A 144,179-nucleotide genomic window follows, 5' to 3' on the forward strand; every position below is an offset into this window, starting at 1 on the left:
CTGCAGCAGGAGTCCCAATAAAGCCTTGCCTGAATTCCTCATGCGGCCTCTTAGCAACTTCTATTGATTAGAGAGTCCAAGAACCTAGATCAGTAACGTTAAGATGTCAAAGCTCCATAGTAGTTGATCTCCTTTTCAAGAGATGCTTGGTTTGGGGGGTCCTCAGGTAGTACTGCTTGTGTTCTTGTAATTTACAGAGCTTTAGGGGAACAGTTCCCTCTTGTTTGCTAACACCCGTCCTGCTCTCAGAACCTCCTACGTGAACCCAAAGGCAGGGCTGGGCAAAGGCAAAGCTGAGCCTCGCACTTCCGAAACGGCCCTCACGGAGGAGAACTGATGTATAAAGGGGAAATGACCAACCGCCCCGCACATGCTGAAGGTGCAATGGGAGCCACACCTGGAACATAGAGAAGGGGGCTATGGAGAGTCCCTGAAGAGGTGAGAGGAGGCTGGAGGAGGCCATGAGGGAGGGATGAGGGGTGTGTGTCCCTAAGAAAGTTTCTCAACCACACTGTGCCTGTTTCTTCAAAGGTCAAATTGGGATAATAGCATGTATCTCAGGGTCACTGTGAAGACTGAGTTAATCCAGTATATGGAATGTAGATAGGGCTTGGCACGAGAAAACCCTTACAGGTTTAGCTGTGCTTATTATCATGACCAATATTAAGTAGCAGTGGTTATTCAGACTCTTCTACAACCTGGATTAAGTTTTCCTTTGAGAAACTTTTTTTTTTTTTTTTTTTTTGCGGTACGCGGGCCTCTCCCTGTTGTGGCCTCTCCCGTTGCGGAGCACAAACTCTGGACGCGCAGGCCCAGTGGCCATGGCTCATGGGCCCAGCCGCTCCGTGGCATGTGGGATCCTCCCGGACCGGGGCACGAACCCGTGTCCCCTGCATCGGCAGGCGGACTCTCAACCACTGCGCCACCAGGGAAGCCCTTGCACCCATTTTTTGTAACTAACTGTTTTATAGGAAAGATCTGTAAATGGCACACATAACTTTTGCTCACAGGCTCCTGGGAGGAACTTAGCTGCAAGGCTAACACTAAGTTTCAACTCTTACCTGAAATGCATCTGCACAGATCCTGTTTCCAAATAAGGTCACATTCTGAGGTTCCAGGCATACGTGAATTTTGGGAGAACACTATCCAACTGATTACAGTCAGTCTGGGTTTAGGTGTTCCAGATCAGAAAATCACCCAGGAACCATGGATATTTCATAACTACCCATTAGTAACTACCCAGCTCTCATGTTTTCTCAAGTTCCAAAGGACCCAAAACACTCAACATAGCCCAATACAGGTAGAGTCAAGACAAAGACAGACACACAGCCCAAGCTCTCCAGTTTACCTTTCTGACTCACCTGTCTGAACCTCAAAGGACTAAAGAGAATGCTGACAAATGAAGAAAAATAGGGTGGGAAGATTTCATTCCACACCCCTTGTCTTATGCCTCTTATACCTTGGTATATTTGCTCAGAAAAGCTTCCCACCGAACCAGAAACTCTTGCATGTTTGCTCAGGTACCTTTGTTCATATGGCTCACGGCTTTGACTATTGGTGCCCAAAGACTGGGCTATAAGAAAGGAGGGAGCAAAGAGCACTTATGCACACATTGGATGGGTCCCTGCAGTGTACATGAGAGCACCAGCCATTAGGAACCACCCAGCTGGCTCTCTAGGGGACCCCCACTACACTGCGCATCCCAGAGGCCCAAGGGTATGAAGGACTCAGGAGAGGCAGAAAGCTCAAGCTCATTATCCACACCCTCAAAAGAGTGTGGGTACCATACAGCAAAGGACCAAAAAATTACACAACGTAGATAAGGGGCTATATGCAAATAACATTTAAAAGGCTTAAAAAGCAGTAGATGGATTGCGGCAACCATGATGCCAAAACGAAAGAAGCAGAATCAGCAGCCGTCACCGCCGCAGCAGCAGTCCCCCCACCCCTCCCCACTGCCAGAGCGGGAAGAGCCGGGAGATGAGGAGGATGAGTCCCATTGGACCCCCCAGCCTTCTGGGCCCTCCCCCAGGACCAATGGAAAGACTGGTGACCCCAAGTCAGACAAATTCGACCGCCCTGTCTGCCAACACTTTGCCAAAAAGGGCCACCGTCGATACGAGGACCTCTGTGCCTTCTATCACCCAGGCGTCAATGGACCTCCTCTGTGAGACTGTGCCTCCCCATCCACACTGGAAGGAGCTCTCTGACCTAGCGGCCATATACTTCCCTGTGGCTGTGATGGCTACCATGAGGCTGTTCCACCCGCCACCCTCAGTGAGTCCAACCCCACCACCACGTCCCTTACTTGGGGTCCAGAATCGTGTTCCATCACTGGTGCACGGTGTGCACCCTTTCTTCTGATCCAGCCTCTAGAGACTCGCCTCCCGGACCCTATCTTTGCTCCATTCAACTGCCTCCTGGATCCTCTTCCCCCTCGCCAGCTGACTGTGGAACAGGAAACCTCTTTGGTGCCATTTCTTGTGCATCTATCCACCCAGCCCTCGGTATTGCCCTGGATTCCTGAGAGCCCTGGAGCAGTTTCCTACCATTCCCTTCTTCAAGCTGCTTGTTCTAAGTCCTTTTTATGTGACACCCCCTCCCCCCCCCAATGTTGTCAGCTGCTCTGTGCCACTCACCAGGTTGTCTGACCTGGGGTCAAGTTGGGATGACTGGTGCAGAGTTACTCCTGAGAGGCCACGTTCCCTGCTTTTGGATTTTGTGGTTTCTGTGTCAGCAGCGTGATCCCCACCACTGTGGTCTGTGATCACTGTAGCTTGTGAAACTGTGCATCCCCTCAAGGCGTTTCTCCTTGTCCGCGGCATTTCTGTGACTTCCCAACACTAGAGTAAGTTTGTCTGCCAAAATGCGTGGGGCCGTTAGTGCCCTCTAAACTTTCCCCACCTCCTGACATGGGAGAACTGTGAAACTTCCACAAGACTGCCTCCCTGGTCCTCCCCATTCTTCTGGTGTCGGTTTCTCTGGGTTTGACACAAGCCCGAGAGATGTCCTCTAAAGGCTTGGATGGGCCTACCCTATCTCCTCTCCAGCCCATTTTAGTTAGACTACATTATTGTTAGGCCACCAGCCCTTTTGTTTGAATTCAGTGAATCTCCACTTGGTCTTCCTGTGGGGGAACTTGGCGACAGTACTGTTGCCCTCTTCCAACCGTCTTCCCCTACATCCCTGGCACTGGTTATTTCCTGTGAAAATGGCAGTGAACAGGTTCAGTTTTGAACTGGCCCTGACGAAATGTGTCAGGAGTTGTGTAGGCAAGAGGGAGGGATGAGAGCTGTTGGAGAACTGAGAATTAATATTTTTCTTTTTAACATTTTTTATATTAGTAATAAAGTCAGTGGGAACAAAAAAAGCAGTAAATGGTGTATATGTTTGGTAATACTACAGATCACACTACAGAAATAGCCTTTAAAAAAAAATCTATAAACTAGGCTGTAGGTTCTATGAGGTTGGGATACTGAATCTGTCACGGCAGTGCCCAGCCTATAGGAGGCATTCAGTAAATTGTCCTTGACTGAAGGAGTGTTAAGCTTTTGTTGAATGCCTACCATGTGCCAGGCACAGAGTAAATTAAAATACCCCTTAAAAATAATATAGAGTTGGGGCTTCCCTGGTGGCACAGTGGTTGAGAGTCCGCCTGCCGATGCAGGGGACACGGGTTCGTGCCCCGGTCCAGGAAGATCCCACATGCCGCGGAGCGGCTGGGCCCGTGAGACATGGCCACTGAGCCTGCGTGTCCGGAGCCTGTGCACCACATCGGGAGAGGCCACAACAGAGGCCCGTGTACTGCAAAAAAAAAAAAAAAAAAAAAAAAAAAAATATATATATATATATATATATATATAGAGAGAGAGAGAGAGAGAGAGAGAGAGAGAGAGAGAGTTGATTCAGAGATTGAGCACCATAAAATTTATTTACTTAAAACTGCATTAACTGTTAAAAACTATAAAGGGCATCATGGTAAAGTAATGGCAGAGATTTCACAAGGCACCCTTGAAAAGCAACTTCCTAGAACATGGGCTGTAGATGCAGACTGCCTGCTTCATATCCCAGCTCCACCACTTACAAATTCTGCCATTTGGAGCAAGTTTCTCAACTGTTCTGTGCCTCAGTTTTCTCATCAATATATCAGGATAATATTAGTACCTACTACATGTGGTTGTTGTGAGAATTAAATGAGTTCATTTATGCGAAGTGTTCAGAACAATGCCTGGGAGAGTAAGTTCTTAAAGTGTTAGCTATTATTATTATACTTATCTCTTGGACATGTTTGAGCAATGTATCTTGCATAGTGCTGGGTACACAGAAGGAGCTCAACAATGTTCTTTGATAAATTGTAACATCAATAACCTAAAATGTGAGGGGAAGAAGCAAAAACATAGAATTTCTATATGCTATCAAATTTAAGTTATCAGCTTAAACTAGGATGTTATATTTTATGTAAGCTACACGGTAACTACAAAGGAAAAACCTGTAGTAGATATGCAAAAGATTACGATAAAAGAATCAAAGCATACCACCACAAAAGGCGTCAAGCCACAGAGGAAGACAGCAAGAAAGACTGAAACAAAGGACATATAAAACGGTCAGAAAACAATTAATCAAATGGCAATAATAAGTCTTTACTTATTAATAATTACTTTAAATGTAAATGAATTAAATTCTCCAATAAAAAGACATAGAATGGCTGAATGGATTAAAAAAAAAAAAGAATCAATGACATTCCCCCTCAAAGAGACTCTCACTTTAGACTGAAGGACACACAGGCTAAAAGAGAAGAGATGAAAATATATATTCCAAGCAAATGGTAAGCAAAGGAGAGCAAGGTAGCTATAGTTATACGAGACAAAATATACTTTAAGCTAAAAATTTAACAAGAGACAAGGAAGGTTATTACATAATCACAAAGGTGTCAATTCATCAAGAAGGTATAACAAATGTAAATATTTATCAACTCACGTAAGAGCACTGAAACATATAAAGCAAATAGTAACAGAACTAAAATGAGAAACATCAGTAGAATAATAGTAGGGGACTTTAATACCCCACTCTCAATCATGGATAGATCATCTAGACAGAGAATCAATAAGGAAACAGTGGATTTGAACAACACTATAGACCAAACAGACTGAACAGACATGTATAGAATATTCCATCCAACAACAGCAGAATACACATTTTTCTCAGTGCACATGGAATAATCTCTAGGATAGATCATGTTAGGCCACAAAATAAGTCTCAACAAATTCAAGAGAATAGAAATTATATCAAGTATCTTTTCTGACCTCAATGGTATAAAATTAGAAATCAATAGGAGGAAATATGAAACATTCACAAATACATGGAAATTAAACAACACTCTCCTGAACAACTAATCGATCAAAGAAGAAATCAAATGGGAGATTAAAAAATTCTTGAGACAAATAGAAATGGAAATACAATATATCAAACTTAAAGGATGAAGCAAAAGTAGTTCTAAGAGGAAAGTTTATAGCCATAAATACCTATATTAGAAAAAAGAAAGATCTCAAACAACTTAGCATTATGACTTGAAGAAGTAGAAAAAGAATAAACTAGGCCAAAGTTAGCTGAAGGAAGAAAATAATGAAGATTGGAGCAGAAATAAATGAAATAGAGAATAGGAAAAAGACAAGATAACAAAACTAAGTACTGGTTCTTTAAAAAGATTTAAAAATTGACAACCGTTAGCTAGACTAACCAAGAAAAAAAGAAAGGACTCAAATAAAATCAGAAACAAGAGATGTTACAACTGATACCACAGATTTAAAGGATCATAAAAGACTACTATGAACAATTATATGCCAACAAACTGGGCAACCTAGAAGAAATGGATAAATTCTGGAAATATACAATTTACCAAGACTGAATGATGAAGAAACAGAAAATCTAAACAGAGCAATTGCTAGTAAGGCAGTTGAATCAGTAATTTAAAATCTCCCCAAAAACATAAGTCCAGGACCAGATGGCTTAACTGGTGAATTCTACCAAACATTTAAAGAAGAATTAACACAATTCCTTCTTAAAATCTTCCAAATCTAGAAGAAGGAACACACCGAAACTCATTGTCCAAGGTCAACAATACCCTGATACCAAAATGAGAGAAGGACACCACAAGAAAAGAAAGGTGCAGGCCAATATCCCTGATGAATATAGATGCAAAAATTCTCAATAAAATATTAGCAAACTGATTTAACAATACATCAAAAGGATCATGCACCATGATCAAGTGAGATTTATTCCAGGTAAGCAAGGATGGTTCAGTATCTCAAATCAAATAATATGATGTACCAAACTAACAAAATGAAGGATTTAAAAAATCATATGATCATTTCAATAGATGAAGAAAAATCATTTAGAAAATTTAACATTCATTTATGATAAAACTCTCAACAAAGTGGGTATAGAGGAAACATACCTCAACATAATAAAGGCCACATATGACAAGCCCACAGTTAATATCATAATCAATGATAAAAAGCTGAACGCTTTTCATCTAAGATCAGGAACAAGACAAGGTGCCCACTCTCACCACTTTTATTCAACATAATATTGGAAGGCTTAGCCAGAGCAATTAGACAAGAAAAAGAACTAAAAGGCATCTAAATCAGAAAGGAAGAAGTAAAACTATCACTATTTGCACAATACATGGTATTATACATAGAAAAAACTAAAGACTCAATCAAAAACCTGTTAGAACTAATAAATGAATTCAGTAAAGATACAAAAATCAACATGTAAAAGTTTGTTGTGTTTCTATACACTAACAACAAACTATCAGAAAGAGAAGAAAGCAATCCTATTTACAACTGCATAAAAAAGGAATAAATTTAACCAAGAAGGTAAAAGACCTATACAATGAAAACTACAAGACACTGAAGAAAGAAATTGAAGAAGACACAAATAATTGGAAAGATATTCCGTGTTCATGGATTAGAGGAGTTAATATTGTTAATACCAGAACTTCCCTGGTGGTGCAGTGGTTAAGAATCTGCCTGCCAATGCAGGGGACACAGGTTCGAGCCCTGGTCTGGGAAGATCCCACATGCTGCGAAGCAACTGAGCCCGTGCACCACAACTACTGATCCTGCACTCTAGAGCCTGAAAGCCACAACTACTGAGCCTGCATGCCACAACTACTGAAGCCCACGCACCTAGACCCCATGCTCCACAACAAGAGAAGCCACAGCAATGAGAAGCCCAAGCACTGAAACAAAGAGTAGCCACCGCTCAATGCAACTAGAGAAAGCCCGCACGCAGTAACAAAGACCCAACGCAGCCAAAAAAAAAAAGTAAATAAGTTAATTAATTTTAAAAAAATGTCCATACAACTCAAAGCAATCTACATATTTAACACAATGCCTATCAAAATTCCCATGGCATTTTTCACAAAAATAGAACAAACAATCCTAAAATTTGTGTGGACACACAAAAGACCCCCAAGAGCCAAAGGAATCTTGGAGAAGAGGGGCTTCTCCTCAGCTGTGCCTCCTTCACCCCTAACCCCCAGCAAGGAGCCTGAGCCGAGATGCTGGGGCGGTGTGGGGAGTAGTTAGTGAATTACTCATCAGGCAGGGGCACGGGACATCTATGCAGCTGGAGCAACGATTTTTAACTTTTGTGGGTTCGAGGGACCTTCTGAACATCCGATGAAACCCTGGACCTTCTCCCCAGAAGAATTCCATCACCTCACCCATCCACGCACAACTTTCCCCAAAGAGCCCCCAGGAGTCCATAGACCCCAGGGTGAAACCCCTGGCCCGAGGGAGGCACTGGCACTTTCTAGAGTCTCTCTACCCTGAATTGCGTCTCAGGCCCCGCCTCGCACCTGGGAGCCCTGCCCGGGGCGCAGGCCTGCCTGCGCTCCGCCTCCCTCCCTTCCCGGGACCAGAGTGGCGCAGCCAGAGCGGGGCGGCGACCAGGAGGCCGGCCCCACCTGCGGACACTAGAGGCGAGGGGGCAGCGGGAGCCCGGCCCCGCCCCGGACCGCGGGGCCAGCCCACTGCACCCACCGCCGCGGGGCTCAGAGCAGAGGACCGCGCCGCCGCCGCCACAGGTCCGGCTCCCCCGCCGATAGCGGAGTCCGGATTCGCTAACAGCGCCGCCGCCGCTGCCACGGGTCGGGTTCCCAGCGCCGTTCCCGGGCCTCCGCCCAAGCCATGAAGATGCATTTCTGCATCCCAGTGTCCCAGCAGCGGCCCGACGCGCTGGGGGGCCGCTACGTGGTGCGCCGGGGGTCGGGGTCCGACTGAGCAGGGAGGAGGAGGCCGGTGACAAGGCGGGGGCGGGAGCTCACCTCGCTCGGCTAATCCGGACGTGATGACTCTGTTTGCAGCTGTACTCGGTGTACCTGGACGGGTTCCTGTTCTGCAAGGTGCGCTACAGCCAGCTGCATCGCTGGAACGAACAGGTGAGCGTATCCGAGGCGGGTACCAGCCCGCCCACCTGAGGCAGGCGAGGAAAAGTGCGCCCATAGGGTTCTGGATGCTTGACTCTGGCAGGACACTGCACCTCTTGAGGGCTTCAGGCTCTTAATCCTGGTTGTGGTAACAATTAATTGTGAATTGCTTGGCATGCAGCTCAATGAGTACATGATATCGCTCCTAATCACCTATAGCTGTGAAATGAGGGAATAGGGCGCAGGCAATTATCCCAACCCGTTCCAGCCCGGTGATCCCCACCAGCCCCACCTGGGCTCCATCTCAGTGCCCGCTGTTCCCCCAGGACAATATCCCTGTTCAAAATAAACAAACCAGGGCTTCCCTGGCGGCGCAGTGGTTGGGAGTCCGCCTGCTGATGCAGGGGACACGGGTTCGTGCCCCGGTCCGGGAGGATCCCACATGCCGCGGAGCGGCTGGGCCCGTGAGCCATGGCCGCTGAGCCTGCGCGTCCGGAACCTGTGCTCCGCAATGGCAGAGGCCACAACGGTGAGAGGCCCGCGTACCTCGAAAAAAAAAAAAAAGAGCAAACCAAGTCTAGATCAAGGCATAGTCTTAGGAATCTTGTACATGGGTATTTAATCTCCTTTCTCCCAGAGTTTAACTGCCCCCTCTTTAAAGAGGTGTGTCTTTATTTTTGTTTTCAAACGAAGGTATTCATAGGCTTCAAACACGGGCTGCCTGGAAACCCAGGAAACAGACGACTTATCAAGTCAGAGGCCATTTCTCACTCTAGTGTCTCACAAGTCCTGATGGCATTTTCTTCCCGGAGGTAGACTGATTTATTAGCCTGCCCTGATGGGTTTTATTTTCCTAATAAGGAAGTGTTGCAAGTCTTCAAAGTGGGTTAGAGGAGTACCTGGGAGTTTGAAATGAACTCCACCCTTCCCCCACACCCATGCACAGTGTTTTTGGGGTTTTTTTTATTTTTTAAGATTTTGTACTGATTATAAAGAGCACATACCTAAAGTTGAAAGAAAGAAAGAGAGAGAGAGAGAAAGAAAGGAAGAAAGAGAGAGAGATGGACGGAGGGAGGAAGGAAGAGAGGAAGGAAAGGAAGATGCTTGCCTAGGCAACAGCTATTAACATTTTTGGGAGAGTCCTTTCAGACAATCCTGGTTTCTAGTGAGTAGATACATCACGTTTCCTTTAAGACCATTTTCTGTTGATAGACAGCTCAGTTCCACTGTTCTATTAAAAACATCATTGCAGTGAGCCTTCTTACTCATACATCATAGTGCATTGGAAAAGTCCATTTTCAAGGTATGACTAAGTTTCTTTGGCGTCAACAGAAACAGGTGTCATGTGGTTGTTAGTTAATTTTTGTGCTTGTCTTTGAATCGGTAGCACCTAACACAGTGCCTGTGACCTGGTAGGTCCTCAGGAATGATTGTCAATGGCTGAATAAAAAGGGCATGGATTCAGACCTCTGAAGGAGGACAAGCTACTTGTGACCGAAACATATCTGGGGAGCTGGGAGGACTGCAGAGGAAGGCAGATGCGGATCTCGAAGGAAGAGAAAGTATGGGTCGTTTAGGCATTTGGAGGAGGAATTTGAGGGTCATATCCCACCCTCATCTGTCTTCCTCTGTGTGAGGTGTGATCAGGGAGGTGACTATCACAGGGGAAAAGCAGGAAACGGCCGGGAGGAGCAGGGAGGGCGTGGGATTGACTGACCACTTCCTGGCTGGACACTTCACCTCTTCTCTGATCTTCAATTTCCCTTTCAGAAATAATCAGGTAATTGGTTATGGATGTCAACTTCACAGAGCACTTATGAAGATTAGGGTCCAGTTTCTCACAGAGCGTGCACATAGTTTACGTGCTCAGTAAACATTTACTGGCTCAGATGCTTGCAGAATTCCTGAATCTGGTCTTTATTAACCAACAGACACAGGAAAATGCTTGTTTTCAGGAAAATTTGGACCTATCCAATCTTAGAAGGTCCAGAAGTGGAGATATAAAGCCAGTTCTTTTGACCTTCTATTTTGGAAGCCATGAACAGGAAACTGTCTGTTATTCAGTACAGTGGACTTTTTTTTGGTTTTTCTTTATTTTTTTGGCTGTGTCAGGTCTTAGTTGCAGTACATGGGATCTTCATTGTGGCGTGCAGGCTTCTCTCTAGTTGTGGTGTGTGGGTTTTCTCTCTCTAGTTGTGGCACGCAGGCTCCAGAGCACGTGGACTCTGTAGTTTGCAGCACGCAGGCTCTCTAGTTGAGGCACGCGAGCTCAGTAGTTGTGGCGTGCGGGCTTAGTTGCCCTGCGGCATGTAGGATCTTAGTTCCCCAACCAGGGATTGAACGCTCGTCCCTCGCATTGGAAGGCAGATCCTTTACCACTGGACCACCAGGGGAGTCCCTGCAGTGGACTTTTACATATGGAATTGCCACAGCCCAGTGCCCTCTGTGAAGTATACAAGAGGTATTAATGAATACTTCATATCTGTCCCAGGTTTTTCAAAATTCTAAAGTGGGGATTTCTTTATCCAGTTTCTAACTACCTTACACGTGTCATTGCTTCCCTTTTCTGTAGGAACAACTTCATTTTAAAGAAACTATTTAGATCTTAGGAGGTGGCTATTGGTATTATTATTAATTTAAAACAATAACTAACATCAGTTAGTCTGTGCTAAGGTTGATGCCAAGAGCTTTCCATGTCATATTGTGTTTAAGTTTTACAACCGTCTTATGAGTTAGGATTATAATTAGCCCCTTTTAACAGATGAGGAAACTGAGGTACAACTTGCCCAAGGTCATACTGTTAGTAAGTGTTGCAGCCAGGATTTGATCTCTAGAACCTGCTCTAACCCATTACATTTTGTGGTTCCTTATCAAAGTTGACAAAATAAATTGCATCAGAAAAACAATTGCATCCTAAACTACCATCCTGTGAGGCATAACATAATAAAATCCCCCAATTTTATGTATTGTGTGAGGAATTTTGGTAAATGTATAAAATTACCACCACTATAATCAAGACAGAGAAGTTTCCACATGCATAATGTTCCCTTGTCCCCTTGCCCTTGGTCCCCTCCCTCCACCTCTAGCCCCAAACATCTTATTTCTGTCATTAGAGTTCCAGGTACAGGATTTTATTCCACCTGCCCAGGAAGCCCCTGTAAGGTTGGTATTGCAAGATGAAGAGTCCAAGTAAGGTTGCTAGACTTAGCAAATAAAAATACAGGATCCCCAGTTAAATGTGAATTTCAGGTAAACAACGAACACTTTTTTAGTATAAGAATGTCCCGTGCAGTATTTGGGGTACTCTTAACTGGTCATCCTCTATTTGATCTGGCAACCCTAAGTCTGAGACTGAAGGGTTGGGTGACTTCTCCCAGCCACTTCTCAGCTAGTTTTTATTCTTCCTATTCCATGGAAGATGTGAAATGGCTCAGAATTCTTAATCTGATTTAATACTAAGCACTACAAAAAGGGAAACAGTATAAAGGCCCCATCTGTGTTTATGTGTGTGTGTGTGTGTGTTATGTGTATGTTTGGTGAGTATAAGTTCATTTCCAATTGATTTTTTGGGAAGTTCTGCATCACAATAGAACAGAAATTTCATCTTAATAGAATTAACTGATTTACTCATTTACTTAAGAATATTTACTAAGTACCTATTACATACCAAGCACTATGTTCAATTAAGTGAAGACTCTTGACTTTCACATGTGTGATTTTTGAATGTACGAATTGGATTTCTGTTTTGTATATTGGAGAACTCTACAATCAAGGAGGAGAACCTGGCCCAGGTGAAGTGGCCCCTGCTCCTCTCAACCAAGCTGTGTGGAGGCTAATGCCCATAAGACTGACCTGAGGAGAGATGGGTGTGTTTCCCAGAGGTCAGCTGCGCTCTCTGAAGTCATCACTGGCAGCCCTGTCCCCACTGAGGTTCCCTTAAGGTCTGGCGGCTTCCCTTGGCTGCTGAGTCCTGCCCATCTCTCTGCTGTGTGAACTGCCTGACCTGACTGCTTTCTGTGCCTTTAGATGAATAAAAACAGTTTGATCTATGCCCTTGTCTGTACCGCCTCCCTCAAGGGGACTTAAAGAAATCTGTAAAAGAAACCTTTAACTAGCGCATTTTGGCCATCCTGTGTAAGCGAGGCTAGACTCTGTGGGAAGGATGCTTGCCTCTTTGAAAACACCCTGTCGATGCCAGACATGGCAACGCAGACAAGCCATGGGAGCTTGCAAAGGATCCTTCAGTGGGAGAGGAGGGCTACACACCGCTCAATCCTCCTCCCTGCTGAGTGCTGACTCAGCCTCGCTTCTTCCCTTCTTTCACCTGATCTCCCCTCTTTCCCCCACTCAGACCCTCTGTTCTCATCAAACAGCCCATTGCCTCTGCCTGGCTCACTTCCCCCTTCTGAGAAGACCCCTGCTTTCTGGCCCATGGGTTAGGGACCAGCCCTTTCTCAAGGCTCACCTTAAGCCTCACCTCCTCTGGGAAGTCCCCCTGGATTGCACAAGATGCCTTTCTCTGATTCCTGTGCCACTTTATGTTTAGACCTTGTCACGTTCCTTTTGAGTGTGTGAAGATCTTGTTTCCCCTGTTTATTTAGTTGAAAAACCCAAATACTTAAATGAAGGAATGAATGAAGGCTGTAGGCATAGTGTATCCGGCACAGAATCCTGCTTTAGGAGATGCCCAAGAGATCTGAGGGAGGAGGAGGATGGGAGGAAGAGAGGGCAAGTAGAAGGACAAAAGAGTAAAAAGACTGTGTCCAAGTTCTGCTGCTGTAGGATCTTGGTTTAAGTCACTTCAGCTGCCTGAGCTTCAGGTTACTCATATTGTCAAGTAACCTTGTTGTCAAGGTGGAAGGATGTTGTGAGATTGCCCTTGTTGTCAAGGTGGGAGGGTGACAGTGTTAATGGCAGCGATGATCATCTACCTCACAGGACTGTTTTGAGGAAGAAGTGGAATAATATACAAGACTAGTGTTCTTTGGTGCAAGATATCACAGTCCAGATTGCTTTGAGCTTGTGGCCCTTTATCTGGAGAATCTGAGATTTTTATTACCAGGGGCCTTGGAGAGGTAGGATGAATGAGTCAACAGTAGAAAAAGAGACTGTAAAAAGGACAGCATTTGTGACTGTACTTCTACTTGTCCCAGGTCACTACTGTGGGATGGGAATAGGGGGCTGTGAGTGCATGGGATGGGGAAGGAGGTGACATTTTCAATTGGCCAGTGAAGTTCTCTTCATGTTAAGAGGCAGAACTGTACGATGGAGAAATTAGAACAGGAAATTGTGCCGGGATTTTAAAAATATGCTATCTGAACATGGTCTTTCAAAGCAAACAAGCAAAAACACCTCATAATAAATGAATGGAAGAGGTGTGTTTTCCTTTTGATCTCTTGAAACAGTTTTTGAAAGAGTGATGGAGGTAAACTCTAATGCCAGATAATTCTTAGTATGTGAGTGTTTTAATAACTAAACTGTGTGCTATTTGAGACCAGTGGAAAAGACTGTATTTTGATAGAGTTGAAGAACCTGTGGAGTTGGTGATTGACTTTTGGTGGACTTAACTGCTCAGTTTATTGTGTGTTTATCTCCCGCCTTAGACCAGTGCTCAAGAAAGGAGGGGAAAGATTCCTTGAGAAGTCAGCTCAGGTTGTAAAACTGGCTGGGAGAGTTTTTGCTCTGGGTTGGGTAGTAGGACCTTAATCCTCGTTGACTTTTCCCCCAGCTCTTGGCCTGAGGGCTCCCCCCTCCAGATGCTCCCCTGTAGATGGGTAACCCAGGCAGCTCTACTGGCTCAAGGCTGCTGTGATTCCAACCAATTTGGGAGCATCTGCTACATTTATGAATACATGCCAAGGAAGACAACTGCCTTTTAAAGATCACTCACTCAGTTCATCAGGAAATAATTGCATGCAAAGAGACAAATTCCTGCTTCTACTTCATGGAATTAGCAGAGATGGAGTGCATAAATTCCAGGTCGTTTGAGCAGCCCTGCCTGGGATGGTGCTCTAACTGGGGGGCCTTTGGACCATCTCTGTCACAGCAGGAAAATTTCCTTGAATTTAAAAGAAACGTATCATTGCTCTAATATTTTATACTACTAGATTTAGAGGAAAGATGGCAAACTAAATGGCTACTGGGGTCAGGCAGGTAATTTAAATGAGAGGCACGGATCAGGTGAGAGGCAGTGGTGGGTGGTGGGAACAGCCTGAGAGAATATAAACTTGGTGATTCCAGACCTTCCGATTCTTCAAGAGAAGCCAGAACATCAGTTTTTCTTTTTTTTTTTGAACCCATGTCCCCTGAATTGGCAGGTGGATTCTTAGCCACTGCGCCACCAGGGAAGCCCTGTCTAGTGATTTTTGACTGGATGCTGGGTATTGTGCGTTTTATGTTGTTCAGTGATGGGGTTTGGTGTTTTCCTTTCTTTGTTTTTTTAAATTTATTTATTTATTTATGGCTGCGTTGGGTCTTCGTTTCTGCGCGAGGGCTCCCTCTAGTCGCGGTGCGCGGGCCTCTCACTATCACGGCCTCTCTTGTTGCGGAGCACAGGCTCCAGATACGCAGGCTCAGTAGTTGTGGCTCACGGGCCCAGCTGCTCTGCGGCACGTGGGATCTTCCCAGACCAGGGCTCAAACTCACGCCCCTTGCATTGGCAGGCAGATTCTCAACCACTGCACCACCAGGGAAGCCCCAGTTTTTCTTTTTTAAATAAACATTATTTTTGTGGCCCAATCTTAGATTTATTTTTAAAAATTGCGAAGATAGTACAGAGAGTTCCCATCTACCCTGCACCCAGTTTCCCCTGTTGTTTTCCATGAGTATTATACTTTGGTTACAGTTAATGAAGTATTGATACCATGTTATTTATTCAGACTTCTTTAGTGTTTACCCAATGTCCTATTTCTGTTCCAAGATCCCACCCAGGTCCCACATTACATTTAACTGTCATGTCTCTTTAGGCTCCTCTTGACGGTGACAGTTTCTCAGACTTTCCTTGTTTTGAATGATTTTGACAGTTTTGAGGAGACTGGTCAGGTAGTTTGTGGAATGTCCCTCTATTGGAATTTGTCCAATGTTTTTCACATGACCAGACTGGGGTTATGGTTTTGAGAGGAAAACCACAGGGGCCAAGTGCCATTCTAATCACATCATGGCTAGGATACTTGATATTGACATGACTTAACACTATCGATGTTTACCTTGGTCACCAGGATGAGGTAGTGTTTGTCAGGTTTCTCCATATAAAGTTACTTTTTTCCCTCCTTTTCCACAGTGTGCTCTTAGGAAGGAAGTCACCATGCACAGCCCACACTTAAAGAGTAAGGATTTATGTTCCATCTCCTTGTGGGATAAATATCTACATACATTATTTGGAAGTTTGTCTATTCTCTCCAATTTGTTTATTTATTCAATAATTTATTTATTTTTAAAAATACATTTATTTATTTATAGCTGTGTTGGGTCTTTGTTGTTGCGCGCGGGCTTTCTCTAGTTGCGGCGAGCAGGGGCTACTCTTCGTTGCGATACATAGGCTTTTCATTGCGGTGGCCTCTCTTTGTTGCGGGGCACGGGCTCTAGGCGCGGGGGCTTCAGGAGTTGTGGCTCGCGGGCTCTAGAGTGCAGGCTCAGTAGTTGTGGCACAGGGGCTTAGTTGCTCTGCGGCATGTGGGATCTTCCCAAGCCAGGCATCGAACCCACGTCCCCTGCATTGGCAGGTGGATTCTTAACCACTGTGCCACCAGGGAAGCCCCTAAAATCATATTTTGTTTATAGACAGGTTTTTAAGTCTTCATGGGAGGGATCAGCCTGCATTCAGTCTTAGCTTTTAAGGTAAGTTGATCAAGTATGGGTCCCAAGGTGGGGAGGGCAAGTTCTTGCTAATTAACAATCATCATTTTGGTGAGTTAACATTTTTCTGGAGCGATAGGAGGAGCAGTGAGGCAATGGATCAAGGGGCTTAGGAAGAGGAGCCTTAGGGACCAGGCCACGTAGGGCCACAGTGGACATTCTTAGTCCTTACATGTCCCTCACACTGCCCAGAGCAGTGAGCGGGTCAACCACATAACAGGGCAACAGGGACATCCTGAGGTGGATATATAAAGAAGATGGATAGGACATTGGAAACAAATCACTGCATATGGCAGTGGAGCCAGTGTCAAATCTGGGGTGACACCAATGACCCAGTCCAGAGTGCCTGGCTTAGTGCTGCTGTCCCTGTGGAGAACTTCCCAAGCAGGAGGGTGTTTCCGGGAGATGTGCACTGGTAAAAATGAAGCTGGAGACCCTGGTGGAGATGCAGACGTCAGGTGTGGGTAGTTCATGGTCAGGACACAGCAAATGGAGGCCCTGCTCGGAGGGGCAGGAGAGAAGCCAGTGGACGGGTGCAGTGTATAGATGAACCACTCTTATCAACGGCCTGGCAGTATTGAGCCCTTGTGGAAGTCCCTCAACCTCTCTGAGCTGGACCCCCCTCCTTTCATAAATGGCAATAATAATAACTGAATCACAGCACTGGTTTGGTTAGGTAGATAAATGGAGTCAGTCACAGGAAAGTCATCAATATTGGTTCCCAGAGAAAAGATAATCCTGTCCATCAGCACGGGGCTGGGGTATGAGCAGGGCTCCTGGTGTGGGGATCGGCTGGCAGAAGTGTCAGGATGGACAAGGTGTTCTTTCAGTCTCCAAACCTGGGTGGGGGGCAGGGGAGGAGTGAAGTGACCAGACTCCCAATATCCTGAACCAGGCAACCTGGCATTGAAGCCCAGATCCCTGTCCATTTCTGGGAGATCACAAACAGATGACACATCGTCTCTGTGCCTCAGTTTCCTCTCTAGAAAGGGTCCATTAGCTGCACAGGTTCTTCTTACTCTCTTACCACCTGAAACTCCTCCAACATCACTGCCAGCCATATGTGCGATATTCATAAGGCCCTTTCTCCAGTGTGAACTCTCTGATGTTTAATCAAGTGGCACCTTTGGGTGAAAGATTTACCACCTTCCTTGCACTCAGAAGGCTTTTCTCTAGTGTGGATTTTCCTATGGATGCAGAGGAGCTGTCTTTGCTTAAAGGCTTTCCCGCATTCAGTGCACTCATAAGGCGTTTCTCCAGTGTGAACTCTCTGATGATCATAGAGAGAGGATCGAGTAGTAAAAGATTGCCCACATTTACTGCACTCATAAGGCCTTTCTCCACTGTGAACTCTCTGATGACGAAGAAGGCTAGAGCTACCAGTAAAACATTTCCCACATTCACTGAAGTCATAGGGCCTTTCTCCACTGTGAACTCTCTGATGACGAAGAAGGCTAGAGCTACCAGTAAAACATTTCCCACATTCACTGCAGTCATAAGGCCTTTCTCCACTGTGAACTCTCTGATGATATTGGAGGCCACTCCTAGCACCAAAACATTTCCCACATTCACTGCACTCATAAGGCCTTTCTCCACTGTGAACTCTCTGATGATATTGGAGGCCACTCCTAGCAACAAAACATTTCCCACACTCACTGCACTCATAAGGCTTTTCTCCTGTGTGAACTCTCTGATGTGCAAGGAAATTGGATTTGCGGGCAAAACATTTTCCACACTGGGTGCATCGATAAGGTTTTTCTCCAGTATGAACTCTCTGATGTTCAATTAAGATGCACTTTTGGATGAAAGATTTAGCACATTCCTTGCATTCATAAGGCTTTTCTCCACTGTGGATTTTCCTATGTGCTCTGAGGTACTTCCTTAGGCTAAAGGATTTCCCACAGTCACCGCAGTCATAGAGCCTTCCTCCACAGTTAACTCTCTGATGTCCAAGGAGACCAGATCTGTGGCTAAAATATTTTCCACAATGGCTGCATTCATAAGGCCTTTCTCCAGTGTGAACTGGCTCATGCTGAATAAAGTTACATGTTTGGGTGCAGGCTTTCCCACGTTTGCTGCACTCACAAAACCCTTTACTAGTAAGGACTCTCTCATCCTGAACAAGTATTTCTGTGTGGCTGGAGGCTTTCTTGCCTTCTCCCCAGCTGTGATGACCTGTTCCACTGTGAAAAACAGCTCCACACTCCTTACTGTTGTTCGGTTTCTTCCTGGTATTAGTGGCCTGTGGCTGAAGTCCCATGTTGGCCACGAAGTCGTTCCCAATCTCCAGTAGGTAGGTAGATTCCCTATTGTGTGGATTGTGCAGCTCTTCCAAAATGAGGATCTCCCCATATCATATCACATGAGATTCTCTCTAATATGTGGCTCCTGGTGCTCTTGAAGGTCTGCAGTGAAATAGAATTGTTTCCCGCATGCCCCACGTGTGTATGCTTTCTGCCCCCTATTTGTTCCTTGCTCCTCAGCCAAGTGCAAAATGTCTCTCAAGACTGGGGTGCACATCTTACAGGGCTGGGTCTTCTCAGGAGACAAACCTGCTCTGGAGATCCTCATCTGTGACACTCCTTCTGCAGATACGCTCTGTTCAGAAGGTGTCTCTTCATCCTCAACTCCAGGAAAAGAACCTGCAGGAATTCCCTGGAAGTCCAGTGGTGAGGACTCGGAGCTTTCACTGCTTTAGCCTGGGTTCAATCCCTGGTCAGGGAACTAGGATACTGCAAGCCTGAATCCTTAGCTGCAACTTTGGGGCTACTGGTGTTAGGGCACTAAGGAGTAGGGATGCACTCTGGCTAGCCATAGTAACCACAGCACATGACCAAGCAGTTGAAGAAGAAAGCAGTATCCATGGTCCAGATGTGAGAATGACACAGCAGCCCCTAGGGAAAAGGAGAAAGGCAGAACCTAGCTCAGAGGATAGGGGTGAGTGTGAGAGCCTTACCCAGCATGCATACAAGTGCTAAGTTCTCCACCATGACATCAAGATACAGGTGTATCTGAACCTCATCAAGAAGACACCATTCCTCCCAGGAGAAGTACATGGCCACATCCTCAAAGGTCACACTGCCCTGAGGTGGGTCCGTCAGCGCAGGCGCCGCCATCGGATCCTTTGCGCGGAGCGGAGCAGCAACAGTCCAGCAACCGGGTCAGACTCGGCGTGATTACTCCCCACCTATTCAATAATTTATATCTATGTAGACTCCTAGATATTTAATTTATACTTTAGGTTGTACTTCAGTAAGACTTTATTTTATTGTTTGAATTGTTCCAGCTTGTCCTATGGGAGCTCTTCCAGTTTGCTCCTGTGTTTCTTTGACATATCCCTATTGTTGACTTTTGTTTGTTTTGCCCACTTCCTTATTTTCTGGTGCTACAAGATGCCCCAGACTCACCTTGTATATTTCCTGCCTTGGTCCTGGAGTCAACCATTTCTCCCTGGAACGCTAGTTGCTTTTTGGAGAATGATATTAGAAACCAAGATCTGGGCACCAGATGTGTTCCCTGCTACTGCAGTGTCATTTCTTCTAGGCCCTCTCAGCTGACACAGCAAGAAAATATATGTGTATATATGCATGTCTGTAAATACTTCTATGTGTAACCATCTGTATGTATATCAAGTTAAACATGAGTTCATACCAACGTCTCTGACAATAATCCATTACCTCATGGCTTACTCTAGCCTATTCCCTTTACTTACCCGAAAACTCTCATTCCAACAGTGAGAAACCTGACTCCCACCGTCTACCATCCATTTACTTAATTATTCTATACTGTACACACATATAGTGGTATTAGAATTGTTAACCTGTACCTGTGTAGGAAACAAGTTTATCAGCTAAAGCGCAGTGCTTCTGTACAGCTTCTTTTGCCTTTACTGTTACAGACTCCACTCATTTGCAAAGTGACTTAGGTCAGCACCTTTTCCCTCACCCCCTTCATTGCAGTTGTTTCATATATTTATAATATAGTTAAATTGTTTTCTCACATTCTGCATTCCATCCTGGGTTTTTCCCCACTACCTAAATGGTTTTTAAAAATATTTGGACACATTAAGGTTGTATTGTAAAGTTCAGTAGGTTTGACAAATGCATAGTCTCATGTATCCACAATGACAGTACCATACAGACTAGTTTCACTGCCCTAAACAATTCCATGTGCTTCACCAATTCAGTACCCCCATCCCAAGCTCCTGGTGATCATTGATGTTTTCACTCTCTCTATACTTTTGCTTTTTTCCAGAATATCATATAATTGAAGTCATATAGTATGTAGCTTTTTCAGACTGGCTTTTTATTTATCCATATGTATTTAAGATTCCTCCATGTCTTTTTATGGCTTGATAACTCATTTCTTTTTATTGCTGGGTACTATTCCATTGTAGGGATACACCAGAGTTTGTTTATCCATTCACATACTGAAGGACATCTTGGTTGCTTTCAGCTTTTGGTGGTTATGAATAAGGCACCATTTGTGTGCCGGTTTTTATGGACACAGTTTTCAACTCTGTTGAGTAAATAACTAGGAGTGTGACTACTGCACTATGTGGTAAAACTATGTTTACTTTGTAAGAAACTGCCAAACTATCTTCCAAAGTGGCTGTACCATTTTGTATTCTCTCCAGGACATAACTTAAAAAATTTTTTAATTACAAAAGTAAATGTTGGCATCAAATGAAAATTCTTTAGTAGTCAAACAAACAACCTAGCACACCAAACAGAACAAATCAGGGAGCTGTATCTTCCCTACAGGTAGGCAGTTAATAACATTTCTAGGTGTTAGATCAACACTGTCCAATAGAACTTTATGTGCTGGTGGAAATGCTCTATATCATTTGTGTCCAATTCAGTAGCAACTTGCCACATTTCCAGTGGCTATTGAGTATTTAAAATGTGGCTTGTATGACTGAGGAACTGAATTTTAAATTTTATTTTATTTTAATTGAAGTAGTCACAGGCAGTTAATGGACATCTTATCGGATGGTACAGTTCTGGGCCACTCTAAGGATTTTAGCTTGTACTTGAGTGAGATGGGATGCCATGAAGGATTTTGCACAGGGCAGAGGAATGATCTGACTTACATTTTTAAGTTATAACCTCAGATTCTGTATTAGGAATAGACAGAAGGGGAGCAAGGGCAGAGGCAGAGAGATCTGTTGGAAGGCTACTGCAGTAAACTGGAAGAGATGACGGTGGTTTGGGCCAGGGTGATGGCAGTGGGGGTGGAGAGATGTGGTCAGATTCTGGATGTATTTTGAAGTTAAGGCCTATGCAAGGTAAATATTTGCCAAACACACACTGTATTTTTGACAAAGGTCATGGAATGAAAGTTCTTATTTGTTTGCAGTCTCATTTCTCTTAGATCTGCTTTCATTTTCTTTAAGCCACTGAGCCTTCCTGCTCCAGAGGTACCATGTTAAAATCTCAGTGGGTTTCTTACTGGTTTCCTTTCTCCTATTTTAAAGAGAATGATGAGGTATCTTATCTACAAGCTATCACTGTAAGCGTAAGGCTAGAATGAAGGAAGATGCACTTTTGGTTATCTTAATTTAAAAATTATTTTTGATGCATCCACTATGAACTTGCATAAAAATAATTTCTGCCATGGTCTTGGGTCATATGTGTGTGGGGAGGAGGAAGGGGCCTGGCTGGGTTTCTATCAGGATCCTATGTCAGCATTATAGGAATTCTAGAACCCAGCGCTGTCCACTAGAAATATAACATGAGCCACGTATGTAATATAAAATTTTCTGTTAAAATTTTAACATGTTAAAAAGCATAAAAAGAAACAGGTGGAATTAATTTTAAGAATATATTTTATTTAATCCAACAGATCCGAAATATGATTTCAACAGGTAATCAATATAAAAAATTATTAACGAGATGTTTTGCATTCTCTTCTCTCTGTACTAAGTCTTCACAGTCTGGAGTGTATTTTACACTTACAACGCATCTCAGTTCGGACTAGCCGCATTGTCAGTGGCCACCAAATCAGCACAGCTGTAAACATCTGCTGTTATGTTCAGATTGGGTGGGGGGCAAGGTGGGGGAATTAAATTCCTAACTCTCATTATTGACGTCACAGATACTATTGGGGAATTAATTAAATATTAGTATTGTATGATGTAATATTAAGATTGTGTTGTGTGGATATTGTATGATGTGACTGGGGGGCAGTTTTGTAAAAACAAATGAAAAATTAAAAGGTACACCAAACCTACCAAACTCAGACTGGAGTTGTCAGTCCATGATATTTCTAATAGTGTTCTAGAAACCTATACAGAAATAAACTGCTCCTTAAGAAAATCGAGGTATCTCCTTTTGGCCATCAGGAAGGGTTCATTTTGAATAAAGTGCTGGAGAGAGACTTGCCCTAAGAGGAGGCTTTGGTATCTCACCAACCCTGAATTTCAGGCGCTTTGCCTTAACCGTGTGTTTTCTGGATCTTTCAGCTGAGGCGGGTGTTTGGAAATTGCCTGCCACCCTTTCCACCAAAGTACTATCTCGCAATGACCGCATCTATGGCTGATGAGAGAAGGGACCAGTTGGAACAGTATTTGCAAAATGGTACGTGTTTGGATTTTTTAAAACAGATTTATCGAGATGTGAAAGTCACCCATTTTATATATATACTCAGTAGTTTTTAGTATATTTACAGGATTGTGCAACCATCACCATAATCTAATCTGAGAACATTTTTACCACCCCAAAAAGAAATTTTATACCTATTATCAGTCAATCCCTGTTTCTCTCCTCCACCAGCCCCTGTCTTTCTACACTAATTTCTGCCTTTATAAATTTGCCTGCTCTGGATATTTCATGTAAATGGAGTCATAAAATATGTGGTCTTTGTATTTGGTTTAAAAATGCTTTGTTTAGATTCACCACCCCGCAGCCCCTGCCCCCGGGGGGCTCTGTGTTGGCTTTGATTGTAGAAGTCAAAGAAATATCTCTGGATTAAGACTGAACAAATGGATAAAATGAACTGCTTACGTGAAAGCTCTCAGGAGATAGCAGAGATGTTTACTGGCAGCGCCAGAGTTGGTTATTCCATCTCTGTCTTCCCCAGGAGCCATGCTAAGGCACCAGGGATACTCGGAGGTCTGCTCTGGCCCTGTGAGGCTGGCAACACAGAGGTCCTGGCCCATTGCTGTGTTCCTGAAAAGTGTTTTGCACAGCAGGACTGAGCTCTCACAAAGAGAAGGGGGTGGGGAGAAATAGAAACATTGGCATTCAAATATTTAAAGGTTTAAAAAGGGGGAAATGGTATAGACATAAAATGTTTTAAAAATATAACCCGTCCAAAGAGTATAAAATGAAAGGTACTTTGTGACCGCCTGGAGGGGTGGGATGGGGAGGGTGGGAGGGAGGGAGATGCATGAGGGAAGGGATGTGGGAACAGATGTATATGTATGACTGATTCACTTTGTTATAAAGCAGAAACTAATAAAAAAAATAAAAATAAAAAAAAATAAAAATAAATAAAATGAAAGGTACATTCCCTTCCACCTCAGATTCCCAAGCCTCTAGAAGAAAACACTATTACAAGTGGCTTGTGTGTTTCTCAGAAACCATCATGTGTATTCTAGTGTGTGGGTACATCCCTGTTGGTTAAACACAAATTGAAACTTACCTTATACACATTTCTGTATCTGAGTTTTTAAAACTTTTTATTCTGAAAGAATTTCTGATTTACAGAAAAGTTGCAAAATTGATGCAAAATTTTCTGTATTCTCTTTACCCAGATTTCCCAAATGTTAACATTTTACATTTGCTTTATCATTCTCTCTCACTTTCCCATGTCTGTGTTTGTATTTATGAATGTGTGCATACATATATATTATATATAATTTTTTGAGATGCTTGTTTTGCATATACAAGCCAGTTTACCCTTAGATACATCTATGTGTATTTCCTAAGATCGAGGACAACTCTTCTGTAACTACTGTATAGTTATCAAAATCAGGCACTTAGCATTGATATAATAATGCTATCTAATATAGAGACCTTATTCAAACTCCACCAACTACCCCGCTAACGTCCTTCATAACAAAGGAAAAAAGCTTTTTCTTCTGTATGCTATTTTATTCCTTTTAAAATATTACTCTTACAGGTCATTCTAGGTGAGAGATTATAGATTTACCTCATTATTTCTCAGGGCTGCACATATTTTTCTTAAACATAGTAAATAGAAATTCTAGAAGTCATCTATTTTCCATTCATCTTTTGTAGTGGAGATTATACCTCTTTTAGACCTGTTAAATAAACCCTTTCAAGCTCAAAATGTAATATCTTTTGAATTTTCATTCCTTCTTGGTTTGTGTTCTCATATCTTCATGAAATACTCCTTTTAACAGCTGGCCTTTTCACAAATGATCACACTGCTTAAAGGGTCACTTCTCCAGGCCTGGCCTTTATCTGTAGTCAGGATGCTTCGTGAATCCTCTTGGAAGGTAAAGGAAGGAGACAGTGCAGCATAGTGCTGTGACTGTGAACACAGGCTCTATTCAGACCTAGAGTCAAGTCCCAGGTTTGCACCTCACTGGCTGTGTGACCTGGGGCAAGACACTTACCTTCTCTGAGCTTCAGTGTCTTTATCTGTAAAATGGAGATACTATTTACTTCAGGTAATCTTCTTTTGTTGTGAAGATTAAGTGAGCTCAAATATACCAAGTGCTTTGCATAGTACCTGGTACTTAACAGTTGTACAGTAAATACTAGTTGGATGAACACTTTTTCAATAGCTTTCCCCATCCCCAACGATCCACGCTAATGATTATAATGATTAGTTTGCATACATGGCACACATACTCCAGAAAATAAGACAAGAGCTTTTTCCACCTTTAAAAAAGAAGGAGTACCTTTTATAAAAAAAAAAGTTTCCTGTTACAGAAACACTCTCTCTCTTAGTTACTTTATTTTGAAAAACATGGCATCGTTTGGGAAGCACTACCTCAAATGACCTCAGTCAGTGCTAGTTTTGAATGCTGGTAGAAGTTATTTGACAAAATCAGTAAAACAGCAACAAAAAGAAAGACATTTAATACAGATTTAGAAATTGGATAAGTTTAGCTCAAGTGCAGGGTCCAGGAGAGGACTTGTGGGGAGGAAGATAAGAAGTGAGGAAGCCGCTGAGAAGCACTTCACGGGTGAGTGTGAGGTCCTCAGGGGAGAGTCTTGGCCCATCTGCTCGGGCCACAGCGCTGGGTATTGGTATCTGGAGCTTTAAAACTAAGGAGGAAATTGCTCTTATAAGTACAGAAGAATGACATTTTAAATATCTGACAGCCTTATAATTGCTTTTTTTTTGGTAACCTCTTGAGAGCTCCCGTCGTGAAAAGAGGTCCTCTCAATCAGTGTTTCTTGGTTGATTTAAAATTTTCAAATTACCAAGCATCTTGCTAAAGTCGGAGTCTAGGTCCAAGATTTTAGATCTTACTCTACCTCGTATTAACCTCATCATCCTTCTAGTAGGGGCAGCTAGATGGATATTGGGCCAGGGGTGTGCATGAATAGAGTAGAATTCCTGGAAACAGTCAGCCGGATTGGTGTGATGGGTTCATGCTGCCGGCGATGCTGCCTGGAGGAGGCGGGCTTTGTAGATTTTCTTGAATTTGAGAAGTCACAGGCTCCATCGCCTTCAAGGAGGCAGCGGTGCACTGGCAAGGCCTGGAGGGCTTCCTGGAGGACAGAGCAGTTTCACAGAGCAGTCAACCCAGCCCAGTGGTAACCTGGCTCGCTGTCCCTGTCTTTCAGTAACCATGGACCCAAACATGTTGAGAAGCGATGTCTTCGTTGATTTTTTGAAACTGGTGCAGCTGGTAAGCTTGCTTTTCTTGACTAAGGTCATTATTTCACTGCAGAATATGTCTCCATGTGTGCTTTTCTGGTCATCAGCCCTACAGCGCCTGGATTCAGATAAAATACATTCGTTTGGAGTAACAGGAAAATGGTTCCTATTTTGTTGCTTTGGCAGTTTAGATTCTAGATGGAAAATTAAGTGTGTCACTTGACCTTTTGCCCATTTTATTTAAGCAGATACCTTTTTTCCTGTAGCTTAAACATTGTGCATCTCAAAACTGGCCATGGAGAAGAGAACCTTTTACCATTAAGGGCCCCCATGACAATTGTGGGACCCTACTTTTGTAGCTGGGACTTCCAAGTGTGCCACAGTGAAGACCTCAGGACAGCAGTAATAGCCATGCCAGCTATCACTTGTATATTCTCTGCTCCTAACTTTATCGTAAACGGATCATGGAGAAAATTCAGTCTCAGCAGAACGACAGACAGCAACTCCCTTTCCTTTGTTGGTCTAAAGAACAACTGGCCTCTTGTCCTCTAGAGGCTGGAACTTGGCCAAGTACATTTGTTTAGCACAGCACCCATTCAGGTGGTACACATAGGAACATTTTTTTTTTTTTTTGCTGTACGCGGGCCTCTCACTGCTGTGGCCTCTCCCGCTGCGGAGCACAGGCTCCGGACGCACAGGCCCAGCGGCCATGGCTCACGGGCCCAGCCGCTCCGCGGCATATGGGATCTTCCCAGACCGGGGCACGAACCCGTATCCCCTGCATCGGCAGGCGGACTCCCAACCACTGCGCCACCAGGGAGGCCCCATAGGAACATTTTTATGCCTGCATGTACATTCTTTTTTTTTTTAATATGTAGATTTAATTAATTAATTAATTTTTGGCTGTGTTGGGTCTTCGTTGCTGTGCGCAGACTTTCTCTAGTTGCAGCGAGCGGGGGCTACTCTTCGCTGTGGTGCTCAGGCTTCCCACTGCGGTGGCTTCTCTTGTTGCGGAGCATGGGCTCTAGGTGTGCGGGCTCAGTAGTTGTGGCACGCGGGCTTCAGTAGTTGTGGCTCGCGGGCTCTAGAGTGCAGGCTCAGTAGTTGTGGCTCACGGGCTTAGTTGCTCCGCAGCACGTGGGATCTTCCCGGACTAGGGCTCGAACCCGTGTCCCCTGCATTGGCAGGCGGATTCTTAACCACTGCGCCACCAGGGAAGCCCTGCGTGTGCATTCTTGACTGAATGGAAGAGCTTCAAAAGGATTGAAATTGCACCATGACGTGATATATTGAACTGGCTCCTTAGGTCAGGGAGGAATGATACCTTGATCAGATGTGTGAAAACTGGGAGCAAACTTGCATTTACTCAGTTGTTCAAGTGTGTTGACAAACTTACTGGCCCAGCCAACTGAGAAATGCCCCTAGAGCCTCCCCTCCCACTGTACAATTGCTCGTACTTTCACATACACTTAATGGTATGTGTGTATATATATATTTATATGTATATACTTTTCTTTTCTTTGAAAAGATTGTTTTTGAGACGGTGCTGGTGGTAACATTCCAACAGCACAAAAGGGTCTATGATGAGAGTAACCTCGCTCCCACCACGGGTCTCCAGGGCCCCCCTCAGAGACAGCTGTTGTTTACAGTTTAATGTATGTCCCTTCTACACATTTCCATGCACATGCAAGCATTCATATGTATGCATATCCTTTTTTGCTTTACAGATAAGCGCACACTCTACCCACTTTCTGAACCTTGTTTTTCAAAGTTTACATCTTGCAAGTCATTCTGTGCGAATGCATGGAGGTGCAGTCAGCCGTGGTTCTGTCATCTTTGTGTGCATTATGGTTTTTGCTTTCAGTGCTTTCTAAAAGTCATTCAGAGGGTGGCAGTGTTTGGAGCTTTGTTTTGAGTGTCTTTTTTTCCTGATAATTTAAAGGAGTTTTTTTTTTTAATGTGTTTTTCTTTCCTCCTTTCTTTCTTTCTTTTTAATTGGGATGTAGTTGTTTTACAATGTTGTGTTAGTTTCTACTGTACAGCGAATTGAAATAGAGTTCCCTGTGCTATACAGCAGGTTCTCATTAGTTATCTATTTTATACCTATTAGTGTATATATGTCAATCCCAATCTCCCAATCCATCCCACCCCACCTTTCCCCACTTGGTGTCCATACATTTGTTCTCTACATCTGTTTTATTTGATTTTAGTGCTCTCAGTATTTTTTTATCTGTATAACTGCACAGAAACCTTTTGCCCCCGCTGCATTTTGCAGCGTCTCTTCCTGCTTCTTCTGATGAGATTTTCACTTTTGCAATGGCTTTATTTTTCGCTTCTGTTGCTTCCGTGAACTTGGCCAGCTTCCTTTAACATCTATTCGCTTACCTCTTTTTTGAGACCTTGATCTGTTCTTTGAGGTCTGAGTTCAGAGAAGCCTTATTTTGATTAACACAGCCATTGTTTTCATCTCCTTGGTGGCATCACTTTTGGGGGGATATATTTTTCACCCTTAGTTGGTCATGTTTCTTTCCTCCTTTCTTGCGGGATTTTTGCCTCTGGTTCTTCCCAGGTGATCCATCAATTTTGAAAGGGGTGCATTCAGTGAGCCAGCTGATGGCTGACCCACGGTGTTGGGAGTTACTGGAGCTGAGCTGGTGGAACCTGTCTGCTGTACTTCTGGATCTTGGCTCTCCGCTTCTGAGGACTTTCTCACTAACACTTTGCCCCAGGCCAGAGCGGCATGTCTGCAGTGAAACCCAAACCACAGTTCCTCTTATCAAGATCACATCTTCAACCATCCTGCTGACTAATCAGCCTCAGAACTGGCTTAGTGGTTAGGAGTGCAGGCTCAAAGTGAGATGGCCAAGGTTCAAAGTTTGGCTGCCCTACTTTGGATTTGTGTTTACTTAGTCTCTTTGTATCTCAGTCTCCCCATCCTTAAAATGGGGAGAATGGCTCCTCTTTTAGTGTTGTTGGGAGGATTAAGTGAGCCAGTGCTCTTAAGGCACTTAAATGTAATCTGGCCAATGTTATAACACTTATGAGGTCCTCCTGCTATTACCAATGCCAGTCCTTTTTCCTCTCCCCGGCCTGCTGAGAGATTGCTTCCGGCAAAGATGGCGGGCCAGCACATCTCTCCCCAGACACTAGGTGGTGTCAAATGGGCCCAGAGTTGTGCTCCCAGACCTGCCTAGTGCCTCCTGATGAGCTGCTTTAACACAGCTTCTATGTGGCTTGAGTCCTGCCCGCTGCATCTTTGTACCTCTGCTTCCCTCCTCCCTGACCAGACCCAATTTTCACCAGAGACAGCCCCTCTGAAAACCCAGTTGTCCAGGCTTGGGACCATTTTCAACTTCTTCAAAGATGGTGAGGTGTGGGTCTGCCAGACCATTAAAGGAGCCCAAAGAGCAGGGATTGGGAAGTTTCCCCACCTCAATATTATACAGACCCCACCTAAATATTTTCACTGCCTTTGATAAGTGCCTGGCCTGCAGTTTCCCAGTGGTTATTGTCAAATAATCACATGCTCATGGGCGTGGCTCTCCAGGACTCAGCAAGTACAAGCACATCTTCCTGTCTCTGGGCAGGGACACACTGTGAGAAACGTGAATACATGTGACCACGTAGGAGCCTTCTGAGGAGCCTCTATCAAGGATGGCCAAAGGCAAGCTGCAGTCATCAGAGGGGGTTGCCTCTACAGGGCATTCAATCTGGGCCAGACCCAGTGCTTTCTGTGTGGTACCTCATTTATCCCTCACAACTTGATGAGGACGGTGCTGTTACTGTCTCTTTTTCAGGTTAGGTAATTTGTCAAGGACCCACATCTTCATAAGTGGAAGCCCAGCGAGCCTGGATCCACTGAGGTCATGAGATATTTCTAGAGTGGTGGCAGCCCCCCAGCCCTGCCCCCCTCCAGGTACCCCTTGTTGTGTGTGTCTAGCCTCCACCCCCCCCCCCCACGCCCGACTTACCATGCTCTGTGCTTTTGCCCTGCAATTGCCTCTGAGATGAAGGGACTTTTGAAAAGGCAAAACCAAAGTCTTTAGACTAAAGACTTTTTATGTTCCTGGTTCTTAATCTAAAGTGTGGACAACATGTTTGAGAAAAAGGAGACTAAGAAGGTATTTGGAATGGCTTTTGTATACTTGGGAAGTTAGGGGCAATTTATGTATCTGGGAAGTGTTGCCCACCATAGCTCTGGGGGCTCTAGGAAATGACTGTTTCCCCATTTCCTCTTAAGAATGTTTTCCGTGTCCCTTGGAGTGAAATGATTAGGGCCGATTATTAAGTGTGATGGAAATTTAGAGGTTGGCGAGTCCAAATATGGATTTTCTTGGATAATAAAGCTCAGGATAAGCAAGTGGCTACCAGACATTCTTCTGCCTCAGAGCAGAGTATCAATAAAGCACACTGATGGAGCTTCTTTGATAAATTAAACAATTTCTCAGGGTGTTACATTCGATTTGAAAAGAATTAGCACATGTTTCAAAATGTGTTAAGGCAGCCTGTGGTACTGGAGAATTTCTAAGTTTCTTAAAGATAAATGCATTCCATTTACTACTGTGAATTGTGTGTTTTAATTCCTGATCTGCCCTAGATCAAGATGAGTTAAGTTTTGTTTTCCTACAATCCGAACCCACCACTTTGGTTTTTTTCCTCTAATTGCGTTTTTGTATGGCTTTTACATTTTATAAATTATATATATACAAGTAAAATTCAAATATCACAAATAGAGCCAAATTCCTCCTTGATCACCACTCCAAATGTTTTATCTGTTGTTCACTTGCTTTTATCTCATAATACAAAGGTTTTTCAATGGTTTATTTCTCCTGTTTACCATATTGTTCTAAAAATGTTTATTTTTTTAATCAAAGCAAAATGTGCTGATAGTTTTAAAGGTAAAATGGTGCTAAAAAGGATTTAAAGGTAAAATGGTGCTAGAAAGGACTATACTATAACCATCTCCTGCTTTCCAGAGGCAATGGCTTTCAAATCTTTTAGCTTTTTCTTTAGATATTTAAATATCTAGAGGTTAATGATATACATCTCTTTCCCCTGTTCTTCAATTTGAAGACATTATCCACTGACTGCCTGTTATGGGGGACGAGGATTCAGCTTTCTTGTATCACCTTCTTTCATTCCCCTCTTCTCCCCAATTTTGTTATATTACAATTAAAAAAATTTAAATCCTTAGTCAGTATTTTGATCATTATAATACAGAAATATTTCTTACTACTGAACAAATAATGTTTATGATTACCTTTACTTTCTTGAACAACTTTTGTGGGTTTTTTGGGGGGGGAGTTAAAAATGGCATCATTTAAAAGAAAAAAAAATGCGCGGGCCTCTCACTGTTGTGGCCTCTCCCGTTGCGGAGCACAGGCTCCAGACGCGCAGGCTCAGCGGCCATGGCTCACGGGCCCAGCCGCTCCGCGGCATGTGGGATCTTCCCGGACCGGAGCACAGAACCCATGTCCCCTGCACCGGCAGGCGGACTCTCAACCACTGTGCCACCAGGGAAGCCCATACTGGGAATCTTAAAGAACGGAAATTCCTAAAACTGTGAGAAATCAATTCTTTGTGTGTGTGTGCAGAGAGAGCAAACTCTGTGGTGTCTCTTCCTACAAGTAAACTAATCCCATCATGAGGGACACTTAACCCTAATTACTTCCCAAAGGCCCCATCTGCAAATACCATCACATTGGAGGTTAGGGCTTACATATGAATGGGGGAGGAGGGACACAAACATTCACCGCAAGGCAATGCTGGACCAGCCAGGAGATAAGTCCAACCTAGTTGAGCCCAGGCTGTAGAGTCATGAGGAGCTGGCCTTGAATCCTGCCTCTGCCACCACCTAGCAGTCTGTCCTGCAGGAGTAAGTTAACCTTTGTAGACTTGTACTTCATCTGAAAAAGGGGGCTTAATAAGTGTATATCCCTCATGGAGTTGTTATGAGAATTACATGCGCTACTGTCAATATATGTGAAGCAGTTAGCACAGGGCACAATTATCAGTATCGTGATCTAACAATATATTTGTATGTAATAAATACATAGATATTATATTTACTCATAAATGAGACGCTATCTCTACAAGTTGCCTGTGTATGTGGATATAACACATTCACAAACTGCTGCTTTTGTGGACGAACCCTTTGAATTTGGGAAACAGCAGCATTTCTCTTCTAAAGTACTTAGGTTCAGAATCATAGACATTTAGTGATTGTAAGTAAGTGGGTTCAGGGCAGGCGTGGTTAAGATTTAAAGTCAAAGCTTGCCCTTGGATAACAAAATTAGGAAGAAATAAGTCTGTCACTAACATGATGGACCTTTTGAGGTACCTGGGCGGTGCGATCGGGTTGTTGGATTTCCCGGTTCCCTACAAAGCCTGGTGCCTGATCCGCTGTGTCTGTGAATGGCAGGGGGTGGTCAGGAGGACTAAGGAGGGCGAGGTGCTGCCTGTTGAGGGGAAAGGGGGTCTCACCTGGTCAGCTGACCTGAGCCCCAACCCCGTGATCCCCCAATAATCTTCTGATCAGTCATCAGGATCTTCCCTCCCCCAAACCAATACCAGGAAGGAGGTGACCTGGATGTAAATTTTCTGGTCACTAAAAAGAGATACTGCCTCTCCCCCCATCCCCCCTGCCCCCATCCCCACACACTGTGTTGCTAATTACTAATATTCTGGCTTATATAGCAGGCTCAGAACACAGAAAATGATTTGAATGGCTCTTTTCTCATTTCTCCCAAGGATGACACGTCACTAGTGCTGTTCTAAATGCCTAGGAGAGAAGTGAACGCATTGCATGCAGTGGCTGCGTCAGGGTTTAGTCCATCGTGGAGCCTGAGATGAGAACACTGTGACCGGGATCAGCCTCCCAGAGACAAGCAGCTCTGTAGACTGACAGGGTCCCTTTCAGAGGCACTGAGGACAGCCACCCCCAGATACAGCTGCCCTGGAGGCCCGTGTGGGCAGCCACTGGCCCTGCCTCCCCGCCAGGGTCACTGTCTCTATGGTAACTGAGTGCCAACCTCAGCCTCGCGCTTTCCTGAACTCGGACGGGCTTCCCCTGTCTGTAGCATGTCTCTGACATCCTAGAATGCTTCATCCGAGAGGTTCACAGGTCCCCGGATTCGCAGTCCCCTCTGGCACACACGCATCCCCTCACAGAAGGCCAGAATGCGAAAGTGCAGGCAGGGCTGTGCTGAGCTGGGGTGTTGGCCCCTTAGCTGGGTGCCCATTCACCAGATAGAGACCTGATCCCCACACAGGCCTCAGAGTTTGCAGCTTCAGAGTTTTGCTGCAGCAGAACCATAAATTAGTGCATATTACAAACTTTTAGGGATGCCTGGCAATATTCAATATGAGTTAAAATCTGCGATGACCAAGAGTCATGTGGATGATTTTCTCAAAAGCTTTTTTCCTAAGACAGATGCCTTGTTTATTTGGAAATTATTCAAGCTGCATGTCATTGCTTTGCCTGAGCTCCTCTCCACCCTCTCCTCACCCCCACCCCACCCCCAAAACCAGTCCCCCAAATCTCTGCACTTGGCTTTCATTTGCTTTGGATACTGTATGCCCCAAGGGCCCACAGAGAGGAAGATGACTGTCTCCTGCCTCAATGTGCCCCACGGAAAGGCGCCAAAGCTTATTGTGCTTCCTTTTGCTTATAGGACACATTTAGCATCACTACCAAGAAAGCGTCTCTGGATATATTTCTGCCCAATGGAAGGAGCATTAAAGTCGAAATTCTAACATCAGATACTGCCGAAAGAGTCCTAGAGGTAAATTTTATCCAAATTCCAGCCCCAGAACTGAATTTAGGAATCATTCTGTTTGAAGGCAGGGACTAGGATTCAGTTACCTTCCAGAAGCTTCCTGCCTATCATTTTACTCTGGATGACTTATCTGTAGAGATGCTGGCTTCTTCTGACAGACTGTTGGAGGAATCTCAGCTACAGCCAATCCCCAGGGTCTCTTTGGGTTTTTTTCCCCCTCTGTGGGGGAAAGGACCTTTCCAGGTCCTTGCTTAGGCTGCTGTCGGTTCTCTGGAACTCAGCCAGGAATGTGCCCTGCAAATATGCCAAGTGCTTTATTACGGGGTGTCCCTACTTGGGAGCAGGAAGGAGGGTGGAGCCCAGATGAGACTACCCAGGTGGGCTGGTGACAGCTTCTGGCAGAGAGTGACCGTGGGGTTGTCAAAGCCAGAAAGAGTGGTCCCTCCTCCCTCACAGGGGAAAACCCCTGAAACCAATGCCCAGCACTTCTAATTCTGGGTCCACAGGGCCAGAACTGAGTTCTGGTCGGTTCTCTGAGGACTCAGAGGACGAGACCCAGAAAGCATCCTTCCTTCTCCAGATGCAGCCATTACCAGCTCTGTCCCAGAGGCCTTTCCTTCCTCGAGCTGGGCTTCAGAGAGGACTCCGTCTTCTCTCACCCACACACTGCTCTAGGGCCAGCTCCCAGGTCCCTTGCCTTTGGAGGATTTTAGTTTGTCAACTTAAATAAAAAGGTTAAATGAGGCAGCTCAAAACTGTCAAGAAGGTGAGTGTGTTTAGGGATAGCAAAGGAATTGCAGCTGGGGACGTGAAAGCTGGAAAGGCTGCCCACGTGTCCGCTGAGGGTTTGGGGGAGGCTTTATTTATGGGCCGGGGATGTAAAGAGGGGAGAGTCTACTGAAATCAAAACAAACGGGGACCAGATTTGAAAATTCCCCCAGCAGACAAAACCGGTCCGGTCACACAAACAAAGCTCAATTCCACTTATTTTGTGAGACCAACCTGACCTGGGTCATATCTTGTTTGGGTCTCTGGAAACCATAAGCAAAATTTCCCAAGACTGATATGAAGCAACCCCGGACTAACTCCCTATCATTTAAGAAAATTCCAATATTATCTGTTTTCTGTGAATTAGGCATTTACGGGAAACCAGGCTCTCAGTCCTTAAGTCTTGTCTTCCTGAGGCACACTTGTGGGGCTTTCCATCTTATATCCTCCGGTTCCATTTAGATTGAAATTCTTTCACAAATTCTAATCCTCCAGAGAAACATTCAAGGGAGAATAAGAAGTTACAAACAGGAGGAAGTCGGAAAGTTTCTAGGACCTTTCCAAGGATGGAACTTTCTTGTGCTAGGGTCCTGGTGTCTGCCACCTTCTGAGCCGATGACCGGAAGTGCTCCCTGCTGGGCTCCCAGCTCTTGAGTCTGCCTCTACCTGAGACTGTGGGACCTTCCTCCTGCATTATGGCTCCCCTTACCAGCCTGGAGATTTGAGCCCACATACGCCCTCCTGGTTGAGTCCCCAGATTAGGAAATACTCCTTCTCTAGATCTTGCTCTGCTCGAGAATGATTATTTTGCACCTTTCTTCCTACTCAAGTCACTACATACACCCTTTTCTTGGCTCCTGGATTGTGACCTGGTTGCACGGTATCAGCAGCCACCTGGTTGCTGAGGCCATCCATTGACAAGTTACCCTGGGTCCTCCTCCTTCACCCCCCAAATCCTACTGACACTACATCCCAAGTCTCTCTCCTCTTCATCCCCATGCCCCTAGCCGCTCCCAAACTAATCTCCCTGCTTCCAGTCTTGCTAATCTGTACAGATTTCTAGTATGATCTTTCTAGAAATTATCAAGGGCCCCTGATGCTTAACACTTGAGTGGATTTATACCAAAAGACCCCAAAACACAAAACACAGTTCCCTAAATTGCCCTCCCAGGACTTACAAAGTGGGAGATAGACACATAAAAGAAAGAGGAGAAGACAGTAATAGTGAGGGTAGGGACCACAAACTCAGGTACTCTGTGGCCAGGCAGGTAAGTCAGGGGTGCAGCTGTAGGATATAAGCTCATTTGGAAATGGTTGGGCCTACAGAGAACTGGAGAGTAGCTGCCCTGCCCAAGGACACCATTATTGATATGTTTTACACACACTGGGCTCGCTGGCCAAACTAGACATAACTGTAGCTGAAGATGGCTGCTGGTGGGAGTAGGGGTCTCCTATCTGCTGGGGTTAGGACAAGTCCCAGATTCAAATTACAGAGCTGCTACATGTGAGTTTGGGTAAGTTATTTAATTTTTTGAAATGATGTCTAAGTAATTATAGCAATAGCTCACGATCCATCAGCAGTGGTGAGTATGGTTCTTTATCATTATTGGTATGATGTTAGAGGGAGTGCTGAATAAGTATTGAGTAGGGCAGTAAGTCTAGGGTTCCACGGTGCCACTTGTTTTGTCCGGTTCCCCTTGTAACTGATAGCAGAAGTTGAATGAGGTACATTAACCTCAGAAAAATGTACTTCCCCTCTTCCATCACATTGGCTCGTGAGAAATTCAAATCCATAGGATGGACATCATTAGCAGTGGAGGTAAAATGAAGTAAAGAAGTTTCTGTATAAGGTAAAGCGAGCACTTGGCCAGGCACAGATGTGAATTCTCTTCCAGGGGCTGGGAAATTCTCTAGCTGACATAAAAATGTAACGTACATTTTGTAGTTAAAAATTATTGTCCGTATCTTCTCAAGCATACTTGTCACCATGCTCACTTTGCTTCTCCAGCCATCCTGATGGGCTCTTTAGTTTCTTTTTTTTTTTTTTTTTTTTTGCGGTACGCGGGCCTCTCACTGCCGCGGCCTCCCCCGCGGAGCACAGGCTCCGGACGCGCAGGCCCAGCGGCCATGGCTCACGGGCCCAGCCGCTCCGCGGCACGTGGGATCTTCCTGGACCGGGGCACGAACCCGTGTCCCCTGCATCGGCAGGCGGACTCTCAACCACTGCACCACCAGGGAAGCCCCTGATGGGCTCTTTAAGGACCAGCAACAAACTAAAATCTCTTTTTTGCTTTCTATGCATTTGTGCTAATGTCGTTTTATTGGTGGTGTTTATGTCTTGAAGCATCATTAACATTTGCTAAGAAGGAAATACTATTGTGTCTCTTTTTGTGCTGCTTTCTCCTCCTCGAAAGGTGTCTGTATTTATGTCTTTATAACTTATAGAAAGTGTCTCCGTTCCCACTCCTCTATCTTCCTTGGCATGTAAGCTTGCTGTTTTCACTGAATGAGTCAGAGAAGAGAGAAATCTACTTTGAGTGGGCATGGGTTCGTGTTTACTCTAGGAGAAGACGACTTTGCAATGTTAACACTGGTGCACACTCAGCCCCACACACAGCGGTGCCCTGTGTTTTGGTTCAGGGTTTTGCTTTGTTTTGTTTTTTTGTTTTGCAAGGGCATGGGGAAGAGAGTAAGGTAGAAAGAAAGGGAATGGGGATAAACATTGAGTAAAAGTTGTGAAAAGTTCCCAGGCTCTTCTTTATTTTCAGAGCGATACTAGAACACCTACTCATACCATCCACCTAATCAGACTGTCTCCCAAGGTAATTTACAGACCTCGGACAAGAAAGTACCCCTTTCAGCCTGGTACAACTGCCAACTTGAGAACTTGGAGCCATGGTCAAGGGGTCAGCTCACGCACAGAGCCATACAGGTGGACCCCCGCGCAGAGGGTTGCAGAGGTGATCTAGCAAATTCAGACTAGGCATGCAAAGAAATCACCCAGGAACCCAGGCTTAAAGAGGGGGTGGGCTGGCCGAGTGGAGAGGAAAGAGCCTGTGGAAGCATGAATGTTCCTACTAAGGGAGGGTGAATGGATGTGAAATGTTTCGAGGTTACAGCCTCATGACCAGTTGGTAAAAACGAAAACACTGGTGTTGAAATGAAAGCTGTTTGAGGTAAAGGTCAAAGAGGAATATGAAATGAGGGCAGCCTGTGCCCGGGATCTGAGGTTTCACTGAGCAAAAGCCACATAAATTAGACTTGAGCATCACAGCAGACATCAGAGAGAAGCAGGCCTGGAGTGTCATAGGCGGACATTAGCCTGTATACTTTTATATGCCAGCCAGTGGTGGGGAACATCCCTTTTCCCAATATCTGGTAATCCAGCCCCCAGGGAAGGTACATTGGAGCGTGGGCCCCAGGGGCAGGTATTACAGAAGGGCTGATGATCCTGGAGAATGGCTACTGCCCTCCAGTGGACAACAGAGACCAAAACAATCTGGGAGACGAGTCCTTATCCCAGATGGGACAAACCAGTCTCAGCTGGGGCCAGTTCATGTCCATTGTTGGGGGGACTGATTTTTTTTTTTCCCTGTAATTTTTAAAAATTTCTAAAATAAGTATATACCATTTTTAGATTCAGAAAAGATTTCTCTTAATACCCACTGGCCCCTTAAAGCTCTTTTTATTGATATTTACAGGTGGACACTCATAACTTTTCCCTCCTCTTTCTCATCTTTGGTTAAAGGTGGTATCACACAAAATTGGACTGTGTCAGGAGCTGCTGGGATACTTTGGACTATTTCTCATTCGGTCTTACAAAGAGGGCAAGCTGTCTGGTAAGGAGAGAAGGAAATGCAGGCAGCCTGAGATGGGGTGGGCAGGTGTGGGCAGGCACTCAGCCAGGAGATGCGGGGTTGCAGCTGAGGGGCCAGTCACCCCCCAGGGGAACGCCCCAGTGTGTGGTCTCTACTATGACTCTCGGCCCCTGAACCGGACATTTGGGGGTGGGGGGCTGTGCCTTTGTTCAAGGTGAGCTGGGGGTGAGCAGCTCCAGAGGGGCAGCATGGTCAGGAACAAGACATCAGTTCTCTCCAGTAACCACACTTCCTCTTGTGCCTCCTGAGCCCCAGCGCTGCTGTCCGGTGCACCTTTATCCCTGCACGCTGGGGGCTGCTCTCCAGCCACGCCACAACACCCTTGTGGATGGAGTGCTGGACTCCGGGCATCAGCAGATCCCATCAGACCTTGTTAAGGAATATCTCCTTGTTGAGGAATATTTGCTATGAAATGTGCATGATATAAATAAGTTCTTAGGTTCTTTAAAAAATATACATGCAGTGAGATAGTGACCAATGACATTGTTTCATATAGCTTTTGCTTTTCTCTACAGTGCATTTCTAGATATTACAGTTATTTTTGTTGTGAGATGGTATCAGTTGTCTTCGAGTAGTTTACATATGTCCTCAGAAGCTGTGGGGAGGTGATTTGGAGATGGAAGTTAGCTTGGCCACCAGGAGCTGTGTGGTGTGCTGGTGAAGGCACTGGACCTCTCTGGACCCCAGTTTTTTCATCTGTGTCACAGTGAAAATGTCCCCTACTCAAGCCATTGGTCTTTTATGAGAATCAAATGCTACTTATTTTTTAAATAAACTTCAGAAAGTTAAAAATTACATATAAATGCAAGACAGTATTAATTATTCTTCCAATAGTAATGCTCTATTTTATCATTTTAAAGCACTGCACTGTATGAAAACTATCTGTGCTGTTTCAACCAATAAGACTCTTTTCCCTTTCTCTAGTCATTAAAAAATTGGTGGACTTTGAACTCCCTTATGTTAGCCTTCACAGTTCTGAAGTGGAAAACTTCAAGCTTGGACTCAGGAAGTGGTGAGTAAGCATTTATTGTGACAGAAGGTATCTCAGGATATCTTAGCTTTGCAGATCAGAGTTTGTCAGAATCTCCCACATCCAGCTCACAGCCTGACAGCTCTAGGGAGCTCAGGAGCTTGGGGAAGTTCCAGGAAAGCAATGAGGAAGAGAAAGGAGCGAATGAACCAGAACATTTGTCCTAAAGAATAGGACGCTGAGGATGACTTTCACGGGTCTCAAGTTAAAAACTTGAGGGATATTATCATGAGGATGGCAGCCATGAAGTTAAGCCTGTGGGTAGGGGGATTGGGGATTGAAGCAGATAATGGTGAGGAATTATAGGTCGTGTGTTTGCTTTGGAATAGATGACTGACTGTATTTAATTGAAGGACTTTGTTGATGATTACAAGCAAGTCTGATTTATCTGTTGAACTGTGGTATTCCCTGAAGGCAAAGAGTGGACTCAGCCGATTCGCAGTGAATTTTTTTTTTTTTTTTTTTTGCCATGCCGCACAGCTTGCAGGATCCTAATTCCCCGACCAAGGATTGAACCTACCCGCCCTCGGTGGTGAAAATGCAGAGTCTAAACACTGGACCCCCAGGGAATTCCCCCACAGTGAATTTGAACTCTACGTATTTGGCTTATATTCCTAAAGGATTCCAACAATACATGCTTATTTACTAGAGCCAGACATATTTTCTTAGGTTGATAGGACACAATCTAGGAAAAAAATCTGCAGTATTTTTGCAGAAAATACTTTTATTTCTCGTAGAAAGAAGGGGTCCTCTGAAGAACAAACAAAATAACAATGGGGGGGCTACCCTGGTGGCGCAGTGGTTGAGGGTCCGCCTGCCGATGCAGGGGACGTGGGTTCGTGCCCCGGTCCGGGAAGATCCCACATGCCACGGAGCGGCTGGGCCCGTGAGCCATGGCCGCTGAGCCTGCGCGTCCGGAGCCTGTGCTCTGCAACGGGAGAGGCCACAACAGTGAGAGGCCTGCGTACTGCAAAAAATAATAATAATAATAAAAATAACAATGGGGGAATGGGGGAATTAATCTGTAATTCCCAATGTTTATTACTGTGGCTGTATTGGATTGCTTCTTTGGCTCACTCTTGCCCAGCCCAGTTAATCTGTAATCTGAACACAGAAGTTTTTAAAGAAAGGCATTTTGACATCGAGGAATAGTAGATATCTTGACCTTGTGATGCCTTGCTAGAGCTCCAGGCTGTGGCTTTGAATTTCGGAAGAAGATTCCCAGCAAGGCTAGAAGTTCATATACTGCTATTCAAAAGTATTCTGAGAAATGGTCAAAACCTGTGGCATGGAGCCCTGAGAAGGGGAAAAGGATGCAGTTCTGTCTGAGAGTTTAGAGAGTAGTTATTCTTCTGGAAGCTGCCCATAATAACAGGTGGTTAAGCATAGTTGTTCCTGGGAGCTGAGTATGTGAATCGCAGGGTTTAGCTGAACTTTAGTCATGTTATTCAAGCTCTCTAAGCCTCAGTTTCTTTATCTGTAAAATGGGAAATAATAATAATAGGGTCTATCTCATAGGATTATAGTGAGGGTTAAATGAAGTAATCCTATATGCTCAATAAATTTTGGTCATGTTTATTATTGTTATATTGATGATAATAATGATGATCATAGTAACCCCCCACCCAAATCCCTGGGGCTTAGACTGTTTTGTCCATGGGCTCTCCAGAGAACTCGAGATCAAAGAAGAGATGAGGATTCTGTCCCTCACCTCGAAGCTTGAATTGGAAATTGGGCTTTGCCTACGTCTTCATTAAATAGATAACTTCTGGATCATAAGTGCAAGACAAAATGTCTACCCCATCACCAGCCTGTATCTCAGATCTGGGCAGATTGCCTTTGCTCCTGGGGACTGGGAGGAAAGGAGGTCCCACTTCAGCTGTTAGAGCTGAGGATGAGGTCCCTGGAAGGGGAGAGCCTGGAGAAAGGATCCCGCAGGTGCCTGGCCCTCTGTCCAGAGTGAGGTCTTATTGGGTTGGAGCAGGGAGGCTCGCTTGACTAACACCAGCTGTGGGATTCCCAGCTGGTGAGGCCTCGCAGTGAGACCTGGTCAAGTTTTAGGGATTTTTCTCTGTCTGTGAATTCCCTGGTGCATCTCTCCAAAGATGCTATAGTTCCTTCCAGACCAGAGGGTGCCTGCCCTGGCCGCGCAGGGCCCCAGTCTGGGGTGGGTCTGGGAGTTCTCCAGCTCTGCCGCAACTGTTGCTATTCTCTGCCACACAGGGCACCTGGGGAGAAGGGGTGAAATAGCTAAGTGGAATTCAGGGAGGAATACTTCAGCTTCTCCTCCCCAGCCCCTAGAATGAAGCTGATCTTTAAGCAACATTTTCATCCTTTTCCTGGTCTAGGCCGATCCCACTGTCTCCGCCCCCTCCACTGCTGAGTGCCCTGATTCTGCTCACCTGTGCCTTCAGACTGGTGATAGACCAGCCCTGGCGCACCCTCTCTTGGTGGTTTCTGTCGGTTCTTAGCATGCCACTGGGCTCACACAGTACTTGTAACTTCACTTGTAACATCCTGGCAATTCTAGAGCTGTTAGACAGACATGAGGCCCTGCTATTTGCAAGTCCCTTTGCCAAGGTCCAGAGGGGCAAGTCTGAATAGGACCCAGCACTGATCTAAGGGGTCTTCACACCTGGTGTCAAGATCAGCTTGATCAGAGCAGAAATCAGGATAAACTCAGCATGCTGAAGAAGCACGGGGTGGGGGGGTGGGGGGGTGTTTGCTAACACAGACTTGAGGAGTAGGGACCAGAGGAGGGCACATGAGGATGAAGCTTGTGGGAGAGGCGGGTAAGCCCGGGAAGGAGGCTGCTGAGGCGAGTGGTCTTCGGGGTGGAGGGAGAGAAGAGAAAACAGGGTCGGAATGTAGAGTGTGGGGGAGGGGAGAGAGGCCAGAGATGGAACTGGAAATGACATTAGAGTCTTGGGAGCAACCAGGATAAATGCTCTAACTCCTGGGACTATGAGGGTCTGAAAAGTTACTTGGGGAAGACCACTCCAGTTAGAATGTGGAGTGTGGGACTGAGGGAACACAACCAAGGCAGAAAGTCTGGTGAGGAGGTCACCAGAGCAGCTCAGGCGAGAGATGACGTGGCCTGGGTACCGGGCAGTGATATAGATGTGGGTACAGGGCAGATCGTTATGCCAGGAATTGCCGGTGGGGAGAGGGCGTGAAGACTTGGTGGCCAAGAGGGGAGCTGGGTGTGAACAGTGATGTCCACCATTCCCTTCAAGCTTTTTTTTTTTTTTTTTTTTGCATTTCTATTCTCAGAGCCCACCAGGTAAGCTTACAATATAAGGACAATAGGAAACAGAAGAAATGGAAGGACAGTTGAAGACTAGGCAAGCAGAGGGTTGTGGCTTTGCTAGAAGAGGGGGCCTTGGTTCAAGGCGTCGAGGACCACCACTTCAGAGAGCATGTACTCCCAGGTTTGTCCATTAGCCATGTCATGAATTAACTGAACGCTCCTGAATCATGCAGGTACCTGGATCCATCCCTCGACGCCAGGCTGATGGACTGCAGAGCAGCTGTAGATTTGATCTACATGCAGGTGAGGCGAACCAAGAGCTATCAGAACACCAGATACTATAGGCCTTTTGAGTTTGAAACCATTACAGAACACGTGTGGCAGTTCAGAATTCTACCTCCATACCTAGAAGAGGCAATTTCATATAAACAGAAAGTAGAATAGAGGTTACACGGGGCTGGGAGAAGGGGAGGCGTTATTGTTTAATGGGTATAGAATTTTTGCTAAGGATGATGAAAAAGTTTTAGGTGTAGAGAGTGGTGCTGGTTACACAGCATTGTCAGTGTTTCTAGTGCCACTGAATTGTATACCTATAGATGGTTAGAATGATAAACGTTATGTATATTTTAACCACAGTAACTAAATAAATAGAATATAAATAGATAAATAGATAAATATTTTTAAAGAAGTAGAGTTTAGAGGGAAGAGAATTCTACCCCATTCTAACAATCTCTCCGAATTGGCAGCTGATACTCCATCACCTAGGCTAATTTACACGAGCCCGGAAAGGATATCCCTGCTAATTTAAAGTCACGCATGGTCCCTAAATCTCACTTTAGCATAAGCTTCTTTTTCCCTAAACCAACAAGTAGCGTACCCGCCCCCGGGGCCAGCCTCATGGGCAAGTGGCCTGTGGGGCTGCACTGCCCCCGCCCTCCGTGCTCAGATGGCCCCAGGCTTGTTGAATGCTCTGCTGTCCCATCTTGAAATTCTTAATTTTTTAACAAGGGACCCTGCATTTTCATTTCGTACTAGGCCCTGCAAATTATGTAGCTGGTCCTGCCTTACCCCTGCCCCTCCGTCTCCAGAAAAGTAAATTTAGTGTTTGGCCTCCTTTCCTTGCCCGACTTAATGTGGTGAAGGCTCTGCTCAGCCGTGGTCAGCAGAGGCTGCCTCTGTGATGCACCACTGGTTACCCCCATCTCAGCTCCTGCCTGCTTCCCCAGCTCCCCGCCACTCTTCACCCTCAGCATCTGCGGAGGCCTGATCCTTTCCCAGGCCTGGCTTGCCAGTTGTGGGAGGGAGGTTTGGAAACTTCTTTTAAGGTGTTCCATGAGGTTATCCCTCAGTTTGTTCTCAAGCAGCAGAATGGTGGGTCGAATTCCTGGCCTGTTCAAACCCTCTCACGGTTTTCTATTCCCTCAGACTAAACCCCACATCCTGACGTACTTGCTTTGTCTTCTCCTTAGCATTTCCACCATTTCACTATATATAACATTTTTGTTTACTGTCTCTGTCCCTACTAGAATGATTTCTCAATGAGATTGGGAATTTGTTTTGTTCACTGCTGTATCTCCAGAGACTAGAACTATTCCCAGCATGACCTTAGCATTAAGCCTCCTGGGGGGCCCCTCATAGTACTAACTGTTTTAAATGCATTGTTTCATTTAAGCTTCATAATAATTCTGTCAGGCAGTTGGTACCATCTGCATTTTTAAGAAAAAGAAAAAATAACGTTTGCTGACAAAGGATTGAGTAGGCTTAGAGGTGGAGGATTTAGAAAAGGGATTTAACACATTTGCAGGTGGCTTTTATGTAGTGCGGTTCTAAGCTGCTGTACTCTGTGGCTTTTCATAAACTAAGTAGGTAAAATTGAAGAGAGGGGAGAAGTGTCGGGTCAGACATTACTTTTAATGAGCTTTGCAAGGGGACAAGGAAACATTGATAGAACCTCCTGCAGTACTTTGGTTGTAGCAAAAAAGTGAAAGGGGGGATTTTGATGCTTTGGTTTACGAAAGAGCATAGAAGAGGAAAAGCACATGCTTCTGGTTTTGTTTTAAGCAATTACATTGCTTTAATTGGATTCTTTTAAGCAATTCTTCATTTTGGAGTTGTTTGTTATGCAGCAATAGCTAACTGATACATAGCTGTTCATACTGTTTTCCCTTTAGTTGGATTAGGTGTGTTGTTGACATATGTGTTGAGTCTAATTGTCATTTAAACTTACTTCATAGAGTATGATTCTGCATGGAATGGGAGTTATTGCTTACACAGAGAGGCAAAGAGTGGGTGGCAGTGTTCCCTTTTACACTGGAAAAGCAAATGTTCATCTTTGGAGAAATGACCGCAGTTCCATGTTTCACATTTTCTCGCAAAGCAACAACCAGGTGCTTTATGTTCCCAGAGAGAGGAAACTGCTCCGTTTTATACTAAGATTAAGCAAAAGGACTGCCTAGCACAGGCTGAGCAGTGCTGCTGAAGGTGAGAGAATTTGCCACATGCCTCAGAAGAAATGAAAGCAATTACCAGCTGGGAGAGACTGGCATGAGCAGTTCATGCACTGCACAGGACTGCCACCTGGCACTGTGTTATAATTCAATTGGCTGTGTTTTTTCTTAGTGTCACACAAGACCATCATATTGTAAAACCAATGGAATCATCAGTTTGACAAAATAGAGCATCATCTGTGTATATATCTCCCCCACTAGACCACCAACTCCACACAGGGACCTTGGCTTTTTCAGCACAGGGCAGAGAACCTGGGTGTATGACTGAACAGAGCAGACCCCAGCAGCCAGAATGTCACAGGACTCACAACCTTAATACACATTTCTCCTTAGGTGATTTTTTAAGAGACCAAGACCATTTAGTAAATGATTTCCACGAAACTCTTCTAAATTCTAAGAAGACAAATCAAAATATCACTTATTAAATAGTTAATGTTCACTATGGTATTTTTTATGGCTAGGATATAGTTTTGAGCTCGTTTCATATCCCACTTTGGTCCATGTATAACCATGTTCAGTGTACTTACACCCCTGTTACATGAGCTGGAACATAATTTACCATTTTAAATGTTTACTGAGGCTCTGCACCACTGTATTCTTGCTGTTATGATACATTATTAGTGTCTGGTTTATTTGCCAGCACATCCTTCATTGAGAATGCATCACCTAATTCTAATATTGTTTCTGTGGCATGGTTTCCAGGGATACAGAGTAGTGAGAATGAGGAACTGCTAGCATCATAATACGATATTTACCTGTTTTCATTAAGGAGTTGTAAACCAGAGAGATATCGATGGTGTCTCCTCGTATAGCTGGGGGAAAGATGGCTTCATGGAAAGCACACTGAATTGTAGTTTCAAAAATGCATTCTAGGGCTTCCCTGGGGGCGCAGTGGTTGAGAGTCCGCCTGCCAATGCAGGGGACGCGGGTTCGTGCCCCGGTCCGGGAAGATCCCACATGCCGCGGAGCGACTGGGCCCGTGAGCCATGGCTGCTGAGCCTGCGCATCCGGAGCCCGTGCTCCGCAACGGGAGAGGCCGCAACAGTGAGAGGCCCGCGTACTGCAAAAAAAAAAAAAAAAAAAAAAAAAAAAAATTCTATCCCTTGCTCTGTCACTGGCTCTCTCTCTCTGGGTGACCTTGGGACAGTCCCTTCATCCTTCTGGAACTGGAACTACAATTTCTCCCTGTGAAGCGACGAGACTGAACTAATAGTCTCTAAGTAAGTTTTTTTCCAGCTTTAACAGACTGACATTCAAACCTTAGCTCTTTGCCTGGCAAAGTCTTCAAAAAACTGTAGTTGATGTCATAATAACCTGTGCCATTATCATTCCTTGAATGATATTAGATCAGTGCTGGGTCCTATTCAGACTTGCCTCTCTGGACCTTGGCAAAGGACTTGAAAATAGCAGGGAGCCACTGAGAAATGGAAAAGGGGCCCCAGGCCAGCAGGAGGGAGGGAACCACAGTGCTGCCTCCTTGGGGAAGCCTTACTTGCCTTCTCCCTCCCTGCCCCCATGGTATTTTTTTCTGCCCTCCATTATGGTGCCCGCACCTGGCATTGTGAATACTGGTTCACATAGTTATCTCCCTAGCTAGACTCTGAATGGCGAAGGGCACAGATTGTGTCCTGGGCGCTTAGGATATGTGAGTGAGAAGCAATCATCCTTTTAAAAAGTTAATGGAAAAAGTTCTGAGGAGTTCTGATAAATAACAGTGCCATCATAATTAACCATTAAGGAATACTCTCAATTTTTTTTAAAGCAAGCATGTCCAGTGATGTCCCACAAGCCAAGTGGGCTCCCGCAAGGTGTTTCTTTCCTCCTTCTTTAAAAAAAAATTTTTTTTAATTAATTAATTTATTTATTTTTGGCTGTGCTGGGTCTTCGTTTCTGTGCGAGGGCCTTCTCTAGTTACGGTGAGCGGGGGCCACTCTTCATCGCGGTGCGCAGGCCTCTCACTGTCACCGCCTCTCTTGTTGCGGAACACAGGCTCCAGACGCGCAGGCTCAGTAGTTGTGGCTCACGGGCCCAGTTGCTCCGCGGCATGTGGGATCCTCCCAGACCAGGGCTCAAACCTGTGTCCCCTGCATTGGCAGACAGATTCTCAACCACTGCGCCACCAGGGAAGCCTCTCATTTTTAAAATTTGAGTGACATTAAACAAAATGGAAGATTGCATATAAAAGTATAAGTTTCTGGATTTTCTAAAAAATACTGAAGGCTCAGTCAATTCTGGGCCTACATTCAGCAGGGCCACCACTGGTCCATTTACAATTTGTGCAAATTAGAAAGAGGTGCCCCTTCCCCCAGGCAGGCCCAGCCCTGCATCAGGGCCCATGGTACGATAAGGGGAGTGTGGGCTGACCACTAGCCTCCTAATACCCCCATGGCTCAGTGCCCTTGTATGGGCCCAATCTGCTCCCGCATTCCTGGCCTTGCTCTGCTCAGCCTCAAACACCCAGAGCCAAGTGGCTGATGCCTTGTTTAAAAAGGCCTGCACTCTCCATTTCTCCCTACAAAAGCCTCTGCAGAGGGCACTAGCGTATGTGTGATTGAAGCTCATGAAAACCTTGACTTACATGATTTCATGCAGTTTTAAAAATTAGGTTCCGCGTGAGTCTCCATCAGCCAGTCTTCAGGGAACCATATAACTGAATAGAGACATTTATCTAAACTTGACTCTCTCATTGCCTGGAGTGAGGTACTGTATATAATACATTTGAGTGATGACTTCTGAAGTCATAATCAGGGGCAAAGGTTTTCAAAGGTAGTAAAACAAAAACAGTTATGTTACCTCTCCTGTAGGATATGTAAATCTCTGTGTTTGAGACTCCCAGATCTTCTAATGATGAATGATGTATCTTTGGTTAGTACTTACATACTAACCGCCATGATTGCTGTTTACCTTGTTTTTTTAGCCATGTTTCTCTTTGACATCGTTGCCCTGTTCTAACAGTCCTTACAGGGCTCTAAGATCAAGTAGAATTCTGGAAAGAAAAAGGTGTTTTCTTCTTCACACCCATGCTGATTCCATTCTGGTGTGGTATCTAGGTTCAGTTTTGAGAATAGTTGGCAACAAGGAGAAAGCCTTGGGGTGTGTAGCTGCCTACATGGTCAGAATTCAGTGTCTTGGGCAATAGGAGAAGGGATTGGTGGAGTGGCCAGATCTGGGTTTTAATCCAACCCTTGCCACTTACTTACTGGGTTGTCTTGAAAGTCATAACCTCTCTGGATGTTGATTTTACCCATCTGTAAAATGGGGGTAAATGTTCCTAACCCACAGAACCGTTTGGAAAAAGTCAATGAGAAAACTTATGTAAAACAGGTTCTCAACAAATAATAGTTATTCTTCGTCTCCTCTCTAAATCCATCTCCTTTCCTCCAACCTAAAGAGCAACGTCAAAAATTTATTCAGCTTTTCTTTCTCCTCTTGGAGATAAGGCATAACCTGTCCTTCAGTGATACGAGGGACATGACACATAGACTTACATTCAGACTAAGATATAAATAAGTGCTGATAATTGGCAAAGAATTGTTTGCAGTTTTGCTGTATGTAAGACACTGGACAAGATACACTGAGGTAAAGGACTCAGGCTCTTTCCTTGAGGTGTTAACAGTCTGAGGACCACTGGAAAACTCTTTTAAAGCATGATGGCAGCATAGCACAGGCTACGTGTATGCAGCTGATGAGATGGAAAGCTGATCTCAGAGCCTGCCCTGGGGCCAGGCAGGATAAAGGGGTAAGGGAGGCTGGATGCCAGGAAAAGAAAGGAAGAGCACAGAAGAAATTGCTGAGGGCTTAAGTTGTCTTCAGGTAATTTCTCTCTTTAAGACCAGCGTTGTTCTGCTTAAATCATCAGTGCAGATTAGGAAACAGAACTGAGCAGCCCATCAGGGAGTTGGAGTTTGGGAACACTAGCTGGTGGCAGTTACCCAAAGCTGAGCAAAAAGGGCCTAACAGGGGCTTCCCTGGTGGCGCAGTGGTTGAGAGTCCGCCTGCCAATGCAGGGGACACGGGTTCGTGCCCCGGTCTGGGAAGATCCCACATGCCACAGAGCAGCTGGGTCCTTGAGCCATGGCCGCTGGGCCTGCGCTCCGCAACGGGAGAGGCCACAACAGTGAGAGGCCCGCGTACCGCAAAAAAAAAAAAAAAAAGAGCCTAACAGTATATTCACTTTTAATTGTTTTTCAATTGTAAAATTGTTTTCATCTTATAAAAATATGGAAATATGGAAGAGCGCAAAAGTAAACATCATCCCAAATCTTAAATCAATCATACGTATAAACTCAACTTTTTTGATGTGTTTATTTTGTATACTACATTTCACTCATACGTACATCCATTTTTTTGACTCCTAAGTGTGGATACAAGGTCTTTTGGCTTTTGTTTTACATATATTTTTTGTTTTATAAATATCAGGATCTACTACTATGCCCTTATTTTGTAACTTGACATTTTTCCATGTATCAATGCATCAGACTTTCCTCATGCTGTTAAATATTCTATATAGTTTTAAATGATAGCATAAGCTATTATTTGGTTGTACCTAAACTCAATCACCTATTTTTGGGTATTTCATAATAGTACCTATTTCATAGAGTGGCTGTGAGGGTTGACTTTTTTCTTTATGTGGGGGGTGGGGGGTGGGGAGGAGCGCTAAAATAATAGAAATTTATTCTCTCACAGTTCCATAGGCCATAAGTCTGAAATCAAGGTGCTGGCAGGACCATGTTCCCTCTCAGGGTGCTAAAGAAGTTTCTGTTCCTTGCCTCTTCCATCTTCTGGTGGCTCTGAGCATTCCTTGGCTGGAATACTACTCAGCCATGAAAAAGATGAAACCCTGCCATTTGTGACAACAGGGATGGACATGTTGTATTTCACTCAGTATTTTGCTGAGTGAAATAAGTCAGATGGAGAAAGACAAATGCCATATGATTTCACTGAAATATAAATTAAATAATCAATAAATAATGTGATAAAATAAATGAACAAACCAAACCAAACAAAAACAAATGCATAGATACCGAGAACAAATTAGTAGTTACCAGAGGGGGAGGGGGTGGGATTGACTTTTGTTTTAGAGCAATTAGAACATTGCCTGCCTGACACATAGTAAGCACTATACATGTGTTTGCCACTATTAATAGTTGAAAATTTTTCAGTATTACAAACAATAGTAGTAATAGCCTTATCAGTACATTTTCCCCACGTCTATGTTTATCATGCCTATAGGTGGCTTTAGATTTATATGCCAAGTCACCTCCATAAAATTTTACCAGTTTAAATTGCATCAGATCCATATGAAACTTCCTGTTTCTCCAAACCCTTGCCAACTCTGAATATTATATATATTTTTTGTCTTTGCCAATTTGAGAGGCAAACAGATTCTTTGACTACTAGTGAGGTTCAATCTATATTTGTCATTTGGAATTCCTTTTTATTAATTGCTGATACATATCCTTTGTCCATTTTCCTATTAGGGATGTTTACATTTTTACTGTTGGTTTACGTAAATAAGATCAACTCTTTGCCACATATGATGCAGTCATTTCCCCTGGTTTGCCATTTGCTTCTTAGTTTTGTTCTTGGTGGTTTTATATACAGAAGTTTTTGTATTTTTATGTAATTATACATTCATTTATATGACATTTTATCTTTGTATCTTAGAAAGGTATTTCCTATCACAAGATCAGATAAAAATACCTTTTATTTTCTTCTGGTTCTTTTATGTTTTTTTTTTTTTTTTTTTTTTTTTTTTCTTTTTGCGGTATGCGGGCCTCTCACTGCTGTGGCCTCCCCCGTTGCGGAGCACAGGCTCTGGACGCGCAGGCCCAGCGGCCATGGCTCACGGGCCCAGCCGCTCCGCGGCATATGGGATCCTCCCAGACCGGGGCACGAACCCGTATCCCCTGCATCGGCAGGCGGACTCTCAACCACTGCGCCACCAGGGAGGCCCTCTTTTATGTTTTTTACGTTCAAATCTTTAAACTATCTGTGTTTATTTGATTGGGTGGTGTGGGGAAAGAGCTAATTTTATTTTCTTTCCTAAGTGCTACCAGTTGTCCCCAAACCATTGAGAAATTGCTTCCCACATCCAACTAATTTAAAAAGTAACCTTTATAACATGCTAAATCCTTATATGTGTCCACTTGGGTCTGTTTTCATAGCCTTTCATACACGAGTATGTTTTTGTCAGATTAATTCATTTCTGTTAATTTTGCTAATTTTACAACTTATATTGTTTTAAGGCAATACAGGACATTGAAAAAGAATGGGCCAAACCCACAGAGGTGCAGAGGCAGAAATTAGAGGCTCTCCAGAAAGAAGACAACCAAACTAAGGTGAATGAAATATTGCACCAAGAGAAATCTCTTGGAAGGGGGTTAAAGAAACAGACTGGAATTGAGCTGTTTCTGTAATTTATAAACCCATGAAGCACTAAAAATGGGGCCTTTTTAAAGATGAGAATACCTTCATCGATTTTTCTTTTCATAAAATTAATAAAGGCTTATTGTTTAAAGATTCTAAAAAATACAGACAATATATTGTGAGTTCTTTGCCAGGTTAATTAATATAGACCTTTAACATCATTTTTAGTGACACAGAGTATTCCATTTTATAGTTATGTTATCATTTAGCTAACCAATTTCCTATTATCGGAAGTCAGGTTGTTTCCAGGATTTGCTGCTATAAATCACGTTGGCAGTGAGCACCACGAAGCCCAGGACTGAGCCTAATTTATACATACTCTGTGTGTTCCCAACACCTGGTATGGTTCCTGGCTGAAAGTCCCTGAATACAGCAGCCAACATCCTCTGTCTTTGAATACATGTTCTATTATTCTTTAGGATATATTTCTAAATGTCCATTTTAAAAACTTCCATAAATATGATACCAACTCACATTCCCCCAAGCAGTGTATACGAGTCTGACAAGTCATATTTTAACAGAAGAAATGGCCTTTGCTTCATTGTGTTGTCTCTTTTTTTTATCCTTTATACTTAACCAGTGTTCACCACCAAAGCACTGATTTTGAGGAAAATGCCAACAAATTTAGAGGACTCATTTATACTTAGGTTGATATAGAAAGTAATTCTTCAAAGTCTACCATGAGAATTTTATTGATGAGCTGCAAAAAAAGAGAAAAAGCATATACTGCCATGATTTAGTATTGCCCCCCTTAGTATTCCACCACAGCTTTGTCTGAGAAATTTTGAAGTTCAGTTTCTCTGTGTATTTGTAAATTTTTATAATTACAGCTTCTATTTTGATGGACAGCATATTGCTACTACTTTGGATACAGTTACCAATTCTAAGGACATTTCTGCTCTATAAACTTCTTAATTTAGTAAGAATGCCGTTTTTAACCACGCTGCTTTGCTCTACCAAAATTTGTATCTGTATTTTTGCCACAAAACAAATTTTCTTTTCTTTTATTTAAAAATGTTTTATTTATTTATTTATTTGGCCGCGTTGGGTCTTCATTGCTGTGCATGGGCTTTCTTCTAGTTGTGGTGAGTGGGGCCTGCTCTTCCTTGTGGTGCGCAGGCTTCTCATTGCGGTGGCTTCTCTTGTTGCAGAGCATGGGCTCTGCTGCGGGCTTCAGTAGTTGTGGCTCGGGGGCTCTAGAGCGCAGGCTCAGTAGTTGTGGCACATGGGCTTAGTTGCTCCGTGGCGTGTGGGATCTTCCCAGACCAGGGCTTGAACTCATGTCGCCTGCATTGGCAGGCGGATTCTTAACCACGGCACCACCAGGGAAGCCCTAAATTTTATTTTCTATGTTGAATGTTTTACCTGATTTTATCATAATATTTTGATAGTGGTCTTTTAGAAACCTCACTTTGAGTGTATGAATTTAGTCCTCTAAATTTTCTTTGCATTTTGTTCAAAATCAATGCTTTAGTGGTTGACCAAATATAAAGAATAAAATAAGATAACACAATGAATCAGAGGCCATTTCTTTTGTTAAAATATGTCTTGTTTGTCAGACTCGTCTATACTGCTTTGGGACAGGGTATGTGTGGGGTTTTTTTTCATTTGAAAAAATATTGAACCATTATTCAAGTTAACAAATTATTTTCTCTTGAAGCATCTGAGAATACTGCTATAAAACCAGCATTATTTAAGTGTTTGTGAAGTTCTACTAATGGAGTGAACACATTAACAGCTATTGCTTAATTTTACGCACATGTACAAGAAAACTTGGAATTGAAAATGAGTGAGATTAATCTAAAGGAGCAGTCATTTGATCTAAACCAGAGAGAGGCTAACTGTGGCCCATGGGCCACTGTTTGTGTAAATGAAGTCCACGGGCACACAGCCACACTCATTCATGCATGTATCATCAAAGGCTGCCTTTGTGCTAGAGTGGAGGAGGCTAGTAACTGCGATAGAGATCATATGCCCACACAACTGAAAATATTTACTACGTGGCTCTGCAGAAAAGTTTGCCAGGGCTTCCCTGGTGGCACAGTGGTTAAGAATCCACCTGCCAATGCTGGGGACATGGGTTCGAGCCCTGGTCCGAGAAGATCCAGCATGCTGCAGAGCAACTAAACCCCGTGCCACAACTACTGAGCCTGAGCTCTAGAGCCTGTAAGCCACAACTACTGAGCCCACGTGCCACAGCTACTGAAGCCCGGGCACCTAGAGCCTGTGCTCCACAATAAGAGAAGCCACCGCAATGAGAAGCCAGCTCCACAATGAAGAGCAGCCCCCGCTCGCCACAACTAGAGAAAGCCCGTGCGCAGCAATGAACACCCCACGCAGCCAAAAATAAATAAATAAATTTATTTAAAAAAAAAAAGGTTGCCAAACCCTGATCTAAATGAAAATACATAACCATACCTTCGGCAGTTACACATGTTAAATTATCTTTTTCAGGCACTTTTTTTTTTTTTAGGCCACGCCATGCAGCATGCGGGATCTTAGTTCCCAGACCAGGGATCAAACCCATGCCCCCTGCACTGGGAGCACAGAGTCTTAACCACTGGACCACCAGGGAAGTCCCTTTAAAGTACTTCTTAAAAGAGCTAATTTTCAGGAATTCCCTGGCGGTCCAGTGGGTAGGACTCTATGCTTTCACTGCCGTGGCCCATGTTCAACCCCTGGTTGGGGAACTAAGATCCTGCAAGCTGTGTGCCACAGCCGAAAACAAAAACGGAACTAATTTTCAAATAGATAATCCTTTTAGATTTCTGTCCTCTGGTTTTCACACAGTCAGGAATATCAGTGCACCTCCTTTGAATGGCAAATGCCAGCCAGCATTTTGAGCAAAGTACTTATTCATCAACAACTTTCTTGAGAAATGGAGCTTAACTTTTAATTAAACAAATACTTTCATCTCTTTTAGAGCATTGCAGCCAAGAGTTTATTACAAAAATTTTTAAGTGTTACCAAAGAATAACCTAAAGGAAATTTATTTTAATTTAAATTAATTAAATTAAAGATTTATACCATATAATAAAAAAGAACTTTTGTAGTAAAAGCCATGAAACTATTCTGAATGCTCTGTGGCAAGATTGCTCAGCCCCGGTCCCCACCCACACAGGTAGGTAGCATCTACTTACAACCTGTCATTTCTTTTGTTGCCCACTGACCCAAAGGGAGGCCCGGCAGCTTAATGCATCTCCTAAGCTGAATGCATGCGCTGCAGCACAATGAGCTGGTCCAACATGTGGCCGGGAGGGAGAGTAGCCTGGAATCCTCTGCCACCTAGTAGCAAGCGTCAGCTGTCCCTCACCACATATGTCTCAGCAGGTTTCCCTTTATCAGAGAGCGCTCACGTGGTCCTTGAAAGGGAGGTGTAAGTTACCTTGCTTCAGGGAAGGATTGGGAGAGAGCCAGCTTGTCACTGGGTGGTCCTTCTGACTTAACCATGTGGTAAAGTGAGAACTACCTTCTCTGAACACACGTCTCCCACCCCATCAGGCAGGACCATGGTGAAGGCTGGAAGAACAAGGTGGAGGTCACTAAACTGATGTCAGGTTATTTGGGTTTTTTTTTTTTTTTTACATCTTTATTGGAGTATAACTGCTTTACAATGGTGTGTTAGTTTCTGCTTTATAACAAAGTGAATCAATTATACATATACATATGTTCCCATATCTCTTCCCTCTTGCATCTCCCTCCCTCCCACCCTCCCTATCCCACCCCTCCAGGCGGTCACAAAGCACCGAGCTGATCTCCCTGTGCTATGCGGCTGCTTCCCACTAGGTATCTGTTTTACGCTTGGTAGTGTATATATGTCCATGCCTCTCTCTCGCTTTGTCCCAGCTTACCCTTCCCCCTCCCCATATCCTCAAGTCCATTCTCTAGTAGGTCTGTGTCTTTATTCCTGTCTTACCCCTAGGTTCTTCATGACATTTTTTTTTCTTAAATTCCATATATATGTGTTAGCATACGGTATTTGTCTTTCTCTTTCAGGTTATTTGAATGCAGTCATTAAAAATCACTTAAAAAAAAAAAAGTCCTCAGTAGACCTTAACAAGACAGGATGCCAGGCACACAGGTGTGAAATGCAGCTATCCTCTGTTCTGGAGTAACATCAGAAGCAGAGGGAAAATCTAAACCTTAAGCATCACTAACATTAAACATTCCCTTGGCACCTTTGGGCTGTGGAGCTCAACCTAGAGAGAAGACTCACTCTTGCCCTCATTTCGTTGCCATTTCCAAAAGCTCTGTCTCTGACAATTAATGCCACCAGCATATAAAACAGCCTGTAAAAATGAACTACTTTCCTCCTATACTGATCTCAGCTTAGTTTTTTAAAACACAGCATTTTAAATATACACTTTTTGTTTATTTTGCTGCTATAATCTGCTGAGATAGAATCCTAGCTCTTGATTCGATTTCCTTCTACTCTTTTCTTCCTTCTTCATTCACGCATCGAATATTTTTATTTCCACGATGTCTGAGCACTGTAACAGGAGCCGGGACACAATGGTCAACGAGGCAGGACACACCATGAACGTGAGCAGCCTTTATTGTCAGCACAAGGGGCATTGTCTTCATTTGTATCGTCCAGAAGATAAACGTGCTTGCACTGTGACTCCATTCCATGTGTTGCATTAGAATGGTAGTAGCTTCTGACATGAGATTTTCATCTGCTTCAAGCAGTCTTTTGCTTCCTCCATCCCCCACCCCGCTTTGGAGCAGTTTTTGGAGCTGTCCCAAGAGGTGTGGCACTATGGATACGTACAGCTGGATCCCTGTACCTGTGACTACCCAGAACCCGGCTGTGGGACCGTTCTTTCTGTTGGCAGTAATGAGATCAGCTGCTGCATAACCCTGCCTGATGACCAGACCCAGGATGTCATTTTCCAGATGAACAGAGTGAAGTGCTGGCAGGTTACTTTCCTTGTGAGTATCTTGGCAGCTTGCCTTACCCATGAGTTAAAGCCTTCACCCATGATTTTAAAATCCTAGTATTCTTGGATGACAACAGTGGTATTGGGAAGACAGATTTGCCATTTGAATCAGTACCTTGAGTGGACTGGCATCTAAGCCACAGTACACATCACCTAGTGGTAAAAACCTGACTATTATCTGGTACAAGTTCCCCACCCTTGCTGTAGAGACAACCATCTTCCCACCTTCCACCTTCAGGCTTCTTTACTGCTTGAAGGGTGTTTAAAGTAATAACAACGAGTAGCAATAACAGCTACCATTTATTGAGCGCTCAAGACGTTCTCAGTACCGACAAGATCTCTGTGCTTGGAAACTGAACGCTGCCCATCATGATCCCTGTCATCGTACCTACATTGCCATCTCCTCCCAAGAGAAACCCTTCTGATCAGACTTATTGAGTACCTACTTTGTACCAGGTGCTGTGCTGGGCAATGCCACATCTGCTATTTAATTAAGTTCTTAAAAATAACCCAGCGAGGGTTTCCCTGGTGGCGCAGTGGTTGAGAGTCCGCCTGCCAATGCAGGGGACACGGGTTCGTGCCCCGGTCCGGGAAGATCCCACATGCCGTGGAGCGGCTGGGCCCGTGAGCCATGGCCGCTGAGCCTGCGCGTCCGGAGCCTGTGCTCCGCAACGGGAGAGGCCACAGCAGTGAGAGGCCCACGTACCGCAAAAAAAAAAAAATAAATAACCCAGTGAGCTAAGAGGGATTATCCCCTTTACACAGGAAATGGGGGTTAACTAGTAGAGGATGAACGCTACTAGAGCAACCATGATACCCAGTTGCTAAATCCATGAAACCCACAGGGATTTTTTAGCTGGCTTGGTACTAGGCCTGTCTGTGGCATTTGATACAGTCAACCATGTCTTCCTTTTCAAAACTTCCCCTGCTTCCTCCCCTAATTTTGTGGGCTGCCTCTCCCTCTGACTCCTGACATGCTGGTGCTTCCTGGGGTTCCATTTCTAGCATCTTTCCTCTGCACATTCCCTGAAATCAAGTACAGATGACTGGTTAAAAGTCCAGTATTTCCTACTGCATTCTTGACATCTTCACCAAGTGTTTCATAGACACCTCAAACTCAACCTTTCCCCAGACCAGACTCATCTTTTCCCTCTCATGCCCATCCTAAGGTTCTTCCTCCTGTGTTCCCTATCTTGATAAAGGGAACCTCTACCACCACTCCTTAATTGCCAAACCAGCAATCTTGAAATAATCTCTGGCTTTTCTCTTACCTTACATGTTTTTTTTGTTTGGTTGGGTTTTTTTGCGGTACATGGGCCTCTCACTGTTGTGGCCTCTCCCGTTGCGGAGCACAGGCTCTGGACGCACAGGCTCAGTGGCCATGGCTCACGGGCCCAGCCGCTCCGCGGCATGTGGGATCTTCCCGGACCGGGGCACGAACCCATGTCCCCTGCATCGGCAGGCAGACTCTCAACCACTGTGCCACCAGGCAAGCACCCTTACATGGTTTTTTAAAAAAAATTTTTTTATTGAAGTATAGTTGATTTACAATGTTTCAGGTGTACAGCAAAGTGATACAGTTTCATATATATATATGTATATATTCTTTTTCAGATTCTATTCCATTATAGGTTATTATAAGATATTGAATATAGTTCCCTGTGCTATACAGTAGGTCCTTGTTGTTTATTTTACATAGAGTAGTGTGTATCTGTTAATCCCAAATTCCTAATTTATCCTCCCCCCACCTTATACATTTAATTGCTGATAGAGACCTATCTATTCTATGACCCTGCTATCCCTCAAAACTCTCCCTTTCTCTCTGCCCTCACAGCTTGGTCTCAACATTTCCTGCCTGGATGAAATTCACAGCATCCTAACCCTTCTTTCTGTGCCACTCTTTCCCTCTGGGGGTCAGAAAAAAATATATATCATATGATTTCAGGCTTTTTAAACTATGGGAACTTGTTTTGTGGCCCAAAGTTTGGTCTATCTTGAAATGTCCAATGTGCACTTGAAAAGAATGTAAATATATGCTGCCACTATTGGGTAGAATAGTCTATAAATGTCAGTAATGTCAAGCAGTTGATGGTGTTCAAATAGCCTCTGTCCTTACACATTTCTCTCTACTTGTTCTGTCAGTTATTGTGAGAAGTGTTAAAATCTTCAACTATAATTGTAGATTTGTCCATTTCTTTGAGTTTTATCAGTTTTTTCCTTTTCCTGCCTTCTTTTGACTGAGTGACTATTTTATGATTCTACTCATTTGCACCATTGGGGTTTTTTTTGAGCTATACCTTTTAAATTTATGGTGATTTAAGAGATTTTAATATATATCTTTAACTTATTACAGTCTACTTTCAAATATTACACTATTTCACAAAAAGGGTAAAAACCTTACAACAGTGTACCTCTATTTGTCCCTCCTGTCCTTTGTGGTATTTATTGCTCTACTTTATTTCTACATATAAGCCTCATGCTATGTTATAATTATTTTTGCTTTAAACAGTTAATTATTTGTTAGGTAAACTTTTAATTTTGCCATAATTGTAGATTCACATGCAGTTGAAAGAAATGGTACAGAGATCCTGCATACACTTGACCCACTTTTCTCCAATTATTTCATCTTACAAAACTATAGTATGACATCACCACCCAGGGTATTAATATTGATACAATGAAGAGTCAAGACTTTTCCATCATCACAGGGATCTCTCATGTTGGCTTTTTATAGCTGCATCCAATTCCTCCCACCCGCATCCCTCCTTAAACCTTTGCAACCACTAATCTATTTGACATTTTCATATTGTATCATTTCAAGAATATTATATAAAACTTTTGGAGGTAATGCATATATTTATTACTTGATTGTGGTGATGATTTCATGTATATGTGCATATGTCCAAACTCTTCAAACTGTGTACATTAAATAAGTGCAGTTTTTTGCATATCAATTTTACCTCAACTGAAAAAACAAACACACATAAAACAAGGTTATGTATTGATCAGTTGATGAAAATTTGTGACCAGAGGTTCACAGGAACCTAAACCTATATTTCCCCTTGGACTGTTTTTCAGTACCCACTAATTTAGTGCTTATGGTATCATTATAGAACACGACTACTGTGAATAATAAGAATTGACTGTGTTTAGGAGGTAAAAATATAAATACAAGCAAGGAATTGATTACCCTAAAAAATAAAATATTACATGAATATAATCAAACATTATGTAGCTTTTTGAGATTTCCTTTACTTAGCATAATTCTTTGGAAATTCATTCAGCTTGTTGTGTATTTCAGTAGTTTGTTTCTTTTTGTTGCTGAGCAGTATTCCATGGTAGAGAATGGCTATAATTTGTTTAACCACTATCTAGTCATTTCCAGTTTTTAGCTATTATGAATAATGCTTCTATAAATATTCATGTGTAAGCTTTTGTCTGAGCACAGGTCTTCATTTTTCTAGGATAAATGCCCAGGAGTACAATTGCTGGGTCATGTGGAAGTTACATATTTAATTTTTTGAGAAACTGCCCAACTGTTTTCAAGGGGGCTGTGCCAGTTTACATTCCCACCAGTGATGTAGGAGCAATCCAGTCTCTCTGTATCCTCCTCAGCAACTGGGTGTTTTCACTGTTTTTTATTTTATCCACCCTGATAAGTGTTTAATGGTATTTAATGATTTGATTTGATTTGCTTTTCTCTCATGGCTAATGATGTTGAACATCTTTTCATGTGCTTATTTGCCATCTGTATATCTTCTTAGGTGAAATGTCTTTTCATATCTTTCACCCATTTTCCAATTGGATTGTTTGTTTACTGTTGAGTTTTGAGAGTACTTAAATTTATTCTAGATACTAGTCCTTTGTTGGATATGCGGTTTGCAAATATTTTCTTTCACTTTGCAGTTTTTCATTTTCTTTTTCTTTTTTTGCGGTACGTGGACCTCTCACTGTTGTGGCCTCTCCCGTTGCGGAGCACAGCCTCCAGACACGCAGGCTCAGTGGCCATGGCTCACAGGCCCAGCCGCTCCGCAGCATGTGGGATCCTCCCGGACCGGGGCACAAACCCGTGTCCCCTGCATCGGCAGGTGGACTCTCAACCACTGCGCCACCAGGGAAGCCCTTCATCTTCTTAATAGGGCCTTTTGCAGAGCAAAAGATTTTAATTTTGATGAAGTCTAATTCATCTGTTTTTTTATTCTGTTTCTGGTGTCAAGTCTAAGAATTCTCTGCCAAACCCTAAAATCCTGAAGAATTTTTCCCCGGGTTTTTTTGTTCGTTTTTTTTCCCTAAAAGTTGTATAGTTATAGGTTATACATTTAAGTCCATGACCCATTTTGAGTTAATTTGCATATAGGGTGTGAAATTTAGAACATGGTTCTCTTTTTTGCCTATGGAAGTCCAATTGCTCCAGCGCCACTTGTTGAAAAGGCTATCTTTTCTCAACTGAACTGCTTTTGTACCTTTGTCAAAAATCAGTTGTGCACATTTGTGTGGGTTTATTTCTGGATTCTCTGCTCTGTTCCACTGATCTTTGTGTCTGTCCCTCCACCAATACCACACCATCACTCTCTTCCTTTGTAACAGTTTTAGTGAGATATAATTCATAAACCGTGCAATACATGTGCCACCCTCCAGGAGGGCAGCATTTCCTGACAGTCCTACCTAGAGAGCCACAGCAAAGAGGGAAATTTTTCCCAAGGGAATTTGAAACTCCAGTACTAGAAGAGAAAGGGATAGATGCTGTATAGCAAAAACCACAGGGGCTTTCTCCAGGCTTTCAGGATCTGGCCCTACCCTGCTTCTCTAAGCCCCTTTTCTCACCACCCTCCATGCCTTGCAGTCTGCGCTTCAGCCACACTCCAGTGTGCCAGGTTCCCTCAGGCCTCAATGCATTTGCACTTGTTTTTTCTTCTACCAGGACCCACTTGTCACCATCACCCCCCTTCCCCCCCAAAAAACATACAACAAACTTGGATAATTTCTACTTCTGCTCAAATAACACCGCCCCCCCACCGCCCCCCACCGCAGCCTCCGCCAGCCTTCCTTTACATCCTAGTCTGGATTAGGTGTCCATCCTATTTACTTCCATAGACCTGTATTCATTTCCCTTATAATATTGATACTTATTATATCACACTATGATGATTTGCTTTAATGGCTCCCAAATAGATTGATATTTATAGTTTCTTGAGAATAGGAATAGTCTCACTTGTTTTGATATTTTGCCCAGCACATAGTAGCCACTTACATTCCTACTGAATATCAAATAATATCTTTTCCTTTGTAGGGGACTCTGCTGGATACAGATGGGCCCCAGCAAACTCTCAACCAGAACTTAGAGCTCAGATTTCAGTATAGTGAGGATAGTCACTGGCAGTGGTTTGTTATTTACACCAAACAGGTAAGTTCTTAGGGCAGAGCAGGAAAACCTTCTGTGCTAAAATGCTCTCTTGCACTCTGGGGTGGACAAAGCACATTACCCTAACCCAACTGGATCAGAGTACTAGAGAATGCTACACATGCTCCTTTGAGCCTGTAATGTCATTTATTTTGTTTGGTTTCATTTTATTTTATTTTACTAGTCACCAAAGCTTTCATATCAGTTAGAAATGAATTTAGTTACCAAGTAACAGAAGACTCAACTAACAGTGACTTAGACCATGGGTCAGTAAACTTTTTCTCAAAGAACCAGTTGGTAAGTATTTTAGGTTTGAGGTTCATATGGCCTCTGTTGCAACTAGTCAACTCTATTGTAGCACAAAAACAGCCACAGACAATACATGAATGAATGGGTGTTTCAGTAAAACTTTATTTATAAAAAGAGGTGGGGCGGCTAGATTTGTTTGCCAAACCCTGGCTTAGACAATACAGACATTTGTCATCTTACTTAATAAGAATAGCGGAGGCAAATGATTGGCATCTCTATAATTCTTTTGGCATTTTCCAAGTAGATAAAAGCTATCCCTTTTATCTGGAAAGCCAAAGCCTTACCCCAGAAGCCCCCCAGTAGACTTTCCATTTTGTCTCATTGGCTGGAACTGGGTCACATGGGCACTCCTAGCTGCAAGGGAGTCTGGGAATCAAGCATTTAGCATAGAGGAACTGGATTCATGATCAGTTTAGAATAAGCATCACTGCCTAGAGCTGGGTGCTTCCAAAATCAGTGTTCTCTTACGAGGGAAGAAGGAACAATGGCTGTTGGATAGCAATAATTAAATTTGAAGTAAATTTGAAATAATTGAAATAAAAATCCATTAAAAATCTAATTTTCTAAATGCCAAATGCAATTGAAAATTCTTTTTACCGAGATAAACTATTTCAATTTGGAGTCAAAATTACAAAAGTTCTAAAATGAAACCAAAATATCAAAGTAATCTTTGTATCAACATTGTATTCAGCTTGAGTCCCTGGTGATCATACTCACTTCTGTGTTCCATGGAGCATTCTGGTCTCAGGCACAAAGCTCCCTTTCAACTCCTTATGGTACAGTGGTGATCAGGAGATAATAGATATCAATGTCCTCTGAAAAACACAAAGTACTAAACCAACATCCTAGGTTAAAGAAATGTCTCCCCAGGTTCACCTTAAATAGAAAACATTCTTAGGGAAATGATAGGATGGTTTGCTGAGGCGAGATCTGCAGTCACTTGGAGAGACACAGAGAGATTTTGGCAGTGAAACCACGCCCTTCGGCTAGAATGTTATGTGCAGTAGTTAAATTTTATTATGGTCTTTTAATCTAGTCCGAGGCAAATGAGTTTAAGCCACTATAGAGAGGTGCAATAAACATTCTTTTAAAGGATTCCTGGTAAGGTCTTATTTCCTTTGGAGTGTGGGTTTTTTGATATGCACCCAAGGGCTACTTCTGCAAAAGACAGAAATGTGGCTTGTGTGCCTTGCAAATACAAAAGAGGGCTGGGGCCCAAATCGTTCCTGAGCCCTTTAAACAGAAGCTCAGTCCCTTCATATTTAATAAACCTTACCTGGCTTATAGCAGAATCCTAACATACATATCTCTGTAACTTTGTATAGGAGTATGGAATCAGTCCCCACCTTGTGAGACACCACTAAACACCCTTCCTAACTGCATCAGCTCAGTTTGTTGTTTAACTATTTCGTACCCTGGTTTTGTGTAGGTTACATATAGGCACAGATAAACAGGGTTAGTTTTCAGCTAAATCAGGAAGGCAAATTTTGTTTCTGTGTATAAAACCCACATCTGTGACTCTTTTCCTTGTTGGTGGCAGCCCTTTCTTTTCCCTTCTCTCCTTTCTCTCCCCTTGAATAAAATGTAACCCATCATGCTCTACAGTCCTGCAAAACTTTGGAATGCTCCCTCTGTGTAGCCCAGTCGCCCTCTAATTCTGCTTTCTATGTCCTGTCCTCCAAGGGTTTTGTATATTGGCTACCACCTCCAGCTGAGTTTTCTCTCCTTCTCCCCCTCCTCCTCTCCATCATTCCCCCAGTCCCCAGCCACCCTGTTCAGTGACCATCCTTGAGCACAAATTTATACTAAAGTTTTATAGCCTCAAGCTTTGAGCTTCAGTTGTCTCAAACCTCAGTCGGACTGAATAAGAAAAGAACAAGCCAAGAGTTGAGAACAGAAAAAAGAGGGGAAAAAAAGGATTTGTGGGAAAGGAGCAAATGGGAAAATCACAGGGAACCTTAAATTAGGCACATGGGGTGAAGTTCCTGGAAAAAGGAAGCCCCGGCTTTTGTGCAGCAAGATGGATGACATGTGTGTCTTGGCACTAACAGTGATGAGCCAGCAATAAGCTACAGGTGATGTTGGCGGCAACTGACTGTCTTGGCAGTGAATGATTAAAAATACCAGAAAATTTAAAAATGAAGAAAAACAACTAATTTTGTCTTTAGTTCAGTAAAAGCCATAAGGTACTAATATATTCTTTCAAACAGGTTAGTATGTATACGTAATAATAGGTCTCTCAGTCATTATGCATACAGTTAAATATAAGACTGACCATCAGTTGATTTGATTGCAATTATAAGCAGTTTTTATTATTTGTTGCTCATAAGACATGAGCTGTTTACAAAGTAATAGAAAAAAATGGGATGTAAGGGGGGACTTTTGAAAGGGAAAAAGATTAAAAATGAGATCCTGGTCATTTTTAATCTACCTTTTAAAAAATTACTGCAAATATATCCATGTAATTGAGAAAATTTATGGTTATTTGCTAGTTGTATCTTATGCAAATTAATGAAAGTTAAAGAAGAACTCTAAATTCTTAAAAGCATACTGTTGTAGGGCAGAGAACAAAATCTGCTTTGCTGTATGAAGAGGGAAGGAAGAGAATGAGGATCTCTTCAATTGAGAGAGTTCTTTATTTCTGGGTTTCTTAGGCTTTTTTGCTGAGTAGCTGCTTGAAAAAGATGATCTCAGAAAAGATGGCAAAGCAAGCTGCAGAGAATCCAGAAATGGTAAGTGCTCTTATCTGTGTATATGTTTCACTTTATTTCCACCATCAGCTGACACTAAACTACACTGATGAATTCCCTGGGCCAGCAAGTCTGGTCCTCAAGGGAAGAACCCAACTGCCCAGAAGTGAGCTTCCCTGCCTTCCGGGAGCTCAGTCTTCAGAATGCAAGCCATTTTTTTCCAAGGAGAAGTCGTCCTTGGATTGCTGAGAACTCTCTAATCCTCTGCTCTGTATCCTTGTATTTCTGCCTTCCCCCAAACGGAAGACTCCAGATTTACCACAAAAGCAACATCATAAAGACAGGATCTTAAGAGGTCTTTAACACAGCAGCGATGAGCTTACATAAGCTCTGCAGTTTTGTCTCTAGAAAGAACTCACAGCCTCTTAATACTTCCACTGTGCCAAATTAAAATGCCTTTAGCGGTTTGGAGACGCCATTGAGTAAAAGAAGCTCTCAAGGCTATAATTTTTCCTCAGTGTAAAATTTACTTTGTTTTTCTAGTCTTCATCTCTTCAATAAAGGCCTAATTACTCACTGAAAGTGTTGGTGCTATAGAGTTCCTGAGATTTTAAACTTTCTACTTGCCTTGTCACCATCATTAAAAAGCTTGTGCCAGGGCTTCCCTGGTGGCTCAGTGGTTGAGAGTCCGCCTGCCGATGCAGGGGACACGGGTTCATGCCCCGGTCCGGGAAGATCCCACATGCTGCTGAGCGGCTGGGCCCGTGAGCCATGGCTGCTGAGCCTGTGCATTTGGAGCCTGTGCTCCACAACGGGAGAGGCCACAACAGTGAGAGGCCCGCGTACCGCAAAAAAAAAAAAAAAAAGGGTGGATAATACCATTAGTTTAACATTGATCTTTACTTGACTTAGCAGCTTTTTTCTAAGAAAAAACTTGCATTTTATACTTATTTCTCTTTCTTATAGAACTGAAAATATTTTCCCAGGGAAGATAAAATTCACTGCCCCTTGGTGTTCAAACACTTCAAAATGTACTAGAAAGTAGCAATTCAAAGCGATGAAAGAATCAAGGATGCTTTTTTATTTTTTAATTAAGAATGTGTCTTTTTTTTTTCTTTTTTTGGCTGTGTTGGGTCTTCGTTGTTGCTCATGGGCTTTCTCTAGTTGCGGCTAGCGGGGGCTACTCTTCATTGTGGTGCATGGGCTTCTCATTGTGGTGGCTTTTCTTGTTGCAGAGCACAGGCTGTAGACACGCGAGCTTCAGTAGTTGCAGCACACTGGCTCAGTAGTTGTGGTATGCAGGCCCTAGAGCACACAGGCTTCAGTAGTTGTGGTGCGTGGGCTCAGTAGTTGTGGCTTGTGGGCTCTAGAGCACAGGCTCAGTAGTTGTAGCACACGGGCTTAGTTGCTCCACGGTGTGTGCGATCTTCCTGGACCAGGGATTGAACCTGAGTCCCCTGCACTGGCAGGCAGATTCTTAACCACTGCGCCACGAGGGAAGTCCCAAGGATTATCTTTTTAAAAGAGTAATAAAATCTAACCTCCTAGGCAGGATGGACCCTCTTAGGCTCCAATTTACATATTTACATATACATATGATAAATATGTATAAACATAAATATATCATGTCATTATACATATGTGTGTGTATATATATGTAGGGAGAGAGAGAGACAGATACAGAGAGACAGAGAGAGAAAAGTAATTAAAGTAGCCCCATTAAAAGGGAGAACTACTCTCAAATGTGGTTCAGTAAAGTGTAAGCTATTTGATGCAGGAAATACTCGTACAGTGAATAGCAAAAGAGTTTGCTCTATAATAGGAGAAGGTAGTAGTCTATTTAAAGTTTTAAAGAAAAACAAGCATGCTACCACATTCCTTAGATTTGCACGCAAATTAAAATCTATAGTTATCCCAGTGGCTGACAGCAAAATCAGCATGGTAGTCAATAAAACTTGTACTGTTTTATCCAAATATTCAAGTTTTATTCCATGAACTTTTTATTTCTTCCCTTATTTTGGTTCTTAGAAAGAAAAGTTAAGACCCTTCCTCTTGAAAATTGGATGTTGTAGGAATAGTCCATATTTCAAGAGAATGTTGTAGGAATAGTCCACATTTTAGTCTGGAATTTCATGTACAAACCCCTGGGTAGAATGAGACCCTGGAAGGGAAATAGAACAGACAGATCAGCTGTTTGAACTTCGACTAAGTTCTAGACCTCCTCACAAAGCACAGTTGATGAGAACAAGTCATTTTATGGAGCTTAAAGTAGCCGTATAAATGTTTGACTGTGACATTCACTCATTTTCTAGGTAAGCACATAACGTCTGAACTGACACCTGTCACTTATAGAAGGCTTGTATGGACTAAGATACAGAGGTCTCTAATTTGCAAGGCAGAATAAATTCTAAGATTTTGATAATTGTGAAGAATCTGGGGAGGGAAAGAGAAATTAAGAAAACTGTAACCAAATGAGCCCCATAAATAAAGCAGATGGTCCCTAGGGAGATTAAATAGTACTGCTTTATCCTGGTAAGAAGGAAGGAGTGAAAGAAGAAATTTAGTGCTAACAAAGTTAATTAGCTTAGTTAGCTTTAAGCAATGCTTTCAAAGGTAAGACTTGAAACATTTATGAAGAGATCATTAAAATTTGATCATTAAAATTTGAAGTCAAACAAATGCACTAAAGAAAAATGTAAACACCCAACTAAAAACATGTTAAATTCTTCAGACAGTATTAATTGAAAACCAGAAAGGGAAAAAGAAGTGTAACATTCTTCTTAGAGCTATGCTCCTACACAAAAACCTAAATTTTTTTTTTTTAATATTTGCTACTTGTAACTAGAACAGAATTAAAAGATTATTTTATTTGAAAATAAAGTCTATTAGTTAGGAATAGATTTGGCATCCTGTAACAAAAAACAAAACAAGACAAAATAAGTGTCTTGGACAAAATAAAAGTTTGTTTCTCTCTCATCTAAAAGAAGCCAAGAAGTAGGCAGTCTGGGGCTGGGATGGTGACTCCATGATGTCACCAGAGACCTTTCTGCTCCACCGTCTTCTGTGGGTCTGAATGTCTAAATTGGTTTTCCGAAAAATGGCAAAGAACAGGTAGCATTCTGATTCCAGCTTGCCTCATACCTCCCATCCCCTCCCCAACTACCATTGCCATAAATATTTCTCTCTCCACTCCTCTTTCATTTGGGGCAAGATCAGACTATGTAAAAGGCCGCTGGGTTCAGAGATGAGTGCTTTGAAGTGTGCTTCTGCTATGTGATGAGAAGGGGAAACACCAAGGGAGTGCTGTCTGATGTCCCAAGAATGGTAGCCTTTGCATAGCTGGTCCAGTTCAGAAAACAGAAAATGTACTGACATTACAGTCATCACAAGAATGGTCTGAGCACAGCAGGAGGACAAAGTTTTAGAGAGCCAGGGGGAAGTTACTGTGCAGGAATGAAGGGTTATATTATTAACAGAAATTCTGTTGATGAGAGAGAGAGTGCAGGGATACTGCATTATGAAAAAGGATTACCTTTTTCCCCCAACTTTATTACCCCAGTATATAAAATATATAAAGCCTATTGAAATAAGTCAAGGAAACTGGTTATTTCAGAAATTGCTTAACATTTGTAGTGGGTTCTATTTTATTTCATTTCTACATGGGGAGGGGGAGGGGAAGGAGACTAGGAGAGAGAAAAATTCTGGGAGGTTTCTCCCAACTTCTGTATTTCGTCGCACAAGACTACTTACAAACTATAATGTAATATCATAAAATAATAATAATGAAACACATAAGATATCAGAACATTAATTTCTCATTTACCAAGACCTAATAATGATTTTTTTAAACTATTGATATAGGCTTCAACTATGTAACTATCTCTGTTGAGAATATTAACCTAAAGGAAGTCCTACATAGCCTTCAAAGCAATGTATTTTATGGCAAAATTAAGTTAAAAGATAGTGCTCTTTTGCAGTGTCATGTTATTTATCCCACTTATTTTGTAATGTCCCACTCTATAGTCTCATGAATAATAAGCAATAGTAAACAACTTAGTTAATTCACCCCCTCATTCTGTCATTTACCAATGCCTATGTTTACCATACAGTGGCTAGAAACTGAGAATCCAGTGTTAAGAAGTTTATTTGTTGAAGGAGAAAGGCAATTAGTACAGAAACATTCAGGATTATAGAGTGATACGTTGAGATACACACATGATGCATAGTTGTTTAATAGCAGTTCTTTTCTTTTTCTATAAGGAGAGTCTAAGAGCACTTTCCCCTAAACCCTGGCTAGGAGACTGACCTTTGTGTGCTGTGACCTTGCCCTCTGACCTCCAGCCTCCAACTGGTGTCACCCAGGGGGAAACCCAGTGAGGTTGGAGAGTGGGAGAAAATGGAGACTGGGGTATTTATTTCTCCAACTCTGTCCCAGCTGGGTCTCTGGGGTTGGCCCGGCCCCCTACTGAGGGCCACAGCTCCTGTAGGCAACCTCTCCTCCCTGCTGCTACGGCCACTCTGGTTCCAGTATCAGCTGCTGCCCTCGCCCCTTCAGGCCTAGAAGCGGTTAAGAATTACTCCCACCCTCCCTAGCCCCTCACTGCTAGCCTCTGAGGGCTCCCACACCCCGTCACTGATTCACTTGAATCCTCCCCACACCTCCATTAGGCAGTTCCTTTTAGAAACTCCCCTCAGCTACCCCAAGAGTGGGCCATCTGTTTTCTGCTGGGCCCCTGACCGTTATATTAAGTTTACCTTATGTGCATGAGATATATTCAAGTATTTTAAACTTTGGTTTGATTCTTCCCTTGATTAATGATGCCTTTTGATTAATTAAAGCCCCATCTGGCTTTGGTTCAGCATATGGATTGGAGCTTTGTGGCTTATTTCTGGATTTAGGAGTTCATTTCGTGTGAAGTCCTTTTAAAAGCTGTGTTAAATCGCAAAATCCACAGGCAGCCACCAATGTTAAACATTAAGCTTCACTTCACTTTGGGGGACTCAATTTCTGCAACGCTGAGATACTTGCAAACGAAGGGGGCCTGTGCAGATGATGAGCAGGTGTCCTGCTGACTGGCAGCCTTCGGGACCATTAAGAGGATTATTGTGGAAGGAGAAATGTGCTGGTTAAATAGATTATTTGTGTGCTCGCTTCTCCGCTGTGCTGACTGACATTTCACTAATCTATTTAGCAGATTGAAGTTCCAGAACAAGGCAAAAGTAAAAAACACCACAGTCAACAAAGCCAGGTCTGTGAGTAAAATTATGTAATGGATATATTATAATTCTGATAAATCTGCCCGTTTTTCCCCTTTAAGTAACCAGTCATTCTACTTTTAAGGTTAAGCCAGAATTGTCTTTCACAGAAGCTCGTCCATACACGCTGGTCCGGTTGGACACTTATCATAGAAATAGTGTTTTTTACTGTGGCACCCAGTTGGGCGAGGAGAAATACTTTCCTGAATTTATATATAGAAAACTTCTAAGAAGCATACAAAATTCTTTAGTCATTTTCTTCTACACTCCATACATTTTTTAAAACTCCTCTTTCTAGTTTGTATATTTTAGTTTCATCGACTTTCTGTGGTGAACTCTGTATAAAGGAACTTTTAAGTTTATAAACTACTTTTTCAAGCATTTAGGTCTGCTGTGCAGATAGCAATAACAATAAATATCATAATAGAAAGCATTAATAGACACTCATTGCCAGGCACTGTTTGAAGCACTTTTCTGTGGATTAATGCATTTATCCTTACCATGATCCTGTAAGTCAGTTGAGGAAATTGGGGCACAGAGAGTTAGGTGACTTGCTCCAGGCTGTACAGTTATCAGTGGTAGGAGGAAGCAGGCAGTCTGATTCCAGAGCTGTGCCCTTAACTAACTCTTCCTTTCGAGGTTCAAATCCTAGTGTGGGTGAACAAAATAAAGGTAGCCTCTAAGTAGCATTTGAATGGGATTTATTATTGGTCCAGCTCCTGTCACAGAGTCTGCTGTGTATATAAAGATAGTATATAAGTACAGTATTTATAAATATATAAGGTCCTTCCTTGAGTGAATGAGCTCAGAGAAAAATTTTAAAAACAGATTAAATGCAGAGCTGTCTCTCCTACATAAGAACGGCGTTTCTGGCTGCTTACATCAGAGACAGGAGGTGAGAACTCCACCAATTACTGGCTGTGTGTCTTCAGGCAGATCAAAAAACTAAATGTGTATAAGGGACTCTTGGGGTGCTTACTGAAATACAAATTCCTGGGCCTCACCCCAAAAGATGGATTCAGTATATCAGCAGTTATAGCAAGAACTCCAGTGGGAAACACTGCACCAAGCTTCAGCTTCTTTATCTGGAAAATCACTCCGTCACTTATATTCATCCATTTCGGCAGCATAGTGATGGCATAGAGCTGTAGTTCTCAACCTTGGCTGCATATTATCACCTGGAGAGCTCGAAAAACTGATGATGGCTGGGCTGCACCCTCAAAGATTCTGATTTAACTGACCTGAGGGGCCTGGCAGCAGAATTCTTTAAAGCTCCCCACGTGGTCTAAATTACAGCCAGGATTGGAACTATTATCCTAAAACAGTGGTTCTCAGAGTGGGGTCCCTAGACCGGAAGGGTCAGCATCCCTCGGGAACTTACTAGAAATTCAAATTCTCAGGCCCCCAACTTACTAGATCAGAAACTCTGGGGTTGGGGGCCAGCAATCAGTATTTAGCAAGCCCTCCAGTTGAGTCTGATGCATGTTTGAGTTTGAGAGCCACTGTCCTAGAACAACGGACAACACAATAGTCAGCATGGGTGAGCAGCAATGCTAAAGCAGGCAAACCTCCCTCATGCTCTGAGCCGGGCCAGCATGTCGGAAGGGGCCCTGGTGTCCAATTATATTGAATTCCAACTTATTTTAGCCAACCTTTATAGAGAGCTTATCCTGAGATGGGCACTGTTATAGTTGCTTTCCACATATAACTCATTTAATCTTCACAGCAACCCAAGTATTATTATTAGCCTTGGTTTGTAGCCAAGGGAACTGAAAACACAGAAAGGTTAAGTAACTTTCCCGAGGTCACACAGCTGGTAAATGATGGAGTTAGTCTCCGTACCCAAGCAGTCTTTATTTGTTATTTAACAAATAAAGTTTATTTGTTCCTTTAACCACTCTGCCATGGGGCCTCTCTATCAAGACAAATCTCTCAGAGAAAAAAAAAAATTAGCTGCTCTGCCTGGTGAGCTGCCACACATTTATTTCACCAGGGCCAAAGCCCACTCTCCATGGCCCTGTCTTAGAGATTTTATAAACACTGAAGGCCAACTGTTCACTTACTGAAGGTTTGCAGCAACCATAACTTCTTAAAATATTTTAAAATATCTATAATACTTTTTAAAATTTTGTGTGGGATGTGCACTAAAGGTTTTGAGTGAAGTTAACAATTGAAAGTCATATGTCTTTAAGAGAGGGGAAAAAGACAGAGGCAGAGTTCAAGTGTTACCTGGAGAGATCCCAGTGCCCGGAAAGGTGCTCTGGACATGCGTACCTCTCCATACCCATAGGAAGCATTCTCAGCACTAACAGATGTATACCTACCTCAGAAACAAAGCTTCTACACGATAAAGCCATTTAAAACAACCAGTGCTTAACAGATACAACCTTTTAGTTGCCTTTTTTATATTATTTTAAACTTTGGCTTTTAAACTATTATTGTTGTTATGGAAATTATTTCCTCTCATATATATTTCTAACCTCTCTGTTTACTTCGTAACAGAAAGACTATTCTAGTTTTCTGCCAAGAAAAAGCAAGATTAAGACAGCTGAAGTTGACTGTGGTTTGGGGACCATAAAGGAAGAAGGTCTTTGAAGAGAAAGTCTAACTTTTTAAAATGTTCTCAAAGGCTGTCTTGACCATGAGAGAGAGCTTGGGGGTTGAAAGTAGGCTTCCTACCACCAGTGGAAGAAATGTGACTCCTTCCCATTTTTTTCACATTAAGATGGACCATATTCATCAAGACTACTACTTCAGAACTCTGCTCATCTCAAGATGAAAAGGAAATGCAAAACGAAGTTATATAGTTTGCTTTTAGTGACTTATATATGACAAATGGCAAGTCTGAACCAATTAGTACAAAGTTCGTTGGGGTTTTTTTTCCCCTAAAATAGATATTTACCTGGCTTCATGAAACCTTTTATATGTTCTGATATTGCATGAATGAAAGGCTTAATATAAAACACTAAAAATGCATTTTGGGTTAAGATCTGAGGACATGACTCATCAGCTGTGGCTCTAAGAAATGGAATCATTGAAAAAGAAATCTGGACTTCACTAATCCATCACCAGAGCAAGGAGTTGATGAAATACCGATTTGTTTCTTTATATAATTCTGAGCCTCCCAATATGGATGTACTCAAAGTAATAGGCTACCCAGTTCTCTGTTTCTCCACTGTTGTAGTTGTATTCTGTTCTTAGAATACTGAATTCAGTTCAATAGTCATGACACTATTTTGAATATTTTTATTTTGGAAACCAATGGGCCCCTGCACTTGATATCAGATACCTTAGCTTTAAAACTATGTATACTTTTTCTCTAGACTGTTTCTTATCCAGTTTCAGTTCATCACTAATTAATAGAATTAAATATAGAACTAAGATTGCAGTAAGGGAGAGGGACAGAGGGATCAATGTAATTAGGTAAAGTATGATATTATAATGTTCTTTTCTAACTGGGTTGTGTAACTAATTATATAATAAATATGAAATATATTCTAGTGAACATAGAATTTATTGATGAAAATTCTGTGCATCATTTTTTGAAGTGTAGAATCTATTAAAGCCCTATAATATTTATAAAGCAATGTCTCTATCCATAACTTCTAGCACCGTAAAGTTTTATATTTATATTTTAGGCTGTAGTGGGACCTTTTTGCAAGGGGAATCATAAACATCCCAGATCACCTGTGGTGAGTGTATTAATGGGCTAGGATGCATTTTCAGATTAAAATAGAAGCTTATCCTCTATTTCACCAGTTTAAGAATAGTCGAAGTCTATTTCTATTTAATAGCAAATGCCTACACTGTATAAGGATCTATTGAAGACCCTAGGATTGCAAAGAGAATTTGTATTTGGGGTGAGAATATGCATATATTAGATCGAACCATATGTAACTGCTGTTTTGTAGGTCAAAAATAGTTGAATGTTACCCATTTCATATGTTGCAACTTGATACATAATTGCGAGTAATCCAAGACAGCATGGATTAGGTGTCCAATGTGTAGTGTGGACCTGTGTGTCATAGGAAGTTGGTGGGTGGGGTGAGTCAGGAAGGCCTGAGGGGAAGAGGGACTTTGAAGAAAGAGTAGAGACAAGTAGAGGCAGAGATGGGGGCACACATGTAAAAGGAAAGAATAGACACTGATGGGAGAGTGAGTACAGTGTTTAGGGAAGGATAAGCAACTGTGCTAGCAAAGTTTGAGATTAAGGGAGTGATTAGGAGATAAGAGGAAAGAGGGATCAGTATATATGCATACACGACTGCAGCATCCCTATAATATAATTGAGCGATTTATCCCCATTTGAAGATGGCAAAAATTGAAATGTTGAATTTAATAGTTTTTTTCCAAGACATTGAGATTATCATCAATATCAGAATAATACAAGTGAATAAAACTACAAGTGATGAAGTGCATTCCACAGTATATAACATGAAGAATAAAGGAACTGAGATAGCAGAAAATAAAATTCCTCAGCAGCTATGCAAGAGAAGAAGGGGCTGTTAGCCCCTTTGGGGGTTACTGGGCCTATCTTTCTCTAGACGGCGTTGGGAGTTTGAATCACTTGTGGATCGAAGCACTTCATCGTTGAGTAAAAAGCCTAAGCTCCACCTGTCAGAGTGTCCTGCTGCAGGCTCCGAGAGAAGATGGAGAGTGAGACCCCGTCTCCACTGGGGGTGATGCCTTCACTCTTCAGGTGGTGTTGCTGGGTCGGGACCTTCCCAACAGCACAGCCATCCAGCAGGGGAGAAGACATCATGCAGGGCATGAGTTATAAAGGTAGGCAACTGTTGAATTCCTTCAAGTAACTCCTAAGGGGTGCGACGTGGCTTTGCAAATTAGCATATGGTTTAATCTATAGATTCATCCTCATGGTCCCCACTCAGCCAGATTTTCTCCTGCTACATCTAAATTCACCAACATCACTTCTCTCCAAGTGTAGACATATGTATTTGTTTCTACTGAGGTTCAAACTCCTAAAATAAGTGTCATAAGCACTCTGCCCGCGGGCAAACACACTTGGGTTTCAAAATTTCACAAAAATAATTATGAGAAAAAAAGGACAGAGCTGATTAAATTGTAGGTAGGCCCGGAGGTCCGAGCCCCTTTGCGTCCCACGGAGGGAAGCACACGCGGGCTTTGTTTGAAGAGCTGATGTGCTTGCCAAAGCCACCAGTATGTGGTGAGCTTACAGCTTGCACAGGTCCCCACGTGGACAATCAGGAAGCAAATTTTATGTGAAATATGTAAACTAGAAATTACCTTACGTTCCCCCTCAGAGTGATTTTAAGAAGAGCTATGGGATCTTAATTTGCAGAAAACCAAATAGGTTACAAGCCTCAGTGGGAAAATAATGGCCAAAATGACCCTAAAATACAGAATGAAAGAAAACTCTACAGTGGAGGCAGCTACTTCTCCAGATGCTTTCTGGTCATCCCTCCTCCTGCAGCGTGTGGGCAGTGGTCCACCAGGCAGGCTCAAGAAGGGGCCCATGAGGACTCAGGGAGGAGATGGAGTAGAAAGCGATTCTCTCCTTCATGAGGAAGCTCTCAATCCTGCCATCAGTGATCCCAGAAAAAAAAGTCCAGAAAAAGTTACGTACATTTTGCTGGCTCATAACACCCCCAAAATAAGATGTGCTGAGTTAACTTAGAAAAAGTATGGCAAACTAATAATCCCTTATAAGATGGCTTTTAAGTCTTCTAATTGTACTTTCTCCCCACTTTATTGAGCTATAATTGTACTTATAAGTTGCTTTATAATAGCTATTTGTTAGTATTTATTTATTACTTTTTTTTTGTTTTACGCAGGCCTCTCACTGTTGTGGCCTCTCCCATTGCCGAGCACAGGCTCCGGACGCGCAGGCTCAGCGGCCATGGCTCACGGGCCCAGCCGCTCCGCGGCATGTGGGATCTTCCCGGACCAGGGCACAAACCCGCGTCCCCTGCATCGGCAGGCGGACTCTCAACCACTGCGCCACCAGGGAAGCCCTGTTAGTGTTCTTAATAAGCAAATCATTTGTATAACAATTTTCCAAATAAGAAAAATTAGATAGAGCTATAGAAAAAATACATAGTGGGCTTGGGTCTTTGGTGTAGCCCCAGCACATGTACATTTTGTAGGGTAGTCTTTAGCTAACCATATGGGCTTTGCTTGTGTAATATTTTAGAAGAGGTTAGACATTTAGTTGATTTAAAGGCACTGACCCGGGCTTCCCTGGTGGCGCAGTGGTTGCGAGTCCGCCTGCCGATGCAGGGGACGCGGGTTCGTGCCCTGGTCTGGGAAGATCCCACATACCACGGAGCGGCTGGGCTTGTGAGCCATGGCCGCTGAGCCTGGGCGTCCGGAGCCTGTGCTCCGTGACGGGAGAGGCCACAGCAGTGAGAGGCCCGCGTACCGCAAAAAAAAAAAAAAAAAAAAAAAGGCACTGACCCTAGTGGTTTTGCACTGCTTTGCACCAAATGTGGTTCCTCTCCTGGAAATGTGGGTGTGGGAACACAGAGTTGGCTGTACTTCCTAATGGGTTTTCCATCTGTCCACATGAGCACATATTTGATGGGGTCTGTGGTACAGCAGTTGTCTGGCGTGGAAGCTCTCGGAGCAGCAGGCTGAAAAGTCTGAGTTGGCTTTGCTGTCCACATGCGTGCTCTTATTCTCACTAGAAACTGGTCCCTGTGGAATTTCTGAGGCGCTCCAATCCTTTGGAATGGGGTCTAGTGAGCAGGGGAAGAGATGATGTAAATCTACTACTTCGGGGTCCCAATCAAGGGAAGGTCAGAACAAAAATGATGAGTAAGACAAGTGAAATGGCAGTTATTAAACATATATGTTGCAAAAGTCAACAACTTGGAGACGAGTTTTATTCAAAAATCAATTAACTGTAGAGTTGATTCCTGGATTTTGCTTCACAAGAGCTGGTGGAGCTTCATGCTTTCCAGAAGCACTAGGCCAATAAGTACACATCCTTATGTTCAGAGGGAATGCAGTTCCACTCCCATCACTTGTATAGCACCACATTAAGGAAGAAAATAGGAAGATTGTACATCAGAGTTTATTTTCATGTATTGACTGAACACGTACCACAGTGGTTAAACCTAAGATGTTTACAGGTAACTGAATTTATATCCATTATGTATGTAAATATTAGTCTTTTGCAATTAACTACGGGTTGTCTGTATCACAGATGTTCTTTTTTCCCCTTTTTCTTACCTCATCTCCTCTTTTTCCTTTTCATTTGTCAAAATTAAAACAGGTGACATGCAGTCTGGGGATTACAATGAAGATAGGCTGATTAAGCAAAGCAATGCATTTGCTTAAACCTTTGCAAAAGGTATTCCCTTGCTAACGATCAGTTACTTTACTTTTGGAAAGAAAGGTTAACTAGGGTTAGGCACTATATACCTTCCCATCACGTACATTATTTCATCTAACGTATATGTGAAACCCTGTGTGGTTCTGCCATGTGTGGGTAAATGCAAAGAAAAATAACAAATTGGGTTTTCAGCAAGTAGCCGAGCTCGTTCCTTCTTCCCGAGGGGTCTAGCTGTTATTTTAACTCCAGAAATTCAAGGAGACCTATGATGTTTTCTTTGCAGTTAACAAAAGACAAGAGATCTCTTTCCGAAAGATTTGCTTGATACTTCATTTCCAATTGTACTGTCTGCTGAAGGAAAATTTTCCTTAGTTTTGCAAATACAATACCTGACACACATACGTAATTCATTTTTTTTCTGGTGGTTTAAATGTTTAAACTGTTGGAGAAACGAAATGAACCGAACTCTGGCATAGATAAATATATGCTACCTATCTCTAATCCTGTGACTTGCTCACTCCATGGTTATGCCTTGAGAGCTCTCAGTGTTGTTAAAAACACCTGATACTTGTTAGCCTGGTGTAGACTGGAGACTGGGGGAAGCCAAGCTTTCTGGGAGCATGTCTCCCTCTGATGGTCACTCGTTAGTACTACCAAAAACTGGAATGCCTTCTGGAAATAGAGCTCAAAACCAAGAAATGCCCTTTCCTTTGTAGATACGGTGTGTTTTTTAAACACCTCTCCATTCCAACACATCTCTTTTCTACTGAGACAACTGGTTACACTGGGGTGGTTGCTAGATCACTCTGAGTCTCTTCTGATAAGCGTTCTATTACAAAGTGTTTTTTTTCTTTTTAAAAATTTGAGGTATAGTTGATATATGTTACAGATGTACAACACAGTGATTCACAAATTTTAAAGGTTGTACTCCATTTATATTACAAATGCTATTTATCAAACATTGGCTACATTCCCGTGTTGTACAATATATCCTTGTAACTTATTTATTTTAACAATGTTTTTGAAAGACTTTTTTGCATTTTCTAAGACTGAATAGGAATGTATAATCAAGATGGCCAAAACCCTTCTTTTCTTTAAACAGAAGAAAACCTCCTTAGAGAAAATCCTACCCCAAGCAAATATTTTCTGTCATTCTTTCATTCTTTACTCCTGTGGTTGTATCTGACACAGTGGCTCTTAACGCTGACTGCACATTAGAATTCTCTGAGCAGCTTTAAAAACTATGGATGTTGGGCCACACTTCCAAACAATTCTGACTTGGTCTCGGCTAGGGTGTTGGTATTTTTAAAGTCCTGTAGTGACTGTAATGTGCTGCCAGGGCTAAGAACTGCTAAGCTAATAATCTTGAGTACCAACTATGTGCCGCTCATTGTGGTGGTGCTGAGGATTTGATGGCAGGGACACAATTCAGCCACACTGACCTTCTGACATCACTGTATTCCCAGGCCACACATGCTGTCCCCTCTGTCTGAAACACTCCCCCTGTTTGTTGTGTAATTAATTCCTCATCCTGTGTATCTCAGTTAAATATCACTTATGCAAAGGCATTGCTGCCCTGTTTGTTGTATAATTAATTCCTCATCCTGTGTATCTCAGTTAAATATCACTTATTCAAAGGCATTGCTGCCCTTCCATCTAAATTAGGTCCTGGACAGTTTGCCCTTATATAACATCTCTCTTCTTCTACTTCATAACACTTATCCCACTTATCCACTTATAATTACAGGTATTCCTCCCTGTTGGAACTCTCACAATCAGAACTCAGGACCAAACAGATTTTGGTAATGAGGAAGAAAAGGTAGATTTACCTGAAGGAAATGGAGTTTAAGCTTCAGGGCCCTTGCGGTGGGCTGAATAACATTCCCCTAAAGGTGTCCATGTCCTAATCCCCAGAATCTGTGACTATGTTAACTTGCATGGTAAAAAGGACTTTGCAGATGTGATTAAAATTAAAGACCTTGAAATGGAGGGACTGTTCTGGATTATCCAGATGTGCCCAACATAATCCAAGGGTCCTTATAAAGATGCAGGTGGGTCAAAGTTAGAGAAGATGCAAGGTTGGAAGCAGAGGTCAGAGAGCTGAAAAGATGCTAAGCTGCTGATTTTGAACATGGAGGAAGGGGCCATGAGCCAAGGATTGTAGGTGGCCTCTAGAAGCTAGAGAAGGCAAGGAAACGCATTCTCAGAGCCTCCAGAAGGAAAGCAGCACTGCTTTCCTTAATGGTCTTACATTTAACGGTCTCTACATTTTTTCAGATCAAACAAAAGCAGTAGTTCATGAAGGTGGAGAGATTCATTTGAACAGAAGTAATGAACAGGCTCTTGGATTGTTTGATAAACCAATTAATGAAAAGGAGGTAACTGTATGAACACACTAGGAGAAGGCTGAAATTCTTTGCTGATTTGACACAATTTACAGGCATCAATGAATATATAACAAACTTAACACACAACCTCAAGGAGGACATCAATGACAAATTGGTTAATAAATGTCATCAATTCAAAGAGTATTTAATATTTATGATTAGTCACTGCACAAGAAAATATGAAATGCCTGAAATCTTTTTCTTTTAATTAATTAATTAATTAATTTTTGGCTGCGTTGGGTCTTCATTGCTGCGCGTGGGCTTTCTCTATTTGCGGCGAGCAGGGGCTACTCTTTGTTGTGGTGCGCGGGCTTCAGTAGTTGTGACTCACAGGCTCTAGAGCGCAGGCTCAGTAGTTGTGGCACATGGGCTTAGTTGCTCTGTGGCATGCGGGATCTTCGCGGACCAGGGCTCGAACCCGTGTCCCCTGAATTAGCAGGCGGATTCTTAACCACTGTGCCACCAGGGAAGTCCCTGACATCTTATTCTTATGTGAAAGAGATGTGATAGAGGTTTTCTCAAATTTGACAATAATCCTAAACATTTACATGACATTTCCAGGAGCAAACTGTTAGACTGAGTAGTAGCCATTGAATGGAAGGACTTGAGACCCCCCAGAGGGTGGCTTGGCTGAGCGAGTATACTAGAATTCAGGGGAGGGAGGATCACTGTGCAGGGCAAGTCTTCTTGGCTGTAGAACTGGAGTTGTTGGTAAGCCGAAAAAAAAAAAGTTTCCAGTAAATGAACTTCCCACGACCTGCCACCTTTTTAGTTCGGGCTGGACACATGTTGCATTTCGTCTGGGAATCCTAAAAAATGGGATGTAAGTATTCAAACCCTTTTAGAAAAAAGCTCAGGGTCATATTTTAGAATTAGAGCAGCCAGTCGGTAGTTGCTATTACTAATACATCAATTTGGATTATAGAGAAGACTTACCTAAATTAGGCCAGCAACTGTTAATTGATGCCTACAGCTCTTGGTAAAACTGTCCTTGCCTATGAAGCCTGCATTTAGCTTAGGGGTGGTATGTTTCTTTAGAAAAAGACGTGAAAAATGCAAAATGCTCCTGGACTCAAATCGATGAAACCTCTTTCTGTTGTCTTTCTCTTCTCCCCCGTCGCAGTTTTGGTACTTTGCCTAGTTCACAGCGGAATCACTGAGTTTTTGATTCAGAGCCGGCAGAGCCGCCGTGCGGGATGCCCGCCTCCAGGGGGAGCACCAGCCGCGGCGCAGTGAGGCCGCTCTGGCCAGCTGGGGCCCCCGACTCGTCTCAGTGGCCAGCCTTTCTCCTCCGCCCGCCGCCGCAGGCGCCGCCGCCGTCGGGAACGTGCTGCCGCTGTCACCGCTGCTCGGCCGACTCGAAGGTACCTGGGCCTCGGCCCGCGAGTGGCCTCCGGACGGAAGCCACTGACACCTCTCCCGCCAACCCCGAAGCACTGGAAAGCATCGGCCCGGGGCCTGGCTGCAGGGAACCAGACCCGTGGTGGTGCGACGGGTGGCTTCCTGGCGGGTCTGTGCCGCACGCGAGAGCTGGGAGGGCCTGCGAGTGTTCTGGGGGTTTTGTGGGTAAAGGCTGCGCGGTCGGCCGCCGCGGCGGGCGGGGCTGGGGCGGGCGTGCTCGCGTGGCTTCGCAAGGTCGGAGGTCCAAGCCGAAGTCTGCGGCCGGCTTCTCGGCGTCGGGCCCGAGAAGGTGCGCTGTGTCTTGGCGTTGGCACAGATAGTACGTGGCCGTTTACTAGGCGCCCGCAGTCTTAGGCGTAAACAGAAGCTGCTGAGAGGTGAGTGGACTGTCCCGATGGCACACGACCCCGGGTGTCCGAGTTAAAAGACAGCATTGCCTCTTATTCACATGCAATGCTGGAAGCAGATTGTCTTCCAGTACAGTACTCTGCCTCGAGAAAAACACGTTTATTCTTCAGAACGGTCCACAGTGTTCAGAATTAGCTACAGAACATAACGAGGTAAAAAAAATATACCATTGAATAGTAACCCCCCTTCTCACTCTTTAAAAAATGACGGTGGTACCAAGGAGCTCCTAGCTTAAAGAGCTGTATTATCAGTGATGTAGGAATTATAGTAATAGCTCTCTTCAGTGCTTACTATATGTCATTGTGCTGGATGCTTTAAAACCTAGTACCTTTATTTAATCCTTGTAGCAACCGTAGGAAGTACCATTTCCATTTTACAGGTAAGGAAACTGAGGAACAGAGTCTGAATTTACTTGTCCGAGGTCAGACAGCTAGTAAAGGGTGAGCTGGGATTTGAACGTCATCTCCCTTACTCCTGTGCTTCTACTTGTTACCTGTCCAAACATGTTCCCTAAGACTTTTATTTGCTTATTAATTTGACTTCTAGCTTGAACTGATTTCTCTCAGGTTTAATTTTCATGGCTAAATGCAAGAGTTCTGTACCAACTTGTTTTTAGTTTAAAAGGAGTTTAATGAGAAAAATGTTTACTCATTAAGGAGTATAGTGATAATAAAGTTAAACATGAACTAGGGCCCTCACCACTCTGATGCACTTTGATTTGAAGTAGAGTTGGGTTTATTTGGTTGTTAATGAGCTTCATGACTTTTCTTCATTATTTGCATTTTGATACCCTTTGTAGTGAGTTCACTTTGCCTTTGCAATATTATGTGCAGTAGTGTTGAAGGGAAATGAAAGATTTTTCGATGACAGAAAGTTAATATTTTAGAGAATGTAGGAAAGACTGAAATAAAAAGGAATTAAGAGGTTTGGGGCATGTTATTTAGAGCAGATTGTGTTACTATATGGAAGAGAAAGATTTCCAGTTTCTGTCAATGTCAGAAGGGAAATGGTATTTCCTTTTGTGGAAAGAACTTAGATACTGTAGTGTCCTAAATCACTTAGCCTTATCAGGATTTAAGAGTTTGCATGTTCAGCATTCCTGTAGCAAATGTACACTGAGTGCCTCCCAGGGCCAAGCACTGTTCTAAGCATTGGGGATGCAAGAGGAACAAAAGAAAACAACATTCTTGTCCTCCGGGAGGTAACATTCCACTGGAGGAAGGTGGGGATGGAGACAGTAAATAAAATACTTTATAAAAATTAAAATATATCCAGTCAGATGGTAACAGTTGCTTAGAAAAAAAATAAAGCAGTGAAGAGGGATAGGGAGCGCCAGAGAAGCAGCAGAAGCAGTTTTTTTGTTTTTAATATCTTTATTGGAGTATAATTGCTTTACAATGGTGTGTTAGTTTCTGCTTTATAACAAAGTGAATCAGTTATACATATACATATGTTCCCATATCTCTTCCCTCTTGCGTCTCCCTCCCACCCTCCCTATCCCACCCCTCTAGGTGGTCACAAACCACCTAGCTGATCTCCCTGTGCTATGCGGCTGCTTCCCACTAGCTATTTACTTTACGTTTGGTAGTGTATATATGTCCATGCCACTCTCTCACTTTGTCCCAGCTTACCCTTCCTCCTCCCCATATCCTCAAGTCCATTCTCTAGTAGGTCGTTTGTGTCTTTATTCCCGTCTTACCCCTAGGTTCTTCATGACCTTTTTTTTTTCCTTAGATTCCATATATATCTGTTAGCAAACGGTATTTGTTTTCCTCTTTCTGACTTACTTCACTCTGTATGACAGACTCTAGGTCCATCCACCTCACTACAAATAACTCAATTTCGTTTCTTTTTATGGCTGAGTAATATTCCATTGTATATATGTGCCACATCTTCTTTATCCATTCATCCCATGATGGACACTTAGGTCGCTTCCATGTCCTGGCTATTGTAAATAGGGCTGCTATGAACATTTTGGTACATGACTCTTTTTGAATTATGGTTTTCTCAGGGTATATGCCCATAGTGGGATTGCTGGGTCATATGGTAGTTCTATTTTTAGTTTTTTAAGGAACCTCCATACTGTTCTCCATAGTGGCTGTACCAATTCACATTCCCACCAGCAGTGTAAGAGTGTTCCCTTTTCTCCACACCCTCTCCAGCATTTATTGTTTCTAGATTTCTTGATGATGGCCATTCTGACCGGTGTGAGATGATATCTCATTGTAGTTTTCACTTGCATTTCTCTAATGATTAATGATGTTGAGCATTCTTTCATGTGTTTGTTGGCAATCTGTATATCTTCTTTGGAGAAATGTCTATTTAGGTCTTCTGCCCATTTTTGGATTGCGTTGTTTGTTTTTTTGTTATTGAGCTGCATGAGCTGCTTGCAAATTTTGGAGATTAATCCTTTGTCAGTTACTTCATTTGCAAATATTTTCTCCCATTCTGGTGGGAGAATGGTGCTACATGTGTTTTAAAAAAACTTCTCTTCTGTATTTCCATTATCTCAAGAGGAGAAAGAAAATTGTCAAATCAAATCTTCTGTTGTAAAAATAATCCTAACTAATTCAGAAACTTTCCAAGTAAGCAAAATTTAAAATTGAGCGTACTGAAATTGATTGAGATATCCCTGATGAAATTAAGAGATGACAAATTGGAAATGTTTTCTCTGACACAGCTAAAAGCTCATTAGCAATAATAAGATTGCAGTTCCTGCAAAAATAAAGAAGTAATTAAAAGAAGAGATCAAACGATTTGAAGATGGAGTCAGAAGGTGTGGAATTATATTACCGTTATGTGGCCTCCAGTTAATATAGAGAGATTTTTCAGCAGCTGGAAAACTTTGCACAAAAATATGCTCACAACTCATCTGCAGTGCTAGTGATGCACTTGTAAAATTATGCTGTCAGAAAAAATCAAATTCATGTTTCGTGTTCAGTTTTTTGGGATTCTTGCCATTTTTATTACTTCATGTGGTTTATTTTTAGATAATATTTCACTTTATTTTTCTGCTGATTCTTATTAGGATGATAGTATATGCCCAGTTAGATTTTTATCGGTTTATGTTTTATTTGATGCTCTGAAATGTTATTAATGTTTTTGAGGTGTATTGAACATTTAATTTTACTTGTTAAGACATGAATTCTGAATTTAAAAAAATAAAATAACCAGTATTAGTGCTAATATTTCCATATTATATAAAATAAGTATTGAAATATCCATACTTTCATTTTGCTTTAATATTTCATTTCTAGCGAACATGTGCCTGCTATGGAAGGAGGTAGCAAATATTGGTTTATTATTTCTAAGTAATTCCTACTTCTTAGACATCAAAAGACTTTCAAGAAGTAGTCATATGAACATGGTTTCCCTTTTTTTGTGTGTGTGAGGGGTTTTTTTTGAAAATTTTTCAGCTTTATTTGAAATCAGTAGTAGACAAAGTGAAACAACATTTTATTATTTTCACCTAGAAGATTAACAAAGGTCAGTCTCACCATGTTGATGAAGAGTCACTATCTCTCTCTTTTTTTTTTTTTTTGGTGTTTCACGTAACTTTTTAAGAAATTTTATTTTATTGAAGTATAGTTGATTACAACATTGTGTTAGTTTCTGGTGCACAGCAGAGTGATTCAGTGATTATACACATATATATACATTCTTTTTCATATTCTTTTCCATTATGATTTATCATAGTATACTGAATATAGTTCCCTGTGCTATACAGTAGGACCTTGTTGTTTATCTTTTTAGTGTAGTTATAGTCTGTGGCCACCTTCAGTGGGTGTCTTCATTCCTGTTGTCACCATTTAGGCATTATGTATGCTGATTTCCAGACTCCACTGAACGTATGTTTGAATGCATACTTTATATTACATTTGTACCATACATTCATTTAACCAAAAAAGTATGAAATGAGCACTTAGTTTGCAGTAGGCACTGCTAGACACTGTGGATCATGTTATCAAGACAGGCAAGCTCCTGCCCTCAAAGAACTTATTTTCAAATGGAGATATACAGGAAATGCTTAACCAAATAAGCAAATAATAAAATTATAGACTGTGGTAAGAACAGGAATGAAGTAAACAGGGTGATGTGAGAAGTAAGTTGTGGGGATAAGTACATTTGAGCTGAGACCCGAGTGCTGAGAATGAGCCAGTTAAGTGAAGATCTATCCAGAGGAAGTACATTCCAGTAGAGGGGAGAGTAAGTGCAAAGGCTCTAAGGTAGAAAGGAGCTTCAGGGTGCATGAAGGAGGCAGACGGGGCTAGAGTATAGAGAGCAAGAAGGGGGGATGGTGAAAGCTAAAATTGGGGAGGTAGGCAGGAGCGAAATCATTCAGGGCTTTTGCAGGCCATGGTAAGGGTTTTAAATGTTACCTTAAATGTGTTGTGTTGCCATCGACTTATTTAAAGCAGAAGAATGGCATGAAATGATTTGTGCTTTTGAAAGATTTTGTTTACATGTGGAAAATGAATTGTAGAGGGGTGAAGGTAAAAGTGGAGAATGGTTAGTAGTTTATTGGAGTAGGCTAGATCAAAGGTCATACTTGGACCCTGGGAACCACTAAAAAGTTTTTTTTTTAGCTTGGAAGTGATGTTCACAAAGAATGAAATGAGAAAATGAACATGGCAACCTAATGTAGATTGACTGGGATGGGGGTGACAGGGGAGAGAACGAGACTGAGAGACCAACTGGGAAAGCACTGGAGAACTTCTCACATAAGGTTGTTTGTCAGAACCCAAAGTAAGAGTGGAAATAGTGTAAATGGAAAGGAAAAGGAATTTGAGAGACAACGAAAGAAGAGTTGACAGGTCTTTGTGTCTGATTCAGTGTCAGGAGAAAAGAAGGCATCAAGGATGGTGATTAGCAGCGTGGTTTACTGGAGTCCCGTCTGGATGTCTTGCCTTCACCTCAACAGCATATCTGCGTACACACACACACACACACAAACACACCCCCCCCCCCAACAAAAACCCTGTACCACTGACAGAAATTTGGAAGTGTTTTTGTTGGGGTGGGGGTGTGTGGAGTGGTGGGTGTTGGATGTGATGTGGAAGTGGAGGCAAGGTATGCAGATGGGTCTGTGTACAGAACTGCCCTGTGTACTCACGTTCCAGTGTACGGTACTGGTACTGTCTCTTCCCATTTCTCTGCTCACTCTGCCCTTTCAGAGCACCAGACTCTTAAGAACTGCCCCTGAGCTCCTGCAGGGCAGAAATCTTTTTACCTGTTGTTACCAAGACGTGGAAATACTTTTACCCTTAATTCAGGCTGAACTTCTTTAAGGGGGACTCTCACTAGGAAACTAAGCAAAAAATCTAGCATTTTATATTTATATATTGCATTATAGTTTTCAAAGTCCTTTTGTAGAAAAACACTGTGAAGTAGATAGGGCAGATATTATTATCCCAATTTTACAAATGAGGAAACCAAGGCTCTTAGAGACTGACTGCTTAAGATCGTACCCTAGAAAATGGCAGTTAGGACCTAAGATGCAAATCTTTTGATTAATATGTAGTCCTCAGTGCCTATCATAAAGAATAGTTCTTGATAAATTCACAGAGCAAAAATCTCTTGATTCAAGTCTTTAGGTCTGCCTTTACTGTTTATAGCTTATGATCACCTAACTGGTTAGGTTTCTAGCTTCAATCTTACCTAGATTGAGAGGGAAGTGGTACCTTTGGGTTAGCAGAACCCTGACACTGAAATTTGATAGAATTCTTCATTTTTTCTGGAAGTTATTTTTTAATCTTTTACCCAGTTGTCAGTCCCCTTAGGCCTTCCCCTCTGGCCTTACACTTACACACACATTGTCTTTGCTTCTATATGTCATGGTCCTCTGGATGGGGAAGGCACCTTCTTCCCTGGTGGAAATGGGAGTGATCCTTAGAAGTGAGTGAGCCTTAGAAGGAACCAGAAGCTGGCTGAAGAGATGGACAGTTGTACAGACAGATTTCTTCCTGCTCGAGGTAGCCAAAAGGGGGCTAAAGAAGAGGTTGAGAGATGTAAATGGGAGACATTTTATAAGGTGTGATAGAGTAGAAAGGGTAAAAGATAATCCAGAAATAGTTGTCCTAAGAGAGAGTTCGGGGTTAGGATCTGGGTGGTGGAACCAAGTTCCAGAGGACAAAGTCCAAGGAAGGGAGACTGAAGTGAAGTGGAGATAAAGGTATTTGACATTGAGAAATTTGAGGAACTCTTGGGTTAATCTATTTTAAGTGATAAGTTACACACAGGAAACCATCCAATAAAATATAATTAAAAACTAAACTTTGGGCCAGAGAAGATAGAAGGCAAGTGGTATGAAAAGGCGGTATATACGGTAAACAATTGTAGGTTTATTTGTATTTGTATTACTGGGGGGGATGGGGGGGATGTGCTATAATATCAGTAAATTTAATAATTACTTTGAACCCAAAAGATTGCCTTTAGTTTGTTTTTGTATCTGTTCTTATGCTTTTCTGTAGTTTAAAATGCTAAACATTTCACTTCCTAGATCATTTTCCCAAATCCAAAGCTTGTGAATTCTGAGAATGTAATTTGTTTCATTTATCTAAATATAAGAAATTTATCTTCCCATCTATTGTTTGAAGACCATGAAGTAATTATCTTTTCATAGTATTTTAAAGAATAATTTTCCTATCATAATTATCTTTGCTTGACAATGCAGTTCTCTTGAGTACAAGGACAAATGTTCAAAGTAGCAGTTGTTCAAACTTAAAAAAACTTAAAACTTAAAAAAAAAGACTCTTCCTAACAGTTTTATACATCACGACACTATCTACAGTTCATACAGAAAAAAAATTTTGAAATGAAGACATTTACCATATTATTCCCAGTCTCTTTAGTATTTGTCACAGACCAAATGACAAAATACTAAATCGTTTTAAGAGACTGAAAATAAGGACCAGAAGGAAAATGAGGTTTGTATTTGCTAAACCTAGCAAACAATTTTAATTGACAATGTTAAGAAAAAAACTCTGCTGAGAAGACATTTCAGTGCATCTGGAAGAGCCATGTATCTGTTAAAACTTGAGACCTTAATCACTGACCACTCTTTCCCATATTGGTCACAATGGCCTGGTAGGTCTTTGGGCAGTCTATAAAAATAGTTCCATGGGAAACTGATACAGGGATTTGCCAGCCCCTATTCCCGTTTCTGAAAGATACCCTAGAACCTGATTACACCAGACCTAAGTAAACTGAGCCAACTCACAGATCCAATGTGTGGGAGCCAGGTCTCAGTCAGAAAGAGGATTGCTGTGATTCATTGTCCCTCTATTCAGAATTGCTGTTCTACTAAAGAAGCTACCAGGCCTGCTGGTTCAGTTCCACTTTACAATACTGGCATTTCCCACTTCTTGCCCCACATCTTAGGTTCCTAAGTGGCAGCATGAGGAAAACTCCAGCCAAAAAATAACAGCTGCTTCTTGTAATCCTATACTTATTTTTATCCTCATAAGCTGGGCTAAAAAAAGACAGAAAAAACCTAGTGGGAAAAAAAAATCCCTATTTCTCTTTCTTGAACCTAGAGCCATTTCTAAGCATATAACTCACTACTTTCTTTTCTCAGGGTATCAAAAGATGCCTCCTGAAATAGGTTACCCACAGTCCAAAGGAGAGACCGCAGGAAAAGAACCAAAGGCTCCCTTTAAAGCCTCAGACACTCCTCAACTTTCTTATTAAAACTCTGTACTCACTTCCTACCAAAGGTCTCATCCTTAATTCTTATTTCCAGTGGGGAGAAAGAGGAAATTACTACCCCATATGGTATCTATACATAAACATGCCGTTTTTGAAGGTTTGGCTATGTTAGCCCCTTAGGCCTGTCTTTAGTCATTTTTTCATTGCACATTCTTATTATTTACCAGGGTCCCTAGAGGTTGGAATGAGTGGAGTAGGATGTGGGTCTAATGATGATGTGTAAGGAGTTCCTGATTTTTAAGGGTCTACCTAGGCCATAAGTGTAAACATCATGGAGCTCTAGACTAGAGTGATTTGCATAGCCTTACCAGCAGTCAGACCACACCTCAAAGTCCACTAGGTCCTCTCTTGGGTTGTATAGCTTAGGGAGGGTCCTGTGTCACTAGAATGGGTGTTTTATATTAAGGATGCAATACAAGCTAGCTTCCATCTAGCACATAATTCAGAGCATGAATGGGAGCAGATTATAGGAGAACTGTGAAAGCCTATTATGTTGAAGATGATGTACCTTATATTTCTACCATAGATCATGAATAGGGCTAGAACCTTAGAGGTGAGGGTTGGCATGTAAAGTTACAGCCTCTCTGGTTCTCAGTATCCTTATTTGTAAAACAGGGAGATTGGGTTCGATGATCTAGGTTAGATGATCCTGGATGGCCCTTCAACTGTAAAAATTTCATAGAAATACTTAAGTTTCTCCTAAGAACACAGTCTTGTGCTTTCAAATTATTTGAGCTGAATTCTGGTTAAATTTTGTGAACTATTTAGGAAATAAGGAATAATTTACAAAAGTTGTAATTCCGGGCTTCCCTGGTGGCGCAGTGGTTGAGAGTCCGCCTGCTGATGCAGGGGACACGGGTTCGTGCCCCGGTCTGGGAAGATCCCACATGCCGCGGAGCGGCTGGGCCCGTGAGCCATGGCCGCTGAGCCTGCGCGTCCGGAGCCTGTGCTCTGCAACGGGAGAGGCCACAACAGTGAGAGGCCCGCGTACCGCAAAAAAAAAAAAAAAAAAAAAAAAAAAAAAAGTTGTAATTCCTATATTTTAAAATAACACCAAAGAAATGATTAAGAAAGTCATTTTTGTAGCACTTTAACAATTCTGTGTAAATGAAGTCTGATAAGGTGGGTTTAATGAGGTTTAGATTTTTTTAAAGGCCTGGAATCATATTTATGCTATTTATTTGCTTGGTAAACTGGTCTTTTTTTTTTTTTTTTTTTTTTGGCCGTGTTGCATGGCTTGCGGGATCTTAGTTCCCCAACCAGGGATTGAACCTGGGCCATGGCACTGAAAGCGCTGAGTCCTAACCAGCGGGCCAGGGAATACCTCTTCTCTTTTCTTTTCTTTCTTCATTGAGATATGATTGGCATACAACATCATATTAGGTAAACTTTTCTTTTTTAAGGAAAATTGAACTTCATCCCAATTCTGAACAGTTTCAAAATGAGTGAGAATTATAATAAGTGACTGTGAAATGGGACAAAGGGAAACTTCAAAGGCCCTCACTCCTCTTGCTTGTACTAGATGCTCACATTGCTCTTGAAGCCCAGGTAGGCCACAAGGTGGCACCATTAGTTCATGTAAATAAAATACAGCTGTGTCTAGGAAAAAACTGATTTTTAAAAAAATCAGATAACTTTATTACAGAAGTAATACATGTGCATGAAAGACTTCACATTGACCTCTCAGTGCTTATTTAATGTCTTTATTATATAATTACAGATTATAAATTGGAAACTTCTATGGGAGGAGGTTCCTTGCTAAGAATTTTAAACACAGTAAACAGTAAAAATTTTGGAAAATACTGAAAGGCATTAGAGTAAAATAAAATATCCAAGATAAACAATGTTCTTTTTGTGAAAAGTTAATTTTTATTTATTTTAAACCAATATCTTTCTGAAATTTGAATTGTAACTAAATTTAAATAATGCAAGAAATAATAAGTAATATAAATATTGCAGGAAATATATATCAGAAACTCTTGTTTGGTGTGTTTTGATTTCCTGATGGAGAAATAAAAACTTAGGCAAGTGTTTTCTCACTATCCCAACAAGTAAGAAATAGTTGAGAATAACAAGTCCAGGAATGTAGTCACTCCCTGTAAAGTGGAAAATATTTCCAAGTATTTTTATTTTTCTCACACTTAAAAAAGTTTACTTTGTGTGAAATGATTGCAAAGAATTAATCAGAATATATGTGTTAGACTGATGCTTCCTGTAAAGTAAGAAACATTTCCAGATATGTTTTTATCTGTTTTTCCGCAGTTTAAAAAGTTTACTTTTAATGAAATAATTCTGAGTTAATTTGGAGTGTGTGGGCTAGTCTGATGTTTCCCTTTATATAACCTTTGATGAAAAGATTTGCTAAACTAATTCATTATGTAAAAAGAAACTTATGAAAACAAACTTAGGGACTTAGTTTTTTCATCCATAAAATGAGAATAATGATAGTACTTACCATATAGGTTTTTTTCATGAGGACTAAATTAGTTATTACAGGAAAAACCCTTAAACAGTACCTGAAGTAATAATAACTTAATAAATGTTTAACATGTTGCTAAGCACTTGTTTGCAGAGTAATAGCAAACATACAAATACATCATTTTTCCTTTTTAATTATAAATAATAAACATAACAATAAATATTTATAAACATAAATAAATCCTTTGTTCCCTAAGAGCACCACCTAAGCCATACCCGATTAGCCTACTTTTAATTATTATATGAACTTAAACACAGTGAACTGACCTTTCTTAAAGTAGCATCTGTAATTCACACATTTGAAATTAACCTCCCCTTTAGTGCATTAAAACATTTTTAATTATGAAGTAATTGATAGCTTGGCATTGAAGAAATCACAAGATTAAAAATTTTACCAGATTCGACTTGGAAATACCATAAAACGTGTGTTCTCCACAGATTTAAATATAAAGTAAAAATGTTTCTGTGGTGGGTCCAGATTTATGTAAAAATTACTCTTTTTGAACTTCTGTTAATTATTTTTGAGCCTTGGAAGTAAAATTCAGAAGGTTCTACTTATAAACTTCCTCCTTTAAATGTTCTTCATGGTACTGCGATAGCCTGAAAGGATAGTATTCTCAATTCTTTTTTTGTTTACTTACTACCATGCTTTCAGAAGGGGGGCTACCCTTTTCCTTTTTTTAAGAACTCAAATATTTACATATTTTTTGCCTTTGTTTTGGTAGATACGTCAAAGATTGAAATTTGGAATCCTACCCCTAAGATTTATGTGAATCTCAGACCCAAGACAATCTTCAAAAAAACAGTTAAATAAGGATCCTAAATCCAACTTAGTTTAAGATGAACTGTAAACCAGGATCTTGGAAGTTTTATAGTGAGCAAAATGAGCATTGCATCAAGATTGCTATCACAGTGAAACCATTTGCCAATAAAAAAATGAAATTAGTTCCCCAGCCTTACATTATAGTCAGATCCATCTGTGTCACATCTTTTAAATACATTGCCTGAAAACCCATTGTGATAGTCAAATTTTGACCAAAAATATTATTTTAAAATTCTCTTAGACTATCTACATTTTGATTGGCTTAAAATGTCAGTGAATTTGAATTTGTGTAATAATTTAAAAAGTATAGGGAAAATTCTGTTTTAGTGTGCTAAGAAATTCAGTAAGAAAATTATGGTACATGCATACAATATAACATAACCATTAAAAATTGTAATAGAAGACTGGTAACATGGAAGCATGTTCACAGTATAATTTAAAAAGTTTAACATTAGTATGTATATTATGAATTTTAAAAATGTAGAGGAAAAAAAGCTGTGAGACCATAGCACCAAAATGTTAATTATAGTTATTTCTAGTTGGTAGGATTATGAGTAACTTATTTTCTTCTCTTTGTTCATATTTAGTTTAAGAATTTTACAGTGAACTGTAGAACTAGTCATAAGAAAAAAAATGTTACTTTAAAATCCTGTTACAATGAACTTAATTGAGTGTACATTCAGCAAAGAATTATTGGATTCTCTCATGTCTAGATTTCAAGAAATAACATGTCAGGCACTGTGTAATCTGCCAGGGTGCACAGACAGGTCCGACCCATTTTTTGTCTTCTAGAGGAAGACTGTCAGGAATTTTAGAAAACGGTTCTGAACAAGTAACAAAGCTTTGCATGAACTGTTTTCTCCTGGTTATCTTCATAACTGTATAGAAGCTGCATGGCATATTGTAAATATTATAGACTAAATTTGAAGTCCACTCTGCCACATACAGTAATATGGCCTTAGACACATTAACTTTTCTGAGCCTTGGAAATTATTAAGACCACTCTATTAGAGAAGTATAGCTGCTGAAGATAAACAGACTGAAGAAATATATTATCGATATTTTGGGAAGGGGTTTAAATTATTTAAAATTTTTACTTGCGCACAGCTAAATTTCTTTTAGGTTGAGCTTTTTTTTTTTTACCCTTTCCTAATCTCTGTAGATCTGTGCAGTGCTTAGGTTTTAAGAAGAGTAATTCTAAAGTGCAAGCAGTTAGGATTTAATGAATTCATTGGATGTTCTTGTTTTATGGTTCTTTGAAGTTATTTTATATTTTAAAAACAACTGTATCCTTTTAAAAGGGTAAGAATAACCAAGTGAGGTATAGTGAATACAGATTTGGGGGTTCCATTTACTGTATGTCATTCTCAGTTCTAGTACTTCGACATTAGAAAATGCAGGCATTGAGGTCTGATAGCACATCTCTTCAGGTACGCCATTTTTCCCTTGAATTTTGTTGAAGTGTGTGGTGCTTTGATCTCTGATCAAAGTTGCTATATAGGCATAAGGCTGTCAGTCCATTTGAACCATTTGTAGCACTTAGTCTTGCCTTTCCCAGTGACCTTTCAAAATGAAAAATAAATCAATACATTATGTATGGTTGGTGATATTGGGTATGGAAGACCAATTTAAAGATACGTTATAATAAGTATATGTTAAAATAGAACACGTTCTCTCCATTAGTTCTTTTTCTTTTTTCCATTTTTTTTAACATCTTTCTTGGAGTATAATTGCTGTACAATGGTGTGTTAGTTTCTGCTTTATAACAAAGTGAATCAGTTATACATATACATATGTTCCCATATCTCTTCCCTCTTGTGTCTCCCACCCTCCCTATCCCTCTCCTCTAGGTGGTCACAAAGCACCGACCTGATCTCCCTGTGCTATGCAGCTGCTTCCCACTAGCTATCTATTTTACATGTGGTAGTGTATATATGTCCATGCCAGTCTCTCACTTTGTCCCAGCTTACCCTTCCCCCTCCCCATATCCTCAAGTCCATTCTCTAGTAGGTCTGTGTCTTTACTCCTGTCTTGCCCCTAGGTTCTTCATGACCTTTTTTTTTTTTTTCTTAGATTCCATATATATGTGTTAGCATATGGTATTTCTTTATCTCTTTCTGACTTACTTCACTCTGTATGACAGATTCTAGGTCCCTCCACCTCACTACAAATAACTCAGTTTCGTTTCTTTTTATGGCTGAGTAATATTCCGTTGTATATATGTGCCACATCTTCTTTATCCATTCATCTGTTGATGGACACTTAGGTAGCTTCCATGTCCTGGCTATTGTAAATAGAGCTGTAGTGAACATTTTGGTACATGACTCTTTTTGAATTCTGGTTTTCTCAGGGTATATGCCCAGTAGTGGGATTGCTGGGTCATATGGTAGTTCTATTTGTAGTTTTTTAAGGAACCTCCATACAGTTCTCCATAGTGGCTGTATCAATTTACATTCCCACCAGCAGTGCAAGAGTGTTCCCTTTTCTCCACACCCTCTCTAACATTTATTGTTTCTAGAATTTTTGATGATGGCCATTCTGACCGGTGTGAGATGATATCTCATTGTAGTTTTGATTTGCATTTCTCTAATAATTAATGATGTTGAGCATTCTTTCATGTGTTTGTTGGCAATCTGTATATCTTCTTTGGAGCAATGTCTGTTTAGGTGTTCTGCCCATTTTTGGATTGGGTTGTTTGTTTTTTTGTTATTGAGCTGCATGAGCTGCTTGTAAATTTTGGAGATTAATCCTTTGTCAGTTACTTCATTTGCAAATATTTTCTCCCATTCTGAGGGTTGTCTTTTGGTCTTGTTTATGGTTTCCTTTGCTGTGCAAAAGCTTTTAAGTTTCATTAGGTCCCATTTGTTTATTTTTGTTTTTGTTTCCATTTCTCTAGGAGGTGGGTCAAAAAGGATCTTGCTGTGATTTATGTCATAGAATGTTCTGCCTATGTTTTCCTCTAAGAGTTTGATAGTTTCTGGCCTTACATTTAAGTCTTTAGTCCATTTTGAGTTTATTTTTGTATATGGTGTTAGGGAGTGTTCTAATTTCATACTTTTACATGTACCTGTCCAGTTTTCCCAAGCACCACTTATTGAAGAGGCTGTCCTTTCTCCACTGTATATTCTTGCCTCCTTTATCAAAGGTAAGGTGACCATATGTGCGTGGGTTTATCTCTGGGCTTTCTATCCTGTTCCATTGATCTATCTTTCTGTTTTTGTGCCAGTACCACACTGTCTTGATTACTGTAGCTTTGTAGTATAGTCTGAAGTCAGGGAGCCTGATTCCTCCAGCTCCATTTTTCATTCTCAAGATTGCTTTGGCTATTCAGGGTCTTTTTTGTTTCCATACAAATTGTGAAATTTTTTGTTCTAATTCTGTGAAAAATGCCAGTGGTAGTTTGGTAGGGATTGCATTGAATCTGTAGATTGCTCTGGGTAGTAGACTTATTTTCACAATGTTGATTCTTCCAGTCTAAGAACATGGTATATCTCTCCATGTATTTATATCATCTTTAATTTCTTTCATCAGTGTCTTATAATTTTCTGCATACAGGTCTTTGGTCTCCTTTGGTAGGTTTACTCCTAGATATTTTGTTCTTTTTGTTGCAATGGTAAATGGGAGGGTTTTCTTAATTTCATTTTCAGATTTTTCATCATTAATGTATAGGAATGCCAGACATTTCTGTGCATTAATTTTGTATCCTGCTACTTTACCAAATTCATTGATTTGCTCTAGTAGTTTTCTGGTAGCATCTTTAGGATTCTCTATGTATAGTATCATGTCATCTGCAAACAGTGACAGCCTTACTTCTTTTCCAATTTGGATTCCTTTTATTTCTTTTTCTTCTCTGATTGTTATGGCTAAAACTTCCAAAACTATGTTGAATAAGAGTGGTGAGAGTGGGCAACCTTGTCTTGTTCCTGATCTTAGTGGAAATGGTTTCAGTTTTTCACCATTGAGGATGATGTTGGCTGTGGGTTTGTCATATATGGCCTTTATTATGTTGAGGAAAGTTTCCTCTATGCCTACATTTGCAGGGTTTTTATCATAAATGGCTGTTGAATTTTGTCAAAAGCTTTCTCTGCATCGATTGAGATGATCATATGGTTTTTCTCCTTCAATTTGTTAATATGGTGTATCACATTGATTGATTTGCGTATATAGAAGAATCCTTGCATTCCTGGAATAAACCCCACTTGATCTTGGTGTACGATCCTTTTAATGTGCTGTTGGATTCTGTTTGCTAGTATTTTGTTGAGGATTTTTGCATCTATGTTCATCAGTGATATTGGCCTGTAGTTTTCTTTCTTTGTGACATCTTTGTCTGGTTTTGGTATCAGGGTGATAGTGGCCTCGTAGAATGAGTTTGGGAGTGTTCCTCCCTCTGCTATATTTCGGAAGAGTTTGAGAAGGATAGGTGTTAGCTCTTCTCTAAATGTTTGATAGAATTCGCCTGTGAAGCCATCTGGTCCTGGGCTTTTGTTTGTTGGAAGATTTTTAATCACAGTTTCAATTTCAGTGCTTGTGATTGGTCTGTTCATATTTTCTATTTCTTCCTGGTTCAGTCTCAGAAGGTTGTGCATTTCTAAAAATTTGTCCATTTCTTCCAGGTTGTCCATTTTATTGGCACAGAGTTGCTTGTAGTAATCTCTCATGATCCATTGTATTTCTGCAGTGTCAGTTGTTACTTCTCCTTTTTCATTTCTAATTCTATTGATTTTAGTCTTCTCCCTTTTTTTATTTTTTGATGAGTCTGGCTAATGGTTTATCAATTTTGTTTATTTTCTCAAAGAACCAGCTTTTAGTTTTATTGATCTTTGCTATCTTTTGCTTCATTTCTTTTTCATTTATTTCTGATCTGATCTTTGTGATTGCTTTCCTTCTGCTAACTTTGGGGGGGTTTTTTTTTTGTTCTTTCTCTAATTGCTTTAGGTGCAAGGTTAGGTTGTTTATTTGAGATGTTTCCTGTTTCTTAAGGTAGGATTGTATTGCTATAAACTTCCCTCTTAGAACTGCTTTTGCTGCATCCCATAGGTTTTGGGTCGTCGTGTCTCCATTGTCATTTGTTTCTAGGTATTTTTTGATTTCCTCTTTGATGTCTTCAGTGATCACTTGGTTATTAAGTAGTGTATTGTTTAGCCTCCATGTGTTTGTATTTTTTACAGATCTTTTCCTGTAATTGATATCTAGTCTCATAGCGTCGTGGTCGGAAAAGATACTTGATGCGATTTCAATTTTCTTAAATTTACCAAGGCTTGATTTGTGACCCAAGATATGATCTATCCTGGAGAATGTTCCATGAGCACTTGAGAAGAATGTGTATTCTGTTGTTTTTGGATGGAATGTCCTATAAATATCAATTAAGTCCATCTTGTTTAATGTATCATTTAAAGCTTGTGTTTCCTTATTTATTTTCATTTTGGATGATCTGTCCATTGGTGAAAGTGGGGTGTTAAAGTCCCCTACTATGATTGTGTTACTGTCGATTTCCCCTTTTATGGCTGTTAGTATTTGCCTTATGTATTGAGGTGCTCCTATGTTGGATGTATAAATATTTACTGTTGTTATATCTTCTTCTTGGATCAATCCCTTGATCATTATGTAGTGTCCTTCTTTGTCTCTTGTAATAGTCTTTATTTTAAAGTCTATTTTGTCTGATATGAGAATTGCTACTTCAGCTTTCTTTTGATTTCCATTTGCATGGAATATCTTTTTCCATCCCCTCACTTTCAGTCTGTATGTGTCCCTAGGTCTGAAGTGGGTCTCTTGTAGACAGCATACATACAGGTCTTGTTTTTGTATCCATTCAGCCAGTCTGTGTCTTTTGGTGGGAGCATTTAATCCGTTTACATTTAAGGTGCTTATCCCTATGTATGTTCCTATTCCCATTTTCTTAATTGTTTTGGGTTTGTTAATGTAGGTCTTTTCCTTCTCTTGTGTTTCCTGCCTAGAGAAGTTCCTTTAGCATTTGTTGTAGAGCTGGTTTGGTGGTGCTGAACTCTCTCAGCTTTTGCTTATATGTACAGGTTTTAATTTCTCCATCAAATCTGAATGAGATCCTAGCTGGGTAGAGTAATCTTGGTTGTAGGTTTTTCTCCTGCCACTCCTGTCCTGCAGAGTTTCTGCTGAAAGATCAGCTGTTAACCTTATGGGGATTCCCTTGTGTGTTATTTGTTGTTTTTCCCTTGCTGCTTTTAATATGTTTTCTTTGTATTTAATTTTTGATAGTTTGATTAATATGTGTCTTGGCATGTTTCTCCTTGGATTTATCCTGTATGGGACTCTCTGTGCTTCCTGGACTTGATTAACTATTTCCTTTCCCATATTAGGGAAGTTTTCAACTATAATCTCTTCAGATATTTTCTCAGTCCCTTTCTTTTTCTCTTCTTCTTCTGGGACCCCTATAATTCAAATGTTGGTGTGTTTAATATTGTCCCACAGGTCTCTGAGACTGCCCTCTGTTCTCTTCATTCTTTTTTCTTTATTCTGCTCTGCAGTAGTTATTGCCACTATTTTATCTTCCAGGTCACTTATCCGTTCTTCTGCCTCAGTTATTATGCTCTTGATTCCTTCTGAGAATTTTTAATTTCATTCATTGTGTTGTTCATCATTGTTTGTTTGCTCTTTAGTTCTTCTAGGTCCTTGTTAAACGTTTCTTGCATTTTCTCTATTCTATATCCAAGATTTTGGATCATCTTGACTATCATTATTCTGAGTTCTTTTTGAGGTAGGCTGCCTATTTCCTCTTCATTTATTAGGTCTGGTGGGTTTTTACCTTGCTCCTTCATCTGCTGTGTGTTTTTCTGTCTTCTCATTTTGCGTAACTTACTGTGTTTGGGGTCTCTGTTTCTCAGGCTGCAGGTTTGCAGTTCCTGTTGTTTTTGGTGTCTCCCCCCAGTGGCTAAAGTTGGTTCAGTGTGCAGGCTTCCTGGTGGAGGGGACTAGTTGTGCAGTAAAGTTGTGCAGACTTCCTGGTGGAGGGGACTAGTGTCTGTGGTCTGGTGGATGAGGCTGGATCTTGTCTTTCTGGTGGGCAGGTCCACGTCTGGTGGTGTGTTTTGGAGTGTCTGTGGCCTTATTATGATTTTAGGCAGCCTCTCTGCTAATGGATAGGGTTGTGTTCCTGTCTTGCTAGTTGTTTGGCATAGGGTGTCCAACACTGTAGCTTGCTGGTCATTGAGTGAAGCTGGGTGTTGGTGTTGAGATGGAGATCTCTGGGAGATTCTCAGTTTGATATTATGTGGAGCTGGGAGGTCTCTTGTGGACCAGTGTCCTGAAGTTGGCTCTCCCAGCTCAGAGGCACAGCACTGACTCCTGGCTGGAGCACCAAGAGCCTTTCATCCACACGGCTGGCACAAGTTGGCCATCCCTGGTTTCATGTCAACATGATCTCAGGCACAAACCTCCTTGTTTTTCCATTTTGTCTTTAAGTTACTTGTTGAAACAACCGGCCCACGGTCCCCAGTACTGTCGCAGCCTCGGCTGCCAGGACCCCTCCAGAACCGGCAGCCTCAGTGAGGCCGCCCTCCCCTCGGTCTCCAGGGCAGTTCCGTGACAGCAGAGGGAAGAGACCCCGAGCCGGGAGTTCCAGCTCTGCGGAAACGCAGGCTCCGTTCTCTCCATTAGTTCTTAATACTTATCTAAAAGTTCTGTAGATTGACCTAACATTAACATAAAATAAAATATAAAGGAAAGAGAGTGTTAACTAGAACTTTCTTATCAAGCTGGGGGCTCACAAGCTTTCACTAAAACCTCCTTATTGTTATGTGGGTTGAGACAAGTGCTGTTTGGCGTTAGGAGCTCTTGTTGCTTAGATCTGGGTGACTGCCTTGTCCCAAAGGATGAGTGCCTCCATCCTCATGAAGTTTCCTGGTCAGTGCCACAGAGCATGGAGTTGGAGTTTTAAATCTAAGCTGTGCCAGCCCTCTAAGATCTGACCCCCAAAGTCCTGCTTTTAACAATCCCAGGGAGTTAGCCTCTGAGCCAGTCATTGGACATTGTCCGTTATGGACACTGTCCCTTAGGAATCAGAACCAGGCCATGGTGAACAACCAGAGGACTTTCTGGGGCTTGACTCTTCCCATTATTGACTGTTCTTGTGGTTTTTCTTCTGCCAGGAGGAACCAGTTCTCTTTTTCTTTCCTGGAGGTCTTTACTCCCCACTAGATGTCACCCGGTTGTTAGAAACTGCTGTGTTACCAGAGGATCAGTGCTCTATGCAAGCTAGAGCACAGTTGAGGACTGTACCCAGCCCCAGGAGAGCAATAACTGTTATTTTTTGGGTGCTTAAGTCATACAGCTAGTAAGTAGCTGAATTGGGATTCAGACCCAGGCGTTCCAGCTCCAGATGCATTCTGGGTGGAGTAGCCAAGTTCTTTGAACGTCTGACAGTAGAGAAACCGCCTCTCTAGAGTGCTGTTCACTCCTGAAAGTAGCGCCTCTCAGGACAGTCAGACTGTGTCACGTCTCTCCTTTCTGCTTTCCCACCTCTAAAGCAGCCTCCAGTATGCCCGTATCCGTTCACAGGGTGACAGACTCAGCCTTCTGTGAATCTTGAAAGATATCACACATTAGTGCCTCTAACTCTGCCTGTGGAATGGTTCTTATGACACATTCCCTTTGGTAAATACCAGGGCTTCCACCTGAGCCCTTCCAAATGGTAGGTCCTACAAACTCTTCCATAAATAACCTCTTACTCTCCTAGCACCCAGAGAAATGGCCTCAAAGAAGACCTTCCTTCCTTCCTTCCTTTCTTCATGGAGATGAGCACATTTAGACTCAACAGTCTTTTCATCAAAATCTTTAGGCCTCTATATGACCCAGACATTGCACTCCTGGCCATTTATCCCAGAGAAATGAAGACTTAGTATAAAAATACGTACCTGAATGTTTTTAGAAGCCTTAACGTAACACCCCAAAACTGGAGATAATCAGATGTCTTTCAGTAGGTAGACAGTTAAACTGTGGTACATCCATACCTTGGAATACTACTCAGCAGTAGAAAAGAAACAAACTGTTGATACAGACAACAACCCAGATAAATCTCCAGAGAATTATATTGAGTGAAAAAAAAATCCTCAAAGGTTACATACTGTATGGCTCTATTTATGTAACACTCTAGAAATGACAGAATTATAGTAATGGAAGACAGTAGTGGTTTCCAGGGGATAAGGAGAGGTAGGGGCAGGAGGGGAGTAGGTGTGGCTGTAAGAGGGCAAAGATCCTGGTAGGGCTGGAAATGTTCTGTATCCTGACAGTATCAATGTCAATATCTTGGTTGTGATATGGTACTACTCCACTCTGTGTTACCATCAGGGGAAACTGAGTGAAAGGCACACAGGATCTCTCTGTATTGTTTCTTACAACTCAATTTGAATGTACAATTATCTCAAAATAAAAAGTTTAATTTAAAAAATCTTTAGTCCTCTTCACCCTTTGGACAATAGTTAACGTGTCCCGATTTTTATTCATTTCTATTATTTCTTGGGGAATCTATCAATAGCTTTCTAGTGGTTTATTTAGGGTCTTCAGCATTTTCTTGGCAGGTTTCTAGTAATTAGGTCTAATGCATTTATATAGTATTAAGTTTGAAATCACATAAATTTGTAATTTGATCGTTTGTTTTCTTACGTGACCTTGTCATATCAAAAGAAACTGGCAGAAAATGGTCTTTCTTATGGATTTATGGAAACATTAGGATTACTTTGGGGATACATAACTATATAATCTATAATTCTTATCTCCAAATAAACAGCTACACTTGTCCTTTTCATAATATAAATCCTACTATCTTCAGAATAACCCCTGTACCATTTTAACATTGAAAAAGCCACATCTTATATTAATATATTAGAGAGAGACTTTAGTCATGAAGACTCAGCTCTAGCGGGCAGGACAAAAAAGGAAAATAGTAGGCTTTGGGTGAACACAGACTATTTGTTCAGGGAAATCAATTAAGTGGCTCAGTGATAATGAAGTCTGTCTAAACTGGTATTACAGACTTGCAGAAATATAGGGAACAGTTGAAGAGGGTTGAATGTTTTGTGTATTATCATGTCATCATGGTATTTGCTGAACTGTCGTGGGACTGGTCCTCACATGTAGTTTGTCTTCACTTCCAACCTCACACTGATAGCCCTTATGATACAACCTGACTTACATATGGCAAACGGAGCTTCATAAAATGCCATTGATTATTCCCTATAAGTTTATTTAAAGGGACTTGATGACAGCGTAAATGACTAGTAAAAGTCATGAATTTCAGCTGGAACTATAAATTTGGGATTTAGACTTTATATCCCAAATTCACCACTTAGCATATTATCTGGAACATTTTGGGCACACAGTAAATGTTTGCCTAACAAATTACTATTGATTTTTTGTGGTCCATGCTGCCTGTCCGTGACCCCCTCGCTTCCACGTTCCCTCAAGAGAAGAGTGCAGTGGGACTGACAGGGGACTCTCCAAATGTCAGTGACCTAAGGGGAAACCTGAGGGGGGGTCCCAGCGAAAGTGTGAGCGTGGGGCTGCACCGAGATGCAGGAGGGGTGGGGTCAGGCATGTGGAAAAGACTGCAGATAGATTTGAGCCAGTTTTCTTTCACACTGAAAAGAAAAGGTAGGGGGACAATGTCAGGAGGAGATTTAAGTACCAGTATTCAAGATAGATTAGACATTTTTTTTTCTTAAATGTACCTGTCTGGTTTAAACACAAGTATTGGTTGTTTTTAATTTTTTCCCCCACTGCAAATAGCATTATTTCTAAAATTGCTTTAGCGGGCTAACCTGAGATGTAGCCACCATTTATAATGGGAAAAATATGCAATCCAGATTCTGGTAAGTTAGAGTGAATTTTCAGAGCGCAGTTTCTCCCCTATTGACGGTAACATAATCTGGCTCTCTTTCTTTCATCTTTCTGACCATGCTTTCTTGTTAGTGGGCAACAGAGCTTCTCCTTATTAAGCCCATCTTTCCTCCTTTTCACCACTTTATTACTCATCATTGACTTTAGTAGCCTCATAAGTTGATGCCTTACCCATAGGTTTTCTGGAAAATATCTACAGGTCCCTGTACCTTGTCCATGTTTAGTAGAATAGCAAGTCCTTTTTCACACCACATCTTTGTTATAACTGAATTTTCTATTTATTATAGATCCTTGCAGGCACATTTCTGGATAGTCTGTTGAACCTTCTTAAGAATTCAGAGAAACTGCCGTGTGACCACGGAGAGAAAGATCTAATCTTAAGGCTTGCGTGAGTATTTTCTACTGTGGACTCCCTCACAACATGTGAAAGCTTCAGTGAACTGTGGCCTCGCTTTTGGGCAGATTCAGTTCTATAGTCAAGATGAAAAATGTTATCTATCATTGGGCTTATTAAATTTGGAGGTTAGTAGTTTCTCAAGGACACAAAGAAATCACAAAATAAACCATGTTTATTCTCACTTAAAAAATAGACAAGAAAGACTTGTCCTTTTTACTGAGCTGATATTCGAAAGAATCCCAGTCTGCAAACCACAAGAATTCTTAACTGTTTGAACCAAAAAGACCAAGTAGATTGTTTTTCATTATCTATTCTTAGAGAATTTAACCGAAACACCGTACCTCTTGAAAAGCACTTGATATGTGGTATTTTAATTTTTTAAAAGCTTGTGATACCTCTGTCTTTTTTATGATCCAATCCAATGACTACCGTAGGGGAAAATAGGGAGATTACCCTTGAAAGAGAATTCTTGACTGTTTTTTTGAGAAACATCTTCCCATTGGGTTAATTTCTTTAAAAAGCATTATATAGTATCGTAATCTGAGGTTTGTCTTCTCTTGAGCCCTGTAATTCTTAATCATAAACATATTTTCCCGTTATTTAGAATTATCCTTAACAGCTCCTTCTCACCCTTTATATCCAACAGGTCACCTGAGTTGTGTTCATTCTAACCAGTGTATCCCTCTCCAGTATGCCCCCTTCTCTCTGCCACTGCCTTAGATCAGGCTATCATCATTTCTTGCCTGGATCTCTACAATGACATACTGATTGATCTCCCTGTCTCCAATCTTGACCCCCTCCAAACTAACCTCTCTGTATTGCCAGAAAGTCATCTTTCTGAAACACTAATTTACTAAGACCATGCCATTTCCTTGACTTAAAATCCTTCAATGGCTCCTTACTAAAATTCAGGTATAATAAATCTTACTATGGACTTGTTAGGAAGATTAAATAAAATTCATTAAGACCCCTTAACGCAGTGCCTGGCTCAGAACAGGCTCTCAGTCTGTGTTAATGTTTCCCCCTTGCACGCATGGCAGCAGCAGAGCTTACGGTGGCCCGGGGACAGAGGGACAGCGGCTCTGCTGGAAACCAGGCCAAAAGGAGCAGGGGCCAAGAATCTCACCGAACTCCAGAGCCAGGCTTTCCTAAATCCCCGGGAGGTTAGGCACAATAGATTGATCTAGCATCCAGTTCCATCTGTGTTCCAGGAAGACTTTGCCTGATAAATTATAAGCCAAGCTCATCTGTGACTAAGCTTTTTTAACCTTAGAGTAAGGGAGCCATCTTAACAAACACATTGGTCTCTGCCTTTGTGTTTTCTTTTTTTCTTTTTTTTTTTTTTTGCGGTACGCGGGCCTCTCACTGTTGTGGCCTCTCCCGTTGCGGAGCACAGGCTCCGGACGCGCAGGCTCAGCGGCCATGGCTCACGGGCCCAGCCGCTCCACGGCATGTGGGATCTTCCCGGACCGGGGCACGAACCCATGTCCCCTGCATCGGCAGGCGGACTCTCAACCACTGCGCCACCAGGGAAGCCCCTGTGTTTTCTTGTTTTGGTTTGTTTTCTCTTTAACTTCTTAGTAAAGTTTCTTTTGTCAGGCTTTAACTTTTTCTTAAATGAACCAAGGAAGGGACAATTGCAGGTGGAGTGGAGACACATCCACACGCACGCACGCACGCACACACGCACGCATGCACTGAGAGACCAAGGAATTGCTGAGGGCGGGGAAGTATCAATGAAGGATGTGTGGAAACACCTACTGGTGAACCGAGGCTACTCAGATGGGGGAAGTATTAGCATGGACACAGCTGGGATTGCTGCCTTTTCCTGCCTCTGCATTCCCACAGAGACCTGTTTTTCCTCATCTCTCCATCTTCAGACAGTGGGAGTTTGGCAAAATCAGATATTTAGGTAACCACAGAACAAAGCAGAATAGGATCAATACTGTAAAAAGGACAGAATTCTTAATTTCATGATATTTCCAGTTTTTAAATTTAGTTTGTTGCCTTCCTTAGCTTTTCTCTTTCTATGAAAAATTTGAAGTTTATGCTCTAAACACAACATTTAGCAGGTCCTTATTGAGTGTGAATTAAGTTATTGTTTTTTTCATGCTGATCTAGTTAACTTTTGAGCTGATAATTCTGTTTTACCATATAGAATATCTCAAATACAATAAAAAGCAAATATATGAAAGAGAATTACTTTGTTTTAAATAAGAATCTCTACCAGTAGTAGCATTTGTGTGTGTGTATGTGCATGTATAGGTAGTTTTATGAAGTTTAAGGAACATGCTGTCTTTGTCTTCTGACGATGTAATAAACTTAAATCTAAGCACTTATATCTTGCTTCACTTTAAAAAAGCTCAATCCAGGGACTTCCCTGGTGGTCCAGTGGTTAAGACTCCACGCTTCCAATGCAGGGGATGCAGGTTTGATCCCTGGTTGGGGAACTAAGACCCAGGTGCCGCGTGGCGTGGCCAAAAAAAAAAAAAATCTCAGTCTTTTTATACGATGAAAAGTGAAGTACGGCTTTGTGGTGATTTAATTGCAATTTTGATTCAACAGATATGAAAAAATGAGACACTTTAATGGAAAATAAAATATAATAATTGATAGTGAGGTAATTTATTAAAGGCAGGAAGCCAAGAAGGAAAAGAAATAGCGCTTTTCTAAATGACTTCATTGTCCTGATTTAGTTGACTTCTCTGAATCTTGCTCACCTCATATTTCATTACAGGCACATTCCGTCACCACATCTGAACAATGTCCTACGTTTTTGTGAATGATTCTTCTCAGACTAATGTGCCCCTGCTACAAGCCTGTATTGATGGAGACTTTAACTACTCCAAGAGGCTTTTGGAAAGTGGCTTTGACCCAAATATCCGTGACAGCAGGGGCAGAACAGGCCTTCACCTCGCAGCAGCCCGAGGGAATGTAGACATCTGCCAGTTATTACATAAATTTGGTGCTGATCTCCTGGCCACAGATTATCAGGGAAACACAGCTCTTCATCTCTGTGGCCATGTGGATACTATTCAATTCTTAGTTTCCAATGGACTCAAAATTGATATTTGGTAAGTTCTGTGGTTTTTGAAGTCTTGTCACTTCCTCCCATTAGTCTGTCAAGCAATGATCTAATCTTGGAGTCTGTTGATTTTGTTTCCTCACTGATCGAGCATAGTGACAAGTTCAGAAGGGTATTGAGGACCATGAGTGAGGGAACAAGAGGCTGACTTCTAGATTTATGCTGAAGCAGTGTATGTTTTTCTATGAAAATAGTGGCTAGGTTCTGCTACTAATTAATTGTGTATTGTAAGACAAGGGCAAAAGAAGAAAAGAACTAACATTTGTTGAAAATCTCTTACGACCTGGGTGCTGCACATACTGTGTTTAGCTCATTTAATCCTCAGAATGAATAACTCTTAAGGTAGGTATTCATTTTATAGATGAAATAATTGAGACAAGCATTCTGGGTTAAATGACTTAACAAAGGTCACACAGCTGGAATTTGAACCTAGTTCCACCTGATTCCAAAGCTTGTTTGCCTTCTATCGTATAATTTACCATGCTAGCTTCATAATCTCTCTGGGGTGCTCACAGTCCTTTTGATACTGAACAATTTGAAGAAGTAGTAGTTTTTTTGGTTTGTTTTAGTGATTCCTTGTTATCAGGCCACTTTAAAAAGTGACCTTGACCTTTAAGCTACAGTTTCATGTTGCCCTAATTTATTGTTGCTATAATGTCCCTAAATCTGAATAAGACAGTAAGTGGTTCGGCTGCTACAGAACAGGATGTGGTGGGAATTAACCATAGGATTCAGTGTTACTTGGGCTCTCTCCTGTTGTTAAATAGCTAGGTGAACCAAAGCAGCTTATTTGATTGCTTTTGAGCGTGGGTGTTTTTTTTGTTGTTTGTTTAATTCTTAGACATTAATATATATATATATATATATATATATACACACATACATACATACATACATACACCCTTGGGCTTCCCTGGTGGCACAGTGGTTGAGAGTCCACCTGCCGATGCAGGGGACACGGGTTCGTGCCCCGGTCTGGGAAGAGCCCACATGCCACGGAGCGGCTAGGCCTGTGAGCCATGGCCGCTGAGCCTGCGCGTCCGGAGCCTGTGCTCCACAACAGGAGAGGCCACAACAGTGAGAGGCCCGCGTACCGCAAAAAAAAAAAAAATATATATATATATATATATATGTATGTATACACCCTTCTCATGAAATATATAAATGTCAGATAAGGATGAATCTAGAATTTTCCAATTAATTTCTAGGAAGATGCCCTCCTTTTCTTTTATTTATTCTCACTTATCTACTTTTGCCTGTATATATATTTTTCCTTTTTCCCTAAAAGGAAAAAAAAAAAAGGTTAACTCAAAATTCAGGTTCCAACTCAACCACTGGTTCTGCTCTGTGTTTTAATTTTGAGTTAATGGGGCCCATGCCCTCCTCAGTGAGATCAACACAGATGGCTACCAACAGTATAATATAACCTCTTTATTTTTATGAACTTTTTAGCAATCATCAAGGTGCTACACCCCTAGTTCTGGCAAAGCGCAGGGGAGTGAATAAAGATGTCATCCGATTGCTGGAATCTTTGGAAGAACAGGAGGTAAAAGGATTTAACAGAGGAACTCACTCAAAACTGGAGACTATGCAGACAGCTGAGAGTGAAAGGTACTTAAGATATCATTTTTTTAAGGGGCAAGTCACTTTAACTGAATCTTTTATGACAACTTTTTGTCAGCTTTATATTTATTTGCTTTCAAGTAAAGTGCTTTGATACTTTCTTTGAACTTATATTAGTCCTTCTGGCTCCAGATTACAATTGAAAAGCTATTAACGGAAAGTACTGTGTGCCCACATGCACAGAATGTTCTGTTAGCCACTGGCAGGGCAGCCTGCTATATTGGTAGTACAAGTGAGAAGAGCTGAAAAAGAGGGAGGGAAACAGGAGTCTGAGAATTTAAGTACAGATCACAAAAAGAATGGAATTTCGAAAAAGGAGGAGAAAGATAAGTCAGGACAAGAACTTGGACAGTATTAGAAAAGACCAAAAAGCTACCTTTCAAAGGTAGGGAATTAAAGTGCTGAGGAAAAGTAAAACAGGAGGAGAGTAAGACAAGACTTAACACAGTTCAGTGATGTGAAAGTGACTTTTACATGAGATGGAACAATGGAAATGTGGGCTTCTGTAAGTAATTGAAGCTAAGATGTAGTGACTGACAGGGTCTCAAACATCTCATCATTTCTCATCTAGAAGCAGTTTAGAACATAGTTCAGGGAGCTCTGGAAAGGTGACCAGTCATCTTTTCTCTGGCATCATGGGCTCAACAGGTAAAGTCTCTAGGCCAGACTTAGTTGTACTAGCATGTAGTTTGGTTGACCACCATGGAGTTTAAGCTTTCCAGGTATTACAGGGGAGGAAGGATGATGAGCTTTACAGTCTCCTCCCAAAATTTTCAGTGGACTAGGGCCCTCATGAGCTATTGACCCAGTAGCAGATTGACCAAGACTTGGAATTAGGAGCCTATGGTCCACTTAGACTGTTGGGATCATTGTTTCTGGGAGTTCCAGATGAAATCCTCTGTTTTTCATAGTTCACCCTTAATTTGATTCTTCTGTGCCCGTGACTCCTTTCCTCCCTCTTCATGGACTGCCTGGTGTGCTCGTTGGGGACTGTTAATTCTACTCTCAAGTTTAGGATTATTTTGTTTGTTACAAATACTTATTATTGTCCAAAGAAATTAAACAGTTTTACTTCTAGAACATGCTCCTTATGAGTTATCACTGAAGGCTGGCAAGGACATAAAATAAGAAGCCAGAGGTGCATTGGCAAGCCCTTCTTTCACCTGTGTGCTCTGGATTGGCAGTCAGGGTGCTATAAGCAATTCAATAACATTGAGTTATCTGTTTTTTGTTAAAGATCATGTTCTTGCAAAATAACTTAAAATTTATTTTCGAAACTACTTTAAGCTCCTTTACTGTGAAAAATGTCCAAGAATGTGCATTTTCTTGGTATATATTCAGGACTTTGCTTGGTATATTTTGTTAATAGCCAATTTCTTGTCATCTCTTTATTAGAAATACACTTTATTTTGCCTCAGTTGTGATTACTTATTAACTAAGAAGTGATTAGTCCTTTGAGCAACGCAATATGAAGTATTTATTCCTACTTCTTTCACGTACCTGCTATTGCACTTCAGCATGAGAATCTGCATTATTTACGGCATTACGTAAAGCCTGTCCTTTGAAACTTGAATTATTAATACTTGTACTACCTAGTTGTCCTATCTTACTCATGCCCTTCAGTGTCATGGTAGGAAGGTGTGGTTGAAGTTTAAATTAAAAAGCTTAAAGCAGCATCATTGGTTATTAGGGAAAATGCAGATCAAAACCACAGTGAAATACCACTTCATCATACCCAATTGGATGGCTACAATCAAAAAGATGGACAATAACAAGTACTGGCAATGATGTGAAAAAATTCAAACCGTCATACATTGCTGGTGGGAATGTAAAGTAGCATAGCTGCTGTGGAAGACAGTCTGGCAGCTCCTCAAAAAGTTACACAGAGTTACCATACGACCCAACAATTCTACTTTTAGGTATACACCCAAGAAAATTGAAAACACATGTCCACACAAAAACTTGTACATGAATTTCATAGAAGCATTATTTATAATAATCAAAAGGTGGAAACCACCCAAAAGTCCATCGATGATGAGTGGATAAACAAATGGTCATCTATCCATCTAGTGAGACATTATTCCACCATAAAAAGGAATGTAATACTGATACGTGCTACAACGCGGATGAGCTTTGAAAACATGCTACATGAGAGAAGCCAGACACAAAAGGCCAAATATCATATGATTCCATTTATATGAAGTGTCCATAATCAGCAAATAGAAAGTCGTGGTTGCCAGGAGCAGGGGAAGGAGCAGTGGGAAGTGGCTGCTGAAGGTACAGAGTTTGTTATAGAGGCGACCAAAGTGTTCTAAAATTAGATGGTGGAGATGGGTCTACAACTTTGCGAATTACTAAAAACCACTGAATCATGTACTTTAATTTTTTTAATTTTACTTATTTTTATTTTTGGCTGTGTTGGGTCTTCGTTGCTGTGTGCAGGCTTTCTCTAGTTGCAGCGAGCGGGGGCTACTCTTCATTGTGGCGCGTGGGCTTCTCATCGCGGTGGCTTCTCTTGTTGCGGAGCATGGGCTCGAGGCACACGGGCTTCAGTAGTTGCAACATGCAGTCTCAGTAGTTGTGACATGTGGGCTCAGAAGTTGTGGCTTGCGGGCTCTAGAGCACAGGCTCAGTAGTTGTGGCGCATGGGCTTAGTTGCTCCGCAGCATATGGAATCTTCCCGGACCAGGGATGGAACCTGTGTCCCCTGCATTGGCAAGTGGATTCTTAACCACTGCACCACCAGGGAAGCCCCTGAATCACATACTTTAAAAAGATGAATTTTATAGTATATGAATTACATCAATTTAAAAAAAGTGAGGGACGGACTTCCCTGGTGGCACAGTGGATAGGACTCCACGCTTCCAGTGCAGGGGGTCTGGGTTTGATCCCTGGTTAAGGAACCAGATCCCACATGCATGCTGCAACTAAGAGTTTGCATGCCACACTAAGGAGCCCACGTGCTGCAACTATGGAGCTGGTGAGCTGCAACTAAGGAGCCTGCGAGCCACAACTAAGGAGTCGGTCTGCCACAACTAAGACCCTGTGCAACCAAATAAATATTTTTTAAAAAATAAAAAAAGTGGGGGAAAAGCTTAAAGGGATTGGCTAGTACATGGCATTGTGGCATAGCTGTGTAATGATTAGCCTTTTCTAGAACAGCAGATAAAGCAAAATTTTGAATGTATTTAGTATTTTCCAGTTCCCTTATGATTCCCTGAAACATAGCATAGCTTCTTAAGGGCCTATCAGTCACGTTGATGAAAAACATTTCCCCACAGCCCCTTATATCCTAAGTTTAATTAGTTCCTTTTTACTCTGTAGGTATGGGATAACAGACAGTGTAGGTGACACATGTACAAAAAAGATTACACGTGCACACACAGACCATCATGCTAGAATCAGGTATTTCCTAGACAGTAGAAAACATTTCATTGGATCAGGTTGCTATAGACAGTTCTGATTGGCAAAACTTCATGGGCTCCTAGAGAACGTGCAACTGAATTCTCATTTTACAGGTCCCTACCCCACCCGCCACTGTCCAAAAGTAGAGTGTTCCTAGGAAAACTTTCCTTAAGCTGAGATGGCATAAAGCAATTGCCTTAGGACTCATCTTACGAATGGATGCACAAAATAAATCGAGATAAAGCACAGGTGCTCACAGACACAGTTCAAAGATATTGCAGCTGGATGCTGAGTGTAGTTCCTGGGGAAGGAGCTTGGTGGTGCCACTCTTGCTGCAAAATAAACATTGAACACTGTTTTTGCTTTTCGCCTTTTTTTGTATAAAAGCAAAAATCCTCTTGGGATTACTTTCAGTTAGCAAACACTGGTAGTAGTGTAGATGTTTCTTAAAAGTGAGGTGGGGCTTCCCTGGTGGCGCAGTGGTTGAGAGTCCACCTGCCGAGGCAGGGGATACGGGTTCGTGTCCCGGTCCGGGAGGATCCCACGTGCCGCAGAGCGGCTGGGCCCGTGAGCCATGGCCGCTGAGCCTGCGCGTCTGGAGCCTGTCCTCCGCAACGGGAGAGGCCACAGCAGTGAGAGGCCCACGTACCGAAAAAAAAAAAAAAAAAAAGTGAGGTGGCATAAAGCAAACTTTCAAAAAATGGGGGATACCTGTATATCTAACACTTTAAAGTATGAGAGCATGTTGACTCAGACGTAGTCAATAAATTTCATGTAAGTCAAAATTAACCTCTCCTGAACTTCTTAAAGTTCTAATCTTATTTTTGAACTTGCTTGAGTTTTCTTTAAATTTTTGTGTTGTTGTAGATTCCCATTGAAAATTTCTTCTCCTATTCAGAAGATAAATATAAAAAAAAAGTTTGGATGTCAAACAGATTGGCCCATTAAGAAATCACCTTCCCATGATTAGAGAAGACTCTAAATGCCAGTAAACGCTGAAGTGCCTTTGTTCGACAGTGTCAAGAAGTAAAATAAAGTTGTAGGTTACCAAAAAAAAAAACAACTGTCAATTTTGCATGATAAACCAGACTCTTAAGACATTGTTTTGTGCTGTTTCCATTGTTCTGCCCCAAGGTGGTTGGAAGAACATGAAGAGAAGGAGTTTAGGAAGGATAATAACAGCGGTAGATAGTTGATACCTATGATTATGGTCATTGTGGCTTTAATCTAAATGATACCCTGTTGTTGGTCCTGCACGTTGTGACATAATTGTGGGTGCTAATCCCTTAGAGCTTCAGATTCATCACTGTGCAGCCATCCAAATACCAATGTCAGATATACTGTATTTGTAGTGGTCATATTTCTCACTTATATAGTTACGAAAACCTGAATCAGTGTTTTTATGGTATTTGTGCTACCTTATTTTCAACTAGACTCAGCCTTTATATAGAAGAGAAATAAACATATTTTGTGTTATCCTCCAAGATAGAACTAAAACCAGTAGGAGGAACCTATTAAGAGGAATTCCTAATGTCTGGCCCAGTCCAAGTGTACAACAGACTGAAGAGTAAGCATCCATTACTAGAGTATTACAGTTTAAAGAAGGAATTCCTTCATTGGTCAGATTATTGAACTAAATTAATAAAAATTCCCTTTTCACTTTAAGATTCACATACTTTATAGAACAGTTTTTTAGATTTGCCCGTCTTTGCTTATTTCCATTAACATGAATTCTCAAATTTTGAATCATCGTGTTGAATTCTAAATTTCAAATAACCAAATGTGTTTTGCTTTAGTACCTGGTGTAAACAACTCATTTGACCTACTTCAAGACTTCTGCTTGGGACGTTTTTATTAGAAAAGGATTTTTAACTGACTCTTCTAGATACTAAGCCAAGAAACATAATCATTACTGTTTAGCAGTTTATAGTTGAAGTTAGATTGTCCAGATACCTGCACGTATATAAATCAGTACACAAATGGGTGAGAATATATATATATATATAAGTCAGTTTTCTTCTTGTAAATATTGTATTTTAAGGTTGGTCTTTTCTAAACAATGCAGTTCCTATGGTTTTATGTTTTTGAAATGTGTTGTTTCACGCCCTTTCTTTTCCCTTTGCTTCTCTCACAGTGCCATGGAAAGCCATTCCCTCCTCAATCCCAACCTGCAGCAAGGTGAGGGGGTCCTGTCCAGCTTCCGAACCACGTGGCAGGAGTTTGTAGAGGATCTGGGCTTCTGGAGGGTGTTGCTCTTGATCTTTGTCATTGCTCTGCTGTCTCTTGGCATCGCCTACTATGTGAGTGGGGTGCTACCCTTCGTGGAAAACCAGCCTGAACTGGTGCATTAGAAGAGCCCATGGGAGAGGAGGCAGATGCCAGTGTCCTGGCTTGCATTGTTTGTTCTCAGTTTCTCAAAGTTTTCTCTTGGTGCAAGGCAGTGAGGGCTGTACATTTTTTCTTTTTGCAGTTTTACACATTGTAATCCTTGTAGAAGAACTAACTACATACTGTAGTCAAGTATACTGTCCTAAAGCTACCTCCAACTCAGCCTGACTTCTTAGGAAAGGCTCTGCATAGCCTTGTTTGATAAAAACATGGAAGTGACTAAAGAATGAGAGATAGAGGATGAGACTAGGAAATCCTTGCTACAGAAACCTTACCCTAACATAAGACCAGCTAAAGTGAAGTGTTTGAAGGTTGTCTTATATGATTAGTTTTGATTGGTAGTTTTGTTTTGTTTTTGTTTATTTTTGCAAGAGCTGCTTTTCTCTTTTTATTTACTTTCTCTGGGGAATATCGGGGGCGGGGGCTAGGGGAGAATGAAGCATTCAGTTTAAAACTTGAAGTGCTTTTTTCAAATCCTGTAGAGCAAATCAGTATTTTTGGAATGTTTGGTTTGTTTTAATATTTTCAAGTCTAGTCACATACCAAACAGAACTTTTGAAAATGAGCTGTATTTTCCTCAAAAATGACTGATTTGATCTTATATTTATTTGTTTTTAGGATAATTTTGATTTTTTTCTAAGCTACTTTGCTTGTTGTTGATATCTGTGACGAACTTGAGAAGTTCATTTTGTTCATTTGTCAGTTTCCCCTAGTGTTTATTTCAGAGTTATTCTATTCATCAAACATGCAGTCAGAAAACTTTCTCTGCTCGGTAGTTAGCAGGGGAAAACACTTCTGGTGTTTAAATGTCACTGTGATTCTGTCGTCCTGTTATTACGGTGAAAGATTCAGTTCTATAAGCTAGCCGTGTTGTCACAGTTGTATTGTAGTTCATAATGTTTTCATTTTATGTGCAGTCCTGTTCAGAGGCCCTGTTAGAATTGTGGTGACAATCCCATCCATGTCAGTTGTTCTCTGATGGCAAGAAAGGATGGCGTATTTCTGAATTAACAGTGTTGAACACTATTGTACTAGGTGTCATAAACTCTTTATGAATGCGAATATTATGTAAATTGAAATATGGCCCCCAAACTTTATTGCAGCTTTTAGCAGTTTGAAGTCCTCTTTTGTTAATGATTCTGCTATGTTTTTTTTTTCTGCTATGTTTAAGTCATATTCTTGGGTTATTAAAAAAGGATATGAAGACTTGAGAATTATTCATTGGGTGTAGTCAGAAAATTCTAGTGAAAGAACTAATGGTTTTATTTTTTAGAACATAAGTCATCTAAGCTACTGCTAATCGAATTGTTGCTAGAATTAGAAATTATAATTTAAAGCAGAATTGGTATTTATGTGATTCTTTTTGCTTCTTAATATTTTCTCTTTTGCATTTATATATCTAGGATTGAGGCATTTTTCTTTCATGTGACTTTATCCTGTCTTAAAGAGCTGTTCTAAAATTCCTGATTTACCTAGCTGCCTGAGGATCAGCTCATAGCATCTTGCTTTTAGGTTAGATACAAACAAAATTAATCATACTTGGTGTAAATACAGCAAACCGTGGATGTTAGAATGGAGAGCACTAGAACTCAAAGTATATTCAGATTAAAAGCTTTGGAATTAGCTTTGCTTTTGTTTGTAACTCTAAACAGATGTGCAAAATTGGTTAACATGTCTGTAAATATATTGCATTTTTTTAAGATTTATGTTTCCTTTTAAGTGCTCATTTCTTTGTATTCTATTCTCTGCATTCAGTATTCAGTAATACTACCAATAAACGTATTTATAATCTCTTAATCACAATCTGTTTGCTTAGGTATCGTTTTTCTTTTAATTTAGGATTTTTTTAAGTGGGTTCCAATTGGCTGTTCATAAAAACAAAGTTTTTTTTTTAAAACCTGATGTAATAGTTATATCACGTTTCACGTATGTTAGCCTTATAAATGTTCTGGCACTAATTTGGTTGAATTGCTTTTGGATTAGGCACCTCCCAATTTTACAGGTCAGTTCACGTGCCTCATCTCATTTCATCCTTATGTTCACCCTACCCCTGCTGTATTTCCCCATTTTATAAGATGAGGAAACTGATACTAGGAGGTTTAAGTAACTTGTCCAATATCAGACAGCTAGGACATAGTGGAATAGGGATTCCACATTCAGGCTCTATCCCCAATTATAAGTTTGCTTTTTCCTCCTGCCCTGCTGTCTGTCATGAGTCTGGCAGTGGAACCATCTAGAGTCTTGCCTACTGTCATCTCAGCAACACCTGTTACTAAAATTTTCACTCCTGTTTCTAAATACTTAGCTTTTCCTCCTCCTATAATGCACCATTTTTCCACATCCTCCCAGGATTACTAACCCTTCATACTGAAGCTCAAACCCTGGCATGTTCAGAAAACCTAACATAGTTAAACGTATCTGACTGCCCACTTCTCTACCTCTCATTCCTCATCACTTACCATACTCAGTAAACAGGTACAGTTGACCCGTGAACACTGCAGGGGTTACTAGGAAGTAGGGGCACTGACCACCGCACTGCTGAAAATCAGCGAGTAACTTGACAGGGGGCCCTTGGTATCTATGGTTCTGCATCTGCAGATTCAGCCAACAGTAGACGATCTTGCAGTACTGCACTACGTATCTTGTTTTAAGATTTATTATTTATTTATTTATTTTTGGCTGCGGCTGGGTCTTAGTTGCGGCACCCGGGATCTTTGTTGAGGCGTGCAGGATCTATCATTGTGGCGCGCGGGCTCTTTGTTGTGCTGCACGGGTTTCCTCTTCTCTAGCTGTGGCGCACAGGCTCCAGGGCGCATGGGCTCTGTAGTTTGCAGCACGTGGGCTCTAGTTGAGGCGTGGGCTCAGTAGTTGTGGCTCATGGGCTTAGTTGCCCGACGGCATGTGGGATCTTAGTTCCCCGACCAGGGATCAAACCCACATCCCCTGCATTGTAAGGCGGATTCTTTACCACTAGACCACCAGGGAAGTCCCTGTACTATGTATTTAACAAAAAAATCCGGGTGTAAGTGGACCCATGCACTTAAAACCCTTGTTCAAGGGGCAACTGAATTTTTTTTTTTTTAAAGCCTGGTGGGATTTTTTTTTTTTTGGCTGCGTTGGGTCTTCATTGCTGCACGCAGGCTTTCTCTAGTTGTGGTGAGCAGGGGCTGCTCTTTGTTGCAGTGCACGGGCTTCTCGTTGTGGTGGCTTCTCCTGTTGCAGAGCACAGGCAGTAGACACACGGGCTTCCATAGTTGTGGCTCACAGGCTCTAGAGCGCAGGCTCTGTAGTTGTGGTGCACGGGCTTAGTTGCTCTGCAGCATGTGGGATCTTCCCAGACCAGGGCTCGAACCCATGGACCCTGCATTGACAGGCGGATTCTTAACCACTGTGCAACCAGGGAAGTCCTGAACTGAATTTTTTTTTTTTGGTCTTTTTGATAAGTTTCATGAGAGCAGGGACTTGGTCTGTTTTTCCTTTCCTATTTGTTCACAGTGCACCCTGTAGAACTCTTTGAACACAAAGACTTTTTTTTACAATAACTGTATTTTTTCTTTTCAGATTTAAACGTGCTTTTCACACGTTTCCTCCAACAGGCTGCATGTGTGAATGTGCTGACCATTCTTCTTCCGCAGTATGCCTGCCGCTGGATGGAAGGGCTAGAGTCTTGTACCCCTGGCTTCTTTATGTAAGAGCATGCAGGCTTTCCACTAGTATAGCCTCCCTCACATTTACCGTAGGTTTTTTAAAAAAAGCATAGTTGCTATCTTTTTTACCACATGGTATTAGAAGTCCAGAAACAATAGTCACCTTCTGTTGTTGTTGCTGTTTTATTTTAACCAGACCTCAGTCTTTGACTTGTGAAATTGTTTATGAATGTATCAAAGTGCTTTCAGCTGCAAGAAGCCAAACTCCAAACTCAAAGTGGCTTAAACCATAGGAAATGTGTTGACTTATGTAACTGGAAGCCCAGAGGTAGAGTAGACCCCAAGGGTGACATAATGCAAATCTAGCTCAGTTACCCTCTGCTTTTCGTGCTGTCCTCCCATTTGTTGGTTTTATCCTCCAGCTGGATCTGAGATGAGTCCAGAATTTTCAGGACTGACATGCATTTGTGACCATGTAGAGAAGAAGAAAGAAACCATCTTTCCTCTGGTGTTCTCCTAGGAAGCTTTCCTGCAGAGTCCCCAGCCAACTTCCTCTTGGTTTCATTGGCCGACATTACATCGTGTACCCTATTCTCAAACCAGCCAATGCCATGCACTGATTTACTAGGCCTAGCTTGAAGGATCAGTCATCGGGGAGGGTGGGGTTGGTAGGATTAATGTGATTGGCTTGGACCAATTGTTTTAGAAATGATGGGAGGTGCTGCTGGCGGTTAGTGGGCAGGGCCCATAGATGTTTTATGTCTTACAGAACATGGGGCAGTTTAGCACAACAAAGAATCATTCCACATCCCACATGATTCTTTTTTTTTTTTTTTTTTTTTTTTTGCTGTACTCGAGCCTCTCACTGTTGTGGCCTCTCCCGTTGCAGAGCACAGGCTCCAGACGCGCAGGCTCAGTGGCCATGGCTCACGGGCCCAGCCGCTCTGCGGCATTTAGGATCTTCCCGGACCAGGGCACAAACCCGTGTCCCCTGTATCGGCAGGCAGACTCTCAACCACTGTGCCACCAGGGAAGCCCCCCACATGATTCTTGAATGTTCTGCTGGTCATTCATATGGGTGGTTTTTTTTTTTTTTTAAGTTTGTTTTCCAAGCCTAAACCCTAACTCCATTTTACATTTTAAAGTATTTTTTCATACGGTTTTAATATACCCTGAATTTTCTAAGAATACAACCACAAGATAATTGAGGGGAGATTCTACTCAATTTTGTTCAAAGCTTGACCAGGAATTATACCTCTTCCAAGAAATCTTGTCATTGAAGGCGGTGTTACTGATGATAATTGAGTCCCCCATATAATTCTCTGTGTGGCTACTGATGACTTCATTGTTTATTCTAGTGTAGCTGTGCCTGGGTCTTCACATATTGAAATGCACACTTTGTTATCAATTACTTTCCCTTTATTTTTCCTGTATATTACATGATTTATATTAAATCATTTTATTTCAGCAGTTGTTACTCACTTTTATCTGGGATGTATACTAGAGCTTCTTTTAGTCATCTTGGTATACCTTTTCCTAGTAGTTTATCTTGGAGGGTACACCAGGGAGTAGCATTTCTCAAAGTTAATAGAACACTGGGGAGAAGAAAAGAAGCCAGCATCTGGTTAAACCTTTTAAAATTGTTCAAGCTGAAACAATCCCAGCTGTGCTAGATGAAGTAGGACTTTGGGATCAAGCCCATTCCTTTGAGCTCTGAAGTCGATTCAAAACAGTTTTCTAGGGAGGATCTTGGCCTTGCTATGGGTACCTCCTTGGCTTCCCTCAAAGTGCAGATAGGCTGGCACTCTGTTCAGTCGCTCATGTGTTCATTCTGTTCATTTTACATCACAAACGGACAGCTCCACATAAGGCATAGGGGTCTACGCTCATTAGGCAACAGAGGTTTGGTCACGCTCCAGTTAGATGTCAAGGAATAATACAGTGTGGAGTTCCTTGTTGCCTAGTAGTCATCAAAAACTTAGCTGATAACAGTATTAAGAGAGTATTCCTTGAAAGCTCTTTAGGTCAGCACTGTCCAAATTTTCTGCAGTCATGGAGATTTTCTGTTTCTGTGCTGTCTGGTGTGGTAGCCACTCATGATTGTGGCTACTCAAATTAATTTAAATTAAATTAGAAATTCAGTTCTTCATTAGCACAGTTATCTGAGCCTGAAACCCAACTCCATTTTACATTTAACAAAACTAGCCACGTTTCTAGTGTTCAGTAGCCACAAGAGGCTGTTGTATTAGATAGCATTTTTGCAGAAACTTCTTTTGGACAGCACTGTTCTCAAATCTGCCTTGGGCTCGTCGGGTCGGGGTAGAGCTAGCTATGGAGCTGTATTAAGGCAGTTTCCACTGCATTTGCTTTTACTGAGCTCTTTGTTATCAAGTGGTAACACTGTAACAGTGCTTATTAACTCACTTAATCCTCAGCACATTGCTGTTGTATCCCCACCTCACAGGGCAAATGAGGTCACCCTGAGGCAGGTTGGAAAAACGCCCCAGGTCACACAGCTATTAAGTGGCAGAGCTGGGGTTTGAAGTCTGACAGGATAGGACTGGAGTCTCTTCTAACCGTTGCGCTGTGATGCCTCCGTCTGCTTGGTTGTGGTGCCGTCATCTTGAAGTACGAATCGTCTCGAGGACTAGCCCAGTGTGTTAACCGTTGCATCTATTCTAAGGAAAGTTACTGAGCATGCTTTTGGCACAGTTCTTCAGTATGAAGACCCCGATTGCTTTTTACAACCACAGATAACTGCATTTCTGCTGAGCTTTGCTTCCATCTTATGTTCTCTATGAATTATGTAGTTGATCAGGTAGAATCTCTCTTTCACATCAGATGCTGAAAAGCTTAATGCCAAATTTGGGTTCCACCAGAAGCAATTGTAATATTGGTCATTATGGTGATTTATTAGAACCTCATTCCTGGTTTATTTTATATCCTCATCTTTAGTTTTATTTTCCTATTCTAAATGTTCACTCTGAATTTATGCTATTCTGTATTATTTAAGCCCCCTTAAATCATTTTTGGATCATGATGGGGGGATGGATAGTTAATTAGACAGTTATGAGTTTGGATTGAAAGAACTGCCGCAAAACTACCTGTCAATTTCTGGAAACTAATGACAGAAAATGCATTGACCTTTTGCAGTTGGAAAAAATAGTTTGTGGCCTCCTATTCAGAATGCAGTTATGGTTTTTGGCATGGCTGCAGTTGTTAGTTTACCTCATTTATATATCTCTCCTTGTTCTGAAAAGGATTTGAGTTCAGCTGAATAAGCAGGTATTAGTCTAAACTTTGGAAATCAGATGTCCTAGTTCTATTCTAGCATTTTGGTGAATCATTTGAGTGAAGCCTGAAAAGTCAACATTAACAAGTACTATCATCATAGAATTTTAGAGATGGGGGGCCATTAGAAATCATCTAGAGAGGGTAGAAGACCAAGAAGAACTCAATGACTGTGGTCCCTCAAGTAAGAAAGGGGCAGAAATGTTAGGTGAATCCACTCTATCACTCTTACCTCAACTACACTGCCCCTTACTCACATGGTCTCCATCCCTCCAACCCCCACATGCTATTCTAAATGTTATTTTACAATGTGAGTATCTGGCGTTCGATACGTAAAGATAAACCTCGCATTGTGTTCTGTGTATTTTAATAATTAACCAAAATACTGGCCTGTGTAGTAAGCTGATGCTGTCATGAGCCAAGGATGTATTTTCCTGTCACCCAAGTCTCCTTTTTTTTTATGAACAGGAGAATCACCATAAACTATCATCTTCTCTTGATAAACATTTTAAGTGAGAAATCTTTTCACTTCTCAAAAAAAAAAAAAAAACCTGCAGCAAATAACGGACTTTCTCTGTAAAGTGCCTTACACCGTGGAAATGCTGTGAGGAAGCTAAGTAGAAAGTTCCAGAGTACCACTGTGTCCCTGGTAAGTCACAGTACTTCTTCTTTTGTTGTTTGTTTGTTTGTTTTGGCCACACCACATCGCTTGCGAGATCCTAGTTCCCGGACCAGGGATTGAACCTGGGCCCTTGGCGGTGAAAGCGCAGCGTCTCAACCCCTGGACCGCCAGGGAATTCCCCACAGTACTTCTTACTAGAACAACTATTTCTTCAATACTACTGTCTGTAACATACTTTTCATTCAAGTTAGGAGATTGATGGTTACAGGACCATTTGTAAACTCAAGCCCTAGAGTTATAACATGCCCTGCCTGATGGTGTTTAACAAGGCCATTCACTGCCTGGTTCCCTAGTGTGTCAGGGATGTCTTGTGGGTGTTAATTGAGCTCTTCAATAAGTGTTCCTGTGTGTCCTTTCCCACATCTTTGGAAGCATCTCTAAGGAGAGAAATGTGTGAAGATAGGAAAATAACCCACACCAGGATAATGCTATCACTGTATCTGCTTAGGAATCAATCACTCATCTTAGGGGTATTCACTAGACTCTTCTCCCCCCTTTCTTTTCCCGAAGGATTTGTTTTGTTTTACTTCTGGGTTACTTTTTTCATGTCCAGTTAGTCTGAGGATCAACTTAATAATAAGCTCTGACCAAGGATAATTCCAACTTGAAATGTGCAATAGTAAATCTATTCCTGAGATTTAAAAAAAAAATAAATGGATAATTTTTTTATTTGCTGGAATCATTACAAATTAATGTATGCATAATATATTTCAGCAAATTTTAGTTGTTTTCTTTTTCTCTTTTTTTTACAGTACCCCTTGATGGGCTTTTAAAATTATATGGTATGCAGTGTTAGCACTGTGGAATGCTCACGTTTTGTGGGTGTCCATAAGCCAAATTCCTTTTTTGGAGGTTCAAGGATAATTGCTAGCCTAATTCTCTTGCATCTTCATGCTATAAATTGCAAGTATTTAGAAGTGCGGCATTGCAGAGATAGTTGTTTCTTCCTATAATTGGGCTATGAGAAGGTTATTCTTTGTCACAATAAAAATTAATATTCCCTTTCTTTGGGGATTAATTTCTAAATTTGAAGACTCTGGGTCGGAGTTGGCTGGACTGTTGCACTGAAATTTCAGCCCCTAAGAAACAAAAATAGGTTTTGAAATAGTTTCTAGGTTACTGGCACAGAAAGCTGGCTAAAAGCTATAACTTACTTTGGATAGTCCTAGTTAGTACAATTCCATCAGCACAGGCTGTTCTTTTAGACTCTGACTCAAATTTAGGAGAAAATAAAATGTAAGGTTCCCTAAATTCTTATTCTGTATGTTTAGGCTTGGGTGATTCTCCTTTATTTTAGTAGAGCCCCTGATTTGGGGAAGGGAGCCATTTAATCAGATATCAGTTCTGTATTTCACCTTACTGAACTATCCACATTCATTTGTTATTTTAGTTTAAGTTATAGTTTGGATCAGATGGTGCAGGCTGTAGTTATACTGGAAAATGTGTAGTCTTGGAGTTGCAAGATCCTATCTCTACTTGATATGGACTGACCTTGCTCAAATAATTTAGGTTTTCTGAACTTTTGTCTTTATCTGTAAGACGGAAATAATACCCTCCTCAAGATACTTATAATTAATAATGATAATAAAACTGTCTTCTTTGAGTGCTGTGTGTTTGCATGTGTACTAGGCCCTACAAGGGTTGATGCTGTTGTTATCCCCATAAAGAAGACAAGGCTTAAAAAGTTAAGTATGCTTCCTAAGTTCATGGAGTAGACCAAACCAAGATTCTGTCTAATTCCAGTGATTTTGCGTGTGGCCATTAGAACATGGTGCTTCTCCTATTAAGTGAGTTACCACATCTGAAAGTACCTGGTACTTTATAGGGACTCAATACAAGTTACTTCTTTTCTCTCAGCAAAATAAATTATGTGATTTACTGACTGAACTCTAGCTTTTTCTTTTTTTAAAAAAATTTTATTTATTTATTTTGGCTGTGTTGGGTCTTCGTTTCTGTGTGAGGGCTTTCTCTTGTTGTGGCAAGCGGGGGCCACTCTTCATCACGATGTGCGGGCCTCTCACTATCGTGGCCTCTCTTGTTGCAGAGCACAGGCTCCAGATGCACGGGCTCAGTAGTTGTGGCTCACGGGCCTAGTTGCTCCGCGGCATGTGGGATCTTCCCAGACCAGGGCTCGAACCCGTGTCCCCTGCATCAGCAGGCAGATTCTCAACCACTGCACCATCAGGGAAGCCCTGAACTCTAGCTTTTTATGAGCGAATGATCTACACATTATCACACAATTTCTGATAAGGAAACTTTAATAACTGCTTTATTAATTACAACCCTCATCCATTATTTTTCATACCAGTGGCCTTATAGAACCTTCCATGCATCATCTCATTAGCTCTGTTAGCCCCTCCTCAGTAAAGGAGCCTCTCAGCCATCAGTAGAGCCCAGAGACCTCTCCAATGATAGGGAGAAGGGAAATGCCCCGGCTTATAACCTCTGAACTGTCTCATCTCAGGTATACGTTGGGAAGGGAAGTACCTTTATAATCACCTGTGACATTTAAAAATTCCAAATGCGCACCTTCTAAGACTCAGGAGGGTGATTTCCACTGAGTTCTGTGAGAAAAGACCCAGATGTTAGTGGCCATATTTGCTAAATTCTTTTCGAAGGGATTCCCCTAATGGAAGTGCTCTTGTTGCTAACTTGGAAATGAGAATTATGGAAGCTTATATTTTCCTTCTAACTGAGCTTGTTTTCTGTTTAGGAAGCATGAAACTTTTCTCTCCTGGTTTTTGTATCTGTGATTATGGTGGTGCTGTCATGACATCATCTTGCCTAACTACAAAAATGTTTTCCTGGCTGAGCTTAGAAACCCACTATACTTCTTATGATCTTCAAAATATATGTGTTGGTCCATGGTATGGGAACACACTAGGTCCTCAGTCAACAAACCTTCAGTCATTCTGGAATTCCCATTCTGGAAAGTGGCAGCCCCGGCCTCCAACACAGAGAAGCAATGCCCTTTCTTATTTTTCCTTTGACAAACCCTATACCTTTCCAAGGCCTGCCCTGCCCTAGTCTTGAGCTGTAGTTAGAGGAAAGAGAGATTGAGACTTGGAAGGCAAGCAATTATCTTGTTCTCTGGTCCTGACTCAGATAATGCTATGAGTAGAAGGGGCCCGGAGCTTCCACTCCCCAAAATTACGATTCTCTTTCTACAAACTAAACGTCTACTCCTGCCTAGAATACAACTTCTATCAAATCAAGAGGCTTGTTCTTATTGGAAAGAAATTATTCCAATTCCAAAGTTACGTGGCTGTCCCCTTTTTCTCCTGCTGGTTGAAATTCTTTATTGTCTTTAATGGAGTCCTGTGACCCAGACAGTGGTCCAGTTTTGGTTCCCTGGCTTACAACTGCTCAAGTAACATTCTCAGCTGTAGAATAAATATGGACTGTCAACTTATTTTAAATGTCAGCCTTGGGCTTCCCTGGTGGCGCAGTGGTTGAGAGTCCGCCTGCTGATGCAGGGGACACGGGTTCATGCCCCGGTCCGGGAAGATCCCACATGCCGCAGAGCGGCTGGGCCCGTGAGCCATGGCCGCTGAGCCTGCGTGTCCGGAGCCTGTGCTCCGCAACGGGAGAGGCCACAACAGTGAGAGGCCCGCGTACCGCAAAAAAAAAAAAAAAAAGTCAGCCTTTTAAAATATGTATGGATATATGATATTTCTTGATCATTTAATTCAGGTAAAATAAGTTGTAACAGAGTCGACATTGTGCTTCCAAGTGGCAACAATGGATATGAAAGGAGGAGATGAGGTGCCCCACCTTCAGCACCCAAGGGAGAGAGAGGCAGAGGGAGAGAGAGACACACACACGCACACACACACAGAGTCTCCCTGCTCTACCATTTATCAGATTCATATGAAAACAAAATAAACAAGGCACACCTTTGCACAGTCAGCTTCTTTTTGTGACCAGTAGGCAAAATGGTGTGATGGTGAAACACCTGGGCCTTGGAGTCAGGCAGACCTGGTTTGGATCCCAAGCCCACTGTTAGAACTGGGTGGCCTTGGGCGGGTTACCCACCCCCTCTCCCAGCCTCAGGGTCATCAACTGTTAGCTGACAATAGTAACAGTAACTGGAGGCTGAAGGAGACAACGCATGTCAGAGGCTCAGAGTGGGGCCTGGTGAGCAGTGACTCTCAATTATAAGCATAATTATGCGACTGCCTCTCCTTTAGGCCAACTGCTACCTAGAACTGTGGCAGCCCCTGCCCTCCACTTTAAAAAGCTTTTATTTGCAGAAAGAGAGGACAACTTCTGTTCTCTTGTGATTGGTCAGGCCCTCAGGTGCTGGCTGATTGGGTTCGCAGATGACCGGATGGCTTCCCCTCTTCTTTGAGCTTTCATTAAATAATACCTTCCTTCTTAGTTCAAGAGGATGTGGATCACAGTCGCTGCCAGTCCCCCCAGAACCCTCCTGTAGGGTTCTGTAAGGAAGCCAAGGGTCTTGTAGCTGAGGAACTGCAGAACACTTCCCTCTGAGTGTTGAGAGATCTGAGGGCAAGAACAAAATAGGCCTGTGCTTTCCAGGTCCACACACTTATTCTTCTCTTGTTTGGTCCAAGAGCATCTCTGTAAGGTAGCAGAACTGGGTTTGTTTTTTTTTTTTTTACCCTCCCCACCTTTACAGAGGGGGAAACTGAGGCTTAGAAGTTCTGCAAGGCAAAACGGAAGCTGAATCTAGGCCACCTAACCCTCCAGGTCAGCTCTCTCTGCACCCGGCTGCCGTCACCAGAGCATTGGAGGCTGAGAGAGGAGGGACACGGGCTAGTGTCCCTGGCGGGTGGGGCTGTCCCCGGCACGACTTACGGAGCAGCATCTCTGCAGTTAGAGAGACCTCCCCACCAGGCCCTTCCTGTCCAGGCCCGCCCTGCAGGCTGCTCAGCGTACCTGCCACCCTCCTCCCTGTCAGTTCCCCAAGGTGAGCTCAGGGGACCATCCCCTCCTCTGCCAGGGCAGGATGTGAAGACCTCCACCAGGCAAATCACATCCATTTGATATTGAATAAAAGGCTGCTACGGTGTCTGAAGGGACAACTCCCTGGTGGGTGATGTCATGCTGTTTTGTTTGTCTCCATGAACTGTGGGGATCCGATTTCAGTTGTGAAGAAAATAGTCTGGGGAAAAAAGTTACTTCATTTGGAAAATTCCAAGAAGCCATAAATACAGTTTGCAGCTGATGAAAGTGCAGTCACAGGCGGACAATGGCTTTGGGATGGAAGCAGAGCTCCCGAGAGGCTGGGTCCTTCACCCCGCCACTGCCGTCAGCAGCCCTGCTTCCCTGGTGCTTCTGGCAGAATCCCCAGTAATCCCCTCTCTGCTGAGCAGACCCCATAACCCAGCGGCGAGCTGCCTGGGGACGTGTTTTCCCTGGTCTCCATCCTAAATTGCCTCCTGCCCAGTCCATCCCTGGAGTACCCGGCACAATGGGGCCCGCTTCCCTCTCGTAAATGGTTGACCTGCATTTCTGAGTTGCTGTTAAAGCAAATTAAAAATAATATCTTATTTTGTTGTTTTCCTTTCTTATACACTTTCTAGCCTTGCAATCTCTTGCGAATCCTTTTTGCTTTTCATATTCTTCTTTTTTCCCCCTACAGTTGGCACAGTGAGTGAGAGAGAGAAAAGAGAGGATGAAATTCTATTTTGCTTTTCATGAGAAACTAAAGATTGTAATTCCCAGTCCAGATCCCCAGCCCTGAGTCAGGTAGGAATAACCACTTATAGCCAGGCAAGACCAGAGGCAGATTGCTTACATCCAGGGGCAAGTTTTCAGGAAATGCATCTCTCTCTCTCTTCAATTATATCAAAACAATATGGCAAGATTACAGAATTTTGGAAGACAGGAGACGGTCTCCCCAACTCAACCCCGCCTTCCATCCTTGTGTCTACCTGGCGCCACGTCCCTAGGTCACTGAGCCCCTTACACTGTCTTCCCTGTCACCCCAACCTCCAGTTTTGGGACATCCTCCGCCTGGGGCCTGGCCTCCACGGTACTCCCAGGCTCTGGGAGCTAGTCTTCCCTGACCCTTGCTCACAGCCTCACATCTCTATCTCTGAATCAGTTACCAGCAGCACCGGGCCTCTTGTGCTCGTGCTGATTACAGGAGCCCTTCCCCTTGGCCTAAGGTCCCAGCAGCACAGGTCTGCCAGCCTGGATGCCCACAGTGGCGGCCTACCACTGCCATCCTGTAGGTGTGAGCCGGGGGCCACCTCAGCTTTGACACTGCCCCAGGCACAGCAGGCGCCTGCCAGGCCACAGGGTCAGGGCAAGGGCTCTGGGACAGGGCGTGGAGCCGGCCCTCCTCTACCTCCCAATCCCGTCCTGTTCCACCCTGTTCCTGGACACGTGGGACTTCAGTAAACATCTGAGGAACCACAGGGGAGGGGGGAGACCTGTGTGTGTCTCTGGGAGGGCTTTCAGCCCCTCAGGCAAAGCATAGCCAGATGATAGAAAAATAAACACAAAGCCAAGCTTCTTTAAAAGTCCCCATTAACCCAATTAGTCAAATCCTGAAGGGGCCTTTGTCTTAATGGAATTCTACTATATCTCAATATGACTTGAAATAAAGGAACCGTCAGTTTGCATTTAGGAAGTGTGGATTTTCAGGCTCATGGGATTTGACTTCTAGACATGAGTAGTTTTTCCTCATAGATCAGGCTGTCCCATAGAAATACAATGCAAGCCACTGAAGGAATTTTTAATCTTCTAGTAGCCACATTTCTAAAAGGTAATAAGAAATGGGTGAACTTAATTTTTAAAGTATATTTAACCCAGTACATCTAAAATAGTAAGATGGAATCAATAGTAAAAAATATTAATGAGCTATGTTACATTCTGTTTTGTACTAAGTCTTTGAAATTTTACCCTTCCAACACACCTCGGTCTGGACCGGCCATGTTTCAAATGCTCAGTATCCACATGGGGCTAGTGGCTACTATTGCTGAACAGTGCAGTTATAGACAAATGTCACCTATCCTGGGATTCCCTTGAGATATGACCCTAGGAAGTGGGCACTGGCTCTGAGAACACAGCTGCAGCCCAGCAAACCAGAGGCCCTACTCTGAGATCTTAGGACACAACCAAAATCAGGAGGAATCCAAAGCCTCCCCCAGTTTTCGCAGTCCTGACATGGGGTGGGATCCCTCCAGACTCATCTTTTCTCTGTAGTCTCTTGTTTCAGCCTCGTCAAGTATGGGTTGATAGGCCAGGAGTGGGACGTTTTCTCCTTCTGGAGAAACTTCATTAATTTACTCAACAAGTACTTACTGGGCAGCTTCTATGTGCCAGGCACTGTTCTAGGACTTGGGATACAGCAGTGAACAAAATAGATTCCTGCCCTTGAGTAGACAGACAAGAAAAAGTAAACAAAATAAGCAGATCGAAGGGTATATTAGAAAGTCATAAGTGCTATGGAAACAAAGGAAAAAATAGAACAAGGTAAGGAAATAAGTGCCGGGATGGGGCAGGTTGAAGTCTTAAATTTCATGGTCAGAGTAGGTCTCCTTGAGAAGGTGAGTTTTGAGCAAGTCTGTATGCAAAGATTTGAAGGAGGCAAGGAAGTTGGCCACTAGAGCATCCAGACAGAACAACTAGAGCAAAGACCCTCAGGTGGGCAGGAATATACCTGACACTGTTGTTCGGGAAACAGCAAAAAGACCAGTGTGTCTGGGGAGGAATGGCAAGAGGGAGAGTATTAGGAGATGAAATCACAGGGACAAGGTGGTGAGGGGCTAGATCACGCAGGGCCTTGCAGGTCATTGCAAGGACATTGGCTTTTCTGAGAAAATCATTAAATAGAGTTTTGAATAGCATTGCTCTGACTTAAATTTCAACAGGGCCACCCTGGTTGCTGTGTTGGGAATAGAGTGGAGGAGGGCAGGAGCAGAGGCAGGAGGGCTAGTTAGGAGTCTATTTCAACAATCCAGGTGAAAGATGATGGTGCTTGGACCAGGGTAGTAGCAATGAAGATAATGAAGAAGAATGTTTTCAAGGTAGAGCCAATGGGAGAAGGAATAGTCAAGGATGACTCCTGGGTTGTGGGTTTTTTTGTGTTTGTTTTTTTTTTGGTTGCACTAGGTCTTAGTTGCTGCTACCGGCTCCTTAGTTGTGGCACACGGGCTCCTTAGTTGTGGCATGAGAACTCTTAGTTGCGGCATGCATGTGGGATCTAGTTCCCTGACTAGGGATCGAACGTAGGACCCCTGCATTGCGAGCATGGAGTTTTATCCACTCTGCCACCAGGGAAGTCCCGACTCCTGGGACATTTTTTTTTTTTTTTTTGCGGTACGCGGGCCTCTCACTGTCGTGGCCTCTCCCGTTGCGGAGCACAGGCTCCAGATGCACAGGCTTAGCGGCCATGGCTCACACGCCTGCCCGCTCCGCGGCATGTGAGATCTTCCCAGACAGGGGCACGAACCCGTGTCCCCTGTATCGGCAGGCGGACTCTCAACCACTGTGCCACCAGGGAAGCCCTCCTGGGACTTCTGATTTGAGCAGATGGTAAGATGTCAGGGCCATCGACAGAGATAAGAAAGGCTGCACATGGGCAGGTTTGTGGGAGAAGACCAGAAATTCAATTTTGAACGTGTTGAATTTGACATGTCTGTTCAACATCCAAACAGGAATATCAAGTAGGCAGTTGGAATTATGAGTCTAGAATTTGGGAAAGAGATCAGGGCTAGAGATACAGATTTGAGAGTTTCCAGCATATGGGTGGAATTTAAAGCCTTGACTCAATGAAGTCATCTGAGAAGTGAGTACAAAAAAGAGTATTCCAAGACACTCCAACATTAAGATGTTGGGAAGATAAGGAGAACCAGCAAAGGGGATTGAGGAGTAGTGAGTTAGGAGGAAAACCAAGAGACTATTGTGTCCTGGAAGCCAAAGGAAGAAAGTGCTTCAAGGAAAAAGGTGAGAACTGTATAGAATGCTCCTGACAGGTCAAGTAAGATGTGACTGAGAAATGGGATTTGGCCATTGGATTTAGCAACATGGAGGTCACTGCATTCTTGATGAGAGCAGTTTCCAAGGCACGACAGGAACAAAAGCCTGACTGCTGTAGACTTAAGATAGAATATGTGGGACAGAATTGGAGACAGTGAGTACAGATAACTCCCTCAGGAGTCTTGCAAAAGGGTAGCTGGCAGGGTAAGTGAGGTCAAGAGAAAGCTTCTTTTAAAAATCAACTTCAGGGGCCTCCCTGGTGGCGCAGTGGTTGAGAGTCCGCCTGCCGGTGCAGGGGATGCGGGTTCGTGCCCCGGTCTGGGAGGATCCCATATGCCGCGGAGCGGCTGGGCCCGTGGGCCATGGCCGCTGGGCCTGCGCGTCCGGAGCCTGTGCTCCGCGGCGGGAGAGGCCACAGCAGTGAGAGGCCCGCATACCGCAAAAAGAAAAAAAAAAAAAAAAAAATCAACTTCAGGCAATTCCCTGGCAGTCCAGTGGTTAGGACTCGGTGCCTTCACTGCTGCGGCCCAGGTTCAGTGTCTGGTCGGGGAACTAAGATCCTGCGAGCCGTGCAGCATGGCCAAAAAATAAATATTGAGGCATAATTTACATTTAACACATTTGAAGTATACAGTTCAATGGGTTTTGACAAATATATACATCCATGTGACCACCACAACAAACAAGGTATATAACACTTTGATCAGCACCCCCCAAATTCCCTCGTGCCCCTTCATGGTCCTTGTCACCGTAACTACCCCCGTCCCCAGCACCACTGATCTGCTTTTTGTCACTGAGATTAGTTCTGCCTTTTCTAGAATTTCATACGTTAAATCATACGTGAGGTACTCCTGTGTCTAGCTTCATTTGCTCAACATATTTTTGAGACATAGCTCCATCTTTTATATTGTTAAGTGGTATTCCATTGTATGGATATATCACACTTGATTACCCATACACTCGTTGGACATTTGAATTGTTTCCGGTTTCTGGCTATTATGATTGTTTTGCCTATGAACATTTGTATACAAGTCTTAGTTTAGACATAAATTTCACTTTTCTTGGATAGATATCTAGGAGTAGAATTGCTGGGTCATATCATAATGTATAATTTTATTTAAAAATTACCAAAATGTTTTCCAAAATGACTAAATAATTTTACATTTTAACCAGCGATGTATGAGTTCCAGTTGCTCTACAGAGTTACCAAACACTTGATACTGTCAGTCTTTAAATTGTAGAGGAAGTTTGGTTGGTTTGTTTACAGAGAGTTCTGGTATACTGTTGGCCCAGCTTTCCCTAATGTTACCATCTTACAAAGCCATGGTATATTTGTCAAAACTAAGAAATTAACATTGGTATGAGGGGCTTCCCTGGTGGCGCAGTGGTTGAGAGTCCGCCTGCCGATGCAGGGGACACGGGTTCGTGCCCTGGTCCAGGAAGATCCCACATGCCGTGGAGCGGCTGGGCCCGTGAGCCATGGCCACTGAGCCTGCGCGTCCGGAGCCCGTGCTCCGCAATGGGAGAGGCCACAAGAGTGAGAGGCCCGTGTACCGCAAAAAAAAAAAAAAACAAAAAAACATTGGTATGATACTAATAGCCCAACTACAAACTCTGATCAGATTTCACCAATTTTATCACCCATGTCCTTTTTCTCTTCGACACCACATTGCATTTAGTCAGCATGTCTCAGTCTTCTCCCATCTGTGATCATTTCTCTGTCTTCTCTTATTTTTCATGACCCTGACAGTTTTAAAGAGTACCGGTCAGGTATTTTATAGAGGGTCCCTCATTTTGAGTTTGTCTAAGGTTTTCTTATGATTCAACTGGGGTTGTGGGTTTTAGGGAAGAACACCCCAAGGGTGAAGTGCCCTTTTCATTAGATCATACCGGGGGGTACATGGTAACCACATGGCTTATCACTGGTGGTGATGTTACCTTCATTACTTGGTGAAGATGGTGTCCACCAGGTTTCTTTCCTATAGAGTTACTGTTTTTCCCTTTCCATATTCTACTCTTTGGAAGTCAGTCACTAAATGCAGCCCACACTCAAGGAGAGGGGATTTAAGCTCCACCTCCTGGAGGGGGGAGTAGCTACATGTATTATTTGGAATTCTTCTGTAGAAGAGACTTTCCTTTTTTATTAATTTATTATTTATTATCAGTTACTAATACTTAATAATTTGTTAAATCATTTATTTAAAGAGAAAGCTTTCTTTATAAAAGATGGGGAAAATAACAGCCTGTCTGTATGCTGCTAGAAATGATCCTGTAGAGAGCTAAATATTGTAAGAGTATCTGGCTTCTTCAGTAAGTGTTGAAAATTTTTTTCACTCTTAGAGTCTCTGCCATTGCTCATAATAATTTCACTTTTACCCGTAGTTAATTTCCTTAGGCTCTATTGGAAGTCAGGCGACCTGAAATCAGGGCGGTTTGCCCAGATGACCCCACGCTGGCTGAGAGCTCCACGGAACCAGGCGTCAGGTCTGGTCATCCAGCAGAAGCCCTTGGTGCCTGTGGGAGCGGGTGGCCTCTCTCCCAGGCTCCTCAGCCAACAGGAGCGCAGTGCAGCAGGGAATTCCAGGGCTGGGGAAGAGCCCGTGTTTTCCTTTGGGTAGGAAAGAGCGGGACATCTGCCATGGGGAGCTGGAGCAGCTGGAGCCCTCTGGAGGGGACCGTGAGGGAGAATTCTAGGAGAAGGAAACAGCAGATGGAGCCCCTTGGCTCCAACTCAGAATCCAGAACCATGGGCCCTGTGTGTCTTCCTTCCCCTCATTGGAAGGATGGAGCTCTGGGAACAATGGCCAGGGCTCTGAGCTCTGGCTGGGGGCTCAGGGAAAAGGGAAATCTGAGCACCCCAGGGCAGGGGATGAGATGGGCATGAGCTTGGAGGCTCAGGCTAGAAACTCGGTGAGGGAAGAGACAGCCCGGGAGAGAGAGGCCCGGGACAGGCCCTAGGTCACTGCCAGCCAGCTTACCAGCCCCGCCTCTGCAATCCCTGCCCTCAGAGAGCTCTCCTCTGGTTCCAACTGGGGAGTTCCAGGCCCACACGCCTGGCACCGCAGGGTGCAGGGGTGGTGGAGAGAGTGCGGGGGACAAAGGTGACATATCCTGGGCGGCAGAAATGACCTCCAGGCATGTGTTTTGCAGAGGCTAGCAGTATGGTGTCTGCATAGATGCGTGTATCTGTAGATGAATCAGTCCACACCCTGCCGTGACAGCAGCACTGCCACCATTGAAGGAAAGGTGGTACATTCCCCCTCATTCAGAGGATACCTCTCTTTGCAACCAGCGGCCCACGGGTTTCTCATCAAGATAGTAATTCATTGTGCAGGGAAGGGAACTTACCATGTGGAAATTCCCACTTCCTCCCCAGAACAGCGCATGCAGTGTAAACCTCAGTAAGAATCCACCCCACTGCCCCCATGCCTCCGAGGGCAGCTTTGCTTTTTGGAAGACCAGCCACCCTAGGTCTTATCCAAAGTCTCAGCCCAAGTCTGAAAAATGCCTGAGACATACCTAGGAGCCAGTCTCCCGAGCACCAGTAACCTGACTGATTGGAGCAGGTATCTGAGGTGCTTTCTGCTCTGCATCTCCTTCTTCTGACAGCAGCACTTCGGCTTTCCATGGGGAGCGCTCTTCAACCTTCTCTGTCCCTGTGCTTCTGTAGCAGCGCATGGCCCAGGCCCCAGGGGTGGAACCAGAACCCAGGCTGGGCCAGTCAGAGGCAACTTCAGCAGGCACTGCTAGACTCGAGTTAGGGCACAGCCTGCCCAAGAGTGGAGCTGATGCTGAGGGAAGGGAGGCCGAGAGGAGGGCAAAGTCCTGAGAGCATCCTCGGAGCTCCGGCTGCAGCTGGTCTTTTCATTAGAGAACCAGGCAAGTTCCTCTCCATCTCTCCCTCCCCCTCTCCTTCCTTCCTCCCTCCTTTCCTCCCCTCCTCCCTCCTTTCCTCCCCTTCTCCCTCCTTTCCTCCCCTCCTCCCTCCTTTCCTTCCCTCCCTCCCTGCCTTCCTCTCCTCCTCCCTCCTTTCCTTCCCTCCCTCCCTGCCTTCCTCTCCTCCTCCCTCCTTTCCTTCCCTCCCTCCTTTCCTTCCCTCCCTCCCTTCCTCTCCTCCTCCCTCCTTTCCTTCCCTCCCTCCCTGCCTTCCTCTCCTCCTCATTCTTCTCTCTCTCTCCTACTTATTTTGCCACAGTCCAGTTTGAGTTTGGTTTTTGTCTCTTGCACTAGAATTGTTCCAAAAAATACTCTAATGGCATTTCCACCTCCTGTGCCAGCAGAAGCCCCTCTCCCACCTTCGACACTTACGCTCAGGTTCCATGAGGCTACTGAACCATCACCAGCCCACAGCCCCTTTTGTCCCCTACAGTGGGAAGTGAGAACATATTTTTAAATTGAATACACGTATCTTTCTATTATACCAATAATACAAACATTTATTTTTTTAGTTAGAGAAGAGGGGGAGAATTACTCATAATCCAGCTACTGTGAGCATTTCCGTTGATTTCCTTACAAAGGTTTCCCCAGACACACTTACATGGTTACGGCCCAGCCCACACACAGTATTCTGCTGTTACCACTGTCGTCATCATCATACAGGTATTATCATTAGCATTTCTCTCTTTCTGTGGTTTTTCAAAGTCTATTTTTATCGGCTTCCCTTCAGTTGTTGTAAGATTGGAAAGTAAGTAAATCACAATGTAAACCCACTTGTTTAGGTGAGAGCTCTTAACTATAATTAACCAGTCTTTTATTGTTTCCAGGAACCTGGGTTTCACCACCTGGAGTTTTATACTGATGCCTGGGTCGCACCCCTAGAGATTCTGATTCAGAAGGACTCAGGGTGGGTTCCAAGAATTTATATTTCCAAGCAGCTGCCAGGTGATGCCAGTGCTCAGGTCTCAGCGTGTGAAACTCACTTGGGGCTACAATGCATTTGCTATTCAGTTGATTCACAAGCAGATTCAAGCATGAGAAGCGCAGATATAGATGAGTCCCAACTTTCAGGCTGAGTCATTTACTAAACCACTAACTCATGCACCTGTGGTCTTTCAGAAGCCTACGATTTCTTGGGGGCCAAGTTTCCAAGGGGGGTATGACCTAGAGCTTCACGCCTAAAGCCTCTGGGATCCCCCAGTTTCACAGAAGCTGAAAAGGGGAAACATTTGTGAAGGGTTTCTTTCATTGCTCTTTTCTAACCTTCGCCCAGTTGGTTAGAGGTTAAGGGGCAGCCCACAGCCGTGGGAGATTGGAGCCTTCAGTTCACTTTCCTATTTATTTAGTGTGGGGGACTCTTCAGGGGATGCGATGATGAATAAAACATGGTTCCGGCCTGTAGGAGCTGATGACCAATGGAAAGATGAACACAAAATAAATAAATGCCATGTAACCTGAGAAAGAGTGAGGGTCGAGCAAGGCAGGGATCCCTGGCAGCACAGAGAAAGGCACTCGGGCTGCCTCAGGGGGGCGGGAGGCTGAGCTGAGTAAGACTTAGCAGTTGACCCTTGAAGGGAGGGGGAAGGGCACCATGGCTGATGGAACAGCAAAGCCAAAGAGGTAGGAAGCATCGTGGTGCTGTTAGGTGAGGGGTGGTGAGAAATGGGGCTGGAGGACAAGGTGGGGCGAGGCCCAGACAACCTCAGCTGGAGGGCGGTTTGGAACCTCTCATGTTTCTGGTCCTTGAGCCCAAGAGCCCAACGTGGAGCTAGCACGGGACCGTTTGAGGATTTTCAACCAGTCCGCTAAGTGGAATGACGTGGTTCTCCGCTCAAAATTTCACCTCGAAGGCAACACATTTGGTCAACCGTTCCCTGAGCTCCTGCACACACCCAGCCACCGCAAGGCCCCGTCAATAGCTTCTGTAGTGGGAACCACATGTCCGTCCAAGGACCAGGTATTGGATTGGCTTGCTAGTAATAGAGAACCAAATAGCAGTGGCTTAATTGAAATACAGGCATATTTTCTCTAGAAGGCAGTCCAGGGTTCACAGAGGGGCCCTGTGGTCAAACTCAAGTACTTCTGCCATTGGAATCCACTGTCCTTGACTGCCTTGCTACTCAAAGCATGGCCTGATGCCCAACTGTGTCAGCATTGCTGGGAACGGGTTAGAAACACAGATGTGGCCTACTCTGTAGCCCAGAACCACAGTCTGCCTTGTAACGAATTCCCAAGTGATTTACTTGAATAGCTGTAGTTGAACAGGTTGGCCTAATCACTTACTGCAGCCCAAGTCCCCAGATGGCTCACCCTGGGAACTTGGGCTTTGGTTAGGGGAATTTGGGGAGGGTCCAAGAAAGCAGGGGTTTGCTCTGGATTGGGTGCTGTCAGGAAACGGGGCAATTCTATGGTCAAGTATCTTAGTAAGTCTTATCTGTAAGGAGGGCAGACCAGATCAAAGCTAAAGTTACAAGTGGTAAAGGAGCAGCTGTCATTCATATTAGCCAGGAGAGGGAGATGTTCAGTATTTTGTGGTTGTTTTTGTCTGTGTTTGGTAAAATTATGAAGTGGTCCATTTGACTCACTTTATTACAGTCACAGAATGACCTTGTCTGACATTGGTGTTCTGTGAGATGGTTTATGTCTAACAAGAGACATCTAGGGACTTCCTTGGTGGTGCAGTGGCTAAGAATCCGCCTGACAGTGCAGGGGACACAGGTTCAAGCCCTGGTCCGGGAAGATCCCACATGCCGTGGAGCAACTAAGCCCATACGCCACAGCTACTGAGCCTACGCTCTAGAACCCGCGAGCCGCAACTACTGAGCCCACGTGCCACAACTAGTGAAGCCCACGTGCCTAGAGCCTGTGCTCCACAAGAGAAGCCACTGCAATGAAAAGCCCACATGCCGCAACAAAGAGTAGCCCCTGCTCGCCGCAACTAGAGAAAGCCTGCGTGCAGCAGTGAAAACCCAATGCGACCAAAGATAAATAAATAAAATGAATAAATTAAAAAAAAAATCTAGACCAGGTTCTAACAAAACTAAGGCCTAGCTGAAAGTGTCAGGCCAGTTTTCAGATGTCAGGGGCTGCTTTTTTCTTTCTCGACTTCAAAGACTGAGAACCAGTGTTTTTGTTTGTGGCTTCCTTTTTCGAAGTTGCCTCATAGTCCAAGATGGTTGCTAGAGCTCCAGCTATCACATTAGTGTTCTGGGGCAGAAACAGGGGAGGGGAGGGTGGAGAGACATTTCCCATCTCCCTTAAAGAGGTTTTTAGGAAGCCCCACCCAACCCCTTGCATTTATACCTCATTGGCTGTCCCTAGTTTCAAGAGAATTGGGAAATACAGTATTTTAGCTGGGTGTGTGGCTGCCCCTCCCCAGTCAGTTACTTTCAGTAAGGCAGAAGGGGAGATGGGGTATAGAGTAGGCACTGGCAGTCTCTGTCTAAGAAAGGGAGGCCTGGGCTCTGGATGGGGAAATTCTAAGGCCTGGAGGGTGACGAGATTTCATCTTCTCCTCCTTATCAATATTTAACATTCCTGCTACTGGTTGGCCAGAACCTTCACATTAAAGAAGAATAAGCCTGTCTCCAGGGTCAGCAAGAAATTCTTGCAAAGTAGAATTTGCTTCTCAGGTTTTCCATACCACTCGCCGGAAGAGCGGGAGGTGTGTAAATACACAAGTTGGAACTCCCCCTGCCGCCACAGGTGGGAGAGCTCTTGGAACCGGAAAGGAGATCTCGGAGAAGAGTTGTTCTGCTCTGGCCCATCCTTAGGGAGGATGAGCAGTGGGAAGAAGACAGCTGGAAACAAGGTATTGGAGCTGAGGAGAAGGAAGCATGCCTTCTTTTTTATTTCATACACCAGCACAAGAGTGGGCATCCCAAAGGTCAGCCGTCTGCATACACAGTGGTGTCCTAGTAATGCCCACTCACAGTGACGCACCCCACCTCCACCACACAGGTAACCACCAGCTCAGGTAGAACTCCACTCCCTTCAGAGTGTCCCCAGTCATTTTCCGGAAGCCCCCAAAGGGACTCGTCACCCGTGTCCCTTTATTGCCAGGTTTATTGCCTCATTTAACAGAAGTTTACTGAATGCCTTCGAGACACCAGGCCCTGTGCTAATGATGTCATATGAATGATTCAGGTGTCAACGAGAGAGATACATCACAGATGGTAGAGGGCTGACAGCTTACTGAGGGAAGACACAGAATAATCTAAAAAATATACCCTCGTAAAGTATGGAAACGCTGTGATGAAAAAAATCTGACAGTGACCAACAGGAGATGGGGTGTTCCTTAAAAATACCCCAAGCATCCGTGTGTGTTCCCGCTTTGGGGCACAACTTCTTTCTGCAGGAAGGAGTTTCCCCCTACACATGCCCGTGACTCACTTCCTTCAGGTCTTTGTCCAAATGTCACCTTCTCGATGCCGCCTTCCCCGGCACCCACCCCCAGCCCCTGACTCCCTAGTTCCCGTCCCTGCTCTATATTCTCTCTAGTTTTACCACCTACCATCTAACATCTTATATCCTGGTTTATTGATCGTCTCCCCTCCCCTCCACTAAAACTTCCTTCTAAGAGATGAGGGTTTTTGTCTACTTTGTCACTGCCCCCAGGGTCTAAAAACAGCACGTGATAGGCCTTCAGTGAATGTGTCTTGGATGAATGAATGAGAGAGTGCATGAATGCGTAGCACAGGAAGGGGTCGCCAGGGAGGATCCCTGGGACCACGATGGGGAGTTTGTCTTTGCCTCCTTGGGAAGCTGATGAAGCAAGGGCAAAAGTGATTTGGTTTGTGTCTTATCACTGCTCCTCTGGCTCTTTTGGGCAGAATGGCTTGGAAAAAGCCAAGGTGGAAATGGGGGCGTGGGTCAAGGTGGGCAGCCATGGCAGTGGCTGAGGCAAAAAAACGGCCCTTGAATATGACGGCTGGACGTGGCGCTGGAGGACACCGGGCAGATCAAGGGACCGTTTGGAGGTGGGTGGGACGAGATTGTGCTGAATGGGACGGGTATGGGACAGGAGTGGAACCTGACCCCTAGAATTCTGGCTCCAGCTGCTTGAGACACGCAGATGGGAGGGAGAACAGGTGGGGGCAAGTCAGGAGTCTCCCTTGGGAGGTGTTTTCCCTCTCCTGCTCTGCCCCCCCCGTCAACATCTGCATCCTGCGAAGGGGCGTGGCCAGAGTCTCAGCGCAGCCGCCAGGATGGTGCCCATCGGGGAGTCCTACAGCCGTTCAGGTGTGCGTGAAAATGTTGCCTTGTCACATCCGTGAACCAAGAATGTTGCACTGTGGCCGTCAAGCCGGCAGCCAGCCGCCCCCAGCTGTGCACCCTGAGGGGATTCACGATGGAGAAAAGCAGGATACCGGCCCTAGATCGCTAAGGTGCACATCAAAGGCACGATTTCAGTGAGCCCAGACTCTTGTAGCTTCGCATACATTAGGAAAGCGCTACATTCATTAACTTGAAATGTCTGGTTTTCTCTAATAAACAGTAATTTTTTAGTGTTCTGACTACCTAGTTTTTGTTGCAAAAACTCCTATATACCCTGGCTCCTCCCTTACCCCTTGGGAGCAGTCCCTCGGGGCTATCCAGAGAGGCTGTCTTCCAGACTTAAGTCCTCAGTTGTGTCTGCCAAATAAAACATAATTCTCAACTTTTAGGTTGTGCTTTTGCTTTCAGGCTGGGCCTTGACCCCTGCTGAGGCAGCCATACTAGGTCCCAAGCAGGGCGGGGCTCTGCCCATCCCCCCACCTCTCTGACCCTCACCCCTCTAGGGTCCAGGGCTTCACCCCAAACCCTGTCCCCCTCCCTCTTTCCTCTGCAGCGTCCCTGCTCCAACCCAACCTACCTGGCTCCACTGACGAGAAAGACCTGCTTTACACGCCAGTGTCCCAGGGACAGACGCCTGGCCCATCCGCTTGGGAGCTGTCCAGATAACTCTCAGCCCCCAAGGCAACCGCCAGCCAGCACTGAAGTCGGTGCAGGAGTCAGAAGGAGTAGGGAGAACTTGCCAGAGCCAGGAACCCCCAGGTGACACACACTCCAAGGACCCAGCCTCCTCCCAGGATTCTGTCCCCCGTTCCAGGGGGACCAGAAGAGGCCTCTGATGAGCCCCCGTGCCACAGAGCTGAGTCCAGTCTCAAGGTGTGCACGTTCTCACTTTCTCCACTTTCCTTCCTGGCCCTGCCTTCCGTTCCCCAGAGACGCTCCCATCCCATCCCCACCCCACCTCCTCCTCGTCCTTTGTCTGTGTTCTCCTCTGGGTTCTTTGGCCTCTGTATCCTTATTTCAGAGTTTGGGGCTGTGTGTTTCATCTCCTGCTTCTTAATTCCTACAGGCTGGAGGGTGTGGGTTACACTGCTACAGAGTGGAGCTGGCGAGCACAGACTGCAGCTGACAGGCCTGCATTCAAGTCCAACCTGCTGCAGTGTGGCCTTGGGCAAGGAAATTAACTTCTCTGTGCCTCCCGAGAAGTGAGGACACTAATGCCTACTTGAGAGGCTCCTGGGAGGGTTCAATGAAACCCCGTTTGCAAAGCACCCAGCCCGGTATCTGGTGTGCAGTAGGGACACAGCTATTATTCTAGGGTGACAATACTCGACGGCACACCAGGCATTCAGCAGGTGCACAGTGAGTGCTCGGTGGCCAGATGGGCTGAATCTGGGTCTTTGGTTGCCTCTCGGGGATTAGGCACTAGAGCATGTGTTTCCGTTTTTCTCTGGACCTGTCTCATATCTGCAGGTGTGGAGAAGTACAGGCTGACCTCTCATTTCCTCAGAGCCTGAGCCGGCAAAGACACAGCGGGTCAAGTTCATGGGTAAGTGTAAAAACTGACACTGGCCCCTCTCAAGGGGCTGAAGAGAATCTTTCTCACAAAAGTTTTCACTATTCATCCCATGCTTTTTCTCCCTAAAAACATCCCTAAAGCAAGAACAGGCTTTGAGGCAAACTTCTGCCTCAAAGACAGATTTTAGACAGATTTTAGAGACATTCTTTGAAGATCTTTCTGGTCCCATGTGACCTGTTGCAGTGACTGAGGCCCTAATAAAGAGCAATGGGCATCTCCATAGCAGGTGGTCATCATGACACCTCCCTGATCGACCCTGACCTGGGCACCAGGTCCCGGACCAGCCCCAGGCATATTTTATATCCATATATATCCTCCTGTCATCCCCATGATAACCCCATTCTACAGGTGAGGAAATTGAGGCTTGGCAAGGTCACCCAGCTGGTAAATAGCAGAACCAAGTAGTGCAGTCTGTTTGACCTGTCCCAGCCCACACTCCTGCCATGGGGCCACTCCCTTTTGCAATGGGGTGAGCACTGGCCTAGAATCTGAGGATCCAGCTCTGAGCCAGTGACACATGCTCTCCCTGGAACCTCAGCTTCATTACTTTCTAAACGGGGGGAGGAAAGGCCACCCTCCCACTGCCCAGGTGAGGGTTCTGGGTGGGGGCAGGAAGAGAGTAGAGTGAAAATAAATTTCTTTTAAATTTATAGCTAACCAGATTTTCTCTTGCAGCAATTTATATCTGTTTTCCCTAATTCAGGCAACTGTGAATATGAGAAAAGCATTCAGCCGTTTGAAGAGTGCTATTTAACTCATTACAAAGAACAAGTCTTCTGAATCTCTGAAAATTTTCTGGAAGTCACATGTCATTTTCACTTTCACCTATTAAAACTGAAGCTTACATTCAGCGTTTTAAAAAGCGTCCCGGTGCAGAGGCAGCCAGTAGCTGGCGGCACAGGCTTGGTCTCGGGCCGAGCCAGAGGTCATCCCTCCCTGGGAGCACAGACCATCTCAGCAAGTTGCCGTCTTAGGCTAAGACCTGAACTTATTTTGAGAGAAAGAAAGACCTGAAAAAGGTCACAATGAACCAACAGAAAATCTTCAATGTCTGTCATTATCTTGACTCCCTGTGGGCTTGGGAGTGGGCTGCATACATCCCAGCAGCCCAGCAGGAAAAAGCTGGGCCGCGAGGAAATGGAGTTCCTGGGCTGGAGTGGAGCCCAAGGCCTGTATGAGATCCCTTCACACATCTGCTTCCCTCATAAGGGATCCCTAACTCCCAGGCTCTGCCAGGTAGAAACCAAACTAGCGCTGGGCCAGGAGCAAGGGCTTACCTGGTAGGAACATCTGCTAAGCTCTGAACCAAATGCAAAAGCTGCTGTTTTAATGATCATAAATTCCTACAGCAGGTTCCCCCAGTACCCTGGCTACCATGTTAATGGGATCATTTTTCAATTTACTGGGTACAGAGGAGACCCAGTGCACAGGGCTGAGCAGATGTGTGTGTGTGTGTACACGCCTGCATTTTTCAGGAGTAAGGATATTTGCATAACAGATATCGTTGCAGATACCAGATAAACAGGAAGTTTCAGAACTGATGCTGTTTCCTTTTGCTGTGAATCAGCAGCCTCTTTCTTCGCATACAGAAATGGTGAAAATCACAGGGTATGGCTCTGGAATGTGCAGTACAGGAGAAAGAGCACAAAGGTTCCAGTCCCCTTTTTTGGTGGGGGGCTTCCCTGGACACCCAGCCCTGCGCATGCTCCTCAGGCCCGCACCCTCCACCTGCCTGGCTTCCTACAGCGCTTCAGGAGATGCTTGGGTGCCAGCCCTAAACACATTAGCCAAACAGTGTCCAGCTGCACAACATTCGTTTCACCAGTGCTTGGAAGAAGCCCAGCCAGGAGGGTGAGGGAGCCCCTACCTCCTGGTTCCCGGCCCCAGGTTTGTGTCACAGGCCATGCGGAGTAAGGAGCACGCCCTGGACTTGGCACCAGAATCCCTGGGTTCAGACCCCTGCTCCAGCCAGAGAGACCTTGGGCCACCGGCTTTCCCCTCTGAGGCTGGGTTTCCCTATCAGTTCCGTGGGGCTGATAATGGCCCCCTGCAGGTTGGGGGCTGTAATACATGTGAAAAGCAGGAAATATAAAGCAGCAAATAAAAAGCACACGTTTTGAAGTCAGATGTCTGAGTTCAAAACCCAGCTCCATTGCGTTCTGGCTATGAGACTTGGGGCAAATTACTGAACTTTTCCAAGTCCATTT

At 42.8% G+C, this 144,179-nt stretch overlaps 2 protein-coding genes and 1 pseudogene across 9 annotated transcripts; all 3 read left to right on the forward strand.

Annotated features, from left to right (window-relative positions):
* The first annotated feature begins 1,886 nt into the window (after positions 1-1,886).
* LOC309792142 (proline-rich protein 3-like) lies at positions 1,887-2,171 on the forward strand (annotated as a pseudogene). The gene has a single exon. The product of its transcript is annotated as a proline-rich protein 3-like (transcript).
* A 6,024-nt stretch (positions 2,172-8,195) lies between these two features.
* SNX31 (sorting nexin 31) lies at positions 8,196-72,920 on the forward strand (the record flags this gene model as incomplete). Its single annotated transcript, XM_082601379.1, has 14 exons — positions 8,196-8,261; positions 8,372-8,446; positions 22,752-22,866; positions 26,056-26,120; positions 33,763-33,873; positions 38,384-38,474; positions 39,438-39,525; positions 43,027-43,096; positions 51,549-51,641; positions 56,458-56,661; positions 61,960-62,073; positions 65,034-65,111; positions 70,262-70,318; positions 72,828-72,920. The coding sequence occupies 14 exons, from the start codon at positions 8,196-8,198 to the stop codon at positions 72,918-72,920; spliced, it is 1,320 nt and encodes a 439-aa protein (XP_082457505.1).
* Positions 72,921-81,267: 8,347 nt separating this feature from the next.
* Positions 81,268-116,252, forward strand: ANKRD46 (ankyrin repeat domain 46). Of its 7 annotated transcripts, none has more exons than XM_082601494.1 (5): positions 81,277-81,391; positions 103,998-104,098; positions 106,845-107,181; positions 108,645-108,803; positions 114,355-116,252. In XM_082601494.1, exons 3-5 carry the CDS (start codon positions 106,871-106,873, stop codon positions 114,569-114,571), a joined length of 687 nt encoding a protein of 228 aa, XP_082457620.1. In that variant the 5' UTR covers positions 81,277-81,391; positions 103,998-104,098; positions 106,845-106,870; the 3' UTR covers positions 114,572-116,252. The 7 variants fall into 7 exon arrangements, with proteins under 7 accessions (XP_082457625.1, XP_082457620.1, XP_082457622.1 ...); XM_082601496.1 differs by lacking the exon at positions 81,277-81,391 and adding an exon at positions 81,396-81,513; XM_082601493.1 differs by lacking the exon at positions 81,277-81,391 and adding an exon at positions 81,402-81,805.
* The last annotated feature ends 27,927 nt before the right edge of the window (positions 116,253-144,179 follow it).

This window comes from Mesoplodon mirus, assembly GCF_964341445.2.
Source record: "Mesoplodon mirus genome assembly, chromosome: 16".
Taxonomy (NCBI): domain Eukaryota; kingdom Metazoa; phylum Chordata; class Mammalia; order Artiodactyla; family Ziphiidae; genus Mesoplodon; species Mesoplodon mirus.

Bases quoted from the DNA above. Each gene is read 5' to 3' on its own strand.
- ANKRD46 (XM_082601499.1), top strand. From the start codon at position 106,871: ATGTCCTACGTTTTTGTGAATGATTCTTCTCAGACTAATGTGCCCCTG. The intron at 107,182-108,644 runs GTAAGTTCTGTG...TGAACTTTTTAG, and splicing joins GGACTCAAAATTGATATTTG to CAATCATCAAGGTGCTACAC. The intron at 108,804-114,354 runs GTACTTAAGATA...CTTCTCTCACAG, and splicing joins CAGACAGCTGAGAGTGAAAG to TGCCATGGAAAGCCATTCCC.